Source organism: Notamacropus eugenii, chromosome 1, assembly GCF_028372415.1.
Source record: "Notamacropus eugenii isolate mMacEug1 chromosome 1, mMacEug1.pri_v2, whole genome shotgun sequence".
In the NCBI taxonomy this organism is placed as follows: Eukaryota; Metazoa; Chordata; class Mammalia; order Diprotodontia; family Macropodidae; genus Notamacropus; species Notamacropus eugenii.
The window spans coordinates 744,038,401-744,173,382 of record NC_092872.1 but is presented as its reverse complement, the minus strand read 5'-3'; the positions used below and the strand labels follow the sequence as shown (position 1 = coordinate 744,173,382).

The following is a 134,982-nucleotide window of genomic DNA, read 5'->3' as shown; positions in this document are numbered from 1 at the left end:
AGGCAGAGACGCAACGGGGCTTGGCCGTGTCCTCCTCCAGCTCATTCTACCGACTAGGAAAAGGAGGCAGTGGGGACTTGGCCAGGGTCACACAGCTAGTTAGCTCCTCGGGTCAGATTTGCACCCAGGCCTTCCCGACTCCGGACACTGATTACATTGTATCCTTAGGCGTCCTGGCTTTGTTTCACGAGCCGACAGGACGAACGTGTCTCTAGGCTGGCCCTTGAAAGCCGCTCTGCCAGAACCCTCCTCAAAGCCTTCTTCAGTAGGGAGACGCTCGCCCCAGTTCTGAAAGTCCAGGATTTACGGTTGACTATACGTACCAAAACTGATTCAGAAGATCTAGCTTTGAATTAGGGGCAGCTTGGTGCAAGGGATTAAGAACGCACATTCAATTTGATCTGAATTCAACATTCTGCCCCATTCGCTGTGATAGCAAGTACTTAATAGCTCTAACCTTAGTTTCCTCATCTGCAAAACCAGCAGACGACCACATGGCCTCTAAAACCCATGCCAGATTTCATATAAACCTGGATTAGGGAGAAAAAAGTTTTTATTTTCATGAACCTCTAACTGAAATTCAGAATGTTTTTCAATTATGAATATATATTTTTAAAAATTATTCCAAGAAGGAATCCACAAACTTCATAGAACAGATGTGGTACATGGCAAACATTAAAAAAAAATAACTTCTTAACTAGATGATCTCAAAGGTCTCTTTCATCTCTAAATTCTATGATCCTAAGCATGTACTCTAATGATATGGTTGACAAAGCAATATTCTCATTCATGGATTACCATGTGGTCTGTACAGTGAGACATCCCTAGATAACATCTGAATTCCAGTGAATAGGACTCAGCACCAAGGCTGACTAACACAGATGAATGAATGCATTGGCAAATGAAGATCGCTGGTCTAGAGAAGCCTGGATTCCACTCTGCTCAGGCCACTTAATAGTTTGGTGACAGCCTCCCAAAAGGGGTCACAAAGGGTCAAAGTCTTTATGGATTGATTATAATTATTTCTATGGTTGCTATAAATAATAAATTTTCATTCGGCTATAAGTTCAATATTGTTATCAGTGTGACTTGGACAAGAATACCAAACAGGATCTTAGTCCACATTAATACAATGTTCCAAATGAGCCGCTATTCATTCTGTCCATAGTCTTGGATCAGTCTAGGGAAATGTGTTCAGTTCTGAACAGCACACTTGAGAAGGCCCAGAAGATAACCAGGAATGGTCTGGGGATGTCAAACACTCTATATGCATCGATGGAAGGTGCTGGGGATGTTGAACCTGGAGAATAGACCAAGGGGAAGGACAATCATGTTTCAAATATTTGAAAAATATGTAAGGAAAAATAAAGTTTGGCCTGCTCAAAGAAAAGAGGCGTTGGACCAATGCATACAAGTTTCATGGTGGGAGATTTTACCTTAGCATAAAAATATGTTAAGTGGTAGGATGTGTGAGTTTTGCCATCACTAAACATAAGTTCCCAGAAAGCAGGAGTTGTCTCCTTTTCTCTTGATGTCCCCAGTGACAGTGCCAGGGATACAGGAGACTGGATTTATATTTCAACTCTAGTTAACCCCTAAGGTTTTCTTCTCAGGTCAAGAATCTGTGATTCTAAAGAATGGTAGAGACAGCAGGTACAAGGGAATATGAAAGGGAAAGGGACAGTCTGGCTGGCAGAGACATGATGGCATCCCAAAAAGCTAAGAATGATCTTAGGTTTCATTAAGATAGGCATTGTTCAAGTCTAGGCAGATGAGCATGCTGCTGTCCTCTGCCCTAGTCAAACCATACCCATGGTTCTTTGCTTTGATATTTTATATCTCCACAATTTAGCACAGTCCTTGGGACTAGTAAATACTTAATAAATGCTTTTTCATTCATTTATTCAGTGGGGAGTTATGAATTCAAACAGTATTTTAAGAACCATTCTGATGATTATGTACAGGGTGGCTAGGGGTGTGCGTGTGAAAAGAGCGAGAGCAGGGAAATCAATTGGGGAGCTGTTACATAAGTTGAAAATGAGAAAATAGGGCACTATACTTGTTTGAGAATGAAGGAAAGGATGAATGTGGAAGAACGGATGAGCTTTGATGACTGACTGGATATGGAAGGTGAGAAGATGTAAGAGTCAAGTGCTTATGAGATTGCTAGCCTGGCTGATCATGACAGACAGAAATGGGGAAGTTAAGGGGAGCATCCTCCTTGATGGAAGTGGCTGAAAGGGTTTTCATGTTTTCGATGTGCTGAATTTGAGATGCCAAAGTGACAGTCAGATGGAGATATGTTCATTAGAAAACTAGAACGTGAGAAATAGACCAAAACTGGGCATAGAGATTTATGAGGCATAAACCTAAAGACAACAGTTGAAGCCATTCTAGTGGCTGAAATTCAACTAAATTCAAAAATCATTTATTAAATGCTTAGTCTATACGAGTTATAGAGAGAAAAAAGCAAAGAAACTCTAGAATAGTAATAGTTGAAAACAGATAGCAGTTTAGAGTTTATAAAAGATTTGAGCCTCATCAACAACCCCAACTCTTGGAGTGGAAGGGTTAAGGAGAATGGAAATAAGGAATCAGGTGGTAGAAGATGGGCAGTGAGGTTTGGCTGATGACCAACTCAGGTGACTGAGTCACAGAGAGCAGAGGAGCCCTGGGGCTCCAGAGTGACACCTAGTGTTCTAAGTGGGAATATCATTCTGGGATCAGTGCTTCAGGGGTTAACTTCTGATCTTGATTTCTTCAAGAATTTTTATATTTTTACTGATAAACATTTCATAGCTTGAGTTTGAGGCTGAAATAAACTCAATGATTGCTAGTTTCAGGAATTATTATATATTCAAAGTGTGAATGTTATGTAGTTTTTACTCTTTCTTTTATCTTGGGGATTTTGCAGCTGCTTTTTGCAAATGACTTGTTCCCAAATTTTACTTGAGTGTTATGACATAAATTAAGGTAAAATGAGAGAAGTTATAAGCACCTTCTATTTATTAGCAGTGGCTAGAGTGCTGTGCTGAGAGTCAGGGAGACTCATCTTTCTGAATTCAAATCTAACCAATCCTGGACAAGTCACTTCATCCTGTTTGCCTCAGTTCCTCATCTGTAAAATGACTGGAAGAAGGAAATGGCACACCACTCCAATATCTTTGCCAAGAAAACCCTAAAAAGGGGTCATGACAAAGAGTGGACAAAAATGAAAACAACAACCAGCAATTACCAAAATAGGGCGAATAGCCTCACTAGATGACCAGAAGCCTAGAGTAGGGCCTGACAAGGTCTTTTATAACAATTAGCAAAATGATAGAGCAGAATCTTGAGCAGCATAGGTGTGTCTTCTTCTGAATGGCTATCCAGGACAGTCAGAATTGAAATTATATTATTTGGACCTCCCCTTCTGAAACCTCTCTCCCCCTTAACCATAGCAAAGGCATATGATCAGAGTCTGGAGATAAAGGTTTTCAGGCTATGAGATTGGTCTTGCAGGTGATGGAAGTTCCTACAATAGTTTACACTGATGAGATCTGACCTTTTAGGTTAATCAAATTTCTCTGGAAAGTGGGTGATGGGTAGGGTTACAAAGGTGGAGATAATGATAAGATAAAAGCTTGACCTTTATGCAAGTTCCTCAGGGGATGCAGGTAGTAGGTTAAATTTATTAGGAGAAGGGACAGAGAAAGTAAATATTAAATCTAGTTTGATTAAGTTTTAGGAAAATAGAATTAAAATCAATTTTCAGTTTCACATGAGCTGAACCTCCGTGCCCTGCTCAAGCATTTATCGTTTTTAGTGCTTATTATTTGCTGTTGCCAATGAGAATACCATCTGGTTTATGAGAGCTTTTATTATAGCTATGGATTAACACCTTACTTGCTTATGAACCTACTGAATGCTTATCATCACTACTGAGTTATACTGGATTTAACTAAATTGTTTCATCAACCACCATATTGCTCTCTGATTAAATAAAATACTGATGTTATGGAATGACATCACATTCTCCAATACTGTTACTAACATGAAACAACAAAAATAATAAGTGTTTATTTAGCACTTTAAGGTTTGCAAAGCACCTTGCAAGTATCTCATTTTATCCTCGCAACAATCTTGAGAGGTAAGTGCTATGATTATCCCCACTTTACATATGAGGAAAATGAAACAGACAAGGCTAAGTGACGCTGCAGATCGCTAGCAAGTGTGTGAGGCCAATTTTAAACTGAGGTTTTCCTTAAGCTAGGGCCAGCACTCTATCCACTATGCCACCTACCTGCCTCTAAATATTGTCATTTTGAAAACACTGATATGCATAAGAGCTTGCTGTTTATGTGGAGGAGACCTATGTTTTGGAATGAGGATGTGAGAAAAGTTTTGAATAACAATGTAGGAGAGATAGGGTATAGTAAGATGGTCCAACTAAGAATGGTTCAAAAAGACACTACAGATGTCGTATGTGAATTACCACCATGGTGTGAACATGAGAAATTACTAGAAAAAATTGAGAGAGAGAACAGTTACTGGATATTATTTTGCTCTCCCATACTATATGAGGATGGGTCTAATGAGTAAAGGGGGAAACACAGCACAGCAGTTGAGGATCAGATTTTAAAATACGTTTGTATTTTCCCTATTCAGCATCAGGAAAGACCTTGGTCAGCAGAAACAGTCCATTCAAGTGTGTGAGATGTAAAATCTGTATTTCGTTAGTCAAAGATACTGTCTCTGCTTATGTCTAGATATCCAAGTTGGGATATTTCCCTTGAGTCAGGGAATAGGGTGGTAGATCATCTAATGGGGGAGGGAGGGGTTCATTAGAATCAGTGAAACATATCATCAGTACCTCACATGTGGGTCACAAGAGTAGAATCAGCTCATACAGGTGGGAGAGATAAAAATAATATAACTTCTGATTACTACTGTATTGTTTCTGATTTTATGCTGTATTAATTTTATAATTGGGTTTGCATTCACCTGGTTCAGTTTCGCCCAGGAATCCAGGTGAGCTAGTTCAAAGTTAGTTTAGTTTAGGAGAAAGAATATTATCTCTCCTCTCATGATAGTATCCCCTAGGATACTTAAAAAATATCCATTTTAGTTTCACAAAATTACCATCCCCAAAAGATACGATCTGTCCTTTCCTGGTTTTTTTGTAGTTGAGGGAGTTTTTTTTTCCCCAAGGAGACAGCAGCAATTCTGCCCCTAGCAAAGCAATTCTCCCCCTAGCAAAGGATATGGATGAACTACCATAAAGTAATTAACATTTCTTAATTGTTAGAGGGGCATGATGTCTACAACTAAAAGCCAACACACTTCCCAAATCACCCAGAACATCTCTTTTCCTATGTCTCAATAAAGTGGGTTTTCCCCATCCTTTTGAGGTCCCTGGCTTTGCTGAGGTGGCCAGAGTGATCCAGTTTGTTAACAGCTATCTGTGTCACTGTTAATAAACTGTTATCTTGCCCAGGAAAACTTGCCTCAGTGAAATTTTACTCATCAACGAACCCTCATCTGAACGTGAGAGAGAAGTCCACTGACTCTGCCAGAAAAGCTTTGCCAGCATAGAAATAGCTATGTCATGGCAGAAGAATGTCACTAGTACAAATTAGAAACTTTCCTGGAAGACCCATGTCCTCCTTGGGAACAAGTATGGGAAACCTGAATTACACAAGTGGCTTTAACACCATGTGAAGAAGCTCTGACATGGTGATGTGAATGGCTAATGAAAAGCTTCTATGGGAAAGCTCTGGGACTTTTTGGAGACCAGATGGCCAGAAATCCAGATGGAAAACTTGTCTACAAAATTTGAACAATATTTGGGGGGAGAAGCATATTCAACATCATTTGAATTTACATTTTAACACAGAAATGAGAAATCATCTGGCTTTGTTCTTCATGTGGACATATTATGAAGATTAGAAGAACTAGGGACAATAAAGCCTGACATGAAGAGTAGGTTACAATGGAATGAGTGTGTATGGGCCTGCAATACAATGAATTCATGAGTACAAATAGGTAACCCAGACTTTACACAGACCTCAGACAATGGATAAGGTAAAGAACATGGAAAATGGGGCCCAGGACATCCAGAAGGACACCCACTGGAAGCCCAACATGCAAATGATTCAAGACCGTGTTACAAAACATGGGCTAAAAATACAAAGCAAAATCTCAGCATCTATAAAGATGCAGAGATTAAAACGAAATAAAACTTCCAAGAAGAGTACCATGGACAGCAACAGTCTCTTCGGAAATGTGCTGGACCAAAGGACTGACACTGGTACACCATCAAGCAGTATGTAGAAAAGCACATTGGATTTCAGTTGCATTCATTGAGAAAATGGCAACCCAGAGACTGCGCAGCTGAACCAGACAGCGCAGCACTAGTGGCCATCATGTCCCAGTCATTTTACAAGAGGAATTTGAAGGCAATATCTGCAAGAGCTTCATGTTGCTTTCTTGTATATCTGTTTGTATATCTTGTTTAATAGATGTTTGTTGAATCCAGTATGATGGAGGCTGACCTGCACAAAGTCCAAATGAAAAGGGGATTATCTCTGAAAACTAAGTGACAAAAGCTATTCATATTTGGGATACATTGAGGTAACCCCCAATCCATCATGCTGAGAGTTCAAGATGACCTGGACATTCCTTTTGGTAACCAATGGTTTTCTATGTTGAATCTGCACAGTGCCTATTACCAGATTCCTTTGGCAGTGGAAGATAAAGAGAAGACTAATCCATCCAGTTGGATTTTACCAGTTTAAATATATGCCACCAAGGCATCTCTGGTCTCCCTGTTCTAGTCTCTTCCCATTCCAATCCCTCCTCCACTCAGCTGTCACACTGTCCTTTTCATCTTCCTCTTAGTCAGTGAACTCCAAAAAGTCTCCATTACTTCCAGGAAAAAATGAAGTCTTTTTAAAGCCTTCATAACCTGGCCCCTCCCTATTTTTCCAACCTTCTTATATATCACACACTGTGATCCAGTGACACTGGCCTCCTGGCTATTCTTCTGACAAGACTCTGCATCTCCTAACTGAAATTTTCATCAGTTATCTCCATGCCTGGAATGCTCTGCTTCCTGGCTTACCTGACTCCCTTCAAGTCTCAGCCAAATTCTCCCCTTCTACAGAAAGTCTTTCCGATTCCCTTTAATGTTAATCCCTTCCCTCTGAGATAACCTCTAATTTTTTCCGATACAACATTGCTATTACTGTGTATAATGTTCTCGGGGTTCTATTCATTTCACTTTGTATCAGTTTATATAAGTCTCCCTGGATTTTTCTGAAACCATCCCCCTCATCATTGCTATAAGCATGTAAAAGTATTCCAATTACAATCATACACTACAGCTTGTTCAGCCATTCCCTAATCGATAGGCAGACCCTCAATCTCCAAGTCTTCACCACACATTAAAGAGCTGCTATAAATATTTTTGTACAAAAACATTTTTTCCCTCTTTCTCTGATCTCTTTGCGGTACAGACCTAGCAGTGGTATTGCTGAGTTAAAAGGTATGCATAGCCCTTTGGACTTCCAAATTGTTCTCCAGGATAGTTAGAGCAGTTCATAACTGCACCAAAAGTGCAATAGTATCCCTATTTTTCCATATCCCCTCCAGCATTTGTCATTTTCCTTATACCGCCTCATTTTATCCAATCTGGTGGGTATGAGGTGGTATAGTGAACATCTAGAAGCTACAACAAAGCACAAGTTGGTAATGTAGTAACCATCCTCTTCAGTTATGAGTTGGTTTGGATTATAGAAGCAGGTGGTATATATAATGACCATCGTACTGAAAGCATGGCGGGTGGAGGGATGGGCCAGGTTACCCTTCAGAACAACATAGGATGGATGAGAAGTCATCAGTAGATGAGGCGATGGCTTATTATTAGTGATCTTAATGTCACTGAAGATGTGTTTTCTACATGTGGTGATATAGACCAGCTTGACCCAGGATAGACACGCTTAAAATCTGTCTCAGTGATATCTGCAATTGCTTTCACCATCTTATCAGAGACTTCTGAAATTTCTACCTTAACAGGGACATAAAGCATCTCCAGGACTCACCAGTCCAAGTCTCTAACCCTCTTTTGAACTACAAGATTCTTGTCCCCATCAGTAGTTTCCAGACAAAATACATATTTATGCAGGGGCATCCTGACACACTTTTCAGTCTGGTCCACTGCTTTCTCATTTCTTTCTGGGGCTCTTCCCTCAGGCCTTTAGTATCTCTGCTCTATTCTGATAAAATCCCAATACGCTCCAACTGCTCTTCACTATTGTTTGCTTTGGTATTATGGATAGGCATGAACCACTGTGAAATGTGTGCAGACATGTTCTGCATGTTACAGAATTTACAGAAACAGCCTATCAAGTAATGGTTTGTCTCATGCTCTATTTGGTGCATTTTTAAAAATAATTTTTTAATAAGCAAAAATCCACTTTCTCTCTTTCTTTCATCCTGCCCTCCATGAGAATGAAATAAAAAACATGCAGTCTGGTGAAACAAATTTCTGCACTGGTCATGTGCTTCCCCCCCCCCCCCCAATATGTCTCATTCTGTAGTCCTTTACCTCTCCAGAGGAGGTGGATGGCATGTTTCATTATTAGGCCTCTGGAGTCATCAGTAATCATACTGAACAGAATTTCCAATTCTTTCAAAATTGTCTTTCTTTACCATATTGCTGCTATATATAAATTGTTATATATAAACTGTTCATCTGGTTCTGTTCACTTCCCTTTGCATCCCAGTCATACCGAGTTTCTTATTTCTTATAGCTCAGTAATACCAGAACACATTTATATACTTTGTTCAGCCATTCCCCAATTTATAGGGGAATCCTCAGATTCCTATTCTTTGTTGCATGTATTTCTGATATTTATTTGCTGTGCATGGCACTCTAAGGTTTAGGGGTAATAATCTTTTATTGTTGTTGTTATGTACCTTATATCTGGAGCTATGCTGTAAATTAAAGACAGCAGATCTGTGCAGCTGATTTTGTAAGGGACTGAAAAATTCCCAGCGCTGGGGAGGAATGTCCCATTGCCTCTAGAGGGAAGAAGACTAGCCTAGGCTTGAAGAGACTGCCGGGATAAGGAGTTCTGCCCATCTCTTGATCTCCTTGCCAAGCAAAGGGGCAAGCTAACTTAAAATACAACTAAATTTGTATTACATAGAACACTAACTTAGAATACAACTAAATTTGTTTTATATAGAACACTAACTTAGAATACAAATAAATTTGCAAAACATTATAAAGGAGGATATTGAGAATCTCACAAAAGGCAACATGTGGGAAAAAAAAGCCGGCAAAATATTGAGTAAGATCCATATCTAAATCAATTTGTCCCAAGAAAATCAAACTGGAAAAAGAACAAGTGGCATAGGATTGACAAGGTTTCTATAAGATTCTCTTCATGGATGGCAATAGAACTACCACATACAAATTCCTAGATGAGGAAAGGAAAACAGTATTCAAAGTTAAGGAGAGTGGTAGGACCTGGCAATACAGAGAAGAATATGTGCTGATAATACTTGTAAAGGCACCTGTGGATTAATTTTTGAAGTTATTTCAGAGGGGTGCAAATTCCAAAAGAATGGAAGAAAACATAAAGGTTATGTTTTCCCCAAAGGTTAACTACGAAGACAGCAGTAACTGCTGACGTCTATACTAGTTTTGTCTACATAAAATCTTTATGCAAGTACTAAGGTCATCCTTGGCAGACCTGAGAAGAAGACATGTGGTACAAAGTCCTTTAGAGATCACATCCTCAAAATCACTCAGTTGCCAGAGGTCCTATTATGCACCTTGTGTGTTGTAGATATGTTTGACTTGGTACAGTAAAACACAGCCTCAAAGGCTTGCCTCCAAGACCATCTCTCCCATACAGGTATTAAGATCATCAAAAACTTCCTGATAACCAAATAAATTTTTGCAACAGCCTTTGAATATCCACATCAAATGAGATGTACACTCACCCAAAAGAAATCCATACCTGTTTTGGGTTTACTGGCTAGATCTCTCCTCTCCTGTCCTCCCCTCCCCTGTAATGTACTGGGGCCTGGCCTGGCCTGTCCTCTCCTCTCCTCTCCGCATTCTACCCAGGGGAAGGTACACTTCCATGGCCCAAACCTGCCTTTTTTACTTCGGGTTTACTGGCTAGATTTCTTGCTCAAAGACCAGGCCTTAAACTCAATTCATTCTGGAGCTCATAGACTGGACAATAGGTCCCCACCCACCTATTACAGAATGAATGTAATTACTAAATAGTAACTGTTCCTCTTTTACCCAGGACCCCTGAGGGTCTTCCCCTCCCAATCTGATTTTTTTTTTTTTATTAAAGGGACCATCCCTTGAGTAACTACTTAAAGAAGTCTAGTCTTTGAATAGGTGTATCTCACTCACAATGAGAACGTGGTAAGACCTTAGCCTGAAAGGGCCAGGGTCTCACATGGTATCCTGGGCCATCTCCAGTCCACTGAACTCAGATGGCTCTGGAGACGAATGTGAGGTTGGTGACCTTGCACAGCCCTCCCTCACTGAAATCAACATCAACTGCAAGTCAAGTCATCATATTGATGTCATGGTCCTCTTTGAGAAGGAAGGACAAACACAATCTATCCATACATGTTATGTTCCACTCCAACTGGCCTAGCACATGCTTCTATCTTTCACCAACCTTCTGTCTCCCACTTCAGTGCCTGAGAAGAAGTGATAGCCCATGTCTGAGATATACCTCCTTTACCTCCAGCTCCAGAACTCCTAGCTTCCTGCACCAAAAAGCTCTAATACCACCTCCTACGGAAGGACTTCTGTGATTCCCTTCTCCTAATTACTATTGCTCTTTCCCACATGAAATCATTTTGTATGTATTTTGTGTTCCCTCATCTGTCTATGTATTATATCCCCCTAGCCACACATATTTAGGGCAGGTACTAGATTGCTGTTTTCTTTTATGGGGATTTGGGGCTATACATACACACACACACACACATACACATATATACGTACATATATATACATATGTACATATATAGATATGTGTATATATGTATATATACATATGTATATATATGTAGTATGTGTGTGTGTAGCCTAGGACATATGTTAGGTGCTTAATAAGTGTTTGTTGAATCAAAAAGAAAAACTGAATGAAGGCTGACTTGCACACAATCCAAATAAAAGAGAATTCCATGTAATGATAATAACTTACTTTTATATGTCACTGAAGTTTGCAAAACCTACTATACCCACTATCTCATTTCTTATCTCCAATAACCCTGTGCATTTTTGCCATTCTTATTATTAACAAGCTCATTTAACAGATATGGGAACTAAGGCTGATGGAAGTGACTTCAATCAGTTAACATTTACTAAACATCTACTATATGCCAAGCACTGTACTAAAGTGCTGGGGATATAACAAGAAACAAAAGACAGTTCCTGCCCTCAAGAAGCTTTCAATCTAGTGGGAGAGAAAACATGCAAATAAATCTATGCAAAGCCAGCTACATACAGGACAAATAGGAAATAATGAAGTAAGGAAGGGCCCTAGATGAAGAGGGGTGAGGGAAGGCTTCCTGTAGAAGGAGGGCTTTGAATTGGGACTAGACTATAATCACACAGCTAATAACCATTAGGGGCTAGACTCAAAACCATTTCTATGAATCAGTCTGACACTGAAAGCTTCAGCCAAGCTGCCCTCACTAGATTCTACCTTATCTCCTGGACTTTCATAACCCTCCTCTTCCTTACCTGTCTGGCCACTCTCACTTCATCTCCTTTGCTAGGTCATCCATCATGTGTGGATGCTCCCCAAAGCACTCTTCACTTTCTGTATTCTCTTGGTGATCTCATCAGTTCCCATGGGTTCAACTATCATTTCTAAACAGTTAACACCCAGATCTACATGCCCAGAATCTCTTTTCAACTGCTGTCCATGTCACCAACTGCCTATCTCCAAATGGATGGCCTGTGGACATGCCAAGCTTGGTGACATCTCCACAAATCTTCTCCTCTTAGGAACATCCCTGTTTCTACTGAGGGCAACACCGTTACTTCCATTCACTCGAGTTTGCAACCTTAGAGTTATCCTCAACTTCTCATCTTCACTCATCCTATATATCCAATCAATTGCCAAGTCTTCTCCTTCCACCACAGACTTGTGCCTGTTCCCTCCTATCGATTCACAAGACCACCATCCTGCGTCAAACACTTATCGCCACTTCCTCGCCTATTGTAAAAGCTTCCCAGTTGGTCTCCATTGCATCCAGTCTCTCCTCTCTCTAATTTTCTCCTCCACACAGCTCCCAAATCGACATTCCTAAAGTGCAGTTCTTGCCATCTCACTTCCCTGCTGAAAAAACTTTAGTAGCTCTCATTTGCTTCTAGGATAAAAAACAGACTTCTCTGGCTTCTAAATGCTCTTTTACCTTCTCTCAGGGTTAGAAGCCAAAAGCATCCAAAGCGACTGCATAGCCCAGAGAAGCTCTCCTCTCCCCCGCTCTAGCCAGGACTTCATTCAGTGCAGGACACTGATCACCCCAAGGGCCTTTCCTCATCTGGCTCTACACTGCTTTTACAGCTTCAGGACACGTTATTCAGGAGGACCAGAGTTCTAATCTGGCCTCAGACTGCTGGGGATGGAAGCTCAATTCCATGTGGACAGTCTCAGGCGGGTAAAGGTGGGAACTTCTAAATCTTAGAGTTCTCATGAGGCCCCCCAGAAAACAGCAGGGAATCGAGGAGTGAGACCGAGCAATCTCGTGTATTTCCGCCTCTTCCCGTGAGAAACGTGATGGGAGGAGCATCCCCCTCGAGACTGTCCCGGATCTGGGCACACCTATTGTTATCTAACAGGCACGGTATTCAGGTGCAAACTATGCGGCCCGCGGAGAGCTTACTTAGGATCAGGAAAGCCTGAAGGCTCTCTTAGCGCGGAGAGGCCCTGACTGACAGAAGGCCTCTCCTCCCTTTTCCTCTCTTCGCTCTCCCCTCCCCCTCTCTCCCCACTTACACTTCTGCTTCCAATCTCTTATTATAAGATCTTTGCCTCCTTGGGAGATTTTCTCTCTCCCTCCTAAGGAAGAGCTTCCCCTGCACGTGTAACCGAGACCCTGAATAAAGCCTAACCCTCGTTCGACTCCGGAAAGTCTCTTCTCTCATACGTTTATCCGGTTTGGCCAGCCGAAGACCTGCGATAGAGGTAAGGTAAGACTCGGGTAGCCCTCAGGCCTCTAGGCCTGGCATCAGACAATAGCTGTTTGACCCTAGACAAGTCGCTTAACCCTGTCTGCCTCAGTTCCTCATCTATAAAATGAGCTGGAGAAAGGAAATGCCAAACCACTGCAGTATGTTTGCCAGGAAAACCCCAAGTGGGCTCATGAAGCAACTAACATGACTGCAAAACAACTGGACACCCCTAGGATATGACCTTTGCCTATGCTCCCTCCCACATTAAAACTGTTTTATACTATATTCATAATCTGCTCTCTGCTGAATGACTAGCCAGCTTCATAAACAGATTTATTCTAAAGTTTGATGGGCACTTGCGGTGACTGTGTTCCATTTTCTAAGCATCATGTTTGGAATATTGAGGTAGCATAGTGGAATTTAGTCAGGAAGGACTGAGTTCAAATCCTGCCACAGACATTAGACGTGTGACCTTGAGGCTTCTTTGAGCTGAAGATCTGTGAATCTATGATCTCAGAATCTGAACACCAAATGGATTCCCACCATTGGGAGGCAGTGTTGCTATACCCAAGGTCTGTCCCTTCTAACTCTAACTCAAAGATCCTGAGTCCCCCAGTGTCAGGAGCATAGATAGACTGAAACCCAGGGCTATTTTGCATAAGAGGGAGACAGGTGGTACTTACAGGTTGGGTTTAGGGAAAGGGCCAGCTGGAGCCCTCTTCTGGATTCCACTGGAATGTCCTGCCAGCCAGTCACTATCCATGGGGGCTACTACACGCCATGAAGCTCTTTTCCACTGGAGGCTCCCCAAGCATTGTAGATGGTGCCTTATTAACCACCTATGAGCAAAGAATACATTTTAAATGACAAAAAAGGGAATATGACATTTGAACTTCCACTGGTACTGATGGATGTACCATGAAGAAATGCTTTCTAAACAGAAATACATATTCTTCCTTTTCTCCTACTGTATAATTTTCAGTATCTCTTAAATAGGTGATTTTTAAGTCCAAGAACATGTTTCACTGCCCCCTAGTGGAGGAATCCTCCAAGAAGAAATATTTATGTATTGGAAGGCAGGCAGTTCAGTTTTAGAAATGAACTACTCAAATTACATTTGGAAATATCCAAACTGCAACAGAAAAATACCCTACAAACATTAACAACTTAGCCATATTTACAGTTTGTAAAAGACTAGTCATTCAGCTTCCCTCGCTGGCTCCAGGTATGAACGGCCTTCATCATGTTATTGAGAACTAAGACCCAAAGAGGGTGACTTAGCCTCTCAAAGTCATACAAGAAATAGAAAAGTAAGACTCCAATTAGGTCTGACTCGAAATTCAGCACTCTTTCCACAGTACCAAACCATTACTTCCTTTTGTTATCAATTGCCCAACAACCTGACAAATTTTCAAAGCAGACTTGGGAATAAAACAACGAACACACTCCCCACCCTGTTACATCCAGCCAAATCATATCATTGTTCAGCAAAATGGGCAACACTGAAAGCCCTTCAAGATAGACTGGACAGCTTTTAACATGTTTCCAGGCAGTTAAAAGTAAGAAACTAAAGTAGTTTAAATTCTGCTCCACCACTAATGCAGGGTCACAGCCTTCTAGTGATGGAACTTTAAGAAATATCCATTTTATTCAGGCTACAAGCTGGCTCCCATTTGTAAACAACCTGCAAGGCCACTCAATGGATTGCCTCATTCCAATACCTCTGGCCTCTTAATTTTTCCCCCTTAAGACATTTGGCCCCCTCACTGTATACAAAAGTAGGCAGGAAATAAAGATATGCTGAAACGATACACTCTGGAAAATGATGGTTATTGAAATTTGGTTAAACTAATTTATTTCAAATAGCAGGATGTATCTATTATTTTTGAGTGGGCAGCACATGTAAGATATTTCTTGAAAGTTGCATGTAAATTAAATCTCATTTTTAAACTCCCCAGAAAAACTCACTTATTTACATTTCTATTGCAGTAAATCATTAAGCTTAACATCACTCTTACTGAATATCTAACACATAGCCTGAGACCTGCGATTTTTTTTTCAACCTAACTACTAGAATTCATGAAGTAGTAAAGTTACCACCTGCCTTCTCTAATTCTTTAACTGATTTGCCACTTTATGTTCACAGGTCTGGGTCACTTACCGATTTCAATTACATGTAAATACCACTAAATTCATGCAGCCCGTACACATGGATTACTGATGTGGGCCCACTAACAAATCCTGGATTTCCCTGGCCCTATTTTCCATGTGAGGGCTGTAAGGCAAGTATGCCTACAATGTTATCACTAAGTTTATTTTTAAAAAGCAAATTTTAAAACCCCATCTACCAAAACGCACACAGAGAGGCACAGTCTGTTCTTATATGGAGGTGGAAAACAGACAGGATGCTCTTTGGATGCCAAGGGAGATTTCTTGCATTAACTGTTTGAATAGCTTACCAGGAAACTAGTGTAAGAAGTATTGTCAACAGGCTGGTTCTGTTCAGAAGCCAGCAAATTATATGTATGTATGCATGGGTGCATATGTGTATGCATCAGATATATATATATATGTATATATATATTTATGTAAATATGGAAAACATCCATTCTTCCTGCCAAGCCAAGGAAATATCAGAAGGGGTCAATGCAAGTCAAGTTTCCCCACCCCAACTCCCAAATAGTTTTTAAGGTGGGGACAGAAGGTAGTAGAATCAATTAGTGGTTAGAGAATGGGAGATACAAAGCAACTTGACAAGACTGTTTATTCTATGTATCACTTTTATTAATAAAAATATTAATCATGACCATATAAAATGAATGGCTGGGCTTATAATTTGTAACACCAATGAAATAAAAAATGAGTTTGTGAGAATACTGTTACAATGATTAGTCAATAGCAGTCCCTGATGGAGGAATGATTAGAGGTGGTTCAATGAATCCAAAGATCTCTAACCCATAGGGTCATGACAGAAAATCACCACAGCTAGTGACCAATCAAAAGAAAATTCCAAAGAGCTATTGAGTGGGCTTGTCTTAAGACATGCACCCGCGATTGAAGAAACCATCAGCCTTGCATAAAAATCTGGAAAGCTGCCCATTCAGCTTGAGCTTAAAATGTCCCTGATTAATGCCTGTAACATGATGGGGCAGACCCCAGCTTCCAATTCAAGTCTGAGGAGTAAATAGCCTATTGGACTTACTAATGTACCTAAGATATTCAATTACATTAGTCAAAAGTGCCCCCACCATCTTAAGATTCTAATTATTAGAAAGAAATTCAGTTTTTAAAAATACAAACGCAAAATTCTTAACTTCAAAGATACAGGAGCATTAAATGTTACATAAAAATATTTGTGCGTGCTCACAATCAGGCATGTAAAATTTACAAGACATAATATTTTAATAAAAGTGTAGGGGAATTAAATTAAGGTGGAATGTTAAATAGGCAACTGTTTATAATCAAATCTTCATAATTGAAAGATTAAAAAAATAAAATGATGAGTTATGGATACATATAGAAGCACTTACAATTCTCTCTACAAGTCAAGGTCAAGAGTTATATTCCTCTCAACCAAAATATACCAAGTTTTCTATCAATTTAAATGCCCCTCCCCCTAAATTATGTAGTTAAAATATAAAGTTCATTTTTCTTAATTAAAGCTTCCGGCAGACTGGAGACGTTATGTTCTGCACACTAATAACAAAAAGCAAAAGGCGGCACCATTCATCTTTGGATAAATTATTTGCTTATGAAAAACTGTCATCTAGTGATAATCACCAATATTTATTTCTTGGGGTTCCATGACTTTGTGAAGCACTTCCTGATAATTTTTATCTTGTAAAGTCTGTCTCTAATTGCAATAGCTTTGGAAACCCAAAGAAAAACTTGAGAAACATTCATGGTAAACTACATCTTCATTCATTACTGAGAATAATAAAATACAAGAGAAAATACCAGGTATATTTGATGCAGTGTAAATTTTCTTATCTATATAAAAATCACTTGATATTTCATACTACATTATATGGTTGAACAACAAGGAAAATTTAACAATATTTTAAAGGTGAACACTGTCAGTGACTTTCTATTTGTTAGCAAGGCATTAAATGAAATTAGGATAAGATTATGCAATGCAAAAAGTCTCATAAAATGGATTGAAGTTCCACAAATCTGATTTCCAGATACAATGGTAGGATTTTGAGAACAGATAAAGGGCTACTACACGTGTGTCCATTATCTTTTCTCTCTATGGCAAAATCTACTAGCATTTTGAGGTTTGTGAAATGAGGATGATCAGTTTCTTCAAAGCATTTTTCTAAAGGACTGGTAACTCCTCCTTCCATATGTAAAGAACACTGGTTAAAGTAATTACCACAAAAGAGGGAAAAACATTCAGGAAAATGACCACTTTCATCTCAATGCATCTACTGTAAAACACAAAATATTGGTGTAAAGAGGTAGATTACAAAGAAAAAAACCAGATTCTCCATTCTTTGTCACTTTTATTCAGTAGTTTTTGTTTTTTTTTTCTCTCTCTCTTATTTTGTTTTTGGTGCCAGACACGGCAAGGAGTGATTACAGTCCAACTGTCATTAAAACATTTGTTCGCAACATAAACCCCCTTTACCATTGACCCCAAACTGACCCATTTCATGTGCTTTATTTCTTTTTCTTTCTTTTTGAATACACCACCACCAGGGCTGGGTGGAGGGGAAGTAGGTAAGAGAGGTGATGGGGAGGAGTCCAGGAGGCCAAAGGAGGAGGAGGAATGCTACAAGCCACAGTAAGAATGAGCTGTATTTAATAAAAAAGGGCCACAAATGATACAGTAATGAGGTTACACAATTAAATCCCATAGCATGACTGAAGGCTTTCACTGTGTTTGACGTCATCACAATGGAAGGCATAAAAAGTGGAGTAAACCAATGTTGATACAGTCCAATCTAGTCCATTAGGCAAGATGGTGCAAGTAGTCATTTAAATTAAAAGTGCCCTACCCTTACCTAAATGGCTAGCAGACATGGAGAACACCACAGTGAATCATCCACAGAGCTTTCTCCATGTAGCTATAAAAATGTGTTGTCACATGGCACATTTTTAAACACTGGAAAGGGGTGCCACAATGGACCTCTCTCTCTCTCTCTTTTACAGGTACAAATGCTAGATTCAACTATCTCAACTATGCAAGAAGTGGACTCCTGCTAGGAATGCCAACCCTAATTCACTTTGTCTTGAAATATATACAGGTTGTTTGTAGTAGCTACAGCAATGATATTTTCCTTGGGGTGCCAAGCTGTGTGAAGGATTTTCTTGTTGAAGTCTAGGCTGTCGACACTTATTTCATCTTTCTTTCGTTTGCCACTTGCACAGACTTTGCGTGGCTTCAAAACAGTGCGTGGCTTATTGTTTTCCCGGGATGCTTCCAGGGTGATATCTCGCTTTGTATTTCTGTCAAACATTCTGAAGAAATTATTGTAAGATCCTGTCATGACAACACTAGAAAACCAAAAAGAAAAAAAAAAGTTATTCAATCTAAAAATGTTTTTCTAGCAGGAAACTGTGGGGTGGGGTTGAGGGGTAGAGAGGCACAAATTCATTCCCTTCTAGATCAGAATCCAATCTGAAGTCTAACATTTGCGATCTAGACTGTTGCAGTCAACTTGGCGATAACCCAAATTTGGTTAAGATGATCTTTGGGACACCAACACGAACACCCACTCGCACTCTCTCTCTCTCTCTCTCAAACACGTGGTGTTACTGAGTCTACTGAAAAATGAAAAATTTCATAGAATCTTCCATCACTCTTCCACCCCCAGGGTCACCTCCAGGTCACAAGGATGCATTTTAGGACATTGGGGAAATAACCATTCTTCATCATCATCATCTAATCTTTACTAAGTTTCTACTTGGACAGAAGGGTGAATTGGTCACCTCAATTAGAGAATAATTATCTGTATTGTAGCTGCATTATTCAAAATGGCCACTTTTGGTAGAGACAATAGGAGTGTTTTTCAGAGGCATTCAGTTATCCCCTACAAAATCAATCAAGAAGCCTCTTTTAAGTACCAACTATGTGCCAAGCCCTGTGCCTGCTTTAGAAAGACAAAAATAAGACCATCTTAATCCATGGAGTTTACATCCTCCTTGAGAAGAGTATGGACCCCTAAGTAGATCTAAAATAAATGCCCACTAAGTATGGTAATTTCACGGTAGGGGAGGCACCAAGCAAGCTGAAAAACTGCAAGAGGTAGATAATGACACTTAGGAGCTGAGCTTAGGATTCACACAGCAGAAGTGAGGAGGGAGAGCATTCCACTATTCAAAGGCATGATGATGGTCTTCAACACTATTTATCCAAAACTGAACTGATTCTCCTTCCCCCCAGCCCCTGGGTGACTCCTCACGAGCTCTCACCCCACCCCACTCCCCCACACCCAGCACGCTGCCAGGTCTTGGCCATTTTTTACCACTGTAAAATCCAATACTGCCAACACTCCCAATGTAGGCTCCCAGACTGTTGCAACAGCTTCTTGTGGAGTGTTTGCCTGCCTGAGCCTCACCCCTCCATCCATCTTTCATTGAGCCCCCAAAATGATACTGCTAAAGCACAGGCCCAACCGCGTCAGTTCTCTCCCCTACTCAGTAAACCCCAGTGTCTCCCTATTGTCTTGACGAGCAAATATGAAACTCTGTTTGGCATTCAAATTCTTTCCTAAGCTAGCCCTCTCTTCTTCTTCAATCTTGTTACACCATTCACTGCTTTCTGTCCCCCCACAAATTCCTCAATCCAGTAACATTGGTTTCTTGCAATTCCTGAAATAGGACACTTTATCTCCAGACTCCCTGCCTTTTCACTGGGGCTGCCCCATTCCTGGAATGTTCTCCCTCAACCTTTACTTCCCCCTCCCCCAACACTTCCTTGAAGTCCCAGCTAAAATCCCATCTTCTGCAAGTGGTCTTTGCTGATTCTTTTTAATTCTAGGGCCTTTCCTCTGTTGGATATTACCAGTTTAATCTGTATCTAGCTTGTTTGTACAGTTGTTTCCATATTGTCTCTCCTACTAGCTGTGAGCGCCTTGAGAGCAGAGATAATTATTCTGTTTTTATTTTTTTGCCTTTCTTTGAATTCCTAGCACTTAGGCTGGGAACATAAGAGGCACTTAATAAATATCTACAGACAAGATGGAATGTCGAAGGTGCAGAATAGCAAGAAGGCCACTTTGTCTGAACTACAGAGGAAGTGAGGAGAAATAACACAGATTAGTCTAAACAAAGTGAAGCTGTACCCAAGATATGGTGGAGGGGATGTGGCAGGACAGGTTTACTTATGCACAGCAAGAGGTGTTGGAAAGCTGTTCAGAACGACAGCCTCCAAATCACAAAACTACACATATCTTATGCACATCACTTCTAGGTATACACCTTGAAGAAGTCAAAGAGAAAGGGGATGACCATCAACTGGACAACGGTTGAACAAATTACTGTTCATGAGTGGAATCCTAAGAAGTGATTGTATCATGTGGCTGCATCATAGGAAATAATGAGGATGGATTCAGAGAAACCTGGGAAGACAGTATTGTGTGAAAGGATGTGGGGGAAACGAGCAGAACCAAGAGAAGGTTTACGTAACCACTATGCGGTGGAGGAAGCTTTCAAGGACTTAAGGAGTGTGTGCGATGCCATGAGCAGCCACAGCCCCAGACAGTCTACATTGAAGCACACTCTCGACTGCCTTTCCAGGGGTGTATAAAACACACACTTCCAGATATGGCCAGTGGGTGGATATTCTGCTTAATTTTTAAAAGGGTGGTGGTCACATCTGAGGAAAGGTCACACAGCTAGCAGGTGTCAAGTGTTTGAGGCTAGATTTAAGCCCAAGTCCTCCTGACTCCTGGGCCAGTATTCTATCTACTGTGCCATCAAGCTTGCGCCTCCTTTTTTCCTTTTTTCTTTCACTAAAGACTCTTACAGTCTGATTATAGCTAGCTAGCTCCAAGGCACTAATGCCACCTTTCTGCTCCTTGGGCTGTTAATGAGGCACCATTCTACTTAACACTGATTGAAGATCGAAGCCTATTAGGAAAGAAGAGATAAAAGAGAGACCTTTCCATGGTCACAGGCTGGAAAAGAGAATTCTGGGGAAGTCTTTTCACTTCAGTGTTATCAGGTTCTAGAGTTGGGAGGATAACTTTCTGTACATGCCACCCCATCCCACCCCCAAACCCTGCATGCCTACATAGCACTGTTTCTAATTCAAGTAAGGTGCTCATCAATCCTTCAAGGACCACATGGCAGCTATGATTATAAATTTACTACAGGAACTTGAATGGTCTCAAAATAAGGTCTTCCTCTAGTAAAACAAGTCAAAAGGAATGGACAAAACCTAAATAAAGGGACAAATTTGTTCCAGTTCAAAGTGGCCACAATTTAATCCACATATTTAATAATGTGACATGTAAAGGAGGGTTCTTTTTAAAAAAATTCTAAACTTTCACACCTAAAATATTTTAGTCTACTATTTATGTTGAAGGGCATAAATGAGCCACTTGGTGGAATCTTATAATGAGAAAGGAAAGGGTTTTTAAATAATGGCCATCCATCTAAAGGGCCTTGGGTAGTCGTTACCCAGGCCGGAATTCAGAATTCATTGAACAACAGAGGAGCCCCCTGCTAATGTAAATTAAACACTCAAGGTCAATCCTACATCCAAACAAATGAGTCCTTCCTAATGTTATGAATATTGAACCCTTAACATAAACAGTAGGTACCTCCCACAAACTGAATGGGATTCCTCTTCTCTGACCTGGACTGCCCCTTGCCTTTCCCCAAGTAACAGTCACAGTTTTATGGACCATTCGAATTAAAGCCAAATTACCTGTCTGATCCATTCCAACAACACTCAAATTTGTCAAAAATACAGTCATTCTCATACAGCGAGCAAAGTTTACTTCTGAGGTATTCATGCACCTGGAAGGGAGTGACAGAGGAAGAAAAAAAGTTATATAAATTGATACTTTACTTGTAGAAGTAGAGAAAGTCACTGAAGTTTATACCTAAAACAGGAATATCCAGAAACTTTACTAGGACAATATTCCAGCATTACACTTATAAACCACAGCTCCTCCTCAAAAAAGTTTCACTGGAGGAATAGATAATATTCAATCCATCTTTGACACCCCCAGGCTAAAGAATGTTGTATTGTGGTAATGACAGCAGTAGCACCATCATCCCTCTCTGCTCTTCGGACACACAGGGAAATGGGGTGGGAGAGTGGGGTCTGGGAACTTGGATTTTCTTACTATGGTGATAACTGAATTTTCATTTAAGTAGTTTCTTCTGTTAGTTTATCTTACACATTTAAAAACATGATTCATTAGACAAAAAAAAAAAAAGTTCAAGAACCTTGACCTAATTTCAAAATCATATTCTAAGGGTTCATGACATTTTGCTACATGTCTCTGAAATAAACACTATAAAGAAACTTTAATTTTTCCAATTTTCAAAGAACATTTTCAAGATAGAATCAGAAGCTAGCTGTTCTATAAACACACTGACAAGATCATGCAGCTTTATACAAAAACAAAAATAAAGAAACAACAAAGAACCTTTTCCCCAATAAGTTACTAGTACCCTACAACCTTTCACAGCTGTCCATACAAAGATTTATTTTGCTTTATGAGAAAAAAATCAAAATGATCTACTTGTTTTACTGGAAGACTATTCTTGAAAGAAAGATTGTAGAAGAATAGAATGGACACTTCTGCAATTCCTAGATTCTGGAATTCCTAAATGCAGACTACCTAGGAGCTGTCCTGAAATGAGATGATTCAGACTGGATATGCATATATCTCACATAGTCAGTAAAGTTCACTAACCTCATCAATAGACAATCTTACTAATCAGATAAAACAAGACTCATTTGGGGGCCTGAATTATTCCATTTGGCTTATGTTTCTATAGTACAAAAGAAGATAATTTAGAATTAATTTTTACCAGTATAAACAATTAAGACTTTCCTCAGGTACACAAAATTTCACACACTCATAGGACACCCAACTCAAGAGCATGGAACCATTTATGAATTCTGCACCACTCAATCAGTGCTCTCTGCCCTAGGGGCCTAACCAAGGTGGATAAAGGCTTTGGTTTGCTAACTTCTCCAGAACCATTAAAGTTAAGGAGGGCGTCTCACAGAGGTTCTACATAAATGCCAAGTAAAAAGAGGAGAATCTATGATGAACTGAAATGGGGAGAGCACTTTTTTTAAAAAATATGCTATAGATACTCATCTTTTCCTTTGGGAGCCTGTCAAACCCTAGCTGCATTGCTAACCATTACATTAGTGGGGTGGGGGGCCTATTCCCATTTCCTCACAGCCTCCTGGGACTTCTCACCCAGGACACTCTACCTGTCACTATCCCTCCTCTCGGGCCTATCTGCTGCTCTGCCTATTTTCAGCTCCACTAATATCCCATCCTGCTAACTCCATCTAAGACTGACATACTTCCCTCAGCATCCTCTCCCTCCTTATTGGAGGGCTGCAGGGTAGAGTGCCAAACTCCTCTCAATGCCTTCCTTTAGAGAGGGCAGTGGCCGCTCTGCATCTGCTGTACTGCCTGGTTTCAGCTGCATGGAAAAAGGTGGCCAGTGCTGGGTACCTCTGGTCCATCCCTCATCCCCTTTTCTGTCTCTTTTTGTGTGCTAAAAACTACCTGGGAGCAGGGACTGTCTTTCTTTTTATTAATTATATCCGCAGTGCCTAGCACATAGTAGGAACTTGATAAATGTTTACTGAAGCTTTTACAGGCTCCTCTGGTCCACCAACTGCACACAATCACAACCCCACCTCTGGCCTACCACTCCTTACATTAGCTAAAAGGGCAGCTAATATTTGACTGGATGACCTAGCAGATGACTACAATAAAATGTTAAGTACCAAAGATAGCAGGCTTCTATGAAAGGACATGAAAATTCAATGCAAACTCAGTCACAGTTGCCTAGTCAAGGATACATGACACAATTACCATAATCTCTGAGAATCCTCCTACTCTACAGACACAAAAGTACAAACACACACAGAGGCACATATATATGTTCAAAGATTTTAAAAATCTGTAAATACCTGGTAGGTTTCCACAGGTCTGTTTTCCATGTTTAAATCCCAGATTTTTACTGACAGGTAATCTCTAGTCATCATATATCGACCACTATGGCTGAATTTTACATCAGAAATGGAGGAAATGATTTCAGAGAAAAAGGACCTGTTACTGGGATCTTCAGGTTCCTCAAACACTTAAAAAACAAAACAAACAGAAAAGGGCAAGATACAGAAAATTCAGTTGCAGAAAATACTGTAACAATTGCTCATCAATACATACACAAAGAGTGTGGTCCTGAGTGTAATGATTCAAACCTGCCTACCTTCATGAAGCTTCCTCCTTCCCCAAAAGATTTAAGTTTTCTACCCTGCATGGTTTGAAAACTTAGGGCAGAGTCTTATGTGAACCTGGAAGTAGCCACATGGCCTCTGGAGTCCTTCCAGCTTTCCAAGTGATGCCCTGAATTTCATCAATAAGCTGGCTCTCTGCTTTCTTAGCACCACATGAAATAGTCCCATTTTGTAGTAAATGTAATACTGTGTCACATCCAACTGGTAAACAGTTATAAAAGGTGGTTTAGTTCAAAACTTTCCAAGACAGATAAGTCAAACGTGTATATGCTTCAACAAAGAGATCTTTTCCTATTCTAAGCTTTAAAAGAAACTGCAATGTGCCCTTAGAGATCATACAGTCCAACTTTCTCATGTTCAAAAAAATGGACAGAAGCCCAGAGAGATACGTGCCTAAGCTAAGGCCACTCAGAGCTGCTACTAGAACCCAAGATGCTAACTTGTGGTACAGTGCTCCGTCCCTAATGTCAGGTTCACTTAGCAAAATATCTCCTTCTAGTGCGGCAGCCAAGAGAGCCTCTTGCATCCTGGTGCTCTTCCTACCAAAGGAAATGATACTACAGTAAGGATCGAAGAAAATTTAGCTTAGCAAGCTTAAAGCTTAATTTCTTGTGGTGGTTGAATGCTGTAATAACAATACAAAGTATCATGTCCTTTGCATTTTCAGACGGTGAAATACTGATGATCAATAACCACCTGAAAAACTGTTCAGAATGAGTAGTCATCAGAGAAATGCAAATCAGAATAATCTCACACTTATCAAGCTAAAAAAGATTCTGAACAATGTGCCAATACATTAAAAAGATTTTGGCAAAAAGTGGGACTGTGATTTGGTTAAAGTCACTAACTTCTTCACACCCACTGACCTAGAGATTCTACTTAAACTACATCCTAAGGATGGTGACAGGAATCAAAAACAAAATTTTCGGGAGTATTATTATTGACAACAAAAAGCTAGAAACAAAAACATATGCCCAACCATTTTAACGAAGGGCTAAAAATATGACACATATAGGAAGAGTTCAAGTCAAGTCAACAAGCATGAATAAATATCTGCTATGTGCCAGTGGGCACCAAGGTAAGCACTAGAGAACTAGAGAATAGTGCACAACGACTATGACCCATGTGGGATCAAGCAAAGAGAAAAGAAATAAGAGTCTGGTCAGATCCAACCGAGAGTGTTAGTCCCATCCTATGGGACAATCGCTGAGTGAATCACTACCTCGAATATTCTTTCAGCTCTTTTGACTCACATTTCGAATGCCGGTCACAGAGGGCAGATGCCCTCATATCACACAGTCGAATCGTCCCTTTACTGCTGCTGTAAACAAAGGTGTTACAGCTGTTGGGATGGAACTCGGCCGCTGTGATCACCTCGGTCAGCTCTTCCATGTTGGCAGGCTTGATATCTACAATATCTGGTTAGCATTTTATTAAAGAATTTCAACTTAACAATATGTAGTCTTAATGTTTCACTGAGGCACTTTTCTTAGCTACTTTATTTCTAAACTATAGTTAAAAACACAGGCTGTTTCTACTTTCTTGTCAACACAATTTTCAATTCCTAGTGAGGTAGCACAAAAAAAACAAAACGGAGAAGAAAAAACCTGGTTTTTTAAAATGTAAAGTTTTAAAGGCAAAAAGGCAATCCCCTCTAAAAAAGAAAAAAAAGAGAGACCATTTAAAACCCCTTTTTCTTTGTATAAGTCAGATACTTTTGTAGTCTTTGTAGTAAGTAGTAGCTAGACAGAAAATGGTGATTACAACAACATTCAAGAGAATTAGAAAAAATAAATCTATTACATTAGAACCCAAACTGAAATGGATACTAAAACTTCTGTCCGTAATTTCAAGGTGCCAAAGATTAATCCGCAAATCATCTGCAGATAAATATGTTTCATAATCACTATTGATAGAGATAGAGTTGATGTGATATGTATGAGCATTGGCAAATATTCTCCTTGGACTCGCCTCAACCATCAGATCCATGGGCCTAAACACTGGCACCTGTCAATTAGAAAAATGGAAAATATTATTATTTACACAGGAAAAAATGTTTCAAGACTTCATAGTAATTTTCCCTTTATGCTATCCTTATAATGAAGACAAAATTAAAGTTATTATTTGTTGTTTTCTAAGCACTTGATATGTTTATATTTAAAAGCAAGAGGATTCAAGAAGGGTAAGAAATACACATTAGTGATACTGCAGAGACTATATCTATAATTTATAGTCAATTAGTTTTAAATCTGTTGCATGACAGATCCATACTACTTCTAGTCTAGATAAGTTAAATGGAGAAACAAACATGAGAGCCCCGAAAGATTACTGAGCTCACAGAAAACTGAGGGATCCCATAGTCCCCCCCACCTTTCATTAGAGAGGAGATGCTAACAGCTTCCAAGGATGTGAGGAAGAGTTTGTCAAAATCAACCATGTCAGCTATGAGGTACAAGATCTGGGACTAGAATTCAGGGCTCGAGTGAAAGAAATTGCTACTGCCATGCATACAGTAAAAAAGGACACCACTATCCAAATTAACTTATAGCTTTAATACTGTACCATTAACAAGGAAATATTTCATAGAATTAAGAAAAACAATAATTCAATTCATATACAGAAAGAAAAATTTAAAATGTCAAGGGAAACAATTTTTAGAAGGAAATAAGAGGGCAATGTCACACCCCAAATTCTATAAACAAAACAATAATTATTCACATGCTTTGGTAACAGAAAAAAAAATTCAAAAGTTGATCATTAGCAGCTAGATAGGGCAGCTAGGGTGGTACAGTGGATAGCCAGGCCTGGAGTCAGGAAGACTTATCTTCATGACATGACCTTGGGCAAGTCATTTAACCTTGTCTGCCTCAGTTTTTCTCATCTATAAAATGAACTGGAGGAGGAAATGATAAACCACGCTAGTATCTTTGCCCAGAAAATCCCAAATAGGGTCATGAAGAATTGGACAAAACTGAAATGTCTGAGCAACAAGAGATTAGAGAAGTAAAATATCAAAGCAGGCCTGTAGAGTAGTCTAATGTTTGGTAAACCAGGAAGACAAAATACTGTGGACCTTTTTATTCAAAAGAAAACGTTGGAAAAAATTAGACAAAATTTAGTAGAAAATGGGTTCAGGCTAATCTCTTCTATCACATACCATAATACAACCCAAATGTGACATTTTATATTTAAACAAATTGGACATCACACACATACATTAATGATGTGGATAAAGTGAAAATTCTTAAAACTGCACACAACAAAGATATTACAAGGTAAAACAGACTACTGACAATGAAAACAATTTTAGCTTTATGTTTCTTCCACAAAGAGGCTGATGACAGCCCATGCCTCTCTATCCTCTCCCCCAAATATCTATATGAATATTCTTACATAGGATGCGCAAATTTCAAGTAACTGCCCCAAATATTCACACGACTATCTGTGCCCAATCTGTGGTAGAGCATTCCGAGCTAGTATTGGTCTGATCAGTCACAGTTGGACACACTGACACTTAACTCTATCATGGTGATGTTATTTTGGTCCTCTTTGAGAATGAACGACAACAACCAACCAATCAACCATATGAATATTCACTGCAGTACTACTTATAGTTTTTAGAAAAAAAAAATCCTGTGCTCAATAATTTAGGAATGCCCAAACAGTGACACAGGAATGAAGTGAAGTACTAGTGGGGACAGGAGTGGAGCATTCAAAGAAATCTAGGAAGACTTGGATGAATAAATTCCAATCAAAGAAAGCAGAACCAAAACAATAACATACATATCTCCAATTGTACAAATAAAGATAACAATTAAAAAAACCCACCACTCAGTTAAAATACACTGTATACAGTTAGCAGTAACCTCTCAAAGCACACAATCCTGCCTACTGTTCCTTTTAAGGTACAATAAATTACAAAAGGGGATTCCAATCTTTTGTTGTTTTGCTTAATTCAGAATGTACTTCTTTCTGAACGGTTTCTCTGAATTTATTTGGACTTATCTGCTGTATCAAAAAATGGCAGCCATGGGAAGAAAACAGTCTCTTTGGTTTAGTCTAACGAACAGGTACAAAAACATAAAACCCTATTTATCAAACAAGATGTCCAAAAGGCTTTTTTTCTCCTACCCCTAATGGGGGAAAAAAGGAGGAAAAACAAAATTCCTCTAATACACAGTTAAGCAAAATCAATTCCCTCCACATTCTGCTTCAAGTTCACCTTCTCTATCAGGAGGTGGGCAACATGTTTCATCAAGTGGTCCTTCATGATCATTGTTGGTCATTGTTACCAGGCTGCTCAGAGCCATCCCTTCAACATTTTTTAGGACAGACACAACAGTAATTTACAACATTCATATAGGATAATTTGTTCAGCTATTTCCCCAACTAACAGGTACCTCCTCAGTTTCCAGTTCTGTGCCACTACAAAATAAATCCCTACGAATAATTTATTACATATGGGTTCTTCTCCTCTTTCTTTTATATCTCTGGTGTAAGCACAGTATATGCAATATGCATTGTGTCAAACAATATGCACATTTTAGTGACTTCTGGTGTTAGTCCTACACTGCTTACAACATTGTCTACCCAACACCACATTAATGTGCCCATTTCCAACATCCATCACTGGTGAACCTGATGTGAACAAGGTAGAACCCAAGAGTGATTATTTTCTGTATTCCTCTAATTATGAGAGATCTGGAATATCCACCCCCCCCCCAATTTTGAGAATCACAGTCTGGCTGATAACATGCCATCTAAAAGATACTCACTCACCCGTAGTGTGGTGACTGTTGTAGGATCCCTATAGCGACCGTCTTCTTCCTTTAAGTTATAGCCCTCTGGTCTTTTGTCCCTTTCAGATATTTTCCATAACTTTATTGTTTTATCTGGGAATAAAACAAAAAATTTACTTTCCTCATAAAACCAATTTTTATGACCAACTAAGAACGGAAGACATTATGATGCGCTACTTATCAGCACTCCCTTATCACTTCAAAACACACAGGCTACTTAAAACAAATTTTAAATTAGCAACTGAGTGAATAATTTGAAATGTTTAACTTGAATACAAAAAAATATATACATTTTGGCTTCCCTCTTCCCTCCAAAGCCACCAATATCATAACCAACAGGGAATAACTAAACACCTCCCTGACCTCCCTTTCTTGGGAGCCAAGAATCAGAACCTGTTGGGCAGTATCCTCAACATCTTTGGGGCAACTCAGCTGCTTACTTTAGGCCAGTCACTTCAAGTCTATCCTTTTTTTGTTCTAATGCAATACAATTGGCAATAGAAGTTCAAAAAAGTGCTGGGCCAAAGGAGTTACAGAATTTTACAAGTTTCATGATAATCTGATATCCCTTCATCTTTCTGTAAATGCTTCACAGGACAGAACCAATGTGCTAGAGGAGAAGACTTTCTGCAGTTTTTTTAAACTTCGCAATATCCCTACTTATGATGAAAAATACTATCCACTTCCAGAGAAAGAACTGATGGAGTCTGAATGCAGATCAAAGCAGACTATTTTTTACTTTATCTTTTTATGGTTTTTTTTGGTCTTTTCTTACACAACATGACTAATATGGAAATATGTTTTGTATGGTGACTGCTCATAGAACTACTTGCCTTCTCAATAGGGAGAGAATTTGGAACTCAACATTAAAAAATGTCAAAAATAGGTTTTAATATATAATTGGAAAAAATGAACTATTAAAAAAATAATTTCACAATATTTCTAAGAACTTTTTTAAATATGGAGAATGGTTTTTTGAAAATAATAAATAAAAACTGTGTCCTTGCCCTGTTCACAATATACAGCTTTGCTTTGATAATTCCTCATTGCTGCCTTTCACTTAATCTTATTAAAATTCAATTATCCTTGGAAATGGGGTTTTCTTCCCCATATTATGAAGATCAAGGGAGACATGAAACAGCCTTGTCTCCTTATTCAAAAGGGAACGGTTTTAAATGGAGAGTCTGCAGAAGCATGCTGGTCATACCAGACAACTCAGTTGGGTTTTCAACCCTGGTTTTACGACTAATAAATTTCAACGTCCCCCTTGGAGTTGGCATTCTATCGATTTGTTAGCAACTATTATACAAAAATAAAGAATGGAACACAAAAAAAGAGGCTGAGTTGCATTTTAGAGATAAACATCTTTCTGACCACTTTTTCTAAAACTCTACCAAATATAAAAGACCTTGATTAGGTCTTAATCTTCTGCCAGAAAAGTGCAGAGAAAATAACAAAAGCTTAAGAATTTGGGCATATAAGCAGTGAAATAGTGGGAGTAAGAATCACCAAAGAAAAAGAGAAGCTTCTCATACAGCTGTTCTGAACACAAATAAATGTCATAAAAAACTGCCTGCAGTCACATAATTACTTAGAAAACCACACATAACACATTTCAATGGTTAGCTGTATATTTATTTTCTTAAACTTTTCAATCACATTTGCATCCTCATGCTTGACCTCTTTGCTTCTGCTCATGTTAGCCCAAATGAATCAGCAATTATGGTTCATCTCTGGTCAAACCAACACAACTTTTCAGTCCTACCTAAAAAATTCCTTCTGTTTTCCTTCAATCATTCACTCATGTCTAACACTTTGTGACACCATGGATCATGGCATGCCAGGTTCTTCTGTACTATCTCTTGAAGTCTGGCCTAGTTCATGTTCATCATTCCCATGATACTCTCCATCTCTCTCATCCTCTGCCATCCTCTTCTCCTTTTGCCTTCAAATTGATCTTTTCAACATAAGAATCTTTTCCAATGAGTCCTATCTTCCTTCTCATTATGTGGCCAAAGAATTTAAGCTTCAGCTTCAGTATTTGACCTTCCAGCAAACAGTTTGACCAACTGAATCTCCTTCCTATTCAAGAGACTCAAAAAAGTCTTCTCCAGCTCCACAATTCAAAAACACTGATTCTTTGGCCCTCAACTTGCCTTACAGTCCAATTCTCACAGTCATATATTGCTACTGGGAAACCCATAGCTTAAATTATAAGGATCTTTGTCTCTGCTTTTTAGTATGCTGGCTAGATTTGCCAGAGCTTTCCTTCCAAGGAGCAAGCATCTTTTAATTTCATTGTTGCAGCTGCCATCTGCAGCAATCTTTGAGCCCAAGAATATAAAATCTGACACTGCTTCCACTTTTTCTCCCTCTACTTGCCAGGAAGTGATGGGACCAGTTGCCAAGATCTTAGTTGTTTTTTTTTTGTTGTTAATGTTAGGCTTCAAGCCAGCTTTGACACCTTTTTTCATTCTCATCAAGAGTCTTAACTCTTCTTCACTTTCTACCATCAGAGTGCTAATGTCAGCACATCTGAGATTGTTGGTGTTCTTCCAGTAACCTTAATTCTGACTTTTGATTCATCCATCCTGGCACTTTGCATGATGTACTCTGCATATAAATTAAATGAATAGGGTGATGATATACAGCCTTGTTGTACTCCTTTCCCAATCTTAAATCAAAGAGTTGTCCCATATTCGGATCTAACTGTTGCTTCTTGGCCAGCATACAGGTTCCTCAGGAGACAAGTAAGATGATCTGGTACTCCCATCTCTTGGAGGATTCATCACATTTTGTTACGATCTACACAGTCAATGAAGCACTAGATGTTTTCTGGAACTCCCTTGCTTTGTCCATAATCCAGCAAGTGTTGGTAATTTGGTCTCTAGTTTCTTGGCCATTTCAAAAACCACCCTGCTCTCTGATAATTCTTAGTTCACATATTACTGAAGTCCCACTTGCAAAATCTGAAACATAACCTTGCTGGTGTGTGAAATGAGCACAATCCCTAACTCATCTGATCCTTTTCCTTATGTGTAAATGGTGGACTCACTGAACTAGAGAGTCAATGCTTACTCTATGTATATGATACCTGTATGTGTCTAAGATTCACTCTGAAGAGAAAATCTACACCTATGACTAGGAACATTCAATGTGTGTTAGGGGATGGACCCAACAGCCTGTGTAACAGCAAATATATTCCAAATCTAACTCAACATCTTGTTCAAAATCCATTTTCTTTTTTTTTCCTGTAAAGCTCTCCAAATTGCCGTGACTTAGTCTCTCTGGACAGCCAGTACACAAAGTGCTGGATCCACAGTAGAGAAGGGAGAAGTTCAAATCCAGTCTCAGAAACTTAACAGCAGTGGGACCCTAGGCAAGTCACTTAACCTCTGTCTCAGTTTCCTCAGGTCTAACAGCCCATACCTCACAGGGTTGTTGTGAGAATCAAATAAGACAATAATTATAAAGCACTAGGCACAGTGCCTGGTACACAGTAAGTGCTAGATGAGTGTCTATTACTTGTTTATTATTAATGCTGTTATTGTCATCATCATCATCCTCATCCCAAAAGATCAATTTTGTGGATTCAGAATCAGAAGATTTAAGCATAACTTCTGACTCTATTGCTTATTACTGCCTGTGCGACCTTAAAGCAACTCATTTATTTTCTCTGAACCTCAGTTTCTTGATCTATAAAATGAAGGGGTTGGTATCAATGACCATTCAGTTCTTTCCAGGTCCTAATCTATGTTTTCATCACAAGATTCATGTACCTATTTCTTACTTGGGAATCTTCTTTTCCACACTACCCTATCCAACCAATAGTATCATCATATGAATGCTACGATTTAACACAAAGAGCAACACCTTCAAATGGGGTTTTTAAATAAATAGGCAGTGGGCTGGATCTGGTCCACCAGTCATGATTTATCAGCCTGTGCTCTGGAGTAATAGCTCCATCATTTGGATAAATCACTTAAATCTCTATGCCTTAGTTTCTCCCTTGTAAAAAGAGGGTTTGGGATCCTCAATATGGTTCATGGTTCCTCCTATATACATTCATGTGACTTGCTTTTAAGACTTCTTGACCACCCTGATCACTTTCCTAGGACATATTACAATAGGCCAGTGTCCCTACAAGCGAACATAAATGTGGTCTAAACAGAGCTGAATCTCCTCTAAGGCCTATCCTGCCCTTGGTTCTGGGCACCACACTTCTGTCCCTCTAGCCCAAATTCCCCTAAACATGTAGGACACTGCTGCTGATTCAGAGCACATGAATGATCTAGTCATTTCTTCCCCCATGGGGTATTTGTGTTCATAGAGGTTAAAAAAAGACTGCAACTAGACCAAAGCAATAATCCAGGCCTGGACACTTTCCTCTACTAAATGGAATCTTATCTGATTCAGCCCAGTTTGGCCTGTTTGAGTTCTCTTTGGATTCTCAATCTGGTAACCACTCCATTAGCTAGTGCTCTCTTACAAAAAGGGCACAATCTGAAGAACTTTCATTTGAAGGTTTGAAGTGAGAGAACCCAGCTCTTAATTTGCCTATAGCTTCTACATTCTCCTCTTAGCTCAGAGATCTTGACAAGGGAGCCCCTCAAATACATTAAGAGAGTTCCTGTGTTCCTCACTAAGCTCTCTCTTGCACAGCCTAAACAATACCAGTTGCCTTCCCCTAATCCTCATATAGAATACATGGTTCACCAGCTCCTTTACTATCACGACTGCCTTGTCCTACACACTCTCTGGCTAATCAATGTCCCTTCTGGAAATGAGGTGACAAAATGGGAAACATGTCCTAATCCTGTCTAATGAAACCAGAATGCCCTGTTGCCCTGGAATATCTTTTCTCAGTAATGGCTAACTGCTGGGTTTTTACATTTTGTGAAAGAAGTTCCCACAGAAAATTTGGAAACATTCCTCTTCCTCAACTTTCCCTGAACATGATGAATAAAAGGTTTTACTTTACACACATAGGAACAATTTTCACATATGACTATTCAGGAAAATATATCACTTCTTTCATGGTGCAGAATGAACTCCTTTCTGTCCATCATCTGGGCAGCCCACTGATATATACAAATGAACATTCTCAAATTGGGTAATCAAAATATAGTCTATCTATGAGACTCTCCAGCTATATCAAACAATTATTATTAAGCACATACTAAGTGACAGACATTACTCTGGGAGCTAGGTATATGAAATACTAAAGCAAGACGGTACCTGAAGGCAGGGACTGTGTCTTATGGATAAACTTCTACTATCAGTTAAAAATTAAGTATGTTAAAGAAAAATTAACTTGAGGCTTTGTCTTAACTTAGTAAGAAGTGAAGAAACTTTTTTAAAAAAGAAACAACAGTCATAGAGAGAAAGTGAAAGTTATTCTAAAAAGTGTGTGCCAAAATCAAATGTCTTAAGATTTCCAGATAGTTCGAGAGTAGAAAGTGAGGCTGGTGACCTTGCACAGCCCTCCCTTACTCCAAACAAAGTCAAATGCAAGTCATGCCATCACTTTTCTGATATCATGGTCTTTTTCTAGAACGAAAGACAAACACAACCTGTGAGCAGACCAAGCTGCCTGAATGGGGACCCAGTTAGCTGGGTAACTCGGCTCATCTTCTTTCAATCTCTCCCTCACCCCTCCTCCTCCTCTCCAAAAGAAGGTAAATTTCGATGATCAGAAGCTGCCCAGTTAACTTGAGGTTTACTGGCTAAATTTCTTTCTTTCCTTTTCTTTCCTTCCCTAAAACCTTAGACCCACAGTGCACTCTGTTTTGGACCCTCCTGGCTTAGAGTGAATGTCAACAACCCTGAGGCTCCTGCCCCTCCCAGATCTATTCATTTTTTTTTTCTTTTCTATTTAAAGGGGCCATCCCCAACTACTTTTTAAAGAGGTCTATTCACTGAATGGGCATTACCTCACTTGAAGTGAATACCTGAAAAGGCCTTAGCCTAAAAGGCCAAGGTCTCCCATTGCATCCTGGGTCATCTCTAGTCATACTGATGAATATCTGGTCACTGGATCCAGATGGCTCAGGAGGAGAAAGTAAGATTAGTACAGCCCTCCCTCACTCAAAACAAAGTCAAGTGCAAGTCATGTCATCATTTCTCTAATGTCATGGTCCTCTTCAAAAATGAAGGACGAACACAATATTACCCAAATGAGCATGGTTTCCAACAATATGGTACTTAGCCCACAGGGAATATTTAACCAAGATTCTATCTTCTTACTCTCACAATAATTGTAAGAAATGTTTTGCTTACCATTGGTAGATAATAAAAATTGAGCAGCATTTTTCTGAGGCAACCACCTAATCTTGTTGATCTTTTCTTCAATTTCTAAACTTTTCAAGTAGTCAAACTCAGGTTCATGGCTCTGGAAGGTGCTGTAAACATTGTATTCTCCTCTGCTATGCGTTTGGGTTTTGTTCTAAAATATAAAGAAAGATATTCTGATGACTCTACTAAGGTTTTAGAATAATCTTTGCAACAAGGTAAATTTAATATATTTTTTTCAGTTATAGAAGACTTTTAAGCAAGTTTCAACAAGTAGTCAATACAGTTTCAAAACATGCTCACCTCCACCACAACACTGGGATGTTTTATTTTTAAAAATCTACGTAGAAATGTGATTCTAATGGAAATACTTTAATTACTCGAATTTTGCCTTTTTATCATTTAGCATTTTTAAAAATTATTCTGAATAAAAGAGAAGAATACTTTGTGGAATTCTAGAATATTCTAGCTGGATGAAGACCCTGAATGAACACTGTGTATGTCATTGCTTAGATTAGCAAAAATGAGATTAGAAAGTTAATCAGGCAAAAACTTAATTACAATCGTTTTTTTCAGATAATTTTACAATCAATTCCCCAACTATCTAATATGCGGTTTACTCCTATTCTTTTATTCACTTTTCTGTGTCTGCCTTAGACTACTGCACAGCTGACAAGGCTTCCTCACAGCTGCTGAGAAATGCATCTGATCTGATTAGCAGCCAAACTGAAGATTTCAAATTAGCCAAAGGCTTTCTTTCTTAATCAATAACTGAGCTAATTCAGGGTGCTATCTATGTACGCGTTCCATACTCAGTTAATTTTAAAAGGTAGTTCACTAGTTACAACAATGGACTATTACAATACTGCTCAAATGAAAATGCTCAGATACGATGTTATTCAAAGTCAGCTACTGATAAATGCACAAATGGAGAAACTGAGTTGGACAACAGTGAATACAGATGAAGCCAAAATGGCATGGAAGCAAGTTTATCTTGAGCTTCATACACAGTAGGCCTGTGAGTTATCTGTCAGCTTGGAGATGTGAAAGGTCCTGTCCAGGATGGGTAGGCTACTAAACATTAGAGAGGGAGATTGCCTGGAAGCTAGTACTCTGGCCATTAAATCAGGTTGTCTTTTTCCTTTTAGTTTTGAATAATACATACATACAAAAAGAAGGCATTAACAAATAGTTGAATTATGTGAGTGCTGAAATGCAAAAAATACACCCTAAATCACTTTTTTTTTTTTAACATGTTATAGAGTTTAGGTGGTCTAACAGCAAGAGAACTGAAGATTGGTCAAGACTCGAGCTCTGACCCTCACTTGCACTGTGCCCCTGACTAAACCATTTCAACTCTCTGGGAAGACTTGTGCACTAAGTCCAGCACTGCTTGTGATATATCCTGGTGGGAAGCATTCCTCGGACTAACAAGTGCTATATTTTGTTTCGACACAATGAAGACTTCCCAACACCTAAGACGATGCTTCTTAAAATGTACATTTAGAATGTTGGGGAGGGGAGTAAAAAACTCTTAAATGTTAAAAATAATTGGACCATATTCTTCAGCTATAAAGGTCCATCTATGGCTCTGAGCTAGAGCTCAGATAACTCTCCATGCTGATCTCTTTATGTCGATCATTTGACTTGCATTTTTTATTCCGAATCAATTTACAAGAAATATGCCCTCTTCCTACATATCATTCACTGACACATTTCTATTCACAATTCCTCTAGGAGCGAAGCAGTGCCTGCATTCTCAGGGTTTCCAATAATTCACGTTCCTCATATTTTTGCATGTTTACTTGTTTGATGGGGATGAAGTGATGCCTCAGTGTCATTTCTGACCACGTTAGCCTTAAAAACTGACCAACAGTGAGATTTTTGAGCATATAAATTCAAAACCAAAGTCTTATGACTTTAAGTCTTTAAGATTTAATAAAGGATAGATTAACATTATAATCTAGCTAAAATTTTATCAAAGAGAATATAAATTAAGCTTAGTTAATAACAACTTCACTTTTTTCTTTAATCACAAAACATTGTTTTTGGTAAGAATCTGCAATTACCCAAAACGCGGTAAAAATTTAAAATAGTAATTCTGCCAAGTGACCACTAGGTGGTACTAATAAAAACAGCACATTGTCTCTCTCTTCCTAGTGGCCTTGAAGTGTGAGTAAGGATAAAGATGAGGGAAATTAGTGACACAATGGACTGCACCTGAGAGTCAGAAAAATGTGGGCTCCCATTCTGCCCTGGGCCACATCTCGGAGACTCAGGTAACTCTCTAAGAGCACACAGATTCTCACAAAGGCATGATCTCATAGACACCACTTCTCTTATGTGGGAATTTCCCTGTCTTGCCAAGTTTCCTCTTCCTATCCATCGTGAAAGGAGACTAAGGGACACACAGGTGGCATTTCCCAGGTGTGGAACAGCAGCAGCTCTGTGTGGCTTTCACCGTATTAGACACACCATATCTACTAGAGACCATTAACCATCAGCAGACAGCAAGAAAACAGAAATCTCCAAGACAAATCTCTCTTAATTCCCTATCTTAAAATATAAGGATATCAACTGAAAGGATGAATGGATATCAATAAGCTTTAATTAAGCACAGATCTGCTGGTACTGGGCAAGACAGTGTGGCTACAAAGACAAAGAGTTAATCCCCAGGGAAGACAACAGGGCACAACCCAATATCTACAAAATTAAGAGAAAGAATACAAAGGAGCAGAACATGAGGCCATATGGGAGGAGGAGTAAAGGCTTCATGTCAAAAGTGCTGTGTGTTACACCTTGAAGGAAGACAGTGATCTGAAGAGGTGAAGAAGGTGCTAAGTAAGGGGTGTACAGGAGGGCACGGGGCTGGCCAGGCTGGGAAGGGCTTGAAAAACAGGAGTCTGACATTTTAAATAAGAGATGCAAGAAGTAAGACTGTGCTGAAGAAAATGCTTTAGTAGCAGCATAGATGAAGGATGGAAGTGGGGACAGACTTGAGGCAGGGGGAACAATTAGGAAGCCATTCCATCATTTAAGCAAGAAGGGATAAGGATCAGAAGCAAAGGGGAGGCTGGGAGGAGAGAGAAAGGGCAAAGCAAGAGATGCAGATGCAGAAAAAGCAAAATCTTAAAACCAAGGGAGAATGAGGAATCTAGGAGAACATGAGAAAGGACAAACAGTGGGTGGTACCTTCAACAGAAAAGAAACAAGTTACGAAGAGGCTGGTTCTGATGGTAAACACAATGGGTTCAATTTTGAATATTCTGAGGGTCTCAGAGAGAGTCTGGGGAACACTCACTATTAGGAGACAGGATCTGGATAATGAGTAAGCAAAGGAGAAATAGGAGGGAAGAGAATAGTAGAAGAAAAACCCAGAAAGCAGAAATTAATAGACAGTTCAAACAACAGAGTGGTTAAGAAGGATGAAGGCTGAGCAAAGACCATCCGATTTGTACAGTAGACAAGGAGTCAGCAAAGATCCGGTTTCAAATCTTGTCTCACCTCCTTCATCAGCTGTGTGACCATGAACCAAGTCACTTCACTTCTCTAACCATCTTCTTTACTCACCCATAGAAGAGGCTGTTGTGAGGATCAGCTGAGATAACATACATAAAAGCCTTCATAAAGCTCAAGTGCTACTTAAACTTGAGCAGTCATTCTTACTACACTGATGTCTGCTGCACAAAAAGGGAGAACACAACTCTTCTGCCTTTGCCAATACGATGGTAAACTGATGATGATGAAGATTCAGGTTCCTCAGCCTGTCCTGAAGGTCCTTCTGAGCCAATCATCATGCTCAGAATTGCTTTACTGGTCAATCATTTACTGCTTGTCTATTTTGTACCTGTCATTATGCTAAGTGCTATGGCACGAGAGAAACAACAAAAATCAATCCCTGTCCACAAAGACTGGACAAGCTAATTAAGCTAAATGGGGGAGAGAGTATCAGGAATAAAGCAATCTATGAATAAGAAAACATCAAATAAGAAAACAGTTTGAAAAACTACACATGATGAAAACATAAAATACTAAAATATGTGGAAAGAAAAAAGAAAATAACAACTCTCTAGCACAGGTAGCTTACGATTTCTGGGAGAATTTGTTTCCAAAATGAGAAAGCAGATTTCACATTCTAATGTTAAAGTTTAAAATACATGCATATAGGCACGAAATGTAACTGTTTTCCAATAAAGAAGAGTACTAATCCTCAAGTCCAGGGTCCATTGTAACATGCAGTGTGAAGAATTGGGGTAGTTTAAGGGAGAAAAGCCTCAAGCAACAAGTGACACAAGAAGAATGCAGGAAGTTCCCAGAGAAATAATAGAAAGCTAATTCTCTATGTCGAAGAGTGTCCCAATTCTCAGACAAATAGTAATCTGATATATAGATATTTTCTTAACTAGTTTACTTAAACACAGCACGTCACCCTTCCTTACTGAGCTAATTTTTCCAACCGTAAAAGAATGAGAGGAGAAAAGTAAAATGGGTTTTAGAGAACTGGCTCTAGAGCTGCTCAAGCAGATGCTCCTGTTTTGAACTAGAGCAGAACACAACAACCAACTTCATCATGACACTGAGTCATCAAGAAAAGATTATGAAAGAGGCAAAAAGTATAAAATATTTATAAAATACTACCACTAAAATGGTTAAAACAGGTGATTGGCATTTGATAGACTAAACTTCAATGGCCTGGAAAATTCATTACCCAAGGCCACCAGATAAATAAAGTTTTATAGAAATGGCAGCAACTGCTAAATAACCATGCCTTGTAATTCATATATAAACACAAAGATTTAAATAATCTCATCCCCCAGAAACTCACAAAAGTAGTACCCCCTGTCTTTAGCAATCCCTGCCCCCCAACCCCATGCTGAAAAGAAAGAAAAGAGAAATACACACCAGCAACTTTCTAAGAAGACCATGTAAGCCACAGAATGCCACGGACTGCAGCATGTGTGACCATCTGTTTATTTCCAACGTAATGGTGAACTCCCACATCCTCGGATCAGTCTAGGCCCCTTCAATGAGCTAAGTCATGACTGACATAATAAAACAAAAGGGCTCCAAGTACACACTAAACAATCTTGCCGTACTAGAATTCTACTTTATGTACATATTTATTATTTTTCCCTCCCCACAGAAGTACTACTCACTCTCCTCTCCCTTTTTCACGACTCCTATTACAAGGAATGATGTTCAGAAAAATTTTTACAGGGAAATGTAATAAACTCGGGTACCCCCCCACCATAAGACCTAAAAGGATGAAATCACTGGCTCAAAGGCATGGTCTTATTGGACAATAAGAGACCTCTGGGTCTCTCCCAAACCATTCCAATGCCCTCTGCACATGGGTGGACTGTGGTGATCACCTCAAAGAATTCAACTTTGTGTTCCAAGGAGGAGGGAGAGGCAGAAAGAGCTATCACTATCATCATGAGAGGTAGGTACAAACACTCCCATTTTACAGATGAGGAAACGGAAGATTCAATAAGTGATTGACCCAAGGTCACACAACTTATACTGGTATCCGAACCCTGATTCTCCTGATTCCAAGTCTGCCTCACTAATTCATCAAACATTTATTAAATACTTCCTCTGCTGGTACTGGGGATACAGGGACAAAAATGAAACTGGGCCTACTCTTAAGGAGCTGACATTCTCTGAGAGTTAAAAAATACAGGCTCACAAATGACAAGTTGGAAGGGTCCGTCAGCTTCCACCCAGTTCACAGATGAAGAGCCTCAGAGCTGCAGAAGCAGTGACCTGGTTCCAAAGGCAAGTGGCCCTGGATGTTCTGACAGCCAAGCCAAGGGTCTTTAACGCCATCTTGCTCCTCAACATTATTATTCAGGAAAATACAAAATAATCGAGGGGCATCACATGCACATGAGAGTATCAAGGCCCTCAAGGAGGAGCTGCCACTTGAACTCAGCCTAGAAGAAAACAAAGGCAGTTGATCAGGTAGTCAGTATGAGCCAGACAGTACGTACTCAGGATAAAAAGAAAAGCAAGACAGTCCTGCCCTCAAGGAGCTCCCAATCTAAAGGGGGAGGAGGCAAGACAACATATAGACAAGCTAAAGACAGGATAAACCAGAAATAATGTCCAAGAGAGGGCACTAGCATTAAAAGAGCCTTAGGAAAGGCTTCAGCAGAAAAGTCACAGCTGTGGAAGAAAAGCATTCTAATCAAGAGGGAGAGCCAGTAAGAGTATCTTGTTACGAGGAAAAGAAAGAAAGCCACTGAAGAAAGATTATTCTTTTCTTTTCTTTTTTTGGGGGGAGAGGGGGTGAGCAGAATGCAGGACAAAGGTTATGAGGGGCTTTGAATGCCAGACAAAGGATTTTATAATTGGTCCTGAAGGTGATAAGGGAGTCCCTGGAGTTTACTGAATGCCTGCCATGGCCAGACTTGCACTTCAGGAAGATCATTTTAACAAATGAGCGGAGAATGGACTGGGATGGGGAAGGGCTATTGCAACAGTCAGGCCTGAACCAGGATGGTGGCAGGATCAGAACAAAGACGGGGGCAGAAGGCCAGAAATGGTATGAAGACAAAATCAACAGTTTGGATGTGGAGATGAGAGAGGGGAATCAGGGATGACACCTAGGTTTCAGCCCCAAATGTTGGGCCTCTCAATAGTAGCAGGGAAGATATTACCCTAGGAAAAGGGGAGGGGGGGAGGGAGAGATGGATAAGAGTTTTGCATGTGTTTAGTTTAAGATGTCTATGGGATACATGAACGGAGGTCAACAGAAAGGTTGGGGGAAGATGAGTAGATCTGAGAAGCAACATCACAGAAATTTTAACTGAATCCATGGAAGCTGGTGGAGAAGAGGAGGGTTTGTAGGAGACCCATGGTGAGCAGGTGTGACCTGGATCAAGATTTAGCAAAGGATATCAAGGAGTGATCAGATAGGTAGGAGAATTAGGAGAGAATGGTGACAGGAAAACCTAAAGAGAAGAGAATTCAAGAAGGATAATAAGGCTTTGAGAAAAGGCCACTGGATCTGACAATTAAGACACCACTGCTAACTCTGGAGAAAGCAGCTTCAGTTGAAAGCTGAGACTGGAAATCCCACTACAGAGAGTTCAGAAGAGGAAGTGGAGGCACCTGTCATCAGTAGCCTTCTTCAGGAGTTTAGCCATGAGGGGGAACAGAGATGGGTAGGAATTTGGATGAGCTAGAAAAATCACTTATTAGCAGCTTATTACGTAAGCTAGAAGGAGAGGAAACAGCTCCAGGACGTTCTGACAAAAAAACAGGTGCTCCAAAGAAAGTCCAGGCCCTACTCCACTCCCCACATTGCCAACCAACTTGAGGTGATGACACCAGACACAGAGAGGTCACTTGATGAATGCGTCTTCCTGGATCTTCCATGGCTCTCAGGGACATCAGGGAACTAGATAGGCAATAAAGGAACCAGGCTGAAAGGGCTGGTGGAAGCCAAGCTGGGGCCAGCCTTCAATCCCAAAGAATTTGTATCTGATTCCTGCAGCTAACAAAGAGCCTCTATAACTTCCTGAATAGGTAGGAACCTGTCAGACCTGGGCACTGGCAGCCCCTTCAAGAAAGAAAGGACATCAACTAAGACACTGCTGCAATAGTCTGGGTAGCAACCTTCTCTAATCCGTCCTTCACACCATGAAGGTGGTTGTTCTCATGCACGTGTCCCTCACATGTATATCTTCTGCTGCTCATCAGAGAACAAGAAAGCAAGTGCTGCTGTGCCAAGGGCCCCTCATGCCCTATTACAGGAGTTCAGAAATGGAGAATCCCTATCAGATGATGATCAAAACCACTCTTGCAGATCTGCAAAAAATAGGATACACTTGTATTCACCTCTTCTACAAAAAGTCACTAATACCCCGCCAAGGACCATGTTTGCTGTTACTGGATTTAACTCTAAGAAATGGATTCCAGAATTATGGCTTCATTTCCCTCAAACCTGCCACTCTAGTTTTCTATAGGCTAAGTGCTCCAAAACTCTTGCCAGCCTGGCTATCCTGTACTGGATGCGCTTCAGGTTGTTAACACCCACCCTCCTCAAATGTAGAGAACAGAAATGAATGAAGAGACAAGCAAGGAGCAGAGGGTGACCGACAACATCGAAGGCTGTAGAGAAGTTAAGGAGGATGAGGGTTTAAAAAAGGCTACAGGATTTGGCAATTAAGAAGACTGTTAGCAACTCTGGAAAGCACAACTTTGATTGAATGCTGAGGTCTTTCTATGGAACCTACTTGCAAGAATGAGAAATATAGTGGAAAGAGCTCTCCACAATGTCCTTTACTATATAATCAAGCCAAGCCTTTGGACATTCTAGGTTAACAGAGGCTATTTTAATTTTCCATCTTCTACGTCAGAGTCTGTAATTCCATATATTAGTTGCAGACGTACAGCCCAATAAACAAATAAGTCACTATTTCCAGAACTTCAAATAGTCCTAGCACAAAAAAAGGCTAAGTTTTCTGATTCAATTACAAAAATTAATCTAAAATTAAAATAAATATCAATGCTTTAAAATGAAACGTTAATCTTCCAAAAATAAAACTTTACATGTGTCTATGAATTCTGTACAAAATGTCAAACCCACCAGTTTTCTAAGTTCTGAACTTATAGACATTTAAATTTTAACTACCTGAAATGATCAGTAAATGGTATTCTAGTAAATTTTAAGTTCTGATTAAATGAACTTTAACTGGAAATCCCCCCACAGATTTGAAGTTTGTTGAAAATCTTCCTAAACTGCATTTTAAAAGTTTCTTACTATTACTTTAAAAAATTGTACTACATATTCATAGGACTGTTGAAAAGACTCTGCAACAATCTAGTCCAACTGAGCCAATGTACAGTGTACTCACCTGCCACTATTAAATGTACTTGGTCATTCTTTGACAACTATGGTATTCAGAGCCTAACAGCCATCATTTTGAGTACCCAGGAACTGTACCAATAAGAAAATAAGGGCTACATATATTACACACACACACACACACACACACACACACACACACACACACAGAATATTATATGAGCGGGGGGGTTTACCTAAGCGTGAACTGATCTAAAGTGAAAAGAGCACTGGACCCAGGACTTTATAGATGGGAATCTCATACACTGAATGACCTTCAGCAATTCCCTTACTCACCTATAAAATCAAGGAGCTGGCCTAGATATCTTCTGCAGTCCCTTTCTAAGTCTAAAATTCTTGGACTGATGGCAGAGTAGTGTGTGATTTGGCGATGGGGAAGAGAATAACATGCCGATGCAAATTCATTAAATGCCCCAAACAGAAGTGAGCAAAAAAATTTCAAGGAACAATTTTATTCAATCTTGGCCAACTGAGGTTTTCTGGAATTTAGGCTTTATTGTACAGCAAGATATATAACACTACATAAAGCCTAATCTTCCAGCCAGCAGGCAACACTAGGAAACAAATATGATATCTACTCAGGAAGCAAGTCTTGTTCCAGAAGAAACATAGCATCAACCATCTGATCATAGATCTCCTTTGATCTGGGGCAGCTGGGTGGCGCAGTGCATAGGGCCAGCCTTAAGTCTTCCTGAGTTCAAATGTCAGACACTTAACTGTATAATGCTGGGCAAGTCACTTAACCCTGTTTGCCTCAGTTTCCTCATCTGTAAAATGAAACTGAGTAGGAAATGGCAGGTCACTCCAGCATCTCTGCCAAGAAAACCAAATGGGGTCACAAAGAGTTGGAAACTGAACCACAACAGATGGAAGCTTCGAAGTCAACTAATCCAACCTCTTCACTTTAAAGGGGCCATGAAAGATGAGATGACTTGCCCAAGGTCACCAAGATCTATCAAAGACTAGATTTAAACCTAGGGACTTTGACTCTGTAGGTAGCAAGTTTTCTACCAAATCATTTCAGGGGAAGACAAACAGGTAAAAAAAAGAGAAAAGGCTGACAGGAGAGGAGGAAGGGATCTTAGAGATCAGCTCCTCATTTGGTTTGAATCCTCTTGCAGGAAGAGCTTTTCCAACGGCTTTCATGGATGGTGTTCCAAGGTTCTCTTGGAGTAAAGTCCAAGAGTGGGTATTCCACAATTCAAATCTACTGTTTAAAGGAGATCAATTTAAGGAGTACCTAAATAGGTTCTGTATAGAAAACAGAGTACTCAGTAATGGAAATGAGTCCAAACCCACTTCTCAATAAATCAAGGGCTGGACTAAGGTGACAAATGTTTGAAAATAAAGGAATGACAGGGCTAAAATTTTAAAAAGTAACAGTAAAAAGTTATTATAATCAGTTGATTAATCTTTAACATAATACACTAAAATATATTCTTGTTTCACAAAATAATAGGAAGAGAGAAGGTGGGGAAAGACCGCAGAGGGAAAAGGGATGCTATGGACACTGAAGACAAACTTTATGCTTCACTTGGTAATTTGGAGATGGTCAGCCGTTGTTGCCTTAGACAGCCAGGAAAAACAAGCTGTGGGCATAATCTAGTCACACTGCACATTTGTTCTGGGAACTCTACCACATAACTCAAGAAGATAACTGGTTTGAATCTATGATTTATTTCCAAATAAGACCATCTTTGATACAAGGGATTTTCATTCCTGCGTCATTTGGCAGAGTGTAGCATTATTCACTAGAGCACAACATAGCATTCAGAGAACCACCTTGAAGTCAATTCAGGGAAGCCTGAGCTCCTGAGCACTCAAAAATCCTTGTCAAGGGGTCACACAAGCAGAGGAAAAGACAACATGATTCTAGGTCCATAGAAGTTCCCCTGGAAAATCATGACCTATAATATACGAGTGGCAATCGTGAACAGTTAGACAAAGTTTCAAGGCAGAAATCCAGGTCTTGACCAATGTCTTTCATCACTTTAAAAACAGCCTTAAAAAGTACATTCACAATTAATTACTAAGTCCAGTGTGACTTAGAAAATCTCCACCAGTGGAACTGTTCCAGAACATGGTCATTTGGATCCTTTCTTTTTATGAGTGCCCATAATAGTATCTCTTTAGAATATTTTAGTAGAAAGAGGTTTAGAAAAACAGACACAGAGGAAACAACTGTTTTACAAAATATTCTGACTTTGGGATTTTCCTAAATATTCCAAGGCATTAATAAAAATGCAAACCACCTTACTTCTTTTAATTTCAGCATAGCAGACTTGCAAATATTGGGGGCAGGGAAGAGGACTAATACAGATTCTTCAACTATATAATTATCTATATGAATAAAATTAATCATGATCAAAAAAATGATCCCTTCTTTTCTTTAAAGTCATTATTTATTTCCCTTTGAACTAGATTTTAACAAACTTACCTAAAACCTCTCCCAAATGTAAAATGACCTCATTTTAAGGTGAAAGATTTCTAACCAAGTCTCTAATTAACTACTTATATTTGAAAGAGAAACAATACAAGACCTTCATTTAATGCTAGAGAATCAACTTTTAAGTCTGTGTTATCCAATGAGACAGGATTCTTTAAGAGACAAATGACAAAATGGACAAGGAAAAAACTTCAGTGATTATATTTATGCTCAAGATTTTAGCATAAAAAAGAATACTTCTTAGATTCCTGACCACAAATACATGTTCTTTTCTTCTGCCAAGGTCAATTCAAAAGAAAAATATAAATAAACATTCTTGGTGTTTGTGTATCTACCAGACACTATCAATCATTTCTTTTAACATGGAATTACCTACCTCACTGGGGTGTTGTGAGGATTAATTCATTAGTGTTTGTAAAGCACTTTGAGATCCTCAGGGTCAAAGGCGCTATAGAAGTGCAAAGTAGTAGTATTATTACCATGTCCTTGATTTCCATAAGGAATTTCCCAAGCCTTTAAAACCTCTACCCTGGAATCTGAACTGCGTCAGATCTAGCAGATTTCAGACAATTAACCCTGTCTTAGGCCCCCCCAATCAGAGCTGGACAGAAGGTAGAGAGTGCCCAGGGAACTTGGGGCTGTGCCTACAGCTTAATAAAATGGTCAAGCTTTACTCGTGGTCTGCAAAGGGAAGGACAGGGAAAACAAGGAGGCAAAGTCCCACTAAGTATGTTCCACATTTTGGTGGGAAATCATGTCAGTCTGGGAAGCAGGGCTCATTCTAGCTGCATCCTTTAGTTACAACATTTAATATGGTTTTAAGGCTGTTTGCTCTGTAAAACAAAAACTAGAGAAGCTTCTACTTCATAGCAAGCTCTACTTTGAGAAAAATCCTATTAAATCTGATAAAATGGTGCTGAGTGATACCTGGATTATTAAAAGAATAATCCAATTTAAATGCTCAGTTTTTTCAAGCACAAAGACCATGCAACAGGCACTTCAAACACTGGTTATCAATGCTTCGCCAAGACTAAAAGGGACAGCACTTGTGATTTCACTTGGCAGCTTCTTTAAAGCAGAGCACAGAAGAGGCCAGCCCAAGTCTGCTCTGCAAAGCTTTAAGAAAAAAGGCAATGTGAAGAAAAGCTTCGAGGATGGGAGTTGAAGAGCATCGTTTTCGTAGCCAATTTTCCTAAGATTTTTTAAAAAACAAAATGAACTAAAAAGCAACCGTGGTGAAAAACACTAAACCATGTGCTTGAGAGGTTTTGTTTGGTCTATGCCATTTGGGTCAAAGGATTCAATCCATGCAAAGGACTTTGCAAATCTTAGGGTACCCCATGTTGTTGTTGTTGTTTGTGCTTTCAAAAAATGACCAGGCAGCCAGTCTAAGTTTCCCAATAGATCTAAATGGGATCTACTGGTAACAACTCTAACCCACGGATTCAGGACCAAGCGAAGGACTCACCTCCTGCTCCTGTTGGAAGATGACGACTCTACCTCCTTTATCTCCTGTTGCTAGCAATTCTCCAGAATGGTTAAATTCTACTGTAGAAATTATATCTGCTGTATAACCAAAAAGAAATAAGAAGTCAGTGTTTCTTTCCTGAATCAAGCCACACATCTCTCAAGTTATAGAAAGTAATTTTAAAAAGAAAATATTTACTCACAATCCAAATATCAAGAACAATTACAAATACATTCTGATTTCCTAAGTTTAGACAGAAATTGTCAACTCCAACCATCAATAACATTCTCCCTAAGTAAATAATTTATGATACTATTAGTAACTAAAAACAAAAATGTTTATTACATAAACTTATTTCTAATTGTCCAATCTATATGAATATGATAAAAAAAACCCTTTTCATTTAGAATAATTAATTGGTGTTTCATTTTACGTTCATGTAAATAAAAGAGGTCATTGTACGCTTAAAAAACCTTGTTGCTGTTCAGTTGTGTCTGACTCTTCAAGACCCCTTTTGGGGTCTCCGTGGCAAAGATATCAGCCTGGTTTGCCATTTCCTTTGCCAGCTCATTTTATAGATAAGGAAACTGAGGCAAAGAAGGCTAAGCACCTTGCCCAGGGTCACATAGCTACTAAGTGTCCAAGGCTGAATTTGAACTCAGATCTTCCTGACTCCAGACCCGGTACTCCATTCACTGGGCCACCAAGCTGCCTATCTTACTCCATTCTCCTATGTTTAGAATTTAGAAAACTTTTGTAAGGAAAGCTCAAAGAGATGGTCTAGAAAGTGAGGAGAAAGACCAAATGCACAAAAGCTGGGGCTCAAAATAGTAGTCAAGTTACACCCAAAAACAAAAGTCAACTTCAGAGCTAAGTTCAAGAAAGGTCGTTGTTTAAGGGCACAACTTGGATGAAGATCCACCAAAGGAGACAAACAGTGGCATAGGTAGGGGAAGAACCAGGAAATAATGGTGTCAAGAAACCATCAAGAGAAAAGAATATCAAGGTGACTGATGGCATTAAAGGCTACAGAAAAGGTCAAAAAGGATGGGGGTTGAGAAAAGCCCATAAAGGCCATTAGATTTGGCACTCATGAGATAAATAACTGGCAAGTTAGGAGACAGCAGTTTCAGTTGAATGATGAGTTTGGAAGTCACACTGGGAGGGAGAAAGAGAGGGAGAGCAAGAGAATGAGAGAGGACCAGAAGCGGGGGTGAGGTACATATTACAGATGAGTCTCAAGGACTTAAGCTACAAAAGGGAGGAGAGATACAGGGCAAAAACTAGTGTGGAATGAATGAATCAAGTTTGAGATTTTTAAGAATGGGAGAGACATGGGCATATTTATAGGTAGAAGGGAAGCAGCCAGTAATCAAGGGGAGACTGGAGATTAAGTGATGAAGCAAGGGTGCTAGAGGGGGCAATCTATTGGAAAACACAGGATGGAAGAGACAGTTGCCTTGGCAAGGAAACCATCTACCTCTTCATGTGAGACATAGATGAAAGAGGAAATAGAGTTGGAAGGCATTTGAAGGATGAAGTGAGGCTGAGAATGAGGCAAGGGCGAGTTCTCCAACAATGGTCTCAATTTGTTTTAGTGAAATATGAAGCAGTGTTCTCAGCTGAAATGACAGAATGAGACAGTGCCATGAGAATTTTGAGAAGACCTCCAGTGCCACATGCCCTCCAGGGTGGTCCTGCCACCAACCCTGCAGCTGAACTTTTCTATGTGTTGCCTCTCTCTATCATTATGTGAGCTCTGAAGATTAAGGACCCTTTCCCTCCTTTCCTCCTCCCCTATTTGTATCCCCAGCACATAGTCCTATACTTGACACAAAATGAGCTCATGGTAAATACTCCCAAGGCAGATGTGTGGTAACATCTATATAACGTTTAAGGTTTGCAAAGCCTTGCAACAACCCTAGGATGTAGGTGCTATTATTATCCATATTTTTCAGGCACAGAGGTTAAGTGATAGCATTCTATATATTTAGCCATCTAGCTGCCTTCTATAGTTAGAAAAAAATTATTTTAGAAGAGATCGTTTAGCTGTTCTTGCAAAGTCCAAAATATACTATCATAGTTCCTTCAATTCTGCTCTTCCACACCTCAAGAATTCCCTCTATGTCCTGACTCTCCTTGCCAAAGCTTCCTTTCTTGACTGGAAAAATCTAGCAAAAGCTAGGATTCAATTTGCCTGGAAAGAGGAAGTTAGGTGGTGAAATGGATAGAATGCTGGCCTTGAGGTCAGGAAGAACATTTCAAATTTGATATCAGATACTGCCTACCTGTGTGACCCTAGCAAATTCACTTAACCTCTGTTTGCCAAAGTTTTTTCACCTACAAAATGGGATAATAATAGTACGTACCTCCAATGATGGCTGTCAGGACAAACTGGGATATGAAGGTGGCCAAGAGGCTGAGGTGAAGAGGGAAAGCATTTGGGGAGGAAGGTACAAAGATGGGCAGAGGGAAGCAAGGAATGTGGTTAAACATCAGGTGGAAGCAGGAGGTTTTGCTTAGCTGATTTTTTTTATTAAGAAAGGAAGAGTTTGTTGAGAAATGACTATAGTGTAAAACAACCACATGAGTAAGACACACAGATATTTTTTTTAGTTAGGGACAAACCAAGAGGCAAGGAAGATGAAGTAGGCTGTGGTATTTTACCACCCAGACCAGGTCCTGTCTGGGTTCTGGGCATCTGTCCTCCCATCACGTTCCCCCTAGTGTAGCTTTGGCTCTGTAGACAATGCCCTGTGGGGATGGTGAGAGTGCCACCAAGGTTCCTCATCCCTCTGGCCATCTACCAAGAAGCCAAAGCACGCCCAGCCCTCTTGCCAGTGGCCCTCTGCTGCAAGCTGCTCCTCCTCTCCACTTCTATCTCTTGCTGTGGAAACATCCTGCAAACTAGTCCCACATTGCCACTGGCTGCCTGCAGTTCTACTTACTATCCAGTGACCTTCCACAACAAAATTCTCTGGCCACCAACTACCCATCGCTGCTGCCTCCCCTTATTACAGGAGTTCCTAAACTGGGGTCTGTAGGTTTTTTGCTTTGTTTTCTTAGTATGTGGATAACCATACTTCAATAATTGGTTTCCTTTGTAATCCCACATATTTCATTCTATAAAAACACTGTTCTGAGTTATCCATAGGTTTCAATCAACTGTCAAAGGGCCTATACACACAGTTCCTTGAGGTTCCTTGAGGGCAAGTTTGCCTATAGTGTACCAATTCACCTGGCATTGTGCTTGGAGCACCAGTCAGGACTTGATGAATGCTTTTCCACTTACTGATTCATATAAAAGATGGCTATATAACAAGTGGTATAAAAGACGTCATCAAATATGACTGGAAGAACAAGAGCAAGGGAAAAAAGCTAGACAAGGATTACACTGGTATGGTGCATTTGGATTATCAGAAGATAGGACAGAACCTCAGAAAAGTTGCAGAGATCTTCTCAGGAGAATTTAAGGGAGGATGAGGAGAAAGTTCAATGGGTTTATTGAGGGTGGGGGGAAAAGCAAGGAAGGAAGATGTGTCTCCATTAATAAGATTAACAACCATTTATTAAGGACCTATCAATTTAGGCACTGTACTAGCTTTGGCAATGCTGATTGGTTGGTTGTTGTCCTTCATTCTTGAAGAGTGACATCACTATTGCAAGACAGAGTCAAATTACAATGTATTCAGTTGTGTCTGATCAGACCAAGATGAGCTGCAAATGTTCTACCACAAGTTGGGCACAAATAGTCCATGTGAATATTTGGGATGGATTTCTCAATTTGCAAATTTTGTGTTTCTTTTGAGCTACTGCAATTCTGCTTTGTTCATAGAACACAGAACCACAAAGGAAAAATGGAAACAGACCCTACACCTCCAGAAGTTTCCATTCCTTCCTGGACAGGAGGCTCAATACCCGTAGCATAGCACTTAAGTTTAAAAAAAAAAAAAATCAACTGCAAAAGTATAGAAGACATCCTTTTCTCATTATAAGACTTAGGAGTTATAATGAAACATAGGCTCAATTTGAGCCCAAAATGTGACAAAACGTTCAAAAATACTAATATCATCTTAAAGTGTATGGAAGATGGACTACACTAGAGAGAAAATATAAGCAAGAGATTATGAGGGCTGTACCTAGAGTAGTGGCAGTGTGAGTCAAGAGGGTACAACAGATACTATAGTGTTAGTAACAACAGGATTGGGCAATGGATTGGATCATAGGGAGTGAGTGAAAAATAAGGATAAGATTTTTGTTTTGGACATGATCTTTTCAAATATATAAAGGAATCTAGTGTACATGTTCAACAGATGGTTAGGGGATGCAGTTAGGAAGAGATTAGGACTGACTATACAGACATTTGAATTCTCACAGATAATTAAACCCATGGTAGTTGATGTCACCAAGTAAGAAAGTGTAGAAAGCTTTAGTATCAAAGGATTATAAGTTTCTACCTAAAAAGGACTTTAAAGGTTGAGTCCAGTTTTCTCATTTTGCATTTGAAGAAATGGAGGCAACAAAATAAAGCCCGAGGTCACACAACTTAGTTGGGGTCAGAATTGGGATTTCAAATGAGGTCTTCCTGACTGGAGTCCAGAACACTATTCACTTTACCACATCTACAAGTGGGAGGCAGGGTGTGCTTTATGTAGGATGGATGATCCAGCCAAGTGAAAAAGGGGTACAGGAACCAAGAGAAAGCAGTGTAACAAAAAGCAGGTGATCAGTAATGTCAAATACAGAGAAAGGTCAAGAATGGTAGGGATTAAAAAAAAACAAAAAACTCCCAGATCTGACCATAAAGACACCACTGGTAACTTTGGAGACAGTAGTTTTGAGTGGCAACGTGGGAAGCCAGACTGTAAAAGGTTGAGGAGAGGAATAAAACCACAGAACCAGCAGAGGCAGTTTTCTCTAAAAGTTTGACTAAGAAATGGAGGAGAAATAAAGGATGATGGCTTAAGGAGATGAGTAGGGGCGAGTGAGATATGTTTGTTTTTTAAAGTAAGGGAAAGGCACAGGAATGTCTGTAAACATTAAGGAAGAAACCAACAGATAGAAGAGATTGAAGAATAGAAGGTGGTGATTGTGGAGATAATCTGCTCAAGGAGAAAGAAGGGATAAAGATCTTGGTGAGAAGCAGTGATCTATAGTCTCCATCAGAGACTAATAAATGAGGAGGGGAAGCATCAGGTCAAGATAGTGAGATGTAGACAAGGGATACTACCCTCTAATGAAATAATTTTAACATATTATTTTGTGATATTAATGTTAGTGACATCATTAGCAATCCAAAAGCCAATTCTCACATTTACAAATAGGAAACACAAATGGAAATCCTAGTGTTCGTAATATGGAGAAGCTAGGTGGCACAGTGGACAGTGCTGTATTTGTAATCTGAAAGACCTGAGTTCAAATCCTACCTTAGACGCTTGATAACTATGAACCCAGGCAAGTCACTGAACCTCTGCTTCAGTTTCCTGAACTGGGAAAAACAAAAACAAAAACAAAAAAACAAAAAAACCTCAGTGCCTCCCCGCCCAAAGCTGTTGTGAGAATCAAATGAAATATTTGTAAACATTTGGCATAGTGCCTAGCATATAACAGGGGCTATATAAACGTGGACTGGTGTCATTATTAATAACAGTATAATATATTATAGAAAAGTAGCATTTGGCCTGAAGATAAGAAAATGAGTATGTGCAGGGGGAGATGGAACAGGTGTCCAAGTAGCTGAGGGACTATAACATGGAAGAGGGATAGAGAAACTGACTTATTCTATTAAGAACCAGTGCACAGAACTGGGAACACTAGGGATGAGTTGGAGCAGCAAAATCCTAACAATTGGCTTTATCCCAAATGAGGACAGGTTTCTTCAGGAAGTGCTAAATTATCCCTCCTCGGAGATCTTCAAGCAAAAGTTGGATGGCTGACTGACTACTTGCCTGGTGCACTGCTGAAGAGATTGTCCTGCAGGCAAAGGGTAGAAACCATTGAGGTCCCTTCCAAAACAGGATACATTGCGATACTGAGCTATATTAACACAGTACTTTCCTTGGAGCATGCTAGAGTATCTAAATATTGAAACATCCAGTTTGCCTATTCTATATAAACATATACAGTGCAACTACCACCAGTCTGAAGTATTTTTTCTAGAAAAACAAAAGAATCATCCTTTTGAATATCTGATGATGGCAACAGTGCAGTTGTCTTTATATGGTACCTCTATTCTGAAAATGAGAAGCAATTAGCTAGTCAGTTAGCAAATCAAGAGTGTTTACTAAGTGCTTAGTACAATGTGCCAGGCACTGTGCTAACTGGGGATACAAAGAAAGCTACACCCCCCACCCCCACCCAAGTAGCTGCCCTCAGGGAGTTCACCTGATACAAGGACATATATATATATGTGTATATATATATATATATATATATATATATATATATATGTGTGTGTGTGTGTATATATATATATATATATAAGGTGCCTGTGTTAGGTCCAAGAGGAGGAGAGAATCCTTACCAACCGAGGGAAAAGCAAAGCACCAGGAAGAAGACAGCATAGCACTTAAACTAGGCTTTGTTATTATTCCAGGTACAAACAATGTATGGGGTGTGCAAAGGGAGAGAAACAAACCAAAACATAAGGAACCCTCAGGACAAGGATTGACAGGAAGGGGGACATATGAGATAAGAGACCACTCCATAGATAAGCAGAGGATACCAAACTACTGTGGAGGAGTCTGAATGCCATGGTAAGGTTATACTGACAACCAGAGGTAATAAAAAGCCATTAAAGGATTTTGAACATAGGAGTAGTTCTGCCAGATCTATACATAAAACATCAAAGTGGTTTATTGTAGAGAATATGGAAGAGAAAAAGAAAAAAGTGGTAATGATAGCATTTGGGGTGTATTTGTGTGTGTGTGTGTTTGTGCGCATGCACGTGCATGTGTGAAAGAGGTGGTCATATTTTATTAATATCAGGTTGTAACTTTTAAAGCATTTCAGAGCTATTTGCTCTTAGGAACACTGAGAAATATCCAGGAAGTTAAATGCAAAGGACAGCAGTCAGTTTTACAAGAATTTCTGTATAAAGTTCACATAGGTACCAAACACATCTTGTATTTTGGTGAAATTGAGGTTTGCAGCACCTGCACTAGTCACAAGTTTTAAACAAAACTGGTATTTATCAATTGCTCCTTAACTAGCAGTTCTGCCAACTTCTTGTTATTGTCTTTTCCATCTACAAACAGACTCATGTTCCTTTAATCCAGAAAGATTCCAGTGCCCACCTGTGGAGATTAGTTCAGATAATCTCCAAGACTGTGACCTTTGCCCGTACATGCTGCTACCCTTCTTCAGAGTACTATTATCAACATATATAGAGAGCCTTCCCCATTCTAGGCCATTTCAATATTCAAAGACTATACCCTGGGAACACTAATAGTATTTTCTTCACTGTACTTCTAAACACAGTCCAAACACAGCAAGGATATCATGGCTGAAATCTTCCACAATGCCAGGAAACTCCAAGCAGAACGGCTTCCCATTCTTTTTAGTCAATGCAAATTTGAGCTCCTTTGGATTCAACACATCTCTCTTGAGCTTCTCAAAGCTTCCCAGGAATTCTCACTAGATCTGGGCATCCATACTAGTGAGCCTTAGGAACTGGGTGTCAACTGAGGAAATCAGATTGTAATCAACCTCAGTCCACTGCAGAACTTTTATGGACCAATCCATTTCAACATCAGGGTTATTGGCATAGGCGTCCCAAAGCAGGGAGAGAACATAAGCCCAGGACACCAGTCCTGGGTTCCAGGTCCCAGTGCGTCCAGGCAGCTGCCTCACAAACGCTCCTGGCACTGGCTGGAAAGCTAATTCTAAGACATGTGAACATAAGTATTCTTTTAACTAATATAGAATTCAAACTAATGACTACCCATGGAAGACAAATATATAGAGACATTCACATGGAGAAATGAGTACCCACTCTGAGGTTTTTTCAATTATTGATGACTGCATGCCTGGAACCTCCAAATTATGAAAAGGTCCACTGTATTCTCCTCTCCCCCCACCCTGGTCATACTTCTTTCCCAGCTCCCTTTTACATCTGACCTTCCCTTATTAGAATGTAAGGTCGCTGAGAGTAGGGACTGCCTTGTTTTCTTGTTTTTGTATCCTGGAGTTCAGCGCCATGTCCTAGCACACAACAAAAGCTTAATAAATGCTTTATTAGCTAGCTTAGCCAATATTGATATTGAACTTAAAGTGTCCAAAGAGCTTCCCAAATGTTATCACATTTTATCCAAACAACAAATGTGGGAGGCAAGTGCTGTTATTATCCCCATTTTATAAATATTTACGGAGTCCCCATTCAGTTCAATCCTAGGCACTGCGGGCATAAAGCATAATAAGGGCTTCAAAGACCCAATTACAATGTTGCTAGAAAGACAAGAACATAAAACCAGATTTGAGGGAACTGGAAGGGTCTTAATATTCATAAAGGCCAACCACTTTTTTTTAATAAAGCACAGAGACGACTTTACCAAACTTTAAAACTTTAAACCCAGCTATTTGTGACAATGAAGTTAGGTTCAGGTTTCCTGATTCTCAGTTACCTTTCTAGCGACATAAAACGTGGGGGAAACGAAATAAAAGACAAAAATGAAGCAATCAACAAAAGAAGTAATACACATACAGCAATAACTAGGCAATTTCCAATAGAAACTGGTATTATTTTTTCTTCTTTTGGAAGAAAGCATGAGGGGTAGAAAGAAGATGATATACCAGTCAATAATACGTAAAAATAAAGATACACATATTTAGACTATAATTCAAGAAAAGGGAGCAAAAAGACTACTCCTAAAGATTTCTTCTAAAATGTTGAATCCAAGATCTATGTTAGATGTGCAAAACTGAATTTAGTTGTCATTCTATCTCCATTTTATTTTTGTACATATCTGAGGCTTAAGGCCAAACAACAAAAAGGGTGATGGAAAGACAAGAAAGTAAAATGGGCAATAACATCTGTGGTAACTTCTCCAGCAAATACATACCTCTGGAGGCCCAAGGAGTGCCCAACTACCATTACTAATAAGGGGGCAAATAAGCCAGCTCAGAGGATGACTTCTTACAATTCTGCACCGGGAACTGCAGCAGATAAGAGTGTGGTCAGCTAGGTAGAATGACCTCCTTCCTTAAGACATTTATACTGTTACAACAGCAGTTGTCAGAGTGATAGACTCAAACTACACATAAAAACGAGTGTTAACAACAGCATCCTTTGCTGATATTTAATTTGGATTTCAAACTAGCTGTCTTTCAAAGTTCTCCATCAAAACCCATTTCTCCCACTCCCAAATAAGATACTGCAGGAGCCCCAGGGATTTAAGTTTCTGGGCATTTCTAAGTTGTCAGATGATGGTCCTGACAGTGAAGCACATAGGGCAATGGAACCCTCTCCTTACCTCCTGCCCCAATACCATGGCAGGAGATATGCAGCCAGCATTTTGCACAAAAGGAACAGTATCAATGTAGTAGAGATGAGTCAAAATACTACAGTTTATTGCCTACTTGGCCAATTTTTATATTGTCTTGATATATTCAGCTTTCTACCCAGTAACTTTAACTCACCTAACATTTGTTCAACACTTCCTTTGCTAAGTACTGACACCCATGGTCCCAGCCATGGTCCCTGCCCTTAGGACAAGCAGAAAGCATAGTACATACACAAAATGACACAATGAAGTACAAACAAGATGTTATAAATGGAGGGGGAAGGCAGTCAGAGGAGCCTTTACAGAGGGGCCATTTGAGTTTGGTGTTAAAAAATGCAAAAGATTTGAGAAGGAGATAAAGAAAGTATTCCAGGAAGGAAAGAGCACCATAGAATGTGAAAGGGAAGCTGGGTGGGAGTGGAGAAATGATGGGGGACTCATCAAATAGTAGAATTTTAAAAGAGTCTGAGAACAGCTAAGAAGGAACAACAGGAAAAATGGGGGCAAGTTCAAGCCAAGCTAAGAAAGCTGAGGATAAGTCTGGAAGCAAGGTAACTAGTTTCATTCATGAAAAACTCATTTTGAAGAATGTGAGATTTAAATTGTAAAATATGCGTGTCTCTGTTGGTATTCAATACTTTTTTTGGAATGACAATTATCCTTTCTTCTCTAATTTTATCTCTAATTATATCTTCAAGAGAGCTATCAGGACATGTGAAAAGTTCAAGTCATAAACTGGAAGAATATGTTCCAAGGAAGGAAAATGGTGAAGTATATAGCTTCCTCCTTTCCATCAGTCAAGAAAAAAAGTTGGAAAGAAGAAATTCTCTTCAACAGATAAAAGATTCAGGGATGACTTTCAACAATCTGAAATGTAAAAAACAAAAGCAAAGGAAAAGTAGAAACCAGATCATTATTAGACATGGAAAAAGGACTGGAACACAACCAAGGTTCCTAAAGATGCCCTGATCAAAACACAAGCCTTTAGCTAGTACCCTGAATAACAGAATTCTAACCGATATTTTACGCTTTCCATTGGCAGCATTAAATGCCAGACAACTAGAAAAACTAGAAGTTTTACAGTTGAGTGATTCAGCTAATAAATTCTCCTACCATGATTATAATGTAGCATTGCATGTGATATGGTATATATTGTAATACTACATGTAACGTAAATATCTAGGGGGTAATTTTCATGTATATCCATTTTAATACACATGACACTCTTAATACTCTTAAATCGTCATCAAGCAATCCAAAAACATCTTTCAACAAGTAGGTGAGAGAGAAAAACTAAGCAAAGTATAAGTTCACTGCAGTCTTTAAAATTTTTAGTTATCTCCCATATTATTAACATAATCATACATACAAATGAAATCTTACAAATATGAAGAGAAGTCGAGAAGAAGGATCCAATGCTGCTGACTAAAAATAGGAGCTCTTTTGCCATCTCACTGGGTCCCAAGGAGCTGAATGGTGGAGATCACTTTCACACCTGCCTGTTCTATAGTTTTACAATTCAACCCCAGGGAATCCAAGTCAAGATTCAAATTGCTGTTTCTGCCCTAAGGGCCCTCCCTCCCTAAATCCTGTGACTTTCACTTCTCTTGCTGCACTGCAGGGCAGTGTGTAGGGGCCCAAGCTCTGTGTCAAGTAGTTATCACAGCTTCTAGCCTTTTTTTTTTTTTTTTTTGGCATGTACTACATGAATTACTGCTAAGGCTCTCTAGCATCTCTTCCCCTTAGAGGGCATAAATATTTTCCCCCCCACAAACAGTGTTTTCAAACTAAAAATATACAAGTAGAATTTTATTTTTCTCATATACATGTGTATACATATATATATACACACACACATAAATACATACATATACTGTTGCTCCAATTAATTTTCTTATCTATAAAATAAACAAACATGTCAATGAGATATAAACTAAAACATGCCAATCAAAACTGGTGCTTACACATTTTTTAGTAATATCATTCCCAATAACCTTTCCCAATTTCACTTAGGTCATAATCCAAGCGAATCAATTTTATTAGCTCAGAAATATATTATCAAACATTTTTTTTGGCAGAATTGTATGCTATGGAAAATAACCCAAGCAGTTGATCACTCCTTTGAAAATCAAAGAACTCCCCATTAATAATACTGTTATTCCCATACCTTGGTCAAAGAAACAAGCAGACATCAAAGCACTGCTGTTGGACTGGGTAGATTTAACATTATGTGAGAATTGACAGGGGAAGCATTTCATCTTCTGGTAACACTGATTCGCTTGTGTATTTTCATCTGTGTTAACACCCCAGTTGCCAAACAAAATGAATGCTGGTCTTTTCTTTGTATTTGTAAATAGAATCCCAATGCTAATTACAGGCAGGGTTATGCGGCACTGGGTGGCAGACAGAGCTTTTGCCGCTGCTGCTGCCTCCTCCTTCCTCTCACCCCTCCCTTCCCCTTCAGCGCAGGCTATTTTTTGCTAGTCTCTAGGTGGTGGACTTGCAGACAGAGGTGACATGTACTGGTCAGAAGTCTGCAAATGCTCCACAGCTAAACACTGAGGGCTTAGTAAAAGATATATTTTTTAAAGCTGAGACAATCACATTATAATCTAAAAATGGAACATCTCTGAGCACTCTCAAAATAGAAAAGAGGGGGGAGAGGTTTCAACTACATGGAGTGTTCAAATGTTTTCCTCTACTCAATGTCAGAGAAGATAAGAGATTCACATAATCTGCAGACAATCAATTTCAAAATAATTTTGTAAAATCAACAAACAATTTTGGGTCTATTCAAGGGCAAATCCTGAAGTGACTTAACATTTAATGTACTTTAAAAAGTGTATTCTCCTTTATACATGCAGTTAGCTCTCCAATGTCAATGTATGAGTACACAGGACGCTCAGGAGGACCAGCACCTCTAGTGTGAGGACCTACTTGATCCCTTTACAGGGCTGTACATTTGCCTTTGGTGTCTGTCCAGTTCACTCAACCATCACCTGTGACTCCAAGAAACTGTAGAATGCTCAGCAGCCACATTGGGTACACACCAACTCAGGAGATGAGCTAAACCAGATTAAGGGTAACTGCCCAGCCTCAAACCCACAGATGAGTTGGGGGAGGTCTGCCCAAGAATGGAGACTTTCCCCTACAGAATGGGTGGATGAGAATAAGCTGTTCCAAGGGCCCTGAAGGTGGCTGAAGCAAGTGCTGTGGAGGGCTTAGAGTATGGTCAGGCATCAAAGATACCAAAGTTGTCCACTGCATCCCAGGCCATCACTTTTGTCTTGTTACTAGATGTCAATGACTCAGGAAGAGAGTGAGGCTGATGACTTTGTGCAACTCTGCCTCACAAATTCAAAACCTAAAGAAATCACCCTGTTGATGTCATTGGTCTACTTTGAAAACAAAGGATAAAAAAATTTTTCAACTGACTTGAGAATACATTGTTGAGTTTTTTCGGTGGCGAAAGTGAGAGGAAGCTGCCTTCCTATAGTTTAAATTTATACTGCTTGGCAAAAGATTTGAGTTTCCAAAAGGTCCCCTTCATCTTTATACCTAGGATTCCATGATCTTATGAATATTAATGATGCAGAAAAACAAGAGCTACTATCTTGAGTTTAGGGCTAGAAGGGACAGACTCTCTAACTCTAACTGACAAATGAGAAAACTTGAGGTTCTAAGCAAGAAAATAAGATGGTACTACAGTCACAAAGGGTGAAATTCAAACAAAGATCCCACCTGATGAACATTAGGGAAGGAAGCAGCAACAGAGCTGAACCCCAGGGGAAGCCAATCTTACAAAGCTGATACATAACAGTTGTCCTATATAACCTGCTATGGATATTGGTACTTTGAATAAAGGCCTTCACAGACTTCAGATTAACTGCTTTAACCCAAATGTTCAAAAGCTGTGTCAAGGAGCAAGGCCCTTGATCCTCCTAAGCCTCTCTCTTCAACTATAAAACAAGCTGGACTAGACAGTCTTTGAGGCCACTTCCAGCTCTAAATCTAATGATCCCAATGAGTAATTCCTCCATTTTAAAATTAGGTTTGAAAATTTTTTTTTCACAAGCTGCTATATTAGAATACTTCATTAATACCATATAACAGGAAACTTCATGGTACACTGCAGTGGATCCCATCCAGCCTGTTCAATGCTGACCTTTGGGGTACATTAGTTATTCCAAGGGATCTCCTAATCAGAATTCAAACCTGGGGTCCATGAAGTTGGTGTTTAAAATACCATTTTTGATAATTGTATTTCAACATAATTGCTTTTCTTGTAAGCCCATGCATTTCATGTATTTGAAAATATTCTGAGAGGGTCCTTTACCACCAGAGCTAAAGAGATCTATGATCCAAAAAAAGGTTACGAACCTCTTAACCAAAGGTGTCAAACTCAGCACCTGAGGGCTGCTGCTGAAGCAGATTAAAATATAATTGGAAATTTATTTAGCAAAAGAAATATACAGTAAAAAACAAAAGATGTTAAATCAGCATGTAGTTCATAGGGATCTATTTCTACTCAAGTTTATGATTAACAAAACACAAATTCATTTCACACTATTATCATATTCTGTCATATAATTTTCTGTCATTAAGTAATCAACTAATTCTAATAACAGAACTGCTAATATGTGTGGGACCCATGAAGGCCATATAAGCTTAAACTAGTAACCAGGAGTGTGAAGGCCAGCTCTACTGTTAACTACCAGGATAATGCTGGGAAAGAACCTTCATTCCAGAGGTCTCCCTTTCCTCTTCTGTCATCTGAAGGTTTGGCACACAGAAGCAGCCAGCCCTGGGGTCAGCAGCCTCATTCACTTCCTGAATGACTTTGACAAGTCACTGAATATATATGGCCTTCAAAAACTTCATGCGCTCAATGAGATGGCCTACATGGTCTTCCTGAGGCCAACTCCAGCTCAAAAGCTATCATCATATGATCCTATGAAGGGGCTTGGACTACAGAGTTAATAAGGTTTCTTCCAGTTTCAAATCCAGGGAACTTAAAGCAATTCCATTAAGCACACACTTGAATACTTTACTGCATGGAAGGATCAATGAGCTTCTTGTCGGTGTTCTTTCCATGGGTGCAGATTATCTGCCAACTTGGGCAAGAAGTTCATGTCTCTATAAACCCTCAGACTACAAATACACCCAAGAGAAGAGACTTGATCTGCTGGGCATGTAGGTACCACTGTCCACTGTGACAGTGTCACCCACTTCTCATTGCAACTCTTTCTCCTATAAGAAGTCAAATGGATCTAGGATCATCAACTGGAGCTTTAAAACTAGAAGGGACCTTAAAGATTCTCTAATTTAATCCTCCATCTTTTACAGATGAGGACACTGGGAGCTCAAAATACGAAGCGACTTGCTCAGGTCACCTAGGATATAAATAGAAAAGTCAAGATCTAAATCCTGCGCCCTTTTCACATCGAAGCCTCTCTGTTCATTTTGATCATTTAACCAGAATAGCAAAAGGTACTTCCTACTTAAGCTCATTTTAATTTGGCCATCTGAAATTCCAAGCTCATTATTATATAAGAAGTAGGCCCAAGCCAGCCCATCATAAATGTGGCACACATGGAATGAAAGAGCAGCAAGAGATATTTCTGAAATATCTGTAATTAAGAAAATATACATATTGAAAAGGATTCCTACGTATGTTGAATATTTATGCTTGAAGAAAAACAACCATAACTGAGGATGAAGAGGCTCATGGAGACTTTTCTGGAAATTATTTAAAGAATTTCAATTATATTCAAGTACTTTTAAGGGATTATGGCATTAGTTCTTTATGATTTCTAATTCCAAATCAAAGTACATATTATTTCTTTTTCACTGCAGCAAGTGCTAACATCATTCCAGTTTACCAGTCACAATTTGAGGGGCGGGGGAGAGGAGAGGGCCAAAATGAAATAGGAGGAAGAAAAGATGGGAAATGGTTGGTTTTCACAAAATCTCATCTAATATATCCTTTTGCATTGCTCTTCTTTACAAAATTCACAATTAGCTACTGATCTAGCCTGTTTCTACTTGTCCAGTAACACTGAACTCCCACCCCCATCCCGCTATTCCCTCTATTACTACATACTTCTTTTCTCTTTGTTACATGTCTCTTGGGTTAAGCAATTTAACCTTTCTGGGCCTCAGTTAATTCATCTATTAGTTGAGCAGTTTGACTAGATGGCCTATAAAGTCCCTTCTACCTCTAAGTCTATGACACAGTTCAGTTGGACATAAACAGCAGAAAAACCTCAATCCCTACCACCCCTGCCCTCCCCACCCCCCAACCAAAGAGAAGCACTGAATAAGATAGTTTTCAGTGCTGGCCACCAGATGGTGCTGTCAGTTCAAGACAGCCTGGTGACTGTCTTAGGTACACATACTCTTATTTATGTCTCATCATCGCCCACAAAAATGTTCTTTCATCATTAATCAGAACTCAGAAATTCTCTGACCACAAACTATCCTTCCATGTTTTCCCCATATCTTACTTCTCCTAAACTTACTCTTCCTCATCCCTACCTTCAGGAGTTCCAACTTTCCATCTCCAGTCCTATGGAGTTTCCCATACTCCAAACCTTGAAATCCCCTTCAACAATTGACTTTTAGTACAACTTCCTCCAAGAAGCCTTTCTTGATCCCTTCAATTATCTTACACTTATCTGCTTACTTATTTAAATCACCACAAACCCCTCAATCTCCTAGGCTATAGGCCAGTTTGCAAGAATTGTGCCTTTGTATTCTGGGGACCAAGTACAAAGGCCTTCAATTTCTGAACTAAATCTTCACTAGGATAGACTATGAGCTGGATGAAAGCAGAGCCCAGCTTATACTTAATAAATGTTTGCCAAATTGAACTGCATTCATGCCTTAATCTTTATTCTGGTATCTTAGCACAATCCTTTGGATTCCATAAGTATTCTAGAAATGTTACTGAACTGTATCCATTCTGTCAAGTCTGAAGAAGGACAACTATGATTGATAAACAAACCAATCAAACACAATGTTTTACTGACTAATGAGTTTAGAAGTCAGACAGTGGAGCCAAGGAGACAAAGAGGACTAAAAGAGGTGCTTATTACAGATGGGCTTCTCAAGCACTTTAGTAACAAAAGGGAAGTCATATAGAGTCAGAGTCATAGTGAGGAATGAATGGACCAAATCGAAGTTTTTGATGATGGAAGAGACACTGGCAGGTTTGTAGGCAGCAGGGAAGTAGTACCTAGTCAGAGGAAAAAGTAGAGATTAGTAAGAAAGTATGATAGAGGAGGCAATCTATTGAAGAAGACAGAACGGAATGGGATCATTTGTGCATATTTGTAGAGTGAATTGATTAGAGAGGCTTCCAAAGATTGCCTTGCCTCGATGGAGGGCCAATTCACCTTCTTCTTGTTCAGTCATGTCCAACTCTCCATGACCCCATTTGGGGCTTTCTTGACAGAAATTCTGGAGTGGCCATTTCCTTCTCCAACTCATTTGAGGAAGCTGAGGCAAACAGGGTTAAGTGACTTGCCCAGGATCACACAGCTAAGTATCTGAGGTCAGATTTAAGTCTTCCTGTCTCCAGAGCCAGCATTCCATCACCTGGACCACCAAGCTGACCAGTTCAACTTATGTAATATAAACTTGCAGTGGAACCAGTAAACATGGTTTCAGGATTTTGTTCAGCTTCGTTCAACAGCAGATATTGTCAATAGTCCATGGCTGATCCTTGGCAGAGCAAATTCAGAGATAAGACTTTGAGGGGGGGAGGAGAAAGGGGTAAGGAGTAAGGGACTTGAGAGAATAGTGAGCTGCTTCATCCCAAGGAGAAGATCATGCCAATATAGGAATAATGACTTGGAAGGAACTGAGAAGTGGAGGTACTGGGGGTGGCAGTAAAGACAAAGAAGAGGGATGGGAGTTAGAAGGGGGAGAAAAAGGTGGAACGACAAAGGTTGTGATCAGACGTCATGAACATCGTGTGGACTGGGTTGCAGCAGCCCAAACATGCTTAACAAGCACAGCATGACTCTCCATAAGCATGAACAAAGCTAAGAGACAGTGAGGGACTTGATCCAGTTTCTCCCTCACTATCTTCCATAAGGCCTCAAACATTTAGTCAAAGCACATCAGGAAAAGTGCAAGTCTTCTTCCTAGCTGCCTGGTGGATTCATATGATCACTTTGAGTAATATGATAACTTAAAAGAGAGTTTACCTTATGCTGTCATTTCAAAACACATTCAGAAACTGAGCACAAAAACAAAAAGCATTAACAGGTGAAAGTGCTATCGCCAAATCCATTAACCAAAAAGGGTTCCTCCTCTTTGCTCAGAGTAGGTCCCTTCAGAACCTTGCAATGAATAAGCTTTGTAATAAAGGTAACACGTAGAGTTACTGATCTTATAGGTCATAGCCCAAAACATACAGTAAACTGTACAGGAAGGCAAAAAACCAGCAACATAAAGAAATAATACACGAGGCATTGAGAAACAGAATCCTCAAAAAACAACCAAGACACAAATCAATTTTTAATCAATAAACAAGTATTTATTAGTAAGCACCTGTCAAGTAGGTGCTGAGGGGAAAAGAGGAAGGATCGAAAAATTTGCATTCTATCAGGGTAGACAATACATACCTAGTTAAATATTGCCAAAATAAATACAAAGGAACTTTGTTCCACCCCCCATCCCCAAAGTTAGGAGGCCAGAAAAATGTACATATAATAAGCATATTTTGCAGGTAAGGAGAATGCCATTTGTTTTCGAAGGACCATGACATCAGGGAGGTGATGCCATGACATGCAAGTGAAGTGGATTACAGTGAGAGAGGGTTGTGCAAAGGCAACAACCTCATTTTCCCCAGTCATCTGGCTCCAGGGACCAGATGTGGATCAGGACATCTGGAGGTGGCCCAGGATGCAGTGGAGACCTTGACCTTTTCAAGTTAAGGTTTTGAACAGATCTCAGTTTGACTAAGGCAGTAGCCTTTTAGTGATTAAGGCTCAATGATAAATGAGGCAGAGAATGGCCTCTTAAAAAAAATTTATCTAGGAAGGGAAGATCCTCAGGGTTTCTGGCCAAAACAGAAACAACTGTTATTTACATTCATTCTGAGCCAATCAGGTCCAAACAGTGTGTCCAAGTAGAGCTAGGTCTGGTACCATAATAATTTAGGGTTAAAAGGCTAGTCTTTAAGAGAATCCCGGTATGGAGGTGGCCTGTGGCAAAGGCAGAGATGAACCAACTCAAAAGGGAAGTAATGGTTGAGATGGAGCTAGCTGGACTTCAATTGCCAAACAAGAGTTTCTTCTATTAGATCCTAAAGATAACAAGGGACAACTAAAGTTTACTGAGAAAGGGAATAATGCGGTCAGGACAGATATTCTGGACAATCACATTAGCAACTGTGTGGAAGATGGATTCGAATGAGGAAGAGACCAATTAGAAAACCACGTTAAAGGTGAGGAGGGCCTGAAGCAGGGAACTAACTGAGAAATGATAAGGGGAACTGAGGTGAGGGATATTGTGGAGGTGGAATCAGTAACAGCAGGCACCTGACTGGATATGTGGGATGAACATATCAAAGAACAGACTTCAGCAGCTCAGAAGATATTAGTTATCACAGCGCAGTATGACTGATGTTCATGACAGCAATGAGTCATAAAGAGAATCTTAAATTCAATACATGAAAAGGGAATATAACAAATCTCAGAAAATTTTTTTATTATTTTAAAAGTTTTGACATTTAAAGGGACAAACTTTTCTTATATGTAAAATTTATATGGAATTCCTCATTTCTCAAAAAGATGCGAGTGCTTTACAAATAAATAACTCCCTAAAACACTCTGTATACATTTTCAAACCTTGAGTAACTTCCTACTGGGAACTCAGGACCTCAAATCAAATTAAAAATTGCTAAACTGTAATTCAACTAAGCATTTAAGAAGCGTTTACTGTGTACATACATTAAGTATGAACAAAATATACTTTTCTAAGACTGGAGGGAAGATCACAAACTTAGGAATGAAGATATCCCCACATTCCTAGAGTTTAGTCTAATCTAGGACTATTAAGTCCTGTTCTGACAGACTTTCAAGAATTGTCATTCTAACACATTCAAAAAGGGGTTGTACACTTTACATGAAGTGGTTCCTCATCTCTACTACAGATTCTTGGATCATCCCTCTCCCAAATTATCCAGCATTTATGTACTTACTTTGCAGATACTTTTGTATGCACATGTCACCTCCTGATTTAAATATAAGTTCCTGGAGAGGAAGGGCCATTTCTTTTTCCTCTCTCTATTTCCAATGCATCACATGGTACCAGGCACATAGTAGGGTCTTAATACTTTCCTTTCCCATTTGTTAATGAGAGGGGTGATAGGTGAAGTGAGGAAGCCATTACAGAGAAATGCTTGTTATTTATTCTCTTGTTAGGAGTTACTTCTCCAGAGAGAAACTGAAAAGTGAAGGACTACAACCTGTCACCTGCAAATCATGTCAAAATCTCAAACGCCACAGGCACCTGTGGAGAAACTGCAGAGCTGCACATGGTGGACTGCCATCTGATGCTAGCAGAGACTCCTGAGTCAAGTCAATCCCAGATCCAAGGCAATGTTTGGACAGTAGCTAATATGGCCTCCCATGATAAGCACAGATACCAAATACCTTAATATCTTCATTCTCACAACTCTTCAGCCTGGAGGTGATAGGGATGGGCAGGGAATAGTAATACTGCCCAAGGTATTCCAAAGAACATGCAGAAGTGGCAGCAGCATGCAAAAGGCTCACCCACAGAAAGATTGGGGGGGGCAGGAGGGAGGGTGAAGAGACCTACAGCAAGTGACAACCAAGAGTAACTTAGCCAGCAAGCTGAGCACAATCACAGCCAGGCCTGAGGCTGAGCTCCACAGGCACTGCCTCCAAGTCAACACCACTGCGTACTTCAATGTCAGTGCTAGCTCTGTCCCCAACACTTGGAGCTCTTCAGCAGCAATTCCAATCACCTGTCCAGTCCTTCTCCAGTGTCCCTTCCTCTCCATTCCCATCGGAGGCAGCTGGCACCACAGCGGGCACAGTGCTGGGCCTGGAGTCAGGAATGCAAATTCATATCCAGTCTCAGACAATCCCTTAACCTTTCTGTCTCTGTTCCCTCAGCTGTAAAGTGGAGATAATAGTACCTATATCACAGGGTTGCTGGGAGGATCAGATGAGATAAGATTCGTAAAAGAAACCTAGCACAGCAGGCACTATAGAAATCCTCTCCACCCCCACCCCCCCTCCTTGATTGAGTACCTAAGTATACCTTACGTACTTCTGCCACACTTAACAAGACAGAGTTAATACTGGAAAGGTTATTCAAGATCGTCTAGTCAGGTAATTCACTCACCCTATAAACTGCAAAGGCACCAGCCACAGTAGGAGAAAGTTTCCTAAACCAGGAGATTCTACCCAAATCCCTATCATATCCCAGGTGCATCCTCTATCTCACTCTTATCCTAGTCCAAGGGCCTCATTTTACACATGGGAGGGGCGGGGGCGTAGGAAGGACACAAGACTAGCCCAAGGTCACTCAGGTAGCAAATAAATAGTCATTAAAAATAATGATGATAGCAGTGTCATGTCTTGCCGCCAGCTCATAGCACCTCAAGATCTCAGACAGCCTACATTAGTACTGACTGGGCCAAGTGTCTTCCATCTGTCACTTCCTGCTTCCAGCCCAATCTCCCAACTGGGATGTGGAGAACTCTGGGGCAAAGAGCAACCCTCCCTTCCAGTTCAGGCCTCCCCTCTAGAGCTGTGCCTCTAAGGACTGAGTGAGTAGTGCCCTCCACTCTACTCATAACGAACACTCTCACCCGTAGTCATACCCTTCAGATCCCAGGGCCACTGAACTCCTGTAGATCACCCCCATTCCACACCCATCTACCACCTGATTCCTCAGTTTTATCCCCCATAACCTTTCCACTACAAAGTTTTAAACGAACTGCTCCCAGATCTTCATTCACTGTGCCCTCTAGAATGCCTGTTGCAATGGCAATAAATCTCAGTTCATCTTAAATCTTTTCCTCTCCCAGCTCCTTCCATCTACTAGTTCTTATGAAGCCTGGCTTTCCCTGTTCACACAGCCTCCACATGGCCACTCTTTACAGCACTGGCAGCCTCTCCACTCATTCTCCTCAACTCATTGGGCAAAAGCAAGGGAGTTGGAATATTCCTTACTCCTCAAAGCCACCTCCATAATCTCTCCCTTCCTCCTTCACTTGGCAATCTCTCTTTGCTTTGAGATTCATTCATATCTACCACCCAAGCAAAATCCTGGTAGCTGTTGTCCACAGAGCACCCCCACCCCACTCCCCAGGTCACTCCCTTTCCTTCCTCAATGAGTTCAATTCCTGGCTTACAATTTTTCTCTCCTCCCCAACTCCAGCCCTCATATTATATTAGGGGACTTCTTCACACATACTGATTTTTCCTCAAAAACACTCAACTCACCTCTTGCTAGTTCCTCCTCCAATTTACCTCAGCCACACACAAAAATGGTCATACCCCTGATGTTGCTACTGGCATCACCCACAAATGTACCACCTCTACATTTGAGTTTTCTAACCATCATCTATTGGCTTTTCACCCCCCCCCCCCATCCATCTATTCTCCCTGGCCCTCTTACAAAATCCTACTCTTCATCCTTACCATGACCTCTAATCTGTCTTGAATAACAAGCCCATAAAGGTAGACTGAGGCATGTTCTCTCTAAGCTATATAACAGCTTATTAATAGGGTGCTGAAACTAATAATGAAGGGGTTAACGGAATCCCAAATTGGAATACCAGAGACCCCAAGATGGACACAACTCATTTTTCTAAGATTAGCACAAAGGACAAAGGTGGGTGACATAATGGGGTGGAAGACATGACTGATTACATGGTTGAGGTGAGGCACTTAGGGTTAGGGCTGATAACAACTCCCTCCTTCCCCATAAAGTATTCATTGTTTGAATCCACCTGCAAGGTTAGAGAGTGGCCCAGACTTCTTTGAATAGCAAAGCATCCCCACCCCCAAAGATGACTTAGTGGTATAAAGATACTGGACTGACTCTCTGGTGTCTTCCTACATGCCCTAAGGACAGCAGAATTCCTTGAGGCAAGAAGAGAATAGTGACTAACAAGAGAACTGGCTTCCTAAACTTAAGGCATTACAGGCCAGCTTAATTTCTGCACTGAATTCACAAAGAACCATGAATGACTTAGGCAGTTATGGGACAAATATCAATTAGAGAGTAAAACCAGGTACAAAATGAATGCTTGCTTTTCTCAAATCCCTAAACTCTTCAGTCCTCTTCCACATCCCCACCCCTCCTCCTCCTCCCTAGCCACTCTCTCCTTTTTCTCCATCCTTCCAGTCACTGGTGGAACAATACAAGTTCTACTCAGTCCTAATCCTTCTACCATACAGCCGCTTACACTCAGCCAAGTTGCAGCCTGGCATCTCCAGTCTTACACATGTGCTGCTAAATGAAGGTGGAGAAAAACCACACCAATGTTCGGACAGGGCCCACTACAAATCTATGTTGCCTCCCTTATAAACTCACTATCCCACTACCTCCCCATTCTTCCTCCACTCATTCACTGAACAATTCCTTAGTACCCAGATGTACTCTGACCCAAGGCTAGGTGCTAAGAGTGATCACACACACACACACACACACACACACACACGACAACACTCTTCCATCACTCTGATCATCTCACTTCCCTAGCTTACATCTTCAACAGCCTTCAACTGCCTACTCCATGAAGTAAAACCTATATCCCCATAATAAAGCATTTAATTACAAGCTGTGACCAAAGGTAAGCCACTTCCAGACTCGAGACCTCACTTTCCTTAGACCCAAGTCACTAGGCATCTCAACATAGATGACTGAAGATCTATTTCAAGAGCTCCAATCTTCCTTCACCATCTTTTGGCCATTTCAAACTGAATGCTGTAGAGACATCAAAAACTTAACCATGCCCAGAACAGAACTCATTATCTCTCCTCCAAAACCTACCCCTCTTCCCAACTTCCCCATTACTATTAGGGACTGCTACCATCTTCCCAGATACCTCAATGTCTCTGAACAGTTCCTCACTCTTATGCCACCACAGTGACATGCCAAAACCTGTCATTACTGCTTCTGCATTATTTTTCACATATTCATATACATACGCACACTCCCCTTTCTCTCCACCCAAACCTCTATTACATTAGTTCAATCCCTCCACACCTCTCAGCCGGACTACTCAATAGCTGAACTGCTCTACTCCACTCCTAACTCATCCACCATCTAGCCACCAAAGCTATTTTCCTAAAGTGATGCTGTCATCACATAACCCTTTTGCACAATAAATTTCAGTGGTTCCCTATCAAATATAAATTCCTCCATGCAGGCCACTTCCCATTGCTCTACCTAGGAGGCTCTTCCCTTCTTACTCACTTCCACCTCTTGGAATTTAGTCTCTTTAAATAATCAGCTCAAGGGCCAGACTCTACATGAGGTCTCTGTGATCATCATCCCCTCCAAGGTTACCCTGGACCTATTTAGTACAGGTGTTTTTGTCTTATCCTTTCATATGTGCATGTATTCTTCCCTGGAAGACTTTAAGTTTTGATTTTTACTTCCTTTCTCAGAGCTTCAGTGTTCTTGTCTGTCAAACAAAGGGGCTAGGCTACACAAAGACTTATGCTCTAAGGTCACCACCTGTTTTGTACATGTGGCCCACAAGCTAAGAATGGTTTTACAGTTTTAAATAAAGAAAGAATCTAAGAGTGGGGGCAGGGACTCTTTCCTCTTTCATCTTTGTAACTCCAGCTCCTAGCAGCACTATCTCTCTGTCTCTCTCTCTGGTGTTTAATAAATTTTAGTTGAGTGACAGAAGAGGAGAATTAGTACTAAAAATTCCAGTATTTAAGGCTTTTACCCCAGGAACTCCTGACCTCTCATGTCATGGACCCTTTGGGCAGATGACAGATCTTCTAGATGGTTCCCTTTTCTGAATATTTCTGAATTATCACAAAAGAAACCAAATATTAGTGAAAATAAGGATGTAATTTTTTTCCCTTTTGAATTCAAGGATCTGCTGTAATCTCGCTCCAGTCTGTTGAACCCAGATCTAGGAACACAAACTCACATTTAAGTGCTAATACACTTAACTTTGTGATCTTTGTCCCCTAACTAGTTCACTCTCTATTAACAGGAGCTGATCCACAACCTTACAGAGTCTCACCATAAAGGAGAACCTGCAACTAACCTGAAATGCTGTCAGAAGGTTCTCCTCAGATACAAATAAAGGAGCTGGCAACTGAGACCTTTTCAGGCATGATAAACCCAAGAAGCATCATGTGATGGGACGTCATGTGATATTAAAACTAAGCAGCCGTTCAAGAAGCTCACTGCAGCTTGTGCAAGTACTAACATTTGTTGCAGAGAAGACAGTCTCAGCAATCTGATAAAATCTATGAAAAGTCAACATACACCTCAGCCAGCAAGCACCATCTCTTTCCTTAAGGGAGACAGAGCAACTCCGTAGCAGAGTAGATACTGTTGGACATGCTGTGAGTTCAAATCCAATCTCAGACACTTACAGTTGTACAGCTGTGACCCTCCCCCTCAACAAGTCACTTGAAACTGTCTGCCTCAGTTTACTCATATATGGGAGTAATCATATCACCTACCTGCCAGGGCTATTCATATTCAAATGAGATAATATTTGTAAAGTACTTTATTGTTAAGTGTTCCACTTTTAAGAGCATAATCTCACTCACAAAATATTGAAAGATGACAGAATATTGCAAACAATACAACTTCAAAAACAGTAAGAAAATGAGCCTTCATTGCAATGCAAGGACTTAAAATCCCAATGGACTCTTGAGCCAAAACACCTTCCACATCCAGAGAAAGAACTATGGAATTGGATCACAGAATGAAGCAGACCATTTTCTTTTGCATTATGTTTTGTTTTGTTTTATGGTTTCTCTCATTCATTTTAATTCTTCTATGCAACATGACTAAGGTGAAAATGTATTTAATAGGAATGTATGTCTAGAACCTAAATAAGATTGTACACCATCTCAGGGAGGGAGTGGGGAGAGAGGGGGGAAGATAAGAAAGGGAGGGGAAAAAAATCTAAGATACATGGAAGTGATAGTAGAATGCTGAAAACAAATGAAATTAATTTAATTTAAAAAAAAGAAAATGAGCCTTCTTCAAGCTCTGAAGAAAATGTAAGCAGAGGCAGAGAATATTTACAGAAAGAAGACAAAGTGGCATTTAAGAAGTTGTGCCTGACTAAAGGCGTAGCAAACTCCCCAAACAGACGAAAGTGTCTCCTACTCTGCTATAGGCAAAAAATTTAAGAATGATGAAAAAATTCCAGTATTTCAAAGAGTGGATTCCAAAAAAAATAGAAAAGCTTCTTGGGAGGGTGGGGCAGGAGGACAGGGGGAGAGAGATACCAAGAAGGTATCAGCAACCAGTGACCTCAAGCACCTGCTCTCATGTGTATAAAAAGAGAATGGTTTCAAGAGAATGGTCAAGTCCACATCCACAGTATCCTAAGAGAACAGGAATGCTTTGGTATTTGATTTCTTAATAACACACCACTTTTCAGTCACTAAACTGAATGAAAGACATAGTGTTTAAAAGAGCCTGCTTGGAATTCTGATTTTTAAACTGCATTTAGCTTGGTAAGACAAAATATCACTTCAAAGCTTCTCTACATTAAGATATCTCTTGCATCCATCGAACTCACGCTTTTTACGATGCTGCTATAGAAACAGCTTTGTTCAACAATCTGTGAAATCCTGACATGAAACAACTGGTAAAAAGAGACACGTGCTTACGTTCAGTCACACAACCTTTAAGTACGGCCCAGGAGCTAAGAATGCAGCCCATGCAGTAAAACTGTATTTAAAAACATAAAAATCATTCTCAGCTTGAGGGCTGTACATCTCCAAACAGGCATAGGTCTTCTTAGTCCAACAAATGAGAAGGCTCTACATGAAAGCAGAAGTGACTTGTCTAAAGAGTCAGGACAAGATTTCACCCTCCAGTTTCAGGGTGACTCCACTCATGTAATTCAAAAAACAGCAACAATGACACTTTGTCAAGTCCTCAAACTACTCTTGTTCCCACAATACATAATCTTGTCCTAGTAATATCAAGGCTTCTAGGCACAAAGCTTCCTATGAAATCTGCAGGAATGAGCAAGGCAATGAGCTGGGCCAAGAATTAAGTAGGAGATTGGGCTGCATCAAACTGGAGATCAGTCCTGGGAAAGCTCAAAACTGGGAATGAACCAGAGAATTAGATGGCCAAAAATGACCAGCCTATCTTCACATCTCCAGTCCCTTGCACAGAGTAGATAATTAAGCATTTGCAGATTATCACAAACTATATTTTGTGCATCAAAAATGGCAAAAGACACCAAATTAAGGATATATGTGCCTAGAAAGGAGATGAGGCCAATCACGTAGCGAAAATGGGAGAAACAACAGCCCCACAAACATTGTCCGAATCATCTAAAGCACTTCAAAGATACCTGGAGACAGGCTCTAAAGAAGATTCAAAGAAACACATGGACAAGAATCACACAGTATCATGAAGGCTTGAGAGGTTGGATTGTGTGTTTCTATTTGTATCCTCAGAATTTACACAGTGCTTTGAATATAACCACTGCTAAATAAATAATTCATTCATTCATATGCCCAGCATACAGTAACTCCAATGAACTGGGCCATGCAGCTGGAATTACCTAAAAGACTATTTGATGGAGAACTTGCACGAGGGAAAGTGGTCAGAGGTCACTCTCAAGGTCTCTCTGAAGAACTTTAATATCAATTGTCAGACATGGGAAATGCTGGCACAGGACCACCCACATCAAAGAAGGCACAGTGCTGGTAAGCACAGTAGAATCTCAGTGGGGCAAAGGAAACAAGAGATGTGCAAATCTAGAGACATCTCCATCCCCTAAGTTCAAATGGACTACTTGTGCCTGACCTGTGGTAGGGCCTTCCAGGCTCATAGTAGATTGGTCAGTCAAAATCAAATACTGTACCTTAACCCCAACATCATGATGCCATCTGTCCTCTTGGAGTATGAAGAACAAACAACAATAGATGACTTATGCATAACTAAGGGGGGGAGAGATGTACAGGAGGAGCACTCATTTGGCATCATCTTGAAGACCCTTCATCATTCTAGTCACTGTCTAGAGGATGTTTCCAGTTTATCAACTTCTTTTCTAAAATAGGCCACTAGAATGAAACATAGTACACTAGATGAGGAAGTCATACAGAAGTTCATGGGGGAAGGGGAGGGGCAAGTACAAGATATCAGAGCAATGATTCACAAGGGGCCAAACTTGGCACCAACAGGGAAGGCAGTAGCCATGGTCACCCCACTTCCTACACACACTCCCTTTCCAATGTGTCCTCTGGTGCCTTTCTCTACTGTTTAACTATCCTAGATCTCTTCCTATTCTCCTTCCATCTTCCAGGGTTCACTGCAAAACTAAGAAGGGGAAAGCCATCAAATTGAGCAGCTGAGATCACTGCTTACTTTGCAGTCACCTTGAGCAGCTTTTGAAGGGCAGCCATGCTGAAAGTCAGACTGCCAAGGATTAAAGATTGAGTGAGTGGGTATGAACTGGAGGAAGCTCATGGAAAAGATTCTTACTAAGAGTTAAGCACTAAATGGGAGGAGAGCTATAAAATAATAGCTTCACAGTGGCAGAGGCAAGTTAAAAGTGTATTGAGGGTGTGGCAGACAAAAAGAACAAGTAGGTAAGAAGTGATTTTAGGCTTTCTTTTAAAGTGACTTAAAATTATATTAGCTTTTCTGGCTGACCAAAAATCCAGACATCTTTCACAATCTACTAACAAACAACTGTTCTCCCATCTCTGATTTGTTTTTTTTTTTTAATTTATTATAAGGTATATAAGGCTTTATATTTATCCTAAGAGATTTCATGTTAAGAGATGTGATCCAAATCTCTAGCCTGTCAATTCCCCTGATACTCTTATCCAATGTGTTAGCTCTCCCTTTCTCCCAGGTTTTGCCATCAGGAAATGTAATCATTAGGCCATTTATGCAGTTCTATAATTAATGACAAAATGTTCAACAGCACAGCGAAAATTAAAAATCCTTGGAAACACTCCAAGTTACAATCCAATACTCGATCAGTTCTAAGTACACAGAAATGTATCTTAACCTATCCAAAATGCACACCTAAATGTATCTAACCTCAACTCTTACCCAGCACACAAAGAAAGAGATGAGGCTGTGAAATACTTTGCAGAATCAAGCTGTACCAATACTAAATGAAACCACTTGCTTTTACCCAAACAGAAACATAATTTGTGATTCCACCCAAGGCACTGGCTCAGACCTACAATGTCCCTAATTCCACCGTCTTCAAATGATGTGTGTGAGTAATCTTATTTGAACCTGCAACATATCAACTAGGTTTAACTATTCTCCTACTACAAATGAGGAATATGTGGCTCCAAGAGGCTGTCTTGCTCATGCTTCCACCACAGCACTCTACCTCTCGAAGACCTACAGACTAAAGCAATCCAAAGGCTTTAAATGGAACCTGATTCTGCCTAGTTGTAAGTTTACAGAAATTTATCATGTAACTCTCTAACCTTTTAAACTGTGTATTTTAGACATGCTTTAAGAGACTGATTTTCCTATTCATAGTATTTCAGTTCTATTGTTTTTAAAACAACAAAAGGTCTCATACAGTTCAAATCATCTATTCCCAGGATAAGACACTAGTTTATTAATAATATCACAAACATAATAATCAAGTGTTGCCCTCCACTTATTATTATAATAAGATTAACATTAAATAACCTTATAAGCATATAAAATTAAACAGAAATGAATCCATAATTTTAAAATATTTTCATAAATTTACTATGTCCTCAAACAACCAACACACAAATACACCGAAATAAGTTTCTAGAATTACTAACCAAACTGTGCTCTGAGAATTCTAAGGAAATGTTATTAAGTCATTTACTTATAGTTTGATTTTTTAAACCTAGTAACTTGAGGGGCACTCACACTCTCCTGTCAAAATCTGACTTGTAAAATCAGTAAGTAATGACTAAGGTCCTAAACTCACTGACTGTGTTAACTATCCACTTGGCATTTAGAAATGTCTTTTACTGCAGACTAGGTACAATGCACAGATTTTAGTCCTATCACACTGTGAATTAAGAATTGTAAAGAACCACATCAAATTTACTTAATCGACCCACCAAGTCAAACCTATTTCACAGACTCTCAAAGTTGGAAGAGACACCAGAAGCCACTGGGGATATATGGTTCAACGTACATCCCCAATAGAATTTCCACTGCAACACACCTGATCAGCTGTCATCCAGTCTTTGTGTCAACTTTAATGAAGAGAAACAAAGATCCCAACCCCAAAGAAAAATGTGAACACGACCAAACCTGCTTTCTCAAACACGACTGAGCGCAAATACAGCAGAATCGCCAAAAAACAAACCTCATCTACTTGAGGTTTATGTTTCCCGGTGATCTCTTTACAGCCTGCCAGATAACCGAATTTAGAATTCAGTATAAACAATTTGAAGGAAAAAATTCATAAACAATTCATAGGAACAGAAAAAAGCTGGCATCTAGTAGGTAAGTGGCCTTGCCTGCTGCTATCTAACTAGCTTGTTTTCTGCTCACTGCTAAGAAGGCTTTGGGCTGCGGATAGATCTTGGTGTGACATTACCAAGTAGACATCAGTTTTACAATACAGCACTCTATAAACCTCTTATTTTTAAAGAGCTCACATCAAACACTCCCCCCTCCCCCCACCTCTGATCTATCACAAGTAATAAGCCATGTAAGTACAGACCTGATTGGAGAGCTAAACGAAGGGCATCCTTTCTGCTGAGCATGGCAGTACATAACACAACACCCTATGAACCAACAGCAGGAGCTACCTGACAGAATGCAGAAGAAAGGTAGCATCTCAGAAAACTGATTTCTTTTAAATTTCCAGAAATATAAATGAAATATTTTACAACAGTCTAAAATTACAATGTAAGAGCTGTACTTAATCGTCCTCCTCCCTCACCTCCCCACACACCTACTACACTCTAGCCTCCTGCCACTTCTATCAGAGCTGTCCAGTCTAGGAAAACACAAGACCCTTCCTTACTTACCTGATACACCCTATAAGCCCAGAAGAGTGAATAAAATGTTGGCCTTGGCATGTGAAATTCATGGTTGGGACCTGGCGCTACTACTTACTAGCAAAACTATTACATGCGAGTCATTCAACTTTTCTGAGCCTTAGTTTTTTCATCTGAAAAATGGGGATGATAACATTTCACCTAATTTCCCAAAGAAGAAAAGCTCTCTGAAAACTACAAAGCACTAAACAACTGCGGATTCTACGATCAGGGTGTTAAATGAGGGAAAGGAATAAACCAGACTTACCAGGACAGAACACACACCTGCCTTCACTGCCCAGACTCTGGATAACATCTATTCAGTTCAGCTGAAAAGGCCGGGGAGCTGAGGGTGTGAAGCGCTGTAGCTGCACTCTGATGAATATTCTTCCCCGAACAAGGATAATTCATTTGAATGGGGAAGGATATATTCACAAATGAAGGTGATAACAAAATATGCCCATCATTCAGAAAATCCATAGTATTTCAGAGCAGAACGGGGACTTCAGAGGTCACCTAACAACCTCATAGCCAAGCAAAAACCCCCTCCACACCATGACCTTCAATGATCATCCAGCTCTTGACTGGAGACCCCAGCCTTCTCTGGACAGCCGTAATCATGCAGATCTTCCTTACTCCTAAACTTCACGCTGATCCTGTATTGGGGGTTAAGCAAACCAAAGCTGACTCTGCTTTCACATGACTGTTCTTCAAAAACTTGAAGATAACAGTCCTAATCCCCTGCTACACTTCTCTTTTTCCCAGCTCCGAGTTAACAAGTCCAGTTCCTCCAGCCAAAGAGCCCCACAACAGCATGGACTTAAGGCCCTTCAATATGGGTTTTTCTGCTCTGGGCCTTCTCCAGCTTATCAATGTCCTTTAAAAATGTGGTTCCCAACACCAAACACAAAACTCTGGAAGGCCAGGGGGCCTCCACTGCCTCCTTAGTCCAGGAAGCTCCACCTCTCCCAAGATAGCTGCTGAAGATGGATTTCTTGGCCACCTTAGAGCACCAACATTGTAGCTCTGTCTAAAAAGAAAATAAGATTAAACTAGCAAGACTAATTCTTGACCAAGTCATGCTAGCTCTTTGTGATCAACGATAATTTTTCCTTATGTTCAATAACTATCCTCATGAATAATCCTAATACATTCCAGAATTTTTCTGAGAATCAAAGCCACCCTTATGGGCCTCCAGTCTCCACACTCCATTCTTTTTTTTATGAAAAACTGAACATTGTTCTCATCCAGTCCTACAACACCACCACAATACACATTCATCTTTCAAAGACAGCGGATAATTAATGGCTCACCAATTAATGCCAGTTTCTTAGAATAAAGTTCATTTACCACCTACTGATCGATAAGCACTTCAGTGTTTACTATGTATGTGCTAGTAGCTAGATGGTGCAGTGGATAGAGTACTGGGACATGAGCCAGGTAACTTTTCTTCCTGAGTTCAAATCTAGCCTGAGACACTTAGTAGCTATGTGGCCCTGCACTCAAGTCCATGAACCCTGTTTGCCTCAGCTTCCTCACCTGTAAAATGAGCTGGAGAAGGAATGGCAAACTACTTCACGGTCTGCTAAGAAAACCTACTGAGCAACGACAAAACAATAACTGCGTGCGCCAGGCACCGCGTGAAGAGCTGACGATAATAAAGAAAAAAGACAAAGCTCCTGACTTCACAGAAATCAGCTCAGAACAGGAGAAGTCACATGCCAACAACCACACACATGGTCAAGTACCGTATACATGGCATATCTGCAGTATAAAGAGAGCTAGCAGAGGAGGAGGGGAAGACTAAGAAAAGCATTTTGCAAAGGGTGAGATTTAGCTGCATCTTGACAAAGGCCAGAGAAGTCCAAGTGGTGAGGAGGGAGAATGTTCCAGGCCTGGGGAAAAGAAAATGAAAAGGCATGGAATCAAGACATTTAAAGCTGAATTCCAGATAATAATGATTAGGCTGATTGCGGCTGGATCAGTGATGGAAGGGAAAGTTGTGAAGGGCTTTAAATGCTAACCAGAGGACTTTCTATGGGATCTTGGCAAGAACAGGAAGACACTGGGGTTTACTAAGTGCACGGGGAACCTACAGTTTTAGACATTTCTGATGACTATGTCCCACTTTTGTATCTATCCCTGACAATAAGACCATACCTCCATGTTCTGAATGTCTTTTAAAAATCAAAATTAGTTATGTCCACATCAATGTCTTCAGACTAGCTCCTTCTTTTCCACCTCATCAGAACTTTTCTCTTTGTGATATTGTCTTTAAAATAATCCGTCTTCCTTTATTTCTGTAAAGCGTTTTTGCAGTTCTATTCATACAGTTCTTACTTGTGTCCTAGCCAGTAGACTCCCAGGCAACTTATATATTCTTTCGTATTTTTGAACGAAAGTTATTTTTCTCTTTCTGATGGCTAATACACGTAAAAAGGCTGGTGAGTTTTACAGTTTTTTATATCCTGATAATTTACTTAAATTATTGTTTCTATTAATTGTTTAGTTAACTCTCTAAGAGAAATCAAGAGTCATCATATTATCTTTAAAATCCAATTTGTTTCCTCTTTGCACTCCCTGGGCCCAACCTTCATGACTTTCAATCTTGGCAACTTGCCTTGTTGTAACGGTAATTTGGATGGAGTGAGGGGACAATCTCTCTTGCCTGACTACATTTCAGATCCAACCACTCCTGTAATTAGTGTAGATGATCCTCTGTGCATCACCAAGGAGGCCACGCTAGCTAGATCTAGCTCCTTTATCTCCACCAACACTGGGACCTGGTATGCTGATGTGGGACCATGTTCCCTATCTCTGCCGCCTCCTGATTAGGGCTCATGACTTGCCAAGGTGTTCGATTCCTCTTCCACCTCTTAGATCAACATATCCAGCATGTCACTTCACAATGATGAAATTTTATGAATGTGGCTTTGAGATGTCCAGCTTCAAAATCTATCAGCCAATAAAGATTTGCGGGTTTTGTCAAAGGCTTTAACTTCAATTCTTGGTTTTATGCGGGAACTTCCCAACAATCAACATTTCTATTCTGCTATATTTTCACCTTGGTTTATAATTATTTTTATACTTATTGAACACATTTCCCTAAAACGTAACTGTTTTATTTTAAGTTTAAGGAATGTTGTATGGCATAGCAGAGAAATAACCCAACTGAAAATTCAAGGCCTGCCTTTAAATCCCCCTTCTGCTTCCCAGGCCTCAGTTTACATTTATATGTAAAATATAAAAGTTGGACTCCAATGTTCCTTTAGATTGTCTTTAGACTATCATTTTCCATTTTAAAGCAGGATTTCTGTACAATTCTTTTTGGAGACTTGTCTTAAAATGCACCACATCCAAAAAAAAAGTAACATTCTCTCTGTGTCAACAGAGGTACTTCTGGCACTAACCATAGTGTCAAATTCTTCTCCATTTTTGAAGAGAATACTTACAGAAAACCTCCCCACAACTGAAGACACTTAAAAGTTGGAGCTTAATAACCAATTTGGGGATAAAATGTTTACTGACACATTTTTTGGTTCTGCATTGCTGTTAATGGTACTAAGGGAACTCCATCATGTCCGACTCTTTGTGATCCCATTTGGGGTTTTCTTGGCAAAGAAGTGGTCTGCCATTTCCTTCTCTAGATCATTTTACAGACAAGGAAACTGAGGCAAACAGGCTTAAGTGAATTGCCCAGTAACTGAGGCAGTAATTGAACTATATATAAGGATGAGTTCCTGATTCCAAGCCCAGTGCTCTATCCACTGCATCACATTATCAGTGTCTAAATCTTAAAGCCACTTTTAATTTCCAAAGAACTTTCATTTTTCTTATTCTTCAGAATGAAAAAAAGTTAGACATTTAAAAAATGCAAAATCATAAGATCCAACTACTTATTAGTTATATTAAAAAAAATCTCCCCAGCACAGTAAAAGTAACAAATATAAACTTTAATTCCTCTTTTAACCAACCCAGAAAAGACAAATTACAAACTGCTTCCTATGAAGACTTCATTGTGACACACCACAATGCAAAACTGAATTACTCTGATAATGCAAAACTAATTTAAAAAAAAAAAGTTTTCTCATATAAGTACCAGTTCTTTAATCAGACAATTTAGTAACATAGTTTCATTCAGCCTATTTTTATTGTGTCCTGAAGGTATAAAATTCAGGTCTTGATGCAGATGCCATACATATAAAAAACCTGAGTTATAGCTTGGTCTTTTTAAAGCTTTCCTTTCACTCTTTAGAGATCTGGCTACTGTGCTAAAGCAACACTGAGCTATTTATGGAAAAACCGCTGCAGACAAGACAGGCAGAATCTCCAAAGATAGAATCACACTGAAAAGTAAGTAGTTATAAATGCTGATATATATGAAGCTACAGTATTAGAATATTTCACTTTGTACACAACAAAACTTGGGTCATGGCTTATTTACACATTTTAAAACTATAAACAAAAACTAGAAAATAACTCCTTTATGAGGATAGCATTTTAAGACCTGATTTAAAATTCTTTTCACCTACAGACTAAGAAGTTAATGAGGTATATAACCTTAAGGTTATTCTAAAGAAATAGTGGCAAAATCATTCTTATCTGCCATTACAGGGAAAGAAGAGGGTGGTGAGAAGGTGAAAAGGGAACCAGAAATGGGATGAGGGAGGACCATGAGAGGAGAGACAAGAGAAATACTAAGCTAGTTGGAAAGAAAGGCACTTGAAGGTCACAAATATAACTTGAACTAGGCTTGTTTCCAAACAAATCAGAAAGCTATGAAGGATTTCTAATTTATGAACTTATTTGAAAAAAAAATCTAGAAAATAAGTAACTGATGAAACAGGAAACATCTATTTCCTATGTCCCCAAAACTTACAATATTAACTACCACAAAATAACTTGATTCATTTTATCTCTTCATTAAGAGTTAGACCTAATACCACAATAATACACTTCTAATAACTTTTTCCTATAGTAACCTCACATAGATGTCACCAGACATAAAGAGCATCACATTTTGCAAATATAAGTGGACAAAGAAAATGTCACAACACTGAGAACTAAACAGTGCACTTTCTAAAACATGAGAGTTTAACTATGGCCTACGTCAGTTTTCTTTCACTAGCATGCCATTAGGCAGCATGACCTGTCCATGTTCACAGGAAGGCCCGAGTTCAATTCCACCTCAGACACTTAGCTTATAGCCCCAGGAAAGTTCCTTAATCTCTGGGAAGCTGAGCAGAGGCAGTTAGAGGGCACCACCGTACCTAGACTACAGCACTGGATCAGGATTCAGAAGACCAGAGTTCAAATCCAGCCTCAGATCCCAACCAGCTGGCTGACTCTGGGCAGGTTACTTAACCTCCATTTGCCTTAGTTTCTTCAACTGTAAAATGGGGATAACAATAACACTTACATCACAGAGTTGTTGTGGAGATCAAATGATAAATCTGTAAAGCATTTAGCACTGTGCATGGCACACCAGTCCATAAATACTTATCCCATTCCATTCCCTTCCCCTTTGTAGCCTCAATTTCCTCACAGGAAAAACAAGGATAATTAACAGCACTTACCTCTCAGGGTTATCGTGGGAATCAAATGAAAGACTGTATTAAAAGCATTTTGCAAACCTTAAAGTATTCAATGTGAGCTATTATTATTATCATCATAGTCTACAGTAAAAAGACCAGACCATTCATTTTACCAAGAGTCAAGAGACCAAGTTTCTAATGCTATATTCTCCTCCTCCCCACTGAGAGTCTTGGAGCATGAGCCCTATATCCTGACTGACAGCTGCCTCATGAAGGCCATCCTTTCCAGAAAACCTCAGCTCCCATGTTTCATTTCATTCAGTATGGGTTCACCAAAAAAGTCACATACTTTTTCTGATTAGAGTTATGGACATAATGGTAAAGGAAATGCTTAGGACAAAGCCAATTTCAATTTCAGCAAGGCTTTTGACAAAGTTTCTTCCAATAACCTCTGGATGAGAATAATGAATAGGTTAACAATAATAAGAAATTGGTGGCTTTTTATGGCTGTGATGTACAGTAATCAGGAAGCACACATTGGCTATGGAACCAAGGATAAGTCCCTTCACCCCTCAGAATCCCTGGCAGCTCTCCAAGGCACCAAGTCTCAAGGGTTAATGCTGACCCACACTGGCAGAAGAAGAATCTGTGGAGGTCCTTGCATAGGTCCAGACCCAAAACATCTATTGGTCAAACTCTGGATTAAAGTTCATCTACCAGACACTAACTGAATAACTTTGGGCAAGTCACAAACTCTTTGGACCTCAGTTTCTTTAGTTGCAAAATAAAGATTGTATTAGATAATCTTTAAAGGTCCTTTCAGCTATAATTATATGATGTTTAACTGGAATTATATGATGTTCACTGGAATGCTCCAGGATCAGGCCTTAGGTCTCACCTTAGTCAATGACTTTAGCAACACTTTAGAGAAGATATATTTATTATATCACACCCTAGTCAACACCTTGGATTCTCACCCTAGTCAATAATTTTAGCAACACTTTACAGAGGGTATATTTATTACATATGTCAATGATAAAGCAGGAAAGATCGTTAATACAACAGATGACTGAATCATTCAAAATAATTGCCAGCAATTACAGAAGTGCTTTGGCGATTTGCCCATGGTTACTGAGCTGGTAACTGTCAAAGGCAGGATATGAACCCAGATTTTTCCTGACTTGAAATCAAGTGTTCCTCCTATAGTCTTCCTACAGACTCCCATGCAGTCTCTCAAAATGATCTAATCAATAGATTAGAAGAAGTCCCAAACCAACAAAATGGACATTTGTTCCTGTTAATTTTAAGTACATGTATTCATTTCTTTTTTTTCAGTCACCTGAATAAGCAGAAAATGGGAGAAACTTAACAGCAGTCTGTATAGAACAGACCAGTGTTTTATTGCACAAAAGCTCAATATAATACCAACAGTGTGACAATACACCGAAAAAATAAAACAAAACAAATGTAACTTCAGAAGAATAGTGTCCCAATCAATGGAGCTAACAAGTCCAGTGTATTCTGCCGATCTGACCACACTTAGGGTAGCACAGTCAGTTCTACGTACCACCTGTGAAGAGGCATGGAGTAAATCAGAATGTGTCCCAGAAGGATCACCAGGTTAGGAAGGGGACTCTTAATCCTGCCTCATGAGAATCAGCTGAAAAAACTGAAGTGTTTGGCATAATAAGAGACTGCGTGAGGATGATCAGTGTCCTCAAATACCTGAAAGGCTTTCATCTGGAAAAATTAAGCCTTACTCTGCTTGCTTAAAGGGGAGAAAAAAAGCAAGACTATTTCATGATGAGAACTTTCTAGTTTTCAAGATCCCTTGTCAATGGAAGTGGGTCTGAACACAGGCAAAATGAAACCATTGTCCTGCTCAAAAAACCTCCCCACTGTCTTGAATACAATGTTAAACTCTCCAGTAGCCTAATATACCCACACCTTCCAAGGGCCTGTCCCAGCCTGCCTTGGTAATCTTCTTCTTCTTCTCCTTCTCCTCTCCAAACTCAGTCCAATCCTGCAGGCCCCCCAAAGCATTCCCTAGGCAACTCTCTTACTGAGCTCCCAATGCATTTTTGTGGCACTGATGCAGAAGAGAGCAAGTCAAGAGTTAAAACCATACCCACAATCAGAAATAAGCAAAGGCAATCCCAAAGAAGCAGGAGGTCACATAGTTTGAGAAACCACAAAAATAATGGTTCACAAAATTCCTAAAATTTTATCTATGGCCTAAATACACCTATGCAAAAATCCTTATGGAATAGATTCAATTAAGGAATTTACAAATGTGACTCTCGTACAACTCATCTGATAGAGCTGCTGTTGCTTTAGTAGCAAGAATGAAGAAAATCTACAGTCTTCAAGTAGGATCTTTAGCTTAGCATCAGAAGCATTGGCTTCTTCTGGGCAATGGCATCCAACTTCCAAGTTTTATACATGAGGAGACTGAAAGGTCAGTGGCAGCGCTGCCACACCATTCCAAAGGCAGTCTTCAAATCTAGGCCTGTGACCAGTCAATACTCTCTTCTTTTCCAGCTCTAAGATCATCCAGCCCCTATCTTATTTTGCTCCCTTCCCCTTCCACTCTGCTCTTCTCTGCCTATTAACACTTTTCTTTTTCCAACTGTTAGTGCACCCCTCTTTGCCCTCCCCTCAAATTCCCTTTCGGTTATTCTCTCCAGGAGGCAGTAATGGGTACACAGTATGTGGCCAGAGAACTGGCTTCAAAGCCAGGAAAGCCTTGATTCAGAACCACCTCGGACATCTCCAGGCTTTAGGACACTCGTGGGCAGGTTTTTTCACTCTCAGTGCTCTAACGCAACCCTGTACAACTTTTTAAGTCACAGAGAGGATGAGTAGGAGTTTGCTCCTCAGGAAGGTTTCCCTGGACCAATGAAACCACAGGCTCACTCCCCATTGCAAGGTGCTGATAGATGTACATTTGTTCCTCCCAAAAGAATGTAAGCTCCTTGCAGACAGGAATTGTTTTACGTCTGCTTTTGGATCTCTGTTTCTGCACCACTTAGTGCATGGCAACTAAGATATACCTGCTGACTGATTAATTAACACTCACTCAACTTTTCATACTCTCAGAAACTTAGATTCCCCCAGGAGGAGGAGCAGGCACCTACCCAATGCCCCTCTGTGCCCCCTGCAGATCATCTCGATGACATCAATACTCAGCAAGTTCTCTGGATCTGGGATCCTGCTTTCCAGGTCCCAGCTTTTGAAATTCCTCTGACTACAACCTTCCATCTTTGCACAGAATCCCAACTTTAGAGCCAAAAGGGCCTCAGAACTTCCAGCACAAGCCTTCATTTTCCAGAGGAGGTGACAGGACTTGCCAGAGAGCACGAAGGTGAGAGCAAGAGCTAGAGGCAGGTGAGAATTCAGGTCCTCTGAGAAGCAGAGACCTCGTCAACACTGTGCTTTTCCAGCTCTCTTTGGACACCTCACTCCTAAACTATTCCTTGTCCTCCTCCTGACCTCCCATCATTTCCACACCCTCCCTGTTCTCCCAAGTTGTCCATCACCCTGCTCTGGCCTCACTTTCCTCTCTGTGAGTTCAGCAGCTGTCCTTTATGCCCAATTCCTTTCCATCTCCGATTATCACTGAGGCTTTGCAAAGGGTACAAGACGAAAGGTTGGCTGTCTCCCCCTCCCCCCAATCTTCCTCAAATGCTTCAATGTGCTTGGTGCACTGTAAATTTGTCATCTAGGTTACCTTAGTGTCACAGCTGGGCCATCACTGATGAAATGTTTCCCCTGAGTAACTATTATACTGTCCAGTAAAAGTTTAAACTTTCTCTTCTTAAAGACAAATGTACCTCCCTCCCTCCCTTTCCATCATCCTTAGCTCCAGTCCATAATGATAAAATGGGTCTCCTCTTAACCTTGATCCTATCCCTGCAGGTCTCCAGAGCCTGTACATCCTACCCTCTCCTTCCACCCCCTCATATGCCCACACACTCTCTCTCATCTTCAAATGTCTCTTCTACTGGTTTGCTCTCCCAACAAATATAACCAAGGCTATAGTTGTTCAATCATCGTGGTTGTGTCCAACTCTTCATGACCCCATTTGAGGTTTTCTTGGCAAAGACACTGGAGTGGTTTGCCATTTCTTTTTCCAGCTCATTTTACAGATGAGGAAACAGAGGCAAACATGGTAAAGTGACTTGCCCAGAGTCACACAGCTATTAAGCGTCTGAGGCTCCACGAGAACTCATGTCCTCCTGACTCCCAGACCATCATTCTATCCACTGCACTACCTAGCCAGGCTACATCCTCTTAAAAATCTTCACTTGACCCTACTATACCTCCCAACTATCACCAAATCTCTCTCCTACTTCTCACAGCCAAATTCATTGAAAGAAAAAAAAACCCAGCAATTTACACTCACTGCTTCTATTTTCTCCCTTCCCAAGCATTTCTTAATCCCTGCAGCCTGGTTCTAACCCCACCACATGAAAAATTCTGTCCTCTATTTCCAATCACCTTTTCACTTTTCAGTCCTCATCCTTCTTTCCCTCTCTGTAATTCCTAGAAAATTTCCTCCCTTTACTTTCTTTTTTTATTCTGAATTTAAGAAATAAAGCAAGCATTTCCATAAAAAAGTAGAACAGAAAAAAAGAGGATTGCACATGAAACTGCAAATCTATTATGTACAACATGGTTTTCCTTTTAAATATATAATACAGTTATCATGTAACTTCCCCCATGGCTAGCAACAGACACAAAACCACCCCCTTTACTTTCAAGACACTGTTCTTCTCAAGTGTACTTGGGGCTCTGGATCAAGTCTTCTCTCTAGGTAACTTTATCAGCTCTCTATACTAAAGACTTCCAAATCTGCACATCAATCATACTTCACCTCAAACTCCAGTTTTCCATCACTAAGAGTCACATATCTCTATCATCTCAAATTCAAATTCCAAATTGGAACTCAGTATCTTTCCCCCAAACTTATCCTTCTACCTTAATTTCCCCATGCATCTAGAACCAGAATCTTTGCAGTCAATCAGGTTCCCAATATCAATACTCTTTACTGTTCCCCAGTCTGTATATTCAAACAATTATCAAGTATTTGTGATCTGATTCTGAGTCTCTCTGATCCAGCAATCCCTTCTCTCTATTCATAAAGCCACATTGGCTCAGTGCTTCTTCACTCCTAATACAGACTCCTAATTGGTCTCTAGGCCTCCAACCTAGCCTTTATACAACTGCTAAAATAACCTTTCTAAAACAAACAAAAAAACCTAGCTGTTGCTTTCCTACTGCAGAAGGTTCAGTGATAGTGCAGTCTTTCTGGAAAGTAACTTGGAATTATTCTCCCAAAATCACTAACTGTACCCTCTGACCCAGTAATACTGCTATTAGGCATAAATGCCAAGGAAGTCAGACCAAAACGGACACATACATAACCAAAAAAAAATCCAATCCTTTTTGTTATAGCATGGCAAAATACAGCATGGCAAAGAAGAATTCAGAGAAACTAGGGCACATTTGTATGAACTGACAAAGTGAAATTAGTAAAATCAGAGAACAATGTAAAAGATTACTCAATGGCTTAAAAGAAAATAACTGAAAGAATTTGTAACCCTGATCACTGCACTGACAATGATGATTTTAGCAGACTAAGTAGGAAGCCTACCCCCCACTTCCCGGTTGCAGAATAATGGACTGAGGAGACATAATGAGACAGACGTTGCCAAGCATGGCCAATGTTTTCATTTGTTTGGCTCTACTTTACAGATTTACGGGGAGGGGCGCGGGCAGCACAGTAGTGAGAGATGTAAAGCAAAAGAAAAGAACTATCAATAAAATTGAAAAATAAAGTTATGAGAGAGACAAAGTAAGAGGGCTTTTATTAGTAGTGATTTCACTTAGTACACATAGTACACACTTTGAAAAACTGTACAAAGTCAAGTTCACAGTTTCATATATGAATTTCTTTGGTTCTCTGTAGATTGACATGTTTCTGCTTGTTGATGATTAAGTTTATAGTCAAAAAGAATTAAACACACACACACACACACACACACACACACACACCCATATCAAGGCTAAAATGTCAGTTCCTTTGCTGGGCACATTGAGCCCTTCCCTGATAGATCAAGTCAGCATTCCCAGACCCAAATGTAATGGTAATTTAAATGGAAAGATCTTTCCCATTCATTAATAGGCCCATGTCACCTGCCTAGGTCACGTGGAAGCCTGAGTCACGTGAGTCTGTGGAGGGAGATGTTTGCTGAAGGGGTGGAGCAGGAAGGGTGGAACAAGGAGAGGCAGAACTAGGGCAGAGCTGAGAAAAAATATGGTCGCAGTCAGCTAGGAAGGGTGCAGGCAAACAGGCAGCTGGCTAGCATGAGTGAAAGAGCTTGTTTGAGATTTTGTTTAAAAGGGTCTGTTTGTAATTTGTTTAAGGGAGCTGGTCTGTTGGAAGCCTAGCATGGGGAAGGGTTGGGGATGCTGTTGTCCCCTGCATTGTGTTTGTGTATAGATGTTGTAGCTATAATGGATTTGGCTTTCTGGTGTCTAAATAAATGTTTTGGTTCTGTCTTCTTCGTAGAGAGTCTGTTGTACTTCGATTCAGAATTGTGCTGGGATATTCATGGCTGCTGTAGGTGCTATGAATATCACATTGGCACTACACCAACTCATAGTCTACTCTACCTGGTCCACTCCCAGTGTGCAGACCATGCACTAGAACTTTCCTCTGGACCCCGGCACAGTTCATCCTCAGAATCCTCAGCCACATTCAAGTCTCCATTGGAGCATCCCCTCTTCCATGAAACATCTGTACAAACTGCTTTGTTCACATCCCTATCTTTTTCAAATGAATGGGAATCTATCTACCTGCCCCTTTCCCCAATAGATCCCTACCCTTGTAGGAAAGTACAATTAAACAAAACACAGCGGCCATGTCCGACAATACCTTATTCTGCCAATACAGGGTGTTGAGAAAGCTTTAATAGTTTAAAATTGCACTAAGATTTTTAGGATACCCTGTACACTAGACATGTAAGAGGCAGGTAACACATTTTCTCCTCAGGCCTCAGAAGCAATGATAAAAATCATCCATTTTCTTCTCATCCCTCAGCTATTAATGGCACCTCAGTTCTAATTTCCTTCAAATTTGCCTAGCTGTGCACATATTATTCCCTCCCTGTAGAATGAATGTAAAGCTCAGATGAGGATCACTGTCTTGAATCCAGTATGTTCAATAAATAAATGTTTTTAATTTAGTAACTCCAGGGTGAATGTGCTTTTAAAATGCAAATGAACAGGTCTTTGGAAGTATGGTAACATCCTGAAGAAGGATTTAAGCCAAGAGCCAGAAAGAGCCAATGGTTGCTCACCTCGCTGAAACTCATGGCTCCTAAAGAATTCCATTCTCTCACTTAACAAACATCTATTAAGACCAAACTTTGTACAAGACACCTGATGTTCATTTATCCCCTTTCTTCTTTGGCTCCTTTATAAGAGCCTTTATGTAGTACTTAAGACTTGGAAAGCACTTTACAAATATTATCTCATTTGATCCTCACAACAACCCTGGAAATAGGGGCTATTCTTATCCTCTTTTTACAGATGAGAAAAGGCAGGTTAAGTGACTTGTCCCGGATCACACATCCTGAAAGTATCTTAGGTAGAAAATTAACTCAGGTCTTCCTGACTCCAGGCCCAGCGCTCTATCCATCCACTCTATCACCTCTGGCATCATCATCATCATCTCCCCTCCCAAAAACAGCACAGATGACAGAATCAGTATTTTGCATTAAAAATCCTTCTCTTCAAATGAATGGCTGACTTGCTCGTGTTCCTGTTGGCCTTTTGATAACTTCCAAGAAATTAAGGTGGAAGGTGATTTCAGTCCCTCTTCAGACCCCAAGAAAGCTTCCCTTCAGGTGACAAAGATGTTAAAGGTTCTAATATAAGCATATAAATCATATCAACAGCTACAGAGGGGGAAAAAAATAAGGGTAAAGTGAAGAAACAGAGAATATTTAAGAGCAGAAAAGACAATCCAATACTATATATACTTCTCAATATCCAATTACGAGTTTCCAAATGTCCAAAGCAAATTATCAAATGAAGAGAGGTAAAGAAACTGATTTGGTCTTTTTTTTTTAATTTTTCAGTTCAGACATGTATTAAGCACCTACTATGGGGGGGGAGAAGAGGTACCCCAGGTTTTGCCTCTGCAACAACTGATAGATGATTAAGGGCTGAAAAGGTACCAAGCAGATCAAGAAGCTGCTATCGAAAGGTACTTTCTGAGATGCTCAGCACCTGAACTCCTGGTAAAGTAGAATAAAGGAGTGATGCTACAAAACAGAATAGATGAGGATATTTGACAAAAGAAATTCTTAGAAGATGAGAACTGGGGGAAAGGAGACAGGAGTAAGGGGAGTTAGAGACAAAAAGATCAAAGAACAAAAAGCTAGACTTAACCTCCAAAGTCAATCCTTCCACTGGTTTTCATTTACAAAAGGAGGGCCAGGCCCAGACTGGGAGGAGACCCGAGTCTAATCCTGGTTCTGACTTCAAGATCAAGAATATCTCGCTTCACATTCCAGCTTCCCTCCTTAGTCCTCCTCCTTAGCTTGCCCATTCCCTGACTCCCAGATTCCTGAAGGTGGCAGGGACTGGCAGCTGGGGATTCACAAACCTCAACCATGTTTCTTTCAAACTGTGGGAGGCACTAAACAGAAGCTCACAAATATTTATTGAAAAGAGATGAATGAAGGGTAAATTAAGGGAAGAATAACCAGAAATTACCAGATATACTATGGAAAAAAACCGTTGTAATCAGATCATTTCCTCCTCCTGTCTCAACCCCCTATGTTTCAACTGAGCTGACATTTCTGAATAAATCCCCAAGACTAGCTCTCTATGATTAGATGAGGCTTGAACACTCAGTAAATTTGTATTTGGAGGGAGGTGGGACCCACAGGCCCTACCCCCATCTCCTTTGGCCAAAGCATCCTCCTGGATTGTTACGGATTCATTTTTCAGCACTGTCTGATTTTTCGTGACCCCATTTGGGGTTTTCCTGGCAAAGATATTGGAATGGTTTGCCGTTTCCTTGTCCAGCTCATTTTACAGATGAGGAAACCAAGACAAACACGGTAAAGTGACTTGCACAGGGTCACAACACAGCTAGTAAGGTGAGTCTGGCTGATACTCCTGCTCTGCCCAGCTGCCTGTATCTCCCTGAAGCATTTCTGGAACTCAGCTGGGCTTCCCTGGGCATGCCCTGTGAAGCATGTTTCTTAGTGCTTCTCTGTTCCTTGGTCCTGTGAAGGCAGCATAGAGGAATGGCCACTGAGCCTGAAAAAAACATCTACATTCAGACTACAGAGGGAGGAAAAACATTTGCTCTCCTCTTCAGAATTCTGGGGTACACCTACGGTGGATATACACACAGCAGCTAGAGCAATGCACACCTAGGTGAACCAAAGTCAGAATCTCAGGGCTTTGTTGGGGTTTTTTTCCTGACCCTAGGATGGATGATTCCAGTTTGGGGAAGTAACTTTAGTGAATCTGAGATGTCAGGAGTTCCTAGCACTACTGAGTGAGGGGAGTGCTTGGGACAACTACTACAGCCTTCTTGGGAGAAGAAGGCCCCCACAGAAGGATGGCCTAACTTGGTCTAGCTTGCCAGGAGAATCCAACCTTTAAAAATAATGGAAGCAGGAGGTAAAGCTGAAATGCCTTTTCAATAGGCCCATATAATGTCCTGTGTTTTAATTATCAACCTCCAAGGAAAGTTTTACAGATGGTAGGTGATACCAATTCATGTCTTTGTCAATATACATCTACATGTCTTTTGTGTGGAGAAAATAACTATCCTATCCCTAACACTGTTAACTGAGTATTCTACTATTATGTCTTAGGAAGACCCTGGACATGGGCCAAAGACAACTAGAAGAACACGTTCTCCCAGGACTGAACCCAAGTTCAGCAGGTATGCGCTTAGAGCTAAGGATCCCTTAGTGAGAGAGGGAGAAGACCCCAAGCCCCCTAGAGCCCAGAGCGTCTATGATTTGCACATGTATTAATTCCTTCATTTGTCATTAACATGATGGTTTTAAAACATGATGTGTCTTTTAACACTTCACTTGATAGTTCCCCAGAGGGAAAGAACATCTTTATAAAACATTTTTACCAGGTTAATAGCATTACGTACGTCACTGTCATGAACAAGTTAGAAAAATCAAAGATCATGAAGCAGTTTTGCTTACAACTGAATTAACTTCTGGACACACTGGAGAGTTTGCTAATATGGCAAATATTTTGTTAAAAACCTAAAGGAAAGCTCCAGGAACTGGTATTTTTGTTCTTTCTCAATACTAATTTAAACAGAAAGTGTGGGTGTAAGAAGATTATACACTTGTTAAAGGGTTATTTATTGCTCCATTTGTTTGTACACAAAGTTAGACTTTTTCCTTCCCATTTTTACACAGAGCACACAAGAAAAGTACACTGTACAGCTATGCATTTTCACAACATACTGCCATTAATATCATAAGTAATCTTCCCAACAACATCAATGTACCCAGTTTTGACAGGGTCCACTTGAGAACACTCATTAGAGCATTGTTAGAACTTACACCCCCACCCCAAATGGTCTTTTTTGAATAATTAATAATTTTTGGCAAGATACATGTATAAATCAAGAAGTCAGCATTAACAGTTCAGTCTCAGCCTGGAGCCAGGACTCTGGTAGTACAAGCCAGGGCTGTCCTGGGATCTCAATATTTTTAATCACTGATTTTGCTAATCACATGGGAAGTTTGTCAAATTTAAGGATGAAGTTGGAAGGGATAAATGGAACATCAGGTAACATCCAAAAAGATATCAATAAGCTGGAACAACAAAATGTAATAAGCATATAAACTCCTGTACTTTGGCTAATTAAAAAAAATAATACACACATACCAACTACAGGATTGGAAGATAATGTCAAAATGACTTTATGAGCAGTTTGGTGTCAAGAAACCACTTACTACTTGTGTTCAAGTTACTTAACATCACTCAGGCTTCAGTTCCCTCTCCTCTAAAATAGGAGGGCAGTAGAGGGGAAGGGAGGGGTGGAACTAGGTGGTCTCAGAGGTCCTTTCCAGTTCAGTACTGACAATCCCACATGACAGCTGGCCAAAAGTATAAGCAGGGCTACGTGGCTAGAGAGTGACAACTTCGGGATAATGAAGGGACTTGTAATTTCATTTGTATTCATAACTTCAAGTGAGGAAACTCTCTCCCAAAGTAGGCTGCCATCTTCCCTCCACCCATGCCCAGAGCACTGACAACACAAATGATCTACTGGTCGCCTTGGCCTTGAGGCCAGTTCTCTTAGCCACTATACTGTGCTGCCTTACAACTTTAGGCTACCTTAAAAGACTAATTATATTAAATATAATGTGTTAATTATATTAAAATGTAATTGTTTAAATTAAAATGTTTATTAATTACCTTCAACTACCACAAAACTCCCCCAAAATTCCCATTTAATTTCTTACATCAACCTGCAAGGTGAGGGAAAGCCGAGATGTGAAAGAGTTAACGGTAAAATGGACCTTTCATGTTACTTTCCTTCCCCCAGTTAAAGTGTAAACAAAAGGCCCAGAAGGTAAGGACTATCAGATTTCAATTCTCTGTATTCCCCAAGACACAGTAAGTATAACGTAAGGTACACAGCAAAATCACACTAGCCCAGCGCTTCTTAAACAGTGGCTCTCGACCACATATGGAGTCTGAAGGGGTCTCAACTGAAAAAGTTTAAGAAGCCCTGCCTAGTCAACACAATCTACCCTTCAAAGTGGGTCTCAAATTTGGGCTCACTCTATGTCAGTGTCTCAGCACCATCTGAGGTTCTTAAGGCCAACCTAAAACACCATATCCTCAACACATTCTCTGATCCCAGCAGGGATCAGAGGGAGCTCTCCCTCATCCGATCTGACATGGCGAATACTACTTTATACTCAGAGAAGCATAGAATTTAGGATTTGAAAGGGACCTTAGATCCAGCCCACAGAGAAGAGGAATTCTTGCTATAGACCCAATCCATGGCTATTCAGAGCCTCTGTTAGGAGATCTCTAAGGAGAGGTAGCAGCTCATGTGACTCGGAGACAGTTCTCCTTGCTGGGTGACACCTAGCTTTCGCTGCTCTAGTCCAGCTCCACAGGACAACCCCTCAAAAACTTGCAAACAGCTATCACGCACTCCCATTCCAAGTCGTCTCTTCTCTGGGCTAAACATGTCCAGTGCCTTCAACTGACCCTACGAAAATGAGTTGTTACTATAAGGATTATCGTATTTCAAACAGCTTAGTAAGGAATTAGGCTAGCAATTGATAGTGATACAACTTTCAAATCTCCACCTATAGCACACAGTAGCTTTTATCAATCAGACAAAATCAAAAACCCACGCAGATGAGCCTAGCAACAAGAATAAAAGCCCTGAGTCTTTCAGAAAACACAAGTCAGAAGCTCTATTTTGCAAAATTTTGAAAAGGGATATGAAGAAATAAATCACACATATATAAATATACACAAAATGAAGATCTCTTTCCCTTTCAACTTCAGAGAAATTTTAAATTAGACAGATTCTTAAAAGTGAAACACTTGACTTTCTTTTCCTGTCTCTTCCCAGCTTATATACAATGTCTGATACTTAATAAACACTTGCTGAGATAACTTTGGAAGGCAAAGTAAGTTTTAAATAGTCCTAACAAACAATAGCGGAAAACCATCAGCACCAGTGGCTTTTGGTAATGAACCAGGAGCAAAGTTCAAATTCAGTTCATCACAGAACCTTTTTCAACTTCATGTTCTTCATCTGTAAAATCAAAAGAATTATATTAGACTGATATCTAAGGTGCCTTTCATACTATCATATTTCTAATCTCTTTGAGCAAAAGGTTTTAAAATTGAGTTCAGAAATCTAAAGGTCTTCACCAGATCTGTAACAGCTTAAAGCAGATCTAATTTGGGCCAAGAGTAACCTAAACCAGATTCTAAGCCTCACATTAGCTGCTTTAATAAAGTTAGAGAAACAAACTTCCTAATGCCCCCACTTTTACTGCCTGGCCCTTCTTCCAACATGTACACATCTTAAGAGTGGTGACAGAATACAATGGAAAGCAGGAATGATTGGTCAGGTGCAGTTAGTGAAGCACCAAAAGAACCTACAATACAAACCAACTGAATGAGCCTCCCTAATGGTGTGGACAGGCATCATCATCCAGAATATCCCCCAAAAACCCCGTTCACAAACCCCAAAGAGAGATTATGAAAATCTGCCTAGGCAGCAACACTGGGAGTAAGTGAATCATTCAGATCCTGACCTCTACATTTCTTTCAACGGGCCCAACTTTTAGTCACTAAATTGACACCAGCAGTTTCCACCACTGCTAAGCAGGAAAAGAAGGAAGAAATGATACTGGAATAAAGTCACTCAATTCTGCTTATTAGCAACTTGGCTATAAAAAAGCACAGTGGATAAGATCTATTAGACAAACTAGTATATTAAATTCACCTAACAGTCCTTGTTGCAAAATAATGCAGATCATAGGGTCATAGATTTGGAATTGGAAGAGGTTTCCTCATTTTACAGATGAGGAAACTGAGGGCCCAAGAGGTTAAGTGACTTGCCCAGGGTCACACAAGTAAGGAATAGCCAGAAGCAAACTCAAGTTTGTATTACAATTGATTACAAATCCACTACCCTTTCCATGGTTATCATGTTGCCTTCTAAATAATGACTGGCATCAATATAGCAACTGAAAGTCTGTAAGGGGTTTCTGCGCATTATCTCAGCTGCTACATTTTATAGAAGAGAAAAATGAAGCTGAGACAGGTTAAGTGACACAATGGAAGACGTCTGAGGTAAGACTGTAACCGAGGTCTTTCTGACCCCCATATCCAAGGAAGCCTTTTTTAAAAGAAAAAACTGGAATAAATAATCACAAAAATTTATCTTACCTTTCTTTTTGCAGTTAATTTTAACTATAAAACAGAAAAAGTCTAATATAATTACATAAGGTAAAAAAACTGGCCAACTGAAGCCATTTCAACAAACCCAACATGCTGAGTTTCTAGTAACATCTTCAGAAGTCAACTGGTTTTGACCAAACTTAATATACTGCAAGACACTAAAGAACTACAAACCATAATTCAGGCAAAATGGCATACAATATGCTATGTGGGCATTATCTCCTGTACTTTTCACAAAGACCAAAGAAATTGATGGGAGGCAAAAAGAAAGGCTCAGCATTCCATCTTTAAAAAAGAAAAGGAGTGTATTATCTGTAAGGTTCACATTACAATTTTAAAAAAAACCCTCCCTTATGCAAACTCTTCAGTTATAGACAAATAACCTCAGGTTTATACTTCACAAATGCTAATAAGAATGTTAAGTGTCAAGGGACAAAACAAACAACTTCACCACACTCTGCTTTTACTGTAGACAGGATTTGGCATGCAATGTATCTAAATCCACAAAATGATGGAGCACTCATAGGCTTTCTTTTAAACTCATGCTCTGTTACACCGACTTCCTATTTATTGTCCCAAAGAAAAAAACCGTGAAAGACAAATAACCTCACGTGCTATTTGTAGAGCAACATTTTAACAAAAACAATAAATTAGCTCATCCTCATCTGATGCTTTTAAATCCTACAAAAAATAAGGAAAGCAAGTGCTGAAGAGATGCAATGCAATAGATTATATTACAAAATTATAAATATAACTAAAAATGACAATATGTATCTAATAAGTTAATACCCTAAGTAGATTGGAAATTTCAGGTAGAAAGGAAAAAAATATTAAGTCTGTTAAAAGTATGATAGCAGGGGAAAATTTGACAGGATTTTTTAAAAGGTGAATTCATTTTCAATATTTCCTCCAAATTTTACTTTAGTATAAATTGTAATTATATTTTCATAGGCAAAATCCCAGGAAAAAAGTTTCAAATTAACAAATAAGAACTTTATACTTAAGAAAGGAAAGGAGATGGGTGGAGAAATCAAATTATTGGTTACTAAAACAAGTTACCACTCATTTTTAAACCATAAATCTGAACACTATTATTCTTTTATACCCTGGTCTTAGGGGAAAATGTCCAGAGACCCTTAGTACCCAGTCCCTAATTCTCCCCTATCTGGCTGGGGTTCTCCTTATTGTAAACTTTTCTTTTAAGGGATCTGTGTAATTCACAATCACCAAGCACTATTCAGCACTTTAGTAGGTGCCAAGCCCTGTGGTAGGCACTTTGGGGAAAGGTCAGAACTGTAGCTTCACAAGCTAGTTTATGTAGTTCATACTGGGAAAAGAAGTATCTCAGCCATGATAAAACCTGACCAGTGGTTCTACAGATGGGGGGGGAAACCTCCTACGTGGGTGACCCAGTCCACTTTGGGGTAGCTTTAAAGTTATAAAGACCTTCCTGATGCCAATATGGGCCTCTTGACAATTTCTAGTCACTGATGCTACTTCTTTCCTCCAAAGCCAAACTGAACAAGCCTGTCTAGGCCCTTCTCTCCCAATCGGGCCTTCAGTTGTCTTACACCATCAGGTGCTGCTGGGTCTTCTCCCCAGACTCACTGATGCTCTTGAGACTCAAAGGCCTTGACTAACCTCGATGCTATCTTCTCGATGTTCTCCAGTTTGGCCATTAAAATTCACAATTATTCAATTTCTACCACAGCCAGACGCTCAATATAAAAAGACAAAAAAGGAACTGCCCCTGCCATGAGAGGCTTACATGAGGTATGGGGGCACATACAGTGAATGTTAACAATGTTACTAAGCACTTCCTCTAGTCTTTTCTCAATCTTACTCTTCCTTGACCTCCTGGAAGGTTTTGACACCAGAAACTCTCTCCCTTCTACCACCTCTCGGTTCTCCTACCTGTCCACTCCTCAGTTTCCTTTTATGGTTCTTTATCCCTGGCACATTCACCAGTCCAGGGGGTCTCCCATCTCATCATTTCCCCTCGGTTCCACTCTCTTTATGCAGATGATTCCCAGATCTTCCACTCCAGCCCTACCCCCCTCTCTCTCTAGAGCTCCAGGCCCTCATCACTAACTGCCTCAGGGACATTTCAAACTAGGTGACTTAGTCACCCCAAACTCACCGTGTTCAAAACAGAACCCCACCCACCCCACCCCCACCTACATACCCTCCCTGCATCCAAACTCCCTCAGGGTAAGCAAGGGCATCCTCTTCCTCCTCCCAGTCACCCAGACCAGCAACCTTGGGGTTATCCTCCAGGCCTCTCTCATACCTCCCCAACTCGTTTTTCTGTATTTCCTTCTCTTTCCTCATTGCCCACCACCACTCTGAGGCAGGCTCCCACTCACCTCCAAATGTAGCCTTCTAATTGGTTGCTGTGATTTTCCTACAGCAGAGCTCTGACCCTGGAAGCCCCTACTCAATAAAAACCACTGGTTTCCTATTACCAGTAAGATCAGATAGAACATCCTGTTTGGCATTTAAAGCCCTTCCCAAACTAGCGCTTTCTAGCCTTCTACACTTTGCTTTCTTCCACATGTTCACAATCCAGCTACACCATTTTACTAGCTGTTCCTCAAAAAGCACAATCCTATCTCCAGTCCTCATACCTCTGCACTGGCTGTTTCCCCACACCTAGAGATCAATTCTTTCTGGCTTCCTTCAAGACTCAGCTCCAACGTCCTAAGAAGACCTCATCTGTTTGTCTCCAGCCTGCTCCATTCGCTCAGCCTTTATCTGGTCCACGAATTTTTTCCACATATTGTCTTCCCCATTATAATGTGAGCTCCTTTCGTGAGAAAGGATTGTTTTTACCTGGCTTTGTATCCCAATGTTTAGGGATTCTTTGACTGTGTCTGGCACACAGTCGACAGATATGATCGTTAATAAATGCTTGCTCTCTGACTACCTGGGAACAATGTTAAAAACTGGAGACAGAAATACGAGTAGAAAGAAGATGGTATCTGCCCTCAAGGAGTTTATATTCTAATTTGGGAAGCTATCACATAAAGGGGAATTGAAGGCGGGGTGAGAGGGAGGGCACATCACCACAAGGTAGCATGGTTAGAAAATGGTGAGACTATATAAAATATATACAAGGTGGGGGGGGGGGGGAATGAGGAAAGCTTTTATCTAGGTCACATGTGAGCTGAGGCTTAAAAGAAAGCTATTATGAAGAGGAGGTGAGAGGGAGCATTCCAGCTACACGATACGGCGTCAGTGAGATCTGGATTTAGACATAGTGGTAATAGGGAGCCAGTGGAGATCATTAAGCAGGGAGTGACAAATTTTAACTTGTTATTTCAATGAGCAGTAATTGGTTATGTGTATCAACAAAGAACTCTTCCTCCTGCATTTATGTACACAATTATCACTTGTTTTGAGACTTGGCAAAAATATTATCCCCTTTCAAAAAAAAAAAAAACACACCCTAATACTCTGCAGAAAAAAATTCAATAAGAGACTAAAGAAGTTCAATGAGAGGGTGAGGACATACCCAGACTTAGATAAGACACAAACTGTATGTGGGTTTCACTTTGAAAATATGTGACAAATGAGATTACCGTGAGACTCTTAATTCACTAAGTCTATCAGAAAAGTAAAGGCAAGCTTTATTACTTTACATTGTTTTGGAAATCTAGTTTTTTGTACAAATTTAAAGTCCTACATAAATGTGAATTATTATTTAGTATTAGACAGTGGAAAAGATTTTCTACTCCAACCTCCTCATTTAATTCATGAGGAAACTCCCCCAAGGTTACACAGCAAGTGCAGAACCAAAAATAGACAGCCTCTTAATTTCTCATATGCAGCATCAACCCAATTTTAACCCTAACGAGTAGCTGGCATCCCCACATATTACTAACAAACCCACGATTCCCAGAAGGTTGAGTAAGAAAAAATTAGAACCCAATTTCAATATAAGAAGCAAAAGATATAAAACATGACCTTGCTTAATGATGCTGCTTTTGCTGGCAAATTGTTTTGACACAGGAGTTAGCACCCAAGCAAGACCTAAATGACCGTTTCAAATAACACAGTCCCTTAGAACATATACATCAAAAAGCCTGATATTCGGCTTTATTTTCAAAATAAAATGTTGACTGAAACTGAGGCAAAATCGTTTCGCATGAAAAGTCCAGCAGGCAAGAATAATATTAATTTAAGGAAGGGGAAAAAAAAACAAAAACCTGGCAAACAGAATCACCCACAAAATAAAATAGCATCCATCTGAAAAACAGGAAAATGGAAACCATATTTTATCTTAATATAAAGCATTAGAACAAGATATTGTGATATGGCTTTCTAAATATCCATTTGTCCTCAGTTCTCCCAATCTAAAGGTTAAGAGACAGATATTTTATATACGTAACACATGTAATACTCAGATTAAATTCAAATGAAATCGAGAATTCATTTATTTTAGACACCAGACTGCTATTAAAAGGTGCGACCTATTATAATAGACCCATCCACCCCACATCACTCCCCCTTCCAACAGGCCTTCCTTGTGAAGATCAAACCTCTCTAATAACTCCCTACTACCTGCCAAATAGTCTAATGCCTTAATCTGCTCCAGAAAGACTTCCACAAATGAACAGTACCCCACCCCTTTTAGAGTCCCAACTCCCAGGCAGGGACGTTTCCTGGTCAAGCCTTCCCTTCCCTAGCTCAGGGCTTTCATTCAAGCTGCTAAGATCCACTTCAAATGCCACCTCTCCCACAAAAGCTTCCCTGAAGGCAAAGCCCACTTTGAAGCATAAGCACTCTAAGATGAACCTGGTGCCAATAATATATATGCCAGCTGACTTCCCGAAAAGAAAAATCCATTTCATGATCAGGACTCCACCTAACCCTGGCCAGCCACATCATTAAAGCATGCCCCACTGGTACAACTTGAGAGGAAAAGCTCCAGGGCTGGCTTAACACAAATCTGTGACAACTCCTGGGAAAAACCATGCAGATATGGATATAGGAAAGTCCATTAATGCCCTCTTTTTACGTGAAGGGAGAACACAGGAGAAGGAGAAAATGATTCACACTAGACACAAAAGGCTTGCCAATTTCTTGCACTTCATTAAAAATAAGATTTCTAATTAGAAAAAAATTTTAAATGTGTAGCAAAACTAACATCTAGATCCTATTAAACAGGCATCAAATTAGAGCTTCTGATAACACACAAAGAAATACTTTCATACTTTCCAGAGACAAACGAAAACTTTGGATCTGAAAGGTCTACTTTTGAGAACTTGTGTTGGTCATTAATATGAAAAGTTAGCTTCAAAAACAAATAAAAAGTCAGCAATATTTAAAACTTCCTCTAATGACAGAAAGAAAAAATTACAGAAAAAAAAACTTTTACTGGTACATGTATGAAACAGAGTCAACCTTCAAAAGTACAGTTTCCACACTTGTTTGTCTAAGCTAAAAAACCTTCAAGATGAGTACAATGTATCACGAAGAAAATCAAGCAGCAAAAAGCTTACTTACAACAAAGAGCTCCCAAGTCTTTGTAAGTCTACAGTTCTGTGTGAACTGTTCATTTTAACATTAAGTCATGAATTTTCTTAAATTAACAAGGCAGGTGGGTGGGAGGATGAAAACAAAGCACCCAGAATAGAGAGCAAAGGACTGCTTTTATGGCCCGAGTCAGAGGTTTTCCTTGAGCTCTGGGTAGCTGCCCTCCAAGCAAGCCCCAACTAGAGAGCCCCTGAGGCTGGCCCAGGCTCTCACACAACCAACAGCTTTACTAGCCATCATCTGCAAGAACTATTTCTGCAGAATCAAAATTTAAAAGAATATCCAGCTTAGTTTATATTCAACTTCCATTGTTAAAAAATATTCTTACCTTCTGCTACATCATCATCGACTGCCCCTTTCACCTGAGAAAAACACCACTGAATATCATTTCCTCCTCCAGCTCCTAAAAGGAAAAACAATCCCCATTAACATCATGTCTGAGTTTTGTTCACTCCCCCACCCCAAACAGAGAGCTAGTGTCCAAGGTCAGCACAGCACCACTAGCGACAGCTGCCCACTCAGAGAACCTCTGTGCCCCTAAATCTCCAACTTGGAGAAAGTTGTAGTAGAACATCATTAGGAATTTTTTCTGCTACTGTGATCAGATCTAGATTCAAGATCAAGAAAAAAAGTCATAACTCATTACTTACAAAGAAAAAGTTATTGAGACTTAGTTTGTTAAAACAGTTCTTGACCAATTTTGTGCCTTTGGACCCTTGAGAAAGTACATCACTTAAAAAAACTGTCTTCGAAGTTTTTTTTTAATGTTGGAATTAAGTTTTTTTTAAGAGCATGAACTCATTGGCTGATCACTAACACTGCACTTCTGCTTAAAACTGTTCTTTAATCTTCACCTCCTCTCCAAAAACGATGCTAATCACATGTAGTTAAGAAAGATCAGAAAGCAATACAAAAAAGTAAACCATTTTTAAAGTGGTTTTCTTTTTAAATCTGCAGACAATATCCCGTGTTACAGTTAATAAACTAAAACTACCATGAAACACTGCACGAAGTGACAACTTCAGGAACATTTCTGGCTCTGTGAAAGATGGTGATTCATTTGAACCTTGCTACCAACACCTTCCCCTCCCCCCAAAAACACCACCCATTTTTCTACATTTCATTGCCAGCCAATCACTCATTCATTACATACAGGAAAAGTAATTGAAATGAATGCTGCTAAAGAGGCTGTCAAAAGGAAGTTTCTTTCTTCCTTCACCCCACCCCTCAGAATCCAAAGGGCCAAGCAACAGATGTAATTTACCATCTTGTGCAACAGTTTTAATTTTACTAGATTAACAAGGCCAAAAAGCAACGTGCTTTTTAGCAAAATCACAAGTTCAATCCAACACATTAAAAAATAGAAAATACAAGCTGAAGTGCAAAAATCCATCTGGATTTCGAGATAAAGAATTAGCTCAGTCTGTGATGTTTCTGTCTTTCACACTGCTATAGATGGAAGCACAGTGAAGAAAACTTGTGGAGGAGAAAGGGTAACACAATTAAATGGTCTATTCCTGATTCTCTTAAGTGACGGAAATCTTTCAGACCCAGGAAATTTGCTGGGGGAAAAAAATGTATTTTCTTTTTTTCCTCTCTGCACTCCCACTCTTCGTTAACAGAAGATGCTCCCCATACCTACCAAGTCCTCTTCCTCCTATGTCAGTAGGTAAAATCTCATTTTTCCAATACAGGCTCGTACAGATTGGAATCAATGGCTACTCTGCCTTTCCAGCTCTTAGACTGTGATTCTCTCTTCCGCCACTGGCTCTCAGCGAACTGCTCAACTAATAAGCACAAGAACCACTGAACTCCATGAACCAGCCCCCCAAACGCCCACCCCTGGGAGAGGGGCAGAGACACAAGTGGCACGGGCACAGGCCTTCCTTCAAGCAAAGATGAAAGTTTGGGTTCGTTTTCCACCCTTGGCACCACGCTTGGACTGCTTCATCTACAAGACCAGGGGGCTCATCTCGACGGGGACTTTTCTGGGCCTGACAATCCCGGGGGCTGGAGGCCGGGCCGGCCGGGCCCCTCGGGGGCACGAGTCCGGGGCTGGCCCACGTTTAGAGGGGACCTTGCCGGGCCTCCCCCTCCTTCGGTCTAACACAAGAGGCGCTGGAGCAGCGTGACCTCCGCCCGGGAGCCTCTGCACCTTCGGGGCTCCGAGCTTCTGGGGCCGCCCCACTCCGCGGCCTCCGCGGTCAGGTCGGGCATCCACGAGGCCCGGCGGATCCACGGGAGACCACGGACAACGCGGGGACCGTCTCGGAGGGAGGGCACCTCCGGAGGAACGCGTGACCTCCGAGTGCCGGGCTACAAAGGCGCGCTTCCCGGCCAGCCTGCCGGCCGCAGGTCCCCGAGGTCGGCCGAGCCCGCGACCTCCCGGGGCTCCGCAAGCCCCCCACGCTCGACGCTCGCGGCCCTGGCTGGGCCTCAGTTTCCTCCTCTGTAAAATGGCCCAGGACCTCCTCAGGTGCCTCGGCTCCCTCTCTCTAGGCAGAGGTGCGAGGAGCGCCCCCCCATCCCGAGAGCCGGGGGGAGGGCGGACCTGGGGGCGCCGGGCGAGCAGCCCCCCACGCCCATTCGTGCCTCCGGGCCGGGTCCCCGCGTGTCCCGCTCCCGCTCTTCCTCTTCCTCCGCGCCGGGCGGCGGGCGCGGGCAGGGCCGCGGCTCGGGGTCGGGGGAGGGGCAGGCCACCCCAAGGGGTCCCCTCTCTCCTCCCCTCCCCCTCCCCTCGGGCCGGGCGGGGGTGGGGGAGGGGCGGGGACGGCCCCTCGGGCCGGGGCCCCGGAGATGGCGGCGCCGGTCGGGCCCGCGGGAGCCCCGCCCCCGGGGGGATCTCCAGGGGGGGCGCGGGGCGCCCCGCTCCCGCTCTCACCTGCCATGGCGCGCGGGCGATGGAGGCCCCGCCGGGCTGCTCAGGCTCTCCGGGCCGAGGCCGCCGCCCTCCCCGGGCGCGGGGGGCCCCTGCGGGCGCGGGCGCGGGCGCGAGCCGGGGGGCGGCGGGGCCGGGGGGCGGCGGGACGGGAGGGCGGGGCGGCGCTCCGGGGCTTCCCGGCTCTTCTTCTCCCCCCCGGCGGCGGCACCGGTGGCTGCGGCGGCGGCGGCGGCGGGCGGCGAGCGGCTCCACTTTCAAAATGGCGCCGGCTGGCCTGGGTGCTTACGTCACTGGGGGGCGGGGCCCGGAGGGCGGGAAGAGGCGGGGCCGGCGGCGTGCGGCGCTCCCCCTCACCGCCCCTCGCGACGCCGACGCACGCACACGCTCGGCCACGCCCCTTCGGGAGCCCTGCCCCCTGCCCCGCCTACGCTGCAGCTCGCGAGGAGAGGCGTGGCTCCGAGCCGCGCCGGGTGTGCGGGCTGGAGCTGGGCGGGGGTTGGCCTGCCCTCCAGAGGCTTCCAGGCCCTCGGGCACTCCGCGTGCACGCAGCTCCTCGCAAACGGCCCGCAAACGTGCGGCAGGCTCTAGATTGCACGCACTGGGGATGATCCACGGAGCGAAGACCCTGCCATGAAGGAGGGTGGGGGGAGCTTCCTGCGGGGGGCGGCTGGTTAGCTGGGACTTCCATCCGGGCCCCAGGTGAGGATGAGGAGGGAGCGCAGGCAGTTCCAGGCCTGGGGCAGCTGGCTGTCCACCCCCCCACCCCCACCCCTGCTCCCAGCACCGGGGACCCACGCAGCCGGGAGAGTCCAATGACTTGCCCAGGGTCGCAAAGGAGGTGTCTGAGGCAGAACCGGAACCCGGGTCTTCCTGAGTCCAGGGCCAGCTCCCCTAGCCTGACATCTTCACATCTGAAGTTTCCTCGGACACATCGCTCTGAGCCCAATTTAACTCTTCGGAATAGACGGTCCCGTAGGTCCCTCCAAGCTCTAGGTTCTGGAAACGACTGCCCGGCTTGGAATACCAGCTCTGTCACTCATCCTCCTGCAAGCCCGATTCCCCCTTCTGCAGAATTAGGGGGTCTCTTCCAGCTCTAAAATCTGGGAGCCTGTCAAGCTCCTACTATTAAAAGCCCTAGACCTCAAGGAGGGTTTGTAAGACAAAACTGAAAGAACGGCTCTCGTTCCCTCCCAAATCGGGCCTGAGACACTTACTAGCTGTGTGACCCTGGGCAAGTCACTTAACCTTTGTTTGCTATTACCTCATCGGTAAAATGTCAGGATGAAATGATGTAATATTCCTAAACCTTTTGAAAAGTGCCTGGTATAAAGTAGGTGTAGTAGTAGCTGTGGTAGTAGTAGTAGCAGTAGGTGGAGGTGGTGGTAGCAGCAGCAGTGGTGGTGGTGGTAGTAGCAGCAGCAGCAGCAGTATTAGCAGTAGCAGTAGTAGTAGTAAATGCTTAGGTCATAAAGAAAATCAAAACAATGCCCACGTTCCATTCTAATGAGAGATATGTTCAATTAAAATCATTCCATAATCCTGACTGCTAGATGTAGCGACTGGCATGGGTGCTGCTAATGTCTGAAAAGAATCTAAGTTCTCTGAGGGGCAGAGCCTGGTTTTATGGAAGGAGAAATTGGATTTAGAACCAGAGCAACTGGGATAGCAAGTCCTGTGGGAAACCTTGCCTTACCCTCCCTAAAATCCTCTTCAGATGGACACCTATATAATTTCCTGTTTGTATGTTGTACACCTTCAGTAGAATTTGAGCTTGATATAGTTGTCCAGTAATACACTAAGCAAGGTTGTAGTCACCTTTTTATTTTTTGTTTTTGAGGCAATTGGGGTTAAGTCACATGCCCAGGGTCACACTGATAGGAAGTGTCTGAGGTCATATTTGAACTCAGGTCCTCCTGACTTCAGGGCTACCTTACTGTCCCTCCTATTAGTTGTTTTGTTTTTTTTTTTTTTGAAACAGAAACAAAACGGCATCTGTGACAGCCACCTAGAAAGTGGGGGCTGGGTTCCAGCCTAGAAGAGGGAGGAAATGATGGGAGCTGGACTGACACTGCTGACCAGAGGGTAAAAGGTCAGAGGCCCAGAAAAGAGCTGCCTCCAAGGTTGGTTCCAACTTAGCATGGATCGTGGTGCAAAAACCCTCAGTGCCTGGAACTCCAAGCACAGCTCCCCAGGAAGAGAGGAGAAATGGAGACAGAGGGAAAGAGGAGACAGGGGGATGGGGAAGAGACAGAGAGGGTAGGGGAGAGAGACAGACTAGGGGGGAAGGGGGAAGGGGGAAGAGAGAAAGAGAGAGAGAGAGAGGTCACAAACAGAGAATCAGGCAAAGAAATCAGCCAAGAATGAGGGTGATTGAGCATTTGGGTGAATTTCCTCACTCTAGGGATATGGAATAACTTCTGTGTCAGAACTGGGAAAATCAGACCTTCAGAAGACATTCATAGCCCAGTGGATAAGGCACTAGGCATCTGGGGCCAGAAATAAGGAAGTTTGAGCCGCCTACCCATGGGTGTGGTGAGGGGGTGTTTGCAGAGCTGGCTTTCAGTTTGGCACTTCTGCTTCAGACTATCCCACTACAACACAAGTCTAGGAGAAATTAGATAATCCCCTCCCTCACCTGAACTCCCTTCTACACCTCCTTCCGAGCTTTGCTCCGGCCTTCTCCTCGTCACTTCCTTCTTCATTCTAGAGCTCACTCATCCTAATTTTAAACAGTTAAAAAAAATGCCTGGAGTCTGCACAGCTGCAGAATCGCACCTTAAGCTGGGTTATTTTTTCCCCTACTTCTGCAATAACACTTCTCACCTGAAAAAGAAAGAAAGAAAGAAAAGCCAAACTAAGTTGTCTGCAGATTCAGCACCAGAAAAAAATAATGAAAAGCCCCTTGTACCCCTGGGTATTCCATTTATGATGTTCCTGTGCTGGCTGGCTCTGCTCATAATGTTTCCCAGGATCTCTTCCTATCCATTTATTTTTCTTTTCAATTAACCTCAGTCTTGGGTGTTTATTTCAAATCCAGTCTCCACTCATAATGGATCATAACCAGATTTCAGAGACAGAACAGTCCTGTCCTAAAAAATGACTCACAGTGTTTTCCAATGACATAGTGGTCATCATCACATTTGGTTCTAACAGTTGAAGGAGGTAGACAGGGTGGAGACTCTCCCCATTTTATAGATGAGCTGTATTCTTAATCTATGTGTTTGTCACCAGTGCCCCTTCAACTATATTCAATGTTCTCTACTCATACTATCTCTAGGGTAAACAAAATATAACTATTTCCTGATTGCACCCAGCCCATCACCCACCACCAACTATCCCTTTCCTACAAGAAATTAATTTTTAGTTTGAATCTAAGATTTTGTACCCTCTCTTATCTGAGGTTTTTCCTGTTCCATTCCCAACTTCTAATGGCCCTCTTACCCTTTCCCCCTTCCAAAAAAAAAAGAAAACTCTTGTTACTTTGTATTTACTTCAAATAATCTTCTCTTTGTTCCTACGTTTACACTGACCCTGGATAGAAAGCAAGCTTCTTGAGGGCAGGCAACTGTTTTGTTTTTTTCCTTTGTGTTAAGGATTGGGTTCCATTCCTGCAACAATTAACATAATCACAAAAAGCCCAGTCATCTTACCTGAATGTTCAAAAAGTAAACCAATTGCAAACTACACTTAATAAATTTGAGGGGATTGTAGAGTTTGGGCCATTGGAGGAAAGGAATATGAGGCCACATAGAAAACATCTTGTGACCTTTTGAGAAGATGGAGTCCAGCTAAACTATGAACTAGTGGTAGAAGAGTTCCAGTCTGGAGGATCCCAGCCAAGTCCTTGACAGGGAATAGTTCCAGCTGGGAAGAGGAAAGAGTTTCATTGGAGAAATTGAGACAGGAGCAGATAGTACATGTAGCTAAGACTGGAGAAGTTGGACTAAGAGAAAACAATATATCTAGCCAGAAGCAATCTTCATACAAAGAAAGATAGTTTCAAGAAGTATTACCCCTTCCATCTGAAAAGAATGCTTCTATGGACTCAAGAAAGTATGTCTAGAACATAAAGTACTGGATCACCACACAGGTATCTTCTCACCTCTGTCAGTCTTGCCATGATCTTGTGAGTATTTGTGGAACAGTGTTCCCCAGGCTGGGGTGGGGGGAAGTGTTTTTTAACTAATGGTTCTTATCTGAATAAATACCTTTGCTAAAAACTAAAAATCAAGAAGATTCATCTTCATAAGTACAAATTCAATTTCAGACACTTACTAGCTGTATCACCCTGAGCAACTTAAACACTTAACCCTATTTGCCTCACTTTCCTCATCTGTAAAATGAAATGGAGAAGGAAATGGAAAACTACTTCAGTGTCTGTCAAGAAAACCCCAAAATGGCTTCACGAAGACATACATGATTGAAATGAATGAACAACATAAGCTAATTAAGTCTGCTGGTTAATAGGAAGCACACAGGTTGGGGCTCATGCATGACTATGAGAAACCGAACCCCTCAGGATTAGCCCTAAGAATAGTAGCAGCAATAGCCAACCATCCTCCGAAGACCCAGACTATCAGTACAAATGGGAATTGGGGGCATGAGATCAAAGAGGGTGCTACATCTGCATTCCCAGTGCTTAATGTGATGCCTGGCACAAAAGAAATGCTGAAAATACTCAAGCACATATTTAAAGGCCTCCACAAAAATTTGACTCTTATCAGTCTTTCCTGTCTTATTTCATATGATTCCTTGAACACACTCTCCGTTCCAGTTAAATTAGCCTATGAGGCATTTCCTGTACATTACCTTCTACCTCTGGCCTATATATTAAGTGGTCCCTATATCTGACATTCCTTTTCTTCTCACCTTAACTAGCTGCCCTCAAAGCCCAGCTTAGCAACCACCTCTTATCTCCTACCCAAAGTTTTCCCAATCCTAGGATCCCCCACTAGCTGCTAAGCCTCTCTCCTCCTTCATGTTAATTGTGTTTTACCTTATTTACTCACATAAAATATCTGAGAGTCAATCTACCAAGGCATACACAGAAACTATGAAGAGACAAATACAAAACACTAAAAGAATAATGGAAATAACTGGAAGAATCTTCAGTACTTGTTCAGGTCATGACAATGTAATAAAAATATTATTACCTACACACCATACCAAACTACTAAGGAGAGAATTTGTAGAGAGATATAAAATCATTATAAAAATTGTCTTGAGAAACAAGAGGCCTAGAATTGCAAGGACTATAATAGCTAGGGAAGAGAGGAGTAGAAATACAAAGGGTCTTACTTCCTAACTCAAAATTATAGTATAAGACAATTATCATCAAAACTCTTTGGTAGTGGTTTTAAAAAATAGAAAAGCAGGTGATTAGAGCAGACTAAAGAAGAATCAGAAACAACTGAATTCAATAACCCAATGTTTGATAAACTAAACAATATACTTGAGAAAGAATTCCCTATGTGACAACAATTATAGGGGAAAATGGACAGTCATTTGGCAGAAATTAGGTTTAGATCATCAACTTATACCACATCATACAATAATCTCAAAATGAATACTCAACATATATTAAAAGCGACACCACCAGAGAAAATGAGAGCAAGAGAAAGCAATGGAGGTTGGGGGGAAGGGGGAGAGAGCGAGAGAGAGCGAGAGAGAGCGAGAGAGAGCGAGAGAGAGAGAGAGAGAGAGAGAGAGAGAGAGAGAGAGAGAGAGAGAGAGCGAGAAAGCGTGAGAGAGAGAGGAATGCAATAAAGTCATTCAGTCATGTTTGACTGACCCCAGGGACCATAGCATGCCAGGCTCTTCTATCCTATACCACTTCTTAAAGTCTGGTCCAAGTTCATGTTCATTGCTTTTCTAACATTATCTATCCATCTCACCCTCTGCCACTCCCTTTTCCTTTTGCCTTCAATCTTTCCCAACATCAGGATCTTTTCCTATAAGTCCTATCTTCTTATTATGTGGCCAAAGTATTTAATATTCAACTTTGGTACGTGACCTTCCAGTGAATAGCCTGAATTTATTTCTTTAAGTATTGACTAATTTGATGTCCTTGCTGTCCAAGGGTCTCTCAAAAGTCTTCTCAAGCACAATTCAAAAGCATCAATCTGAGCAGCACTCAGATTTCCTTAGAGTTCGACTCTCACAGTCATACATTACTACTGGAAAAACCATAGCTTTGACTCTGATTTTATAGATGGGGAAACTGAGGCAAACAGGGTTATATAACTTGCTCAGGGTCCCATGGTTAGTAAGGAAGTGTCTGAAGTCAGATTTTAATTTGGGTCTTCCTGACTCCAGGGCTACTGCAACCCACAGCTGCTCACTTTGGAGGGGGGAAGGTTATAAGCTTTTGCATTAGAAAAGACCTTCCCCAACTCTAGAGGGTTAATCCTAGTAGCCCTGCCCTGGGGGCCCAGGCCACTAGAGTAAATAGATAGCCAGTGGTTCCATAGTATATACATGCTATACCTGTGTGACCCTATACAAATCACTTAACCTCTTTGGGCCTCAGTTTCCTTGTCTCCAAAATTAAGAGAGTCCAGCTCTAAATCTATGATCCTACATAGCCAGCCAGGAATTGTAGGAACTGATGCTGGAAGTCTTCTGACAGTTATCCAGGGCTATTTCCATTATACCACACTAGGGCTCTCTGAGATAATCATTACATATCATTAGCTTGGGCAGCTAGGTGATTCAGTGGATTGAGTGCCAGGCCAAAAATCAGAAAGATTTATCTTCCTGAGTTCAAATCCAATTTTAGACCCTAGCTGTGTGACTCTGGACAAGTCACTTAAGCCTGTTTGCCTCAGTTTCCTCACCTGTAAAATGAGCTGGAGAAAGAAGTGGTGAGCCACTCCAGTACCTTTGCCAAGAAAACTCAAAATGAGGTCATGAAGAGTGGATAAGTCTGAAAAACAACTGAACAGTGGCAATTATTAGCTTACATATAGGTAGCATTTTACAATAGGACTTTCTTCTTATTAAGCAAAAATTACCATTTTACAAATGGTGGAACTAAGTGTCAAAGGTTTACTTATAGACACTTCCCACCTACCCCCAAGTAATGGACCCACCTTCTTTCCTCTAGATTCAATTGCCTTCCTTGGCTCAGGAACAAAAGGAGTGTTCCTTCTATAGATAAACTCCTCAGTCCCTCCTGCCACACCCAGAGGAAAGTTCCCTTTAGGCTACTGCCTAGTGAAATCCTTTCCTGGAATCACCAAGTCTCTGAGGTCTCTCAATTCCAATCTCAGTGAGGCAAATCCAAGATTATACGTATAGTGGGTTGCCTCTCCCCCATCACACACACACACACACACACACACACACACACACACACACACACATTGCTAATTGGCTAGCACAGATCTATTCTAGTCTAGGAGAAGAAAGACCAGAAAGGTGAGCATGAACTAGAGATTGAAACAATTAAGATAATCGCAAGGTTGAGACATACTGGACTTTCCTCCAGAAAGAATTAGTAGTATGCTTACATTCAACTCAACCAGCTCTAGGCACTAGGTTTGGCACTAGGTACTGCAAAGAACTATTAGAACCAAGGTAAGACGTGTGCTGTGCTTTGGAAGGACAGAGGGCAGGGAAGGAGTTCATCTGAGGCTCAGTGGTGCAAAGACACAGGTTCAGCTGCCCCTCTTGCCATATCCCTAATGATAATCATCACTTAAGTTTGCCCACTACAAAGACTCTTACCCTTTTGTCCTGGAATCCTTTGGTAGTTCACTGAAGTGGATGGGCCCTTCTCAGAATTGTGCTTTTAAATGCACAAAATAAAATACAAAGGAAACCAAAGGATAATGAAAATAAATGGAGTATTTTCTCTAAGTTCATGAACCCCCTGAAATGAGTCTTCCATTAAGTCTAGCAGTTTCTTCCCTTGTCCTTCATAGCATTACATCAATTCCCGTAAATGTAAAATCAGGGCAGCATTCTTTTCCAAAAGATTTCTGGCTTTGCCTTTGCAATCTGCAGGGCCAAGAGAGACAGTTGCCTTTTTCACTTGTGCCATGGAAGGAATGAGTCAATTTCCAAATCAAGGAGCCCATGGACTATAAGTTAAGAACTCCTGGTCTTTACAAAAAGTTGTTGTTCAGTCTTTTTTCAGTTTGTGTCCAATTCTTCGTGACCTTAAGTGGGGTTTTCTTGGCAGAGATACTGGAGTAGTTTGACATTTCTTTCTCCAGCTCATTTTACAGAGGAGGAAACCAAGGCAAACAGTGTAAAGGAACTTGCCCAGGGTCACACAGCTAGTAAGTGTCTGAGGCCAGATTTGAACTCAGGAAGATGAGTCTTCCTGATTTGTGACCTGGTACTCTATCCACTGCAACTCCCAGTTGTCTGTACAATAACTTTGGAAGAGGAGTTCAAGTATCACCTCTATTTCACAAGGGATGGACAGTGAGATGAAGTGATTTCTTCAAGGTCATACATAGAGCTAGTAAGTATGAGAGTGCAGAACCCAGGTGGCCTTCACCCTGACCTCAAGCTTAAAATCCCATTGAGGGCCAAAACCAAAAAGGCAAGTGAAATTGGTGATGAAATTGGGGACTGTAGGCTGAAAAGGTGTAGTAATAAGGCAAACACATAATCAAACATGAGTTTGGAGCCATAATCATTCTGGGATACATGAAATTGACTCACCAGGGCAGGGCAATGGGATGGGCAGGTTTTCCATCCTGATTCTCTGTATCAATCTTCACATGTACCCTTGGGTACCTTTCTTTTTTCCCCTAAAAATCAATGCAGAATTCAGAGAAAAGTGAAAACCCAGTCAAGAGTACTGGTACTTCAACAAGATCATAAAAACAATAGTGACAGTGAACAGAGACAATATCTGTATAATGGGTTTCTCACATGATATTGTGAATTGTTTTTTCTCCTTTGATCCAAAGGGATGGCATTTGACCCATGAAGCCTTCCTTCCCTGCACCCCTCCCTCCCACCTTCCTTTCCCTGAGTCCTTGGAACTCTTTCTTTGTCCCTCTGTCATAATCATACCACACTTTCCTTTATATTATGATTATCTCAAGACATAACAACTCTGATATTAATTCAATTCCACAAAGAATTTATTTACCACTGTAAATATTTACCACTCCTTGGGCCTGAAGTCCCGAAGACATGAGTTCAAATCCAGTATCAGACACATACTAACTGCGTGGTCCTAGGCAAGTCACTTCACCCTGTTTGCCTCAGTTTCCTCATCTATAAAATGGAGATAAAAACTCCTACCTCTTAGGGTTATTGCAAGGATTAAATGAGATGTTTGCAATGCCTTTGCAAACCTTAAGGTGCTATATAAATATTAATTATTATTCTTATATTTAAGGTGAAGGGAATGTCAGCAAAGTGAAACAGGACTCCTCCTTCTCAGTATCCTTTGCTGGATCTTCATCTAAATTCATCATAGGTATCCTACAGGGCTCTGTGCTGAGCCCTCTTCTTTTCTCCCTCTGATACTACCTCCCTTGGTGATCTCACCAATTCCCATAGATTCAATCATCATCTGTACTCTGACAATTCTCAAATCTACTTATTCAGCCCCAACCTCTCTTCTGACCTCCAGACTCACATCTCCACATCTCCATCTGCCTATTGGATGTCTTGAGCTCAATGTCCCTTAGACTTCTTAAATTCAACATGTCTAAAACTGAGCTCATCCTCTCCCCCTCTCCCATGCCCTCCTCTCTTCCAAACTTCCAATGACTGTTGAGGGTACCTCCTCCCAATCACTCAAGCTCACAACCTGCCCTAAGAACTCCTCTCATGCCCAGCACCCAACTAGAGTCCTGCCACTTTTGCAATATCTCTCCAATATGACTTCTCCTCTCCCTTGACAACATAACCCCTTAGAGTACAGGACCTTATTCCTTCATTCCTGGACTACTGGCAATAGCCTGCCAGTTGGTCCCTGTGCCTCAAGTCTCTCCCTACTCCGCTCTAGCTGGAAAATTGATCCTCCTAAACACAGGTCAGACCATGTCACCCCCATTCAATAAACTTCACTGGCTCTCTAGCAAATATAAAAGCCCTCTGTCCTACCTTTCCAGTCTTCTTCCTTCATGGGCACTACAATCCTGTGACACTCGCTTATTTGTTTCTCCTTGTATAAAACACTCCATCTCCTGATTCTGGGCATTTTCTCTGGCTGTCTTCCATTCCTGGGATATTCTCCCCCCTCATCTTTGCCCCCTCTCTGGCCTGGCTTCCTCATTTTCCCAACTAAAATCCTATCTCCAACAGGAAATCTTTCCTGATCCCTTTTAAGGCTGGTACCTTTGCTCAATGACGTCTCTCCAACTTGACCCACGTACATCTTGTCTGTACATAGCTTTCCATGTTGCTTCCCCTCTTTAGCTAGGAGCTCTCTGAAAGCAGAAGCTGTTTGTTGTTTGTTTTATCAGCTTTTCTTTGTATTTCTAGCAATTAACCCAGTGCCAGGCACATAGTAGGTGCTTAATGACAGTTTATTGTTTGATTGATTATTTGTATTCATCCTACCACGAAGAGGCATTTATTGAGCACTCACTAAATCGAACACTGTATCAAACCCTAGGATACAAAGAAAAAAGTAAAAACAATCCCAGACCCCAAGGAGTTTACAATCCAATGGGAGAGGCAAATGAACATGAACAGTCCATGCAAGATACATAAAAACAGTTATACAATGTAACTTTAGAGAGGAACCTTGTAGCAGCTGAGGGGACTAGGAAAGGCTACCTGTCTATAGAAGTGCTTGAGCTGAGCCTTGGAGGAAAGTCAGGAATACCAAGCCTCTAAGATAAATAAAAAGAGCACTTTAGGCATAGGCACAGCAAATGCAAAGGCAGGGAGATGGGAGATGAGTGTCTTGTGTGAAAAATAGCAAGTATGTGTGTGGACATATAAACATATATATGTACACACACTACACACATATGTACACACTATATATACATATGTAGGTATACACACTATAGAGACACATGTATATACTATATATGCATGTAAGTGTATATTTACATATATATGTATATACACACATATTTTCACACACACACATATGTATATATCCATGCCTTCTCATCTAAGACCATTCTTTTAATTTTGCTGCCCCTGCCCCACAAAAGAAACTTTCCATGGAAGAGAGATTCTTAGCCTAGGCAACATGAACTTGTTCTTTAAAAAAAATTTTTATAACTATATTTCAATATATCTTTCTAATTTTATGCATTTTATTTCATGCATTTAAAAACATTTTGCTCAGAAGGCTTCACTAGACCATCAAAGAAGTTCCTTAACACACAAAAAGACTGAGAATTCCTACCCTAGAAAATCTACCAAGTATTCTGGAGTGTTCTGGAGATTTTCCTCCAACTTTCTTTATATTCTGTGAGTACCAGTGTAGTACACCTTCTTTCTCTGACCTTTTATTTCCTACATGACATCCTTTATGTCATTTCTTATTCCTAGATCGTTGGAAACATGCTGTATAATGCACTGGAATGAATCTGGATTCTCGCTGATGAGAGTGCAGTATGTCCTCCAGTGATGCTTATTTCATCCATACGTGCCCATCCTGTGTCACTTCTGTCCATGCCCCACTTCTGCCCCCATATCTGCTACACAAAGTTCACCTAAAGTATTAGGAAGCTTGTTTTGGATGCCAATGCTTTATGTGACTCCTGGAGTCACATGGATGTTCAAATTTCTGTCTCTACAAGGTTACATGATGAACCAAGTTTCTGTGGGAGAGTGGTTCCTTTTATTAATTCTTGGATAGTAATGATAACATATGTATAAAGATAATAGATATAACTATATAGAGAGATAATACATGCAAAGTGCTTTGTCAACTTTACAGAGTTACAAAAATGCTAGCCATTATTATTGCTATGTGCCAAACTACTAATACACCTCCCATTTGGGGAGATTCCCTTTTTTGGCAGATTACACACTGCTCTTAGGTATAATGTGTAATTGTTCCTTCTCTCTACAGGTTGAGTTAAATAGTTTTCTTTGAAGCATATTAATAATCTCTTGTAACCTCTTAACTCTCTTGTTAAAAGTTCAACAGGGTTTCCCCCCACTTGGTAATTTTTGTGAGAAGCGTTACCATATAGATTGTTGTCTCCTGCTTTTTCTCAAGGTCATACCTCTCACAGATGACTTGCTGGTACCTCAAGCTCAAACTTATAACCTTTCCCCCAAAACTCATCCTTCCTTTCCTATTAATGTCAAGGATGCTACCTTTATTCCAGTTACCAGGCTTCAAGCAATATTCACTTTTATTCACCACTCCATATCCAAACAATTGCATTTATATCATTAATTATCTACAAACATATTATATTCTCCAGTAGGATATAACCTCATTAAGGGGAGGTACAATTTCATATTTGTGCTTCTGTTTCCAGTACAGTGCTGAGAACATAAGGGATGCTTACTAAATGCTAGTTGGTTCATTCTGGGTGATCATAGATCTAGACTTTTCAGCAACCTCAGAAATTCTCTCATTTTATAGGTAAGGAAACTGAGGCTCTGTGGGTTAAGTGGCATTCCCAAAGTCAGGCAGTAAGTGCCAACGATAAGATTTGAACTGAAATCTTCTGAATCTGGAATCAATGTATTTTCCACCGTATAAGACTTTACACCCCAGCTCATAGCTGCCTCCCAAGGTTGCCAACTGGCTGCCAAAGCCAAGCTGCCCAAAAGACTGATCAAGAGCTAAGACTAGGTCAGTCACCTGGATCTTGGCCAATCAATGTCCCCTGACTTTCAAGAATAGGTTATCCACCTATACGTTGACCAACCAATGCCCCCCTACCTTTCAAGGCCAGACCTCACTGCTCTATATAAAGAAAACCAATCCACCTTCAGATCCCCCGAATTCCCAAAAAACATGAATCCCTGCACTCTATGGTTGGCATAGTGACAGGGAGACTTCAAGGACCTTTAGAGGCAGTTGTGGTTTGTTGCCACTTCATATCATCTTAGGATGATGGTACCTGGATAGATTATATCCTTTAATAAGCCCCACTCAGATACAGAAATTATAGGTTGGGCTCTTTTCACTGTTTGGTTTCAGGGTGGTAATTATTACCATATAATAATCCATTTAGGGAATTGTTGCTATTAAATGTTGGGACTGAACAGGAGAGACTATCACTTCCCCAGCCTCTGATTATCTCCTTGATCCCAGGATCCATAGTTCTTTTGGAACTACATGAATAGGAATGAAACACAGTGCTCTAGAGTGTGCATATGTGCCTTTAAAAGAGCTAGAAAATATTACTTCCTTTTTACAGAAGAGACAAATAGGCTCTGAAAACTCAAGGGATTTGCTCAGTCATGTGACTAATGAAAGGGCAGAATGGAACTTCAACTCAGGTTGTATCAGAACAAGTTCAGTAGTCCTTCCCCCTACACAGCACTGACTCTTCTACTGAGAGTTCATCCAATCAACAGAATTTATTAAGTCCCTGCTATGTGCCAGACACTGTACTGAGGATACAAAGATGGGAGGAAGGGAGGAAAGGAAGGAGGGAAAGAGAGAAGAAAGAAGAAAGGAAGGAAAGAGGGAAGGAGGGAAGAAGGAAAAAACTATTCCTGTCCTCAGGGAGCTTACATTCTATTGGAAGAAAATAACAAGTACAGAGAAAACTTAAAACAATATATTCGCATAAAGTAAACACAAAGAAATTTCTGGGAGGAGGATATTAGAAAATGGGGGAGGGAAGGAAAGATCAGTGTAGACTTCTTTAGGATTAAGGCACCTCAACTGAGCCTGGAAATTAGACAGGGATTCCATTAGTTAGAGTTAAAGGAGCATGTCTCCAGATGTGGGGTCAGATTGTGTAAAGATTTTGGGGTAAAAGATGGAATGTCATTTATTGGGAACAACAAATAGGCCAATTTGATTGAATTCTTCAGTGTGTGAGTGAAAGTAATGAAGAAAAAGGAATGGTAAGTGGAGTCAGACTGTAAAGGGCTCAAAGAACTAAAGAATGGGGAGGGAGAGATTTTGTATCAAATATCTCTGATAAGGATTTAATATCTAAGATATAAAGGGAACTGACACAAATATATACGATGAAAAACCATTTTTCAGTAGAGAAGTAGTCAAAGCATATGAGCAAAGAAAAGAAATGCATGTTAATCATGTGAAAGACGGCTCCATCATTAAAACATAAGAAATTAAAATTAAAAAAAAAACCTTGAGGTTTTACCTCATATCTAACAAATTGACAAAGATGACAAAAGAGGTGAATAATATGTGTCGGAGTGGTTGTAGAAAGACAGATATACTAACATACTGTTAGTGGAACTGTGACTTGACCTAACCATCCTGGAAAAGCAACTTGAAATTATGCCAATAAAGTGACTAACTTGATCATGCCCTTTGACCCAAAGATCCCAGTGATAAGCACACACCTCAAAGAGGTCAGTGATAAAAAGACTGTGCCAACATATTTATAGAAGCAATTTTTGTAGTAGTGAAAGAACTGGAAACAAAGTATATGCCCGTCCATTGGGGAATCATGTCTGACACTTTTCGGGGTTTCCTTGGCAAAGATACTGGAGTGTCTTGCCATATCCTTCTTCAGCTCATTTTACAAATGGGTAAACTGAGGTAAATAGACAAGTGACTTGCCCAAGGTCACATATCTAGTTAGTCAGAGGCTGGATTGAACTCATGTTCTCCTGACTCCAGGGCTGGTGTTCTATCCATTGAGCTAGCTAGGTGCTGCTCATTGGGAAAGAGCTAATTTAATAATGATATTGGGATATGATGAAATATTGTGGCCCTGTTAAATAATAATGAATATGAAGAATACAGAGAAACATATGAAGACACATGAATTGATACAAAATGAAATACAAAAGGAAATAATATGGCAACAATGTAAATGGAAAGAGAAATAACACAAGGAGCCAGAATGCTAGGAAAGTATCATGGAAAAAACTTAGTCTCAAGCAAAAGCCATGTGAAATCATTTTCTCTCTTTCTTTGCAAAGATAGTGTACCATAGGCGTAGAATTAAACATGTCAGACTTGGTAGATTGTTGTTCGGCTTTGTTGATGTTTTCCTCCTCACTTTTTCACTCATTTGTCAAAAGAGATGTGTTCCTAGGAGAAGAGAGAAGAGGGAAATATTAGAAAATCTAGCTGTTGTAAAAATAAAGGTGATGTGTCAAAATCTTTTAAAAATAATTCCTTGCCTCCTCTCCAAGAGCCAAACAGAGGAGTTTATAAGTTATCTCAAACCCAAGAAGGGTCCTGGGAGTCTCTTGGGTGGAGGAGTAATAGGGTCAGATCTTTAGGAAGATCAGTTGGATTGGTGAAGGACTCACCATAATGGCACCATAGATGGGGGATGGTCTTTGCCCTCACTCACACACAATCACAGCATGGCTACGTGGAATGAAAATTCTTTGATTTGGAGTTGTGACTGTCATCTTATACTATTTGAAACTCTCCAGCCCAGTCTCGGGGTCAGCTCAAAGGCTTTCATCCGAGTTCTCTGACTCACTCTTCTCCAGCAGCACACCCAGGTGGTCTATCAGCTGCCACTGCTACTAGCAGTCTGACTAGTGAGTGGCATGCCACCAGGATAGAGAATTTGATGTAGAAAAAACTAAGACCCAGAGAAGTCATATAAGAAGTAAATGACAGATCCAGGATTCAAACCCAAGTTCTCTCACCCCAATCTAGGGCCCTCTCAACAAAGTCAGAACCATGTTTGGCCCCAAGGTACCAAACTGGGAAAAATGAGTTAATGGCACAAGGAAGGCAGGTCTCAGTACCCCAGTGGACAAAACTGAGAGCCATGGGTTTAAGAGTCAGAGTCAGTAAACATGTATTAAGTCCTTCCTCTGTGCCAGGCCCTGTGCAAAGGTCTGGGATTACAAAGAAAGGGCATAGAACAGTCCCTGCCCTCAAGGAGCTCATAATCTAAAGAAGGAACATGACACATAAAAAGCAGCCTAAAGAAGAGTGGGTACAAGGTGTAAGGACAGGATGAAGTCCTGTAGCTGCGTGAGAAATGATGAAGTGAATACCCTGGGGGATCTCATAAAGCAGTGGAGGATCTGAGAGAAGCTCTCCAGGGTCCACCATCTCCCCTCTCCAATTAGAGAGGAGTGACCCCCAAGGGCAGGAGGTGGTAGTTTCAGAGCTGATTTATCTGAGACAAGATTTGAACTCAGACCTTTCTTATTCCAGGTCCAGAATTTTATCTACTGTCCTAACTCGCTAGTTTGTGGGCAGGATTTCTCTGACAGCAATGCTGTTTTGTCCTTTAATAATCAACTGTGTAACTCTGGGCATCACCTAACTGTTTGCCTCAGTTTCCTCATCTGTAAAATGAGCTGGAGAAGGAAATAGCAAACCACTCCAATATCTCTGCCAAAAAAATCCCAAATTTGGACACAAAGAGTCACAACTGAAATGACTGAACAACAAATGATTCAGAAGTGTACCTTTTAAAAGTTAAAGCCTTGGGGCAACTAGGTGGCACAGCGAATAGAGCACCAGCCCTGAAGTCAGGAAGACCTGAGTTCAAATCTAGCCTCAGACACTTGATACTTACTAGCTGTGTGACTTGGGCAAGTCACTTAACCCTGATTACCTCATCTCCTACCCTCCAAAAAAAAATTAAAAGCCTTAATATAGCCCATTTGACATACACCTTCCCTCTCCTCTCATGGCCACTCTCCCTGATGGTAGTCAATGTGATGCTAACTTGGAAGTCAGAGGATCTGGGTTCAAATGCTGCCATGGTCACTATCTGTAAGTGTACAGCTTGATTTTCACCAAGACACTTCCAACAGCCTCAGTTTCTTCATCTGTAAAATGAAGGGGTTATAGTAGAGGACTGAAACATTTAAACAGAAAGGTGGATAGAGCACTGGATCTGGAGGCTTAAAGAACTTTGTTCAAATCTGGCCTCAGACACTTTCTTGCTGTGTGACCTTGGACAAGTCACTTGACCTCTGTCTGCCTCAGTTTCTTCAAATGTAAAATGGGAATAATAACAATAGCATCTGCCTCCAAGAGTTGTTGTGAGGATCAAATAGCACCTAATAAATGCCACACAAATGCCAGCTTTTATTATTATTAGATGAAAGTCCCTTTTGTGTTTAAAGCTATGATTCGTACCCAAGTTCTCTGATTCCAAATCCAGGGTCCTTAGCACCACTGCCATACTATTCTGCTTGGTCCCAGATGGTAAAACAGGGACCAACAGCCTGAAGCTGCAGGGAAGGGTGGTCTCAATCCAAGGAACCTCTGCCAACCCTCCTCTTCACCATCAGTTAGCTAGTCATCCAGGCTCACCGCCCAGTTTTACCGCCTCCAAATCCAGCCCCAATGAGTTGGCCACCTGTAGTTTTAAAACAAAACAAAGAATACCTCACTGCTGCCTCAGCACCTGGTATACAACCAGATAAGAGCATCAACATTGGTTCAGGGTCAGGAGCCATGGGTTCAAATCCCCAATTTACTGCTTAGTATCTGTGTGACCTTGAGTTAGCCAGCTGCCCTAATCAGCAAAATGAGGCAATTGATCTAGGAAACCTCTAGGGTCCATTCTAACTCCAAAGTCCATGACAGCACAGTGGATAGAGCACTGGGCCTGGAGTCAAAAAGATCTGAGTGCAAATCAAGCCTCAAACACTAATAGTTGTGTGACCTTGGGCAAGTCACTTAACCTCTGTTTGCTTCGGTTTTCCCAACTATGGCAATAATAGCAGCACCTACTTCCCAGGGTTGGTATGAGGATCAAATGGGACGGTAAATGTAAAAAAGCATCTTGTACATTGTCTAGCACATAGTAGGTACTTCATAAATGCTTATTCTCTCCTCTTCTCCTATGAGTTTACTGTGTGTGTGTGTGTGTGTGTGTGTGTGTGTGTGTGTGTGTGTGTGTGTGTGTGTGTGTGTATTTGGAACAATTCTTTGTGCTGGCTCATCCCTTTTCACAGTTTTGGTTTTTTTTGCTATTGCTTTTCAGAGAACAGATCAGAAGGAACGCAGTAGAGCTAACCTAGAAGGGCTGTGTATCAGAGATCATCTTAATCTTTTTTTGTATAAACCCTTTCTTAGAATATGATTTTAAATGTATAAATAAAATACATAACATTACAAAGGAAACTTACTATGTTGCCATAAAGATGTAATTTTTTTCTTATCCAAGTCTACAGATCCCCCTGACATCTAAGCCTGGACAACCCTGAGGTAAAGACAACTGTTGCATGTAGGCCCAGTCTCACCAACAATGAATGACTGACTCAGGACAAAAGCACATTGGAGTTGCATGTTTTTGCAGGAGGGGAAAGTGGACTGTCGCCAGCCCAGCAGATGGAAGCAGTCAGAGGAAGAGTAGTGCATCCTGGAGGAGCGCACGTGACCACAGAAGGGAGTCCCAACATTCCTGAACCCCTACCTCCTACTTAGGAGAAGAACATTTCCCAGGCAGTGTGGAATCCAGCCTTCCAGACAGAGAAGGGAGGACTCTTGGGCAGTGCCAGTGTGGAAATTGCATTGAAAGGAACCTTGGTGATTGGTTTCACCAAAATACAACTTTTAAGACTAACTCCAAATTGGAGCATTTTAGGATCTAGAGGGGAGAGTTGTGAATAATGTGCTTCTTGGAGAGAAGAGCCTTATCCCAATTCTCTGCCTCTTTCTCTTCAGTTCTGACTCAGAAGTAAGTAAGTAGGAAGGGACTCAATTCAAGACATGGTGGTAAAAAAAATCCAATCTTTTTCCTTTCCATTACAATTAGAAGGTTAAGGAAATTGTTGATAAAGTTGATCAGTGGCGGGGAAGAACTGGTGAAATAGGTGATTGGCAGAATTCTGAGGAGGAGGGGCATGAAGCTGTAGAGTTGATGAGACAAAGGAAAGGAATTGGAGTTGTCAAGTAGGTGATCATTTTTAAGAGGTAATAATTGTCCATAAAAGTTTAACAGCTTATTAGGGTTAAAATATAAACGCTCACAAGTAGTTCAAAAAAATCAGCATTTGTTCTGAAAAGGATCTAGGGGTTTTAGTGGACTGCAAGCATAATACGAATCAGCAATGGGGTGTAGCATTCAAAAACAAAACAAAACAAAACAAGAACACCACCAAATCTAGTGTAATCTTGGATTGCATAAAGGGAACTACCTCATCCCCCTGTATTCTGCTCTCTCTTTGCTCTCCCCCTTCCTCCTTTCCTTTCTTTTTCTTCTTTCCTTCATTCCTTCCCTCCTTCCTTCCCTCCTTCCTTCCTTCCTTCCTTCCTTCCTTCCTTCCTTCCTTCCTTCCTTCCTTCCTTCCTTCCTTCCTTCCTTCCTTCCTTCCTTCCTTCCTTCCTTCCTTCCTTCCTTCCTTCCTTCCTTCCTTCCTTCCCTCTCTCCCTCCCTCAAGAATCTTAAGAGGTTTATTTGTTTTGGAGCAAACCTATGATTTCGCTGGTATTAAGAGTTCCTTGGAGAGGAAATGGCCTCCACCCATGCAGGTTAGCCCCTGTTTTACAATTTACAGACTTAGAGGTGCCTGGGGACACCACAGAGAAGATAAGCCAATCACCTTGAGTCACACAGTTAATGAGCCTCAGGTTTTAGACTTGCACCCAGGCCTTCCTGACTCCTGGGCTGGCTCTCTCTCCACTATGGCATCATCATAATAACAGTGCATTCATAGAATGCTTTATAATTTACAAAGCCCTCTCCAAATATTATCAACATGTTTACTCCTCACAACAACCCTGTGAGGTAGGTGCTGTTATCCATATTTTACAGATGAGAAAACTGAAGTGAACAGAAGTGACTTGCCCAGGGTCACACAGCTAGGAAATATCTGAGATTGGGTTTGAACTCAGGTCTTCCTGATTCCAGGTCCAACACTCTGTCAACTGTGCCACCTTGGTGCCTCTTATGAGGTATTACAAATATTACTATTCCTGTTTTACAGATAAGGAAATGAAGAAAGGTTAAGGTTAATTTACTGAGGGGCTAGTCAACGTCAGTGGCAGGTTTCTGAGTCCAGCTTTAGGTGACATTCTCTAACACACCCATCGAACCATCGTTCCTTGGAGTAGATTGCCTGAAGCATGGCAAGGGTTATTTCTATAAGTGCTGAAAATTAACTTTAAAAACTGAAGTAAAACCTAATAAGTTGAATCCCTTTCATCCTTAACTGAACTGTTGAAGTTCTCTGACATAACAATGCCTCGGCATCATTTCAAGTTGACTTTTAAATCTAATAACCTTTTTATTTGGAAGGACAAATTTCATAACAGCTTTAAGCGAGGGAAATTGATGAGGTACTCTCCCCATATTCAAAGTTCCTTCCTCCACAAACTGAATCCCAATCCGACGATCAATCCCAAGCAACTTGTACAAAAGAGACAATTGGAGTGACATGGGCCACATAAGGATCATGTTAAGTGGTTCTTGCCTTTGGTATGTCCTATATGCTAATTTATACACCTGACATCCCATCTCCCACCTCTGAGCCTTTGCCTCGATGGAACACCCTCCCTCCTCTCCTCAAAATCTCTAGCTCTTTAATAATTAGCTCAGGTACCAACTCCTATGTGAGACCTTCTCTCATTCCCTTCTCTTTCCCCTCCTTAGTGTCTTTGCTCCCTCCCCCCAAATTACTTTTTGTTGTCCTCCTTCTCCCTGATAGAATGTGAGTTCCTTGAGGGCAGGGACTCTTTTCATTTTTGCCTTCTTATTATTTGGCACTTAAAAGTTTGATTTATCCTCAAAGAGTATAAGAGGAAAATACACCTTTCTCTCTTCATTCTCTCCTCAGTTGGAGGATTGTATTAAGAGTAATGGCTAGGTTCATAGAAAACTCCAGGGATTGCAACATGCTTTCACTAGAGTATCTCATCTGATCCTCACAACAATTCTCTCCTATGGGCCCAGTTATCCTCAAATTGAGGTGGAGACAAATTAGCAGACCCTAAATTGCCCAGCCAGTAGGTATCTGGGACAGAATTTGAACTCTGATCTCTTTGATTCTAAGTTCTGAACTCTGGCATGGAACATTGTATATACCTTCATACTTAGTTAAGATGTTAGTTTAAGCCAAATGATTTTTTTCTTTCTCTTTTTTTTTGTTACAATGGATTCCTTGCTGGCTAGGAGACTAGAGATGGATATATTTGGAAATGAAGGGGATATAAAAACAAAAGATAGCAATAAACTTCTTTTTAAAAAAGAATAAGTGCCTGCTGCAATGAATGACTGAATTTTTTTTCCTAGCATAAATGGATTCCCAACCTGTATTTCTAGACACTTCAGCATATCTCAAATAAGCTCCATGAATACTGAGAAAAATTTCCAAACAAATCTGAATTTAATTCCCATTCATTGTGCTAGGCAACTTTTCTAGGCTGAGGAGGGCTCATAAAATACAAACATGTTGATATAGTTCTAGGACTTGGGAAAAGTTGGGCATCAATGGACAATCTAAAGGGCCAACAATCAATCTGAATTAGCTAAAGCTGTCGTCTTCCTTACTGCCAAAACCTACTGTGATAGGAGACGTTGGATAACATCAGCAGCTTCTGGGAGGCTACAGTAATTGGGCTTAAACAGATGTAATGGGGTATATGGAAGCCCAAAAGGAGAAATCACCAAGGGGCAAAAATCTTGCCAGTTCGGTATAAGCCCTGCCTCCCAGCCCTCGATTTGTGAAAATGAAACTAAAACAAATGATAGTTTGCTGGAATGATTTTCCCAGAGACACGCTTCTCTCTGGTCACTCAGGTCCCACTGCATCTGATCTGCTCTGCCTCCAGACCCTTCCCTCTTCAATCCATCCTTGAGCCACAATAATCAAGTTAGTACGGAAAAGGGGACCAAGTCACTCTCCCCACTTGCCTCCGGCATAAAAAGCATGCTCCTCCTAGTCATTAAGATCCTTCCAACTTCGGCCTCTAGCCTTGGCATATTATTCTCATTCACACATGATACATTCTCACCACAGTTGATGACTAGTTATTCTCCAAACTCAAAATCTCATTTCCTACCCTCATGCAATTCTACAGATCAGATCCCTTACCTGGAAGACCTTCTTATTTTTCATCTTACAGCATGGTGAGGTGGATATAGTATTGGTTTGAGAGCTGGAAGGATCTGGATTCAAATCCTGCCTGTGTGAGATGCTAAGTAAGTCACAACCTCTCTGAGCTTCAGTTACCTTGTATATGGGGGGGGGGGGCGGTGTTAAAACTTCAAGGCCTCTGGGGTCTTTTCTAGCTCTGTGTCTATGATCCCATGATCTGTTTCTCAAAATCCTTATCTTCTTTCAAAGTTCACATACTACTTCTTCCAGAAAGGGGCCCTGACCATCTATGTACTCCACACTGCACTCTCCTCTCCCCACCTCTGACTCCCTGGTTGAAGGGTTTTGACTCAGATTTTCCAAGAGAATTTTGTCAGGTTTCTCCTTTGCCATATGGAACTCTCATTCCTGTACAATTTCTCTTCTAGTAGAACAGAAGATCCTTGAGGGCAGGGGTGGGGGGATGTTATTTTTTCACTTTTATGTCCCCAGATCTAGCCCAAAGCCTCAGACATGACTGGATTGGATAGATTTAGGGTTTCATTAATATAGGAAACTTCTACTGATGCAGATTGTTACCTGCTCAGCAACTTAAGTTTTGGAGAGTTATCTGGGGCATTTGTCAGTCAAAAAACATGTAATAACCACCTGCTATGTGCCAGACATTGTGCTAGGCACTGGAAAGCTATTACATGTCAGAGGCAAAACTGGAACCTGAGTCTAGGTTCAGATACTCACTAGCTGAGAAACCCATGGAAAGTTACTGCTTCAGTTCCCTAATCTGGAAAATAAGGGGATTGGATTTGATGGTCTTTTAGAGCACTTCCTTCTCTAAATCTGTGATCTTCTTAACTCCAAGGCCAACTTTCTATCCAATAGATGCTTATTAAGTACCTACTATGTGTGAGACAGTGGGTGGGTGCCACATGTGGTAGGTGCTTAATAAGCATCTATTAAATTAAATGGTCACTGGGACCCTCATCCTGGCCTGTTCCAAGATATCAGGATCTCAGGGTAATAGCTCCCCCCACCCCCCAAAGCAGTTACCATTAAGCCATAATATGGGACAGGAAAGCCGCTAACAAGAAAGTTACAACCAAGGCTATGTGTCCGAAGGAAGCTGCCTCCTGGGTCTGTTATGTGTTCCCAGAAAACACACTCAGACCCCACGACTATGAAGAGCCCTAGAACAGGGCAGTCCTAGAAAAGGAATGGAATTCTTGCTACTTACATAGGAGCACCGTATGGAAGAAAATGCTGATAACTCACCTGAAAAGCAACACTGCATCTCTGGGCAAAAGAAACTGACATATGTACGGATGAGCGCCATTCATCTTAGGATGGGAACCCAGGACCTGAGCAGGAGGTAAGGAGAGGGGCCCTTTTCTGATGCTCAAGGGCTTATGAATGAAGCTTTTCTTGGAAGGACTTACAGGTCACCAGAGAGGGCTAGAGTGCAAACAAAGGTAAGGAAGAGGAGTTACAGGTGAGGCTGGGAGCCCGCAAACTATTGATTGACAGAGCTTAATTGGCATTTAAATCAGGTGAGCTGAAGGGTGCTGGGATATTTCTGGAGAGCAATCAAAAGTTCTCCCTCCTCCGCCATAAAAGTATCATTATAAGGGTTAGATTAGAGAGGCAGAAGCGAAGAGGATAATGCCTTCAGAGTCAGGGAGATCTGGGTTCTAGACCTGTCCCACAAGTCACTTAACATCTCAGGGCCTTTGCACTTTTGCTTTGGAAGCTAAGTGGCACAGTGGACTCAGGAGTCAGGAAGCCCTGTGTTCGAATCCTTCTGAAGACACTAGCTGTGTGATCCTGGGCAAGTTCCTTAACTTCTCTGAGCCTCAGTTTTCTCATCTGTAAAACGAGGCAATTGGTCTTGGCCTGTAACAGGGTCCCTTCCAGCTCTAAATCCATTTTTCTAAAGTGCCAGTATTCCTCAGTGGGATCTCCCTCAGAGAGGCCCTCATTGGAAGTTCCCTGTGCTGAGGAAATCCTAGTTCAGCTTTAAAGCAATGGAAATAGAAGGTAGAATGTTGAGTCCTTAAGGACCTTTTTGTTTTTAGCTTTGTGTCTCCAAGCTGGCACACAGTAGGAGCTTAGTAAATGCTTATCGAATGAATGAATGTTAGTGATGTGAGAGAAAATTGAAAAAGAATACAACCTCCCCCCTCCTCAACTCACATACTTGAAAACCCTGTGTAGGGGCACACACTCGTAGGTTTCAGAAAGAGCCAATTAGATAAGTAGGGCAAAGTGGTTTAATGATTTAGTTTGGTTTCTTCAGGTGTCCCGGGTCTCTGTTCATCTACTAAGAGAGCCCTCCTGAGTGGAGTGGAGATGTCCTAGCAGGGGCCAGGAACAAGGAGACCCCAGGATCTATTCCTGGCTCAGCCACTAACAAGCTGTTGTTTCTGTCTCCTTTCTGGACCTTATTGTCCTCACCTGTAGAATGAAAATTTTGAACTAGATGGCATAAGTGTATAGTGTCATATTTTTTAAAAGCAAGAAATGACTTAGATTCCTTCTAGCCCACCTCCTTCATTTTATAGATAAGGAAACTGAGTCACGGAGAGGTTGAATGACTTGTCCAAAGCCACACAGACAGTGAGCGACAGAGTCATGATGGAAAGACTCTCCTAGCTGTATTTGGATTCTCCTGGAGGATGAAGGAGGGAGAAAAAAATTTTTTTTTCTTCCTTGCCTACTCAATGCCACCTGCTCCATCTTAATCTTTATTAGTTTGCCTCCCACGTCAGTACTGCCCTGCCTGCTTTCCTTATTTGTTCAGAGCTCTCTGAGTCATCTGCCTCCTGAAAACCAATCTTCCTTGCTTCCTGTTTCTCTCTTTCTCCTTCCCGTCTTCCTCCCCCTTCTTTTTGTCCATTGCTCCATTGGGAAAGTATGGACATAGTATAAATATACAAGTTTGTTGGGGCAGTTTAATTATTGTAGGCATCCATAGTCTCTCCTTCCTCCCTCCCTCCCTCACTTCCCTTTCTCCCTCTCTCTTTCCCTTTGGTCCCTTTGTAAATGAGGCTGGATAACAAATTTTGGAATAAGATATTACCTGACATTTAAAGAACTAAGAGTCAGTTGATGAAGAGAATAGATATGGGCTTCGCTCTGAGATGAAACACTGAAAGCAAAGGGCAGAGTGAGTAACGTGATGTAATGCTCAGGTGAGTGGGATTACTTTCTGAATCATGGAAAGAAGATACTGGGAGGTAGAAAAGAGCTCGAAAGTGGTGAGTCTTGTGTGATGTCTGCCCTATGATGCTCATGTCCTTGGGTCTCTGAGTGAAATAGTCCCCAAAGGAGTAGGGGGAGTTCTAGGTAGAGGGGAAATGGAGGGATGCTCAGGGTTTACAATGAGAGTTGTGTGTAATTCCAAGTTCTAACTTAGAAGTTAACTTCCCAGTTCTCAGATACCTCAATTTCCCTCTTTGCTTAATCAATAAAACAATCCAAGAGGCTTGCCCAAAATATCTATTAATGGATGTAAATGGAATGTAAGCTCCTTCAGGGCAGGGCCTGAGATTTGTTGTTTGTTTTGTCTTGGTCAGCTAATAGGCTGAAATTGTCAAGAACCTGGCTATTTGAAGGCTAGCCTGCCTCATTAGGAGCAGGTGACCCATCCTGTGTGGGATGTGGCAGCTAGTGGAAAATGCAAATACCATTCCACCCTATTTTGAGTCCTGACACCTATGTGCAAAAAAGGATATAATCTTATCCCTCAGCTATCATCCAGGCTATGGGGGGAAACTCATTGACAATGAGTCTTATAGGAGAGAGGGAATGAACACTTATTATGCACCCACTATGTGCCAGGCACTATGTCAAGCACTTTACAAATATTTTTTCATTTGCTCCTTCCATCAACCCTGGCAGGTAGGTCTTGTCACTATTCCCATTTTACAGTTGAGGAAACTGAGGCAGGCAGTGCTTAAGTGACTTTCCCAGGGCCCCATAATGAGTTAAGTGTCAGGGCTCTGATTCCTAGACCCACCACTCTACTTTGCCACTCATCTGTCTCAACATTAATTTCTGTTTAAGGATCTTATTTATAGATAATGGGTCAGTGAAAGCCACAAAATGTTTTAGATATCAATGCACATGAGGACCATAAAATGTAAGGTTCTTGAGGGTAGGGACTTGTTTTTAAAGTCTTCCTATTCCCAGTGCCTAACGTTGCTGCCATATGATAGGAGAATGAATACTAGATGAATTGAATTAAAGATTGTAGACTCTAGGTACTTGGAGCTGGAAGGGCCTAGAAATCATCTAGTGGAGAAAACTGAGGCCCTGAGAGTGATTAATCTGGCTGAGGCCTCCCATGTAATAATCAGGGTAAGCCAAGGGGAGCCTCTGATCGGGGTGCTCCAGTCAGGCAAATCGGGGGTTTTCTGAGCCCTAGGTTTCTCTGTAATTGAGTGGCACAGTTCAGACTTGAATGTCTCCTGATCTAAAACCAGAGTTTTTTCTACTAAATTCATGGAGGCAGGAGCAAGGGGAAAAGAAGTCAAATCTCTTTCCCCTGGTCCCTGCTCAGTCTGGAGAAAAGGCTTAATCCCCTCTGCTCACCTTCATATTTGTTCTCTTAGCTGAAAGGAAGTAGGAGATGAACAGGAAATTGGGGGCAACATGAGGGTGTGTGCCTTAAGGGCTGTCCTGTGGAAGAGGGATTAGGCCCTCTTGATATAAAGAAAAACTTCCCACCAATTTGAGCTGTCCCAAAGAGGAATGGATTCACTTGGGGGACTGTGGGGCTGTGGAGGCTTTCCTGCCCATTTGCCAGGGATGTAGCTAACATTTCCATAGCTCTTTGGTTATTTCATTTGTCTTACAACAATCTCATGAAGGTTTATTATTTCCGTGTTTGGGGCCAAGAAATGTTAAGTGACTTGCCCAGGGCCCTGTCTGAAGCAGGATTCTAACTCATTCTCTGGCCTCCAAATCCAGCCACTATGCTGGAAGCTAGAAGAGCTTCCCCTTTCAGATCTCTTTTGAGGTTAAAGCCAGCATCGTTTTTTAAAATTAATTTTAATTTTTACTTTTTTAGGCAACAAGAGGCCTCAAGGGCACAAAAGCCAGACAGAATCATAAGAGGTTTCAGTCCCATCCAGGGCTGATTTACTTGTGGTTGGTAAATACTTCTGGGCTATCCTTCCCACAAACCCATTCTGTCTTGTTCAAGGGTAACTCTGGTTACTCGAAGAGGCTAGTTTGGGTTTGGTGCTGCTAGACTCTGAGTCAGTCCTTTCCCTCACATTATTGTAACCCTGCTTCTTCTTCAGAAATTGGCATTAAAGATGTTGGCCTTTTCTCTCAGCTATGCCAAATGAATCATTAAGGTAATCCTTTTTCGCACCGAGCAGGTACAGTAGGTGCTATACATAAAAACAGCGACATTTGCGTGATCTTATTTCATCCTCACAATAACCCTGGGAGGAGGGTGATATGATTATCTTCATTTTACCAGAGAGGAAATTGAGATACAGAGGCAGTAAAATGACTTGTCCAAAGTCATATAGTTACTAAGTAAAGGATTCAGACCTTGTAAAATCAAAGTCTTGGGAAAAGTTTCCATGCTGGTTCTCATCTCCCACTCACTTCTCCACCCTTTGTAATTGGCATCAACTCCACCGAAACTTGTTTCTCC

The 134,982-nt window shown here is 40.8% G+C and overlaps 1 protein-coding gene and 2 long non-coding RNA genes across 7 annotated transcripts; 1 reads left to right on the top strand and 2 right to left on the bottom strand.

Moving 5' to 3' along the window:
• Window positions 1–17,692: 17,692 nt before the first annotated feature.
• On the bottom strand, window positions 17,693–107,347 carry PPP2R2A (protein phosphatase 2 regulatory subunit Balpha). Of its 5 annotated transcripts, none has more exons than XM_072637929.1 (10): window positions 107,235–107,347; window positions 104,682–104,756; window positions 48,539–48,636; window positions 35,738–35,903; window positions 29,439–29,551; window positions 26,489–26,666; window positions 25,913–26,077; window positions 24,333–24,502; window positions 22,086–22,177; window positions 17,693–18,706 (listed from the first exon to the last, which is right to left on the bottom strand). In XM_072637929.1, exons 1-10 carry the CDS (start codon window positions 107,239–107,241, stop codon window positions 18,427–18,429), a joined length of 1,344 nt encoding a protein of 447 aa, XP_072494030.1. In that variant the 5' UTR covers window positions 107,242–107,347; the 3' UTR covers window positions 17,693–18,426. The 5 variants fall into 5 exon arrangements, with proteins under 5 accessions (XP_072494030.1, XP_072493979.1, XP_072494092.1 ...); XM_072637878.1 differs by lacking the exon at window positions 107,235–107,347 and adding an exon at window positions 105,348–105,507; XM_072637991.1 differs by lacking the exon at window positions 107,235–107,347 and adding an exon at window positions 105,004–105,386.
• A 342-nt stretch (window positions 107,348–107,689) lies between these two features.
• On the top strand, window positions 107,690–128,468 carry LOC140523049 (uncharacterized). The gene is made up of 3 exons (XR_011973367.1): window positions 107,690–107,933; window positions 109,213–109,354; window positions 125,447–128,468. It is a non-coding gene; the product is annotated as an uncharacterized lncRNA (long non-coding RNA).
• LOC140522976 (uncharacterized) lies at window positions 109,999–130,829 on the bottom strand. Its single transcript, XR_011973366.1, has 5 exons — window positions 130,587–130,829; window positions 122,277–122,379; window positions 115,911–115,999; window positions 110,726–110,842; window positions 109,999–110,057 (listed from the first exon to the last, which is right to left on the bottom strand). It is a non-coding gene; the product is annotated as an uncharacterized lncRNA (long non-coding RNA).
• Window positions 130,830–134,982: the final 4,153 nt, after the last annotated feature.

What these genes read in the sequence shown, in the direction of transcription:
- PPP2R2A (XM_072637878.1), bottom strand. Translation starts at nt 105,384, where the DNA reads ATGTTCCTGAAGTTGTCACTTCGTGCAGTGTTTCATG. An exon ending in CTGTGACCGGCATTCGAAAT is followed by an intron (nt 24,503 to 25,912) that starts GTGAGTCAAAAG and finishes TTGTTTTTTAAG; the next exon opens with TGTTTGAGGAACCTGAAGAT. An exon ending in GACCTGTGGAAACCTACCAG is followed by an intron (nt 22,178 to 24,332) that starts GTATTTACAGAT and finishes ACTCCCTTCCAG; the next exon opens with GTGCATGAATACCTCAGAAG.